The sequence below is a fragment of the Accipiter gentilis genome, chromosome 8 (genome assembly GCF_929443795.1).
Source record: "Accipiter gentilis chromosome 8, bAccGen1.1, whole genome shotgun sequence".
Taxonomy (NCBI): domain Eukaryota; kingdom Metazoa; phylum Chordata; class Aves; order Accipitriformes; family Accipitridae; genus Astur; species Astur gentilis.
The window spans coordinates 37,380,063-37,516,915 of NC_064887.1; the positions used below are offsets into that span (position 1 = coordinate 37,380,063).

General features: G+C 55.5%; 6 protein-coding genes across 14 annotated transcripts in view; 5 read left to right on the forward strand and 1 right to left on the reverse strand.

Moving 5' to 3' along the window:
- The first annotated feature begins 40,490 nt into the window (after positions 1-40,490).
- NOS1AP (nitric oxide synthase 1 adaptor protein) lies at positions 40,491-87,917 on the forward strand. 8 transcript variants are annotated; one of them, XM_049808121.1, is made up of 12 exons: positions 40,491-40,659; positions 50,949-51,020; positions 72,170-72,262; positions 72,648-72,721; positions 73,350-73,458; positions 73,692-73,833; positions 74,979-75,142; positions 75,687-75,854; positions 79,016-79,181; positions 79,764-79,913; positions 85,396-85,657; positions 85,758-87,917. In XM_049808121.1, exons 1-12 carry the CDS (start codon positions 40,555-40,557, stop codon positions 86,248-86,250), a joined length of 1,998 nt encoding a protein of 665 aa, XP_049664078.1. In that variant the 5' UTR covers positions 40,491-40,554; the 3' UTR covers positions 86,251-87,917. The 8 variants fall into 8 exon arrangements, with proteins under 8 accessions (XP_049664078.1, XP_049664079.1, XP_049664080.1 ...); XM_049808122.1 differs by having other exon boundaries at positions 79,767-79,913; XM_049808123.1 differs by having other exon boundaries at positions 72,663-72,721.
- On the reverse strand, positions 83,086-84,927 carry SPATA46 (spermatogenesis associated 46). The gene is made up of 2 exons (XM_049808143.1): positions 84,546-84,927; positions 83,086-83,874 (listed from the first exon to the last, which is right to left on the reverse strand). Exons 1-2 carry the CDS (start codon positions 84,694-84,696, stop codon positions 83,393-83,395), a joined length of 633 nt encoding a protein of 210 aa, XP_049664100.1. The 5' UTR covers positions 84,697-84,927; the 3' UTR covers positions 83,086-83,392.
- A 917-nt stretch (positions 87,918-88,834) lies between the features above and the next one.
- Positions 88,835-104,523, forward strand: UHMK1 (U2AF homology motif kinase 1). Its single transcript, XM_049808136.1, has 8 exons — positions 88,835-89,241; positions 90,410-90,702; positions 93,517-93,708; positions 94,493-94,587; positions 95,509-95,585; positions 98,827-98,925; positions 99,904-99,992; positions 100,482-104,523. Exons 1-8 carry the CDS (start codon positions 88,956-88,958, stop codon positions 100,626-100,628), a joined length of 1,278 nt encoding a protein of 425 aa, XP_049664093.1. The 5' UTR covers positions 88,835-88,955; the 3' UTR covers positions 100,629-104,523.
- Positions 104,524-105,794: 1,271 nt separating this feature from the next.
- On the forward strand, positions 105,795-113,876 carry UAP1 (UDP-N-acetylglucosamine pyrophosphorylase 1). Its single transcript, XM_049808131.1, has 10 exons — positions 105,795-106,095; positions 106,194-106,398; positions 107,182-107,357; positions 107,637-107,809; positions 109,036-109,229; positions 109,650-109,793; positions 110,223-110,411; positions 110,871-110,918; positions 112,985-113,051; positions 113,316-113,876. Exons 1-10 carry the CDS (start codon positions 105,795-105,797, stop codon positions 113,406-113,408), a joined length of 1,590 nt encoding a protein of 529 aa, XP_049664088.1. The 3' UTR covers positions 113,409-113,876.
- Positions 113,877-116,393: 2,517 nt separating this feature from the next.
- Positions 116,394-129,742, forward strand: DDR2 (discoidin domain receptor tyrosine kinase 2). 2 transcript variants are annotated; one of them, XM_049808116.1, is made up of 17 exons: positions 116,394-116,488; positions 120,178-120,275; positions 122,214-122,316; positions 122,430-122,661; positions 122,746-122,893; positions 123,040-123,145; positions 123,536-123,719; positions 123,792-124,035; positions 124,157-124,219; positions 124,351-124,481; positions 124,997-125,207; positions 125,690-125,913; positions 126,031-126,167; positions 126,571-126,762; positions 126,912-127,146; positions 127,677-127,826; positions 128,255-129,742. In XM_049808116.1, the coding sequence occupies exons 2-17, from the start codon at positions 120,188-120,190 to the stop codon at positions 128,390-128,392; spliced, it is 2,586 nt and encodes an 861-aa protein (XP_049664073.1). In that variant the 5' UTR covers positions 116,394-116,488; positions 120,178-120,187; the 3' UTR covers positions 128,393-129,742. The 2 variants fall into 2 exon arrangements, with proteins under 2 accessions (XP_049664073.1, XP_049664074.1); XM_049808117.1 differs by lacking the exon at positions 116,394-116,488 and adding an exon at positions 119,801-119,880.
- A 1,825-nt stretch (positions 129,743-131,567) lies between these two features.
- HSD17B7 (hydroxysteroid 17-beta dehydrogenase 7) overlaps positions 131,568-136,853 on the forward strand; it is a 6,424-nt gene continuing 1,138 nt past the window's right edge. The window contains exons 1-8 of the mRNA XM_049808140.1: positions 131,568-131,637; positions 131,785-131,988; positions 132,098-132,190; positions 133,112-133,226; positions 133,759-133,953; positions 134,896-135,000; positions 136,052-136,108; positions 136,495-136,593. Coding sequence (XP_049664097.1) covers positions 131,603-131,637; positions 131,785-131,988; positions 132,098-132,190; positions 133,112-133,226; positions 133,759-133,953; positions 134,896-135,000; positions 136,052-136,108; positions 136,495-136,593 — 903 coding nt within the window. The 5' untranslated portion in view covers positions 131,568-131,602. The remainder of the gene's footprint in view (positions 131,638-131,784; positions 131,989-132,097; positions 132,191-133,111; positions 133,227-133,758; positions 133,954-134,895; positions 135,001-136,051; positions 136,109-136,494; positions 136,594-136,853) is intronic.

Below are 136,853 nucleotides of genomic sequence, written 5' to 3' on the forward strand. Positions count from 1 at the left end.
TCCTGGAGGCGATGCTCACCTGGGATGCGGTGCACTCCATCATTCCCGTAAAGGCACCTGAGCTCACTGGTGCTCGAAGCCCGCGCTGTGGCGAAGGGAGGGAGGAGAGGTTTTTCTCGTCTTCTGCTGTTGAACGTCCCCCAGGGGCTCTGTGCATCGTGTTTCTTACTCAGCAACACAACCTTTTCTTTTCAAGCCACCTTGGAAGCAAGTGTTACTTGCTGGGCTGGGCAGGGAAGCAGCTGCCAGAGGGAGGCTGGGAAGCAGGGGAGAGGAGAACTAGCTGGGAAAGGCAGCGTGGAGGGTGTCTGCGGGCAGAGGTGAGAGCCAGAGCAGCCAGCAAAGACCTCGGAGACGTGGAGAGAGCGCAGCAATGGGAGCACTGCAACTGTTCCTTGCCCGGCGCTTGTTGAGGGCAATGCAAGCCACCACCGCCTACCTCCCTGAAATCCAGTCCTGCCCAGCAGAGACAAGACCCCTGGGAGCCGTGGGACTGGCGGGAGGGACGGCGCAGTGGCGGTGGCTGCGCAGGGTGACTGGCTCCCAGGCTGGCTGCTTGTTAGGGCAAGGTGATATTTTGCCGCGGGCAATGAGAACTAAAGGAAACAATTAAAACTAAATAGGCTGGAACTGAGCCATTTTTCAGCTTTCCGCTGAGAAGGTGTGTTGGCAAAAGAGCTCCTTTGTGAAATGTGAAATCCTCCTGGCAAGCTGTAGACTCCCACCTGCTGAAGCGAAAGCAGCACAACAATAACTCAGAAGAAGGGACGCAAATTCCAAACCCACGGGGGTGGCAGCCCTTGCTGCCATTTGAAAACAGGCCACAGGCACAAGGGACCCCTTGGCGGGGAGAGGCCGGTGGTGTTTTGGGGCCCCAACTGGTGCTGTCCTACCAGTTACCAACCCGCTGGGCTGTGCTGAGGTGAGGGCCTCTTTCCAAACCAAGCGACAGCAAACGGAGGAGCCAGGTCCACCCCATAGCTTGCAGGGGACACCGGAGCAACGGCACCCTCTGGAGATGCAAAACCTGAGCCTCACGGAGCCTTTCTGCCAGGCTGGTCCCGAAGGGCAGCAAATTGTTCCAGTCCTCACAGCCAGAGATGATCTGCGAGCGCTCCCCGGGGCAGCGGGGATGGGCAGGACTGAACCTATCCACTTCCCAAGTGTTAGAGAACTGCAAAACAGGAGCTCACAAGTAAGCGGAGCAAAGCAAGACGTACCAGGCTGTTGCGAAGCATTGAGCCCAGACAAATCCATCTGTGTCCCGTCCCCCTGCCAAACATTTGGATGAAGAGGGAGCAACAGGCTTGTGCTGCTGCACGCCCGACACGGTCTGTGAGAAGAGCGCGGACCCAACTCTTCCTGGCTCTCCCAACAGCCTCGTGGTACCCGCAGTACCTCCACCCTTCTCGCTGCCTCGGGCTGAATCACCAGATATTTTACCCTCCTGGGAACTTGCATCCAACACTCAGCAGCACCTTGCTGCTGCATTCACCGGTGCGCTCCACAGCCGAGGGCACCGGGAAGGCGAGTGGGACGTGAGCTGTAGCTTTTCTTTCCTGGGATCCTGGCAGCTCTCACATGTCCTGCTTGTTCTCTGATGCTCTCCTTTTGGCAGGTGAAAATATCTGATGCTGCGGCCCCTGTGCAAGGCTGGGAGGAGCGTGGCTGGCATCAGGCACCAAGCTGAAAGCACCCTGCGGTCCTGCAGCCAGATTCTCCACGTAAGCACGGCACTGGTGTCTTTGCAGGGTCTGAAAGTGCTTGGGAGGGCTCGGGAGAAGAAAGACACCCACCGGGGCAATGCAGCACAAGGATGGCCCTGCGGTCAGGCCAGCTCCCTGCAGTGCGAGACTTTGCAAACCATATGCCAAGAGCAGGGTGCCTGGAGCCAGGCTGCTCTCCCAGCCCAGCATCTACTCCTTTTTCCTGAGGTTTAATTACTGCTCCCACCCTGGTACTTCCCAGAGCACAGGCTCTCTCACCGCCTCGGTGCACAGCTGGCACAGCGAGCCCCAGCCCCAGCCAAACACCCACTGCTGCTTTGCGGGTACCTGAGAGCATCACCTCCTAAAATAACCCCGGGACGGTGCAGGGGGCAGAAGCTGCCTGGGCTGCAGGGAAGCTGTGGTGGGATGCAGGGAGATCCTTTCCTGCAGGCAGCAGAGCAGCGGGGTGCTTTGCCTCCTAACCTGCACTGCTCTGATTTCTTCCTCAAGCGCACCATGTGCTTGTGTGCACAGCCTTGCTGCAGCAGGCACCGCACCAAACGGTGGGGAGGGCTTGAGGCTGTCAGGTTATATTTAACTGGGCAGGGCAAAAAGGCTCTCCATTCCCTCCCTTGTCAAACCCATATGCCCTCCCCGTGGGGTGCCATGCATCCTGGTGCCACCCAGTGCAGCCCCATGCACCGTCACCTCGGACCATATGCAAATAAGTAAATTTTTTTTCTTCTTTTGTTCAATCTGGGTTAATTTGTTGAGCGGAGGGAGACTGAACATTTGTGCCAATAACTGTTTACCTCCTGCCTGCCCCAGATTCGCTGCACTTTTTTAGCTCAGGCCAATGCTGCAATAAAAAACAAAGGGCAGGTGTCCACAGCACCGTAACGGCAATTGCCGTCCTCCTAAATTCCTCCTGCCCAGGCTCTGTGGCAAAAGTTTGAGTTTCTCATTAATTTAATTCTAACTTTGTATGCCCTGGATTTTTCAGCTGTGTCTGGTTTTTAGGTCTGGCATCCTTGAAGGATAATATCCATTTAAGTTACTGATTCGGACTTGCTCATTTAATTTCACCTTAATAAAGATTTTATGTGGTTTTGACATGTTCAGTGTCTCAAATGTATTGACACAGCAGCCTGAAGAAGCATTATGACCATAATGGCTCAGGAAGCATTAAAAAGACCCTGGCAAGGTATATTGATTGCCCTCTTTTACAGTTATTTGAAGACAAAGACCAGTCAAAAGGAAGAGCGAGTACCGTAGTTCGTTTTTATGTGAGCTTCCCTGATGTTACAGCATTTCATGTGTGCAAAAGGCATTTGCAAGCATATCTCTACAAGTTCTTAATCGGGATGTGAAGAAGTGGTGGTCCCGTTGCTGGGATGCTGTCAGGAGGGGGGTTTTGAAGGAAAAACGCTGCAGGTCGCAGAATTCACCTCCAAGAAAGGGGCATCAAAGTGTAAATAAATAAATAAGTGAAAAAGATGCCCAGATCCTCCCTACTGGTGTATCCTGGAGGAGAAGCCAACAGGTTGACCATGGCTCACTGGGGACTCGCTGTAACACATTGAGGGAAATGGTAAATCATCTTCCAAAATCTGTCTTTATAGCTGTGATTTTCCCCATCGACTATTCCCAGCTAACGTACCCTCAATATCAACGCACTAGGGGCATGGTACACTAAGTACCACAGAGATAAAAATTAGTAGACAGATTGATTGGCAGGGGTTGGAATGTTCTTGAGATGGCAGAGAAGCATAATTAGTACCTCGTGGCCAATATTTGCATACAAAGATACATCCCAGAGGCCCCTGTGCAGCCACCTGCCCAATTGCTAATGGGTGGATTTTTTTAAAAGCCAATTTACCAATTGCAACCAATTTCCTCCAACCCAAGCAAGAGTGACTTCTGTTCAAAGGAGCCATGCGCCAAAGAAGAAAACCAGCTGCAGCAAACCAGCAGCATCTCTAACTGTATGGCCACTCATTATTTTGCCGGGCGATGCTGGCGCAGGCTCTGCCCTCTACACCAGCCCAGTGTGCGGGTGCAGGAGCCAGCGCTGGGCTCCTGCTTGGCTTTTGGGTAAGGCAGAGGGAAGGAGGTTGTCCCAAGAAGCAGGTCAACAAGATACATGCAATGAGGGGACTGGCCCCGGTTGGGGTCCAAGGAAGGACCTTCCTTCTTCACCCTTAAAGCATAATGTGGCAGAAGAGATATTGCTACGACACCAAATCAATGTTTCAGGCCATAAGGCTAGCAGACATGAGGTCTGCAGGGTGCCGTAGCCACAAACCCATTTCCTAGAGCCTTTACATTGCTGTAGCTGAGTGATCACCCTTGCGTTTGCCTCCAGGGCTCCCCTGCTTCTCCAAATCTGCCGTGAAATAATAACCCATCGCTCGCGGGAACTCACGAGGCTGAGGGTGCTGAGAAGCAGAGCCGGGTGCCTTGAGCATGCCAGGCACATCCTCCCGCACCCCAGGTGGGCCATGCCGGCAGGCATCTAATAACCCAGCATCGCAGCTCCCGGGGCTTTGCACATGAAGCCTGCTCTGCCCAGCAGAATAAATACCTCGAGCAGAAAAAGGCACTGTTTCCCTTTTTTGTGCTAGTGCCAGCGAGAACTTAGTATTCAAAAACTGTTTTCAGATGTTTCACTTCACAGCTGGTGAATGAACTCGGAGAACTCAATAAACCTCTTTGTAAGAAATTATCTCTCATTAATCTCTCCGGTGAGGCTGGCACCTGGAATAGCATAAATCTTTACCTGCACATACTAGGAGACAGGGGAATGGGCCATAGGCAGTAAGCGTGTTATACTGGGAGAGTCCCAAACGCCAAATAAAGAATAAATCCTCATAAAATTTTCCTTCTGATCTTCTCCCGGGAAGAGGACATGAGCGCTTGGAGGAGATGGATCCTTGCTAGAAGAGCTTTTAGCAGGAGATAGGGCAGCACAAGGGCCTCGAGCAGTCTGCAGGCGTTTTGGGGGAAACCTCTCCTCCTTTCCATCAGATGTTTCAGGAAATGTCCAAAAGCTTTAAATGTGCTGCCCACTCAGGAACAAACTGCTCCACAAGGCCTGCCAGCTCCCTGCCTCATCCTGACTAGCTGCTTTGGAGATCGCATAGTTTCTGCCTCGTGCTCATCCGCAGCAATAAGCTGGGCTGGCTGGGCTGGAGCACGCCGTGTACCTCCAGCATGTACGATCAGACTCCTACAAGACTCACAGCTACCAAACCCATCTCCCCGAGGCAGGACATCTCTGAAAAATGCTATGTTTGGAAGGGAGAAAGATGATTTGAGCAAGCCTTGAACAGCTTGCCATAGAAATAGCATCCAGAGTTTTCTCCCTCACAGGGGATTTTGAAGTTTATTTCGATGTCCTTTGCTTTGGTGCAACAGATGGCAGGGAGACATGGTGGCCCAGAATATTAATGCTTCCTTCCAGCATCCGTGTCCTCAGAGCAACTGGCGTCTCCATGCTCTTGCTGAGCATCATGCAGCCTCGTCTTCTGTCTCAGGGCCCTGCTCTTCCCATGTCAGCTAGGAATTAAAATGTGGGGCCCTGTCCACAGTGGCCCCCTCAGGGACGGGGTATTTTGCATCAGGAAAGCTGCAGGGCAAAGCCTGGGGCTGGGAAGCAGGGATGTGGTTACGGCAGAGGTATGAGCCACCTTGCCTGAATGGGAAACAAATGTAAAAATAAAAATGCAGTGAAGCAAATCTGTTCTGCGACCATAACCACCACACTGCGCTGGAAAGAGTATTCAGGCCATATTTTAAGAGTCGTCTTTTATTGATGCCTAATGTCCCATGACCAGTGTCCAATGAGGAGCAATTAAGCATTTGGTTAGATAAAATGTATGTCTTCAAGCGATAACTGGGCAAAGGATCTTCCACTATAATGTCAATATATGATTTTGTACCATGGAAAAAAACATGTCGTAAAAATTCTGCTGCTCCCATGTAATGGCTACCCTTTCCCTGTTCCCAGCGCGTCACACTGGCTCTCTATATGCCGGGGCTACCGGGGCTGTGAGCACTGCATGCCTCAACTTCCCAGCTTGCTGATAACCAGAGCTGAACTCAGCCTGCTGTGGTCCTTCAGCCACCTCTGGCTGACAGGCTGTGGCAAAGGACCGTGAGCCATTCAGGAAGGATAAAATTACACAGCTCCAAAGTTTAATAATACAAGCCCCAGCAATCACACAGATAATTTTAATGGTGACCACTTAGAGACCTGCTGGCTGAATTGTAATATTTGACGAGGTTGCTGAATAATATGCCAGTCTTTCTCAGACCCAGGGAGGCCTATAAAAGCCAGCAGGATGGAGACCAGAATTTCAGTCCTCTCTAGCTCTGCGTAGGAAGGAGCTGGCACTACGCTGCCCATGAAGCGTGGATGGCCGTGAGTCTTACACCTCCCAAGCACAATGCTGTCAACGGGCCAGGCTTTTTCTGCTGGGAACGCGATGCTACCAGCCCAGTGGTACCCTGCAGCCTGTGCCACCCCTGCTTCGGGCTGTTGGGACTTCGGAGCATTGCTTCCCGTGGCTGGCTGTGCCCTGCGAGATCTCCTCTCTGTGCTGCCTCACTCCTCTGCCGGGCACTTTCCAGGGGCTCCGCCTGATGGAGTTCTTCCTTTATTCTTTTTTCTTAAAAGTAAAAAATTACATCCAACCTATTATGTCCAAAGAACACAAATGCTGCAGGGTTCAGGATTTAAAAGGCGGCCAGTGCTCATAGCAGCTGTGCCTGTGCCATCCTAACGCAAGCACTGTAAATGCCCTTTGATTTTAGTTTTAACAAGAGCAGTGCCAGGTTCAGGGCACACAGGCTTGCAAGGGAAGGGATATGCTTTAACAGCTGGTTCTGTCCTTCTTCCATGGGTTCATGCGGGATGCTGGAAAGGTTGCCAATGCCCGCAGTCAGCTAATAGCTGGGGGCCTTGTGGAGAGATCAACGGTGGTGCTGGGAATGCCCTGGCTGCAGCAGGTCCCCTTCCTTACAAACCCAACCTTTCCAAAGCACCCTGGCCATTTGCTTTTGCCAGGATCAAGCTTACAACAGGTTTCTGCTTCTTTCTCTTTTTCCCAAACATCCCTCTGCAAACCACCCAATGGCCCATACCGGATTTCCAGTCTGTCCCTGGAAGAAATCCTGCCCCCGTTCTGCTTAAGCCTTGCCACAGTGCCAGTTTAATCACGGTGCCTTCTTTACTGGGCTGAGCAGCTTGCTACACTCATGTCCTCCAGCCTGGGCCTTTGCAGGGCATGTTCCCAGCAGCATGCCGGCTCCAGGGTGGGTGAGATGCGCCTAGCATGGTTCTCAGGAGCACGGTAGCAAGCTCGGCATTTTGTCTGCTGCAGCGCCAAGTGGGATTTAGCAAAGGATCTACCTGTAATCGTCAGTGCCTAAAGGACTTTTAAATACGTCCTTTAACTCACTCCTGAAGGACTCGTACTATTTTAGTAAGCATCTCAGGAAAGAAAACTCTCTGTGGAGCATTAGCTTTGAGAACTGAAAGCAATCTCACCAATACACAATATCAAGTTTGATTGACAAGGCCAATACCCATAAACCATGCTGATTGACATTAATTAGTCTGCCAGCCTTTAATTGCTTCTGATCGTGTCCTACATCACTCTGATTAAAAAATTAGTCCCATGCAAAAAAAAAATCAGTGCAGCAGGGGGTGGTTTGAGAAGATCAAAAGTGGGGCCTGGGATTTCACGCTCAATGCCTTTGCTCGCGGCGCGTGGACAGATCTTCTCAAAGGGACATCGTGGAGCAGGGTCAGGCAGGCAGGGAAGAAGCCTTTCAGCCTAACAATTATAACTAACCTCTCCCGCTCAAGGTATTTTTGCTTTAGAGGAACGCAAATCCTAGAAGAAGAAGAAGGAGAGAGCGGCTAGCCAGGCAAGGCAAGGCCATGCCAGCAGCCAGAACTGCAGCGTTATGGGGCAGCAGGAGTGGGGATGCAGGCAGGACCCAGCGGGACGCAGGCAAGGCTGCCTCTTGTCCTCCAGGTCACCCATGGCCGTGCACCATCACAGCCCCTGCCTGGCGGCTGGATAGGGTCTCTTGCCACAGAAGGACAGCCACACACTTGGCAGAGAAGCTTTCCTTTCACCCAGGTCCCATCTGATCCCTGCAGGACCCCATGTCCCCGCAGTTTTCCCCCATGCCCAGCCCAGCAGATGCACACCCACCCTGCCACGTTCTGACCTTCGGAAGCGCTGCTGAGCTGGGGAGAGGCTGAGGAGGCACAGGGGAAGGTAATTGCTGCTCCCTGTGGTGCAGAGGGTGCGGGAGGTCGGGCTAGGGGTCAGCTCACCCGGGCTCAGTTTAATAGCCAGCTTTTTGAGCTGGAGCCAGCTAGCTGGAGGGACCCAGCTCTAGCCCAGGACAGCACGGGTGCACCTGGAGCCTGCAACCTCTTGCCAAGTTTGAAACACTTAATGGTAGCCAGGACCACGTCATCTTTCTCTCTTTCCATCTCTTCTTCCTTCGCATTTGCTTGCATTTGCGAATCCATGCTACAGAGCACCCTCTCTGCTGCACGCAGGCAGGCTGAGGGAGGTGCAGGCTGCAGCTCCCACTCTCGCCTCCCCTCCCACGGCCGCCCGCTTCGCCACCCGGCATTTCGGGAATGTGGTGGCTGCGGGATGCGGGGAATGCCTCCCCTGTCCTACTTCTCTCACTCCCCTTGGATAACTTTCAGGAAGCCTCTGTTTTTCACGTCCCGCAGAGGCACATTGCAGCACGGTCGGGGACAGAGGGGGTTTGTTCCCGGGGACAGCCCCAGCGTGGGGCAAACACTGCTCCATTCAGCACTCACACAGGCTGTGTGGCTCAGCAGGAGAGTCCTCCCTTCTCTCTCTGCTTCCCTTCTCCGTCAATCTTGGTTTCACCCAGCCCAGCCCCAGTAAGGGGGTCGGTGAGCAGCGGGGCAGGAGGGTGGGGGGTAGCAACCTGCCGGGAGATGAAGGGCAATGCTGAAGAGCAGCTTGGCCAAGAAAGAAGGGATGAAAGAGTCCCCACGGATGAGACTCTGGAAAGAAGAACTCATCGGTTCTTTGCAAAGCAAGGACATTTGGGAGGTTCATCACCTCTTCCCTTCTTTTGATGCCTGCGAACCAGATCTGAGGAGCTGTGTGAAATACGCAGTTCCCATGGCAGCCAGCAGCAGCTCCCAGACCAATAAAAGCCAGGATACGATCACACTCTATTAGTTTGATAATATCATTTATAGTTGACTTAGAACTGCGTCCCATCTAATTAAAAGGGAGCTGCTTGTGAAAAGCGCAAGAGCAGAAAAAGGCAGAGAGGATCATTGCCCTGAGCCCCATGCTTGTGCAGCTGTCTTGTCAGTGAATGGCTTTTTATTTCCCGTTTCACATTGGAGCTAATTTCATCCATCACCAGAACCAATGTGACTCATGCCCCCAGCAAGAGACCCATGCAATGAGAAAGCACCGAGAGGGAGGAAAAAGTAGCGTTCTCTAGAGCCAGTGTCATCTGGAGCTCCTCTTTTCCTTAATTACTCTGTTCTGTCTCCTGGGTCTTTCAGGGGCTCGTGCTTCTGCAAAACCAGGGGAAAGCAGAATCCAGCCCAAATCCTCCTCCTCTTCCTCATTGCAAGCAGGCAAGCGGAGGGAAGCAAGGATGGCACAGGGCTGGCTCAAGAGCACTGGTTAAAAGGGTTCAGGCTGGAGACATGGGAGAGGAGAGGGATTCCTCAGAGATACATGTCTTCAAAACTATCAGTTTTTGTGGAAAACAAAATGCTGAGTTTTCACTTACAGCCAAAATGCCAGAATTTCCCCAAATGCCCCCAAATTAGGAGAGCAAAGGGAGCAGTTGCGTATGCAAACGAGTAAGAGCTGAGCAGATCCTATTTTCCGCCTGGGCGGCTGTGTTCCCGAGGCAGCTCTCAGCCGCTGGAGCAGTCTGGATGCTGCACGTGGTCCCTGAGCCACGCGGGTGCAGGTCGACGGACTGCGGCAGGGCTATGATGCCCCGATACCGGACCAGCCCGTGGGCTGGTAAATAGTCTCCCACTCCCCCAGGGTTGCGGTGGGTGTCCTCCCGTGTCCTCCCGGAGGTGGCAAGGAGCTAAAACACACCTGGGAGTTCTCTGGAGCCCACCTTTGTTGGGCAGATGATGATCTCCCGTGTTTCACAGCAGGGCTCTGTAGAGCTTTGCCGGCGTGGAGCAATCCAGCTTCTCTACTAAGAAACTCATCCTGGGCAGGAGCGTTGCTTCTTTCACAGGCAACTTAATTGCCAGAGCTGGAGAGGTGCTGGAAAACATCTGGAGGATGTAGGTGGTGCTGATGAAGAAAATGCAGCCAGACAGGACCCTGGCATCTCAGGGCCCGACGGTGCCGCTGCAGCCGCGGTGGCCGCTGCCTTGCCTTCCATGCGAGGGGAAGGAGGAATGGCAGGTTCTGGAGCCTGCTCGGGTCCCTGGGCCCATCACCGGCACTGTGGGCTGTTTGTACAACTGCTGGCGTCCCGAGGACTGCCAAAGGCACGCAGGCTTCTAAGCTATTTAGGTGCTTTTGAAAGATGTGTCCTCTGTCCCTCAGCAAAGGCTCCAAAAGATGTAGCAGCCTGGAGGATTCCGGGGATGCCGCAGCAGCACTCACCCCTGGGGATCTCCTGATGCTGTAGCACCCACAAGGAGCTCCTCTCCTTGCTCCCACCAGCCAGCCAACCCGAAAATCCTCCTGGCCCTGCTACAGCCGTCAGCATTTCCAGCACAACCTGCTTTCCCAACCTGCCCCAGCGGGTTTGCGAAGGCCGTAGCAGCACTAATCGCAGATCTTCAAGATCAAGGGGGTATGAGCTGTCGCTTTCCTTAAAGATTTGTTAAGCGGAGCACTGTCCAAGGAGAAAGCTGTGCGGGATGCTGAGCGCGGAGCATGGGCAGAGGGGCAGCTTTCTGCACAGGAGAGGGCTGTTCACACTGCGGGGAGACAGCAGAAGCCTTCATCTAATATCCACCCTGTGCAGGGACCCACACAGGACGTGGCCCCTGTGGAATGGGCACAGGCTCTTCCTTGCTCGCCCCCAGGCTGCCTCCCAGGGGAGGCTTTTCTCTGAGCAGGGCTTTCCCCTGGTAAATTATGGAGTGCAGCAACCTGCTGTCCATCCTTCCAGGTGATCACCAGCACCCCGTGGCATCATTGCCTGGCTGCTCCTGCTGCACCTACACTTACAGGTGAGATTTTCTGGGCCATCAAAGCGTGCAGGGCTGACCAGCGGTCCTCATTCAGAGAGCGGAGACCTGCTTGCCTTTCAGAGCGTGATAATAGAGCTGTGAAATTTCAGCTGCTTTATTCTGCAGGCAGCCTCCAGCACACTGGTGTTCTCAGAGAGATTGCCAAGTTGTCTGATCGCACACCACATTAGCTGTGCTCGTTGCAGGCTCTCACCTCTCCCTGCGAGCGCCAGCATCTCCCTGATGGATGCGAGGTCTGCTCCTCAGAAGTCCAGCTGCAAGCCCGGGGTGCTCAGCCTCCAAGCTTCACAAAGTGCCTTTTTTCTAGGTGCTAAGTCTTAATCTTGCGTACTTTACATCTACCTGAAATTCATGGCCCGATGGACACCTCCCTGTCGGAAAGATGCTACCGACAGCCTCTGGCTTGTCCTCCACCGGGGAGCTTGGGGACCAGCTCCCAGCAGCGCGGCACAGCCACGGGGACAGAGGCAGGGGGACGCTGCCACAGGAACCTTCCCCGCTACCTGGGCTGGTGCTTCTCCTCTTAAACTGATAACCTCTCTGTTGCACTCAACTTCCTAATTTAACATTCCATCTAATCCACGTATAGATTGAGATCCAGGACCATCTTTCCTTTTCATTTGAGGCCATCACCAGGCTTCATCTCACAGCTTCCAAACGTAGCCATTTATTCCCTCTACAAACACCCCCTTCCTGGGCTTCCAGCAATCATGCTGCTGCTCTCCGGCCCAAGAAGCAGAAATGTCACCAGAGAGCCGCTTCGCCTCCCAAGAAGGAAGGCAGTGTCCGTGGGGCTGGCTGAACTGTCCGTGAGTCACACCTCAGGCAGGCTGCAATTAACAGTAGGATGCTTTCTCTAAGCCCGCCACCTTTGCAAACCACGTTTGCTAGCTTCACCGTGACACTTTGAGGGGACACGCTGAGATCCTGAGTCGCACCAGGAAGGGGGTTACAAGCCCTGCAAATTATTTCACCTCTGAGCCTGACAATTCCTTTCCCTGGAGCCCGGTGGCAGCTCTGCCCAACGGGGCATGGACCACAAGCGGGGTTTTGCAGCTTGGGGCTGGTCTCTGCTGCCGCGTCCTCCCTGTGGGCGCTGACATGAGGACCACAGTCGATAATCGGAGCTGATGAGCTGTTTAAAGCAAAGACTCTGTCTCCATGTTAACACACACTGCCAGGATGCGGGAAAATTAAGCAAACTCATGAAGCAGAAGCCGAATTATCTCCAAATGGGTTTTCTTTCCAGCGTTGCCTAAGAGATGTCAGTCACTTTTCAAATTATTTTCCCTAGCTGGGGATGATGAAGGAAGACGTCTGGGATAAAGGTGCCTTCTGCTGCTGTCACGCAGAGCGGCTGTGTGACAGCCTCTCCACCTGACAGGCCTGAGGAATCAGATCATTTCTCTGTAAAATCAGTTTTCACAGCGATGTCCCCGGGAGCCGGAGATGACGAGCTGGGAAGGAGCGAGTAGCCGTGGCAGGATGAATGCCAGCAATGGGCAGAGCAGCTTGCAAAGCATGTGAGAGCACCCCAGCCAGTGGTCTGTACACTTTAATGGAAAATTAATTCCAGTCCGTACGCTTTAATGGAAAATGAATCCTGTCAAACCCTTTGTGTTGGGGGTTTTTTCCTATGTAGTTACAAGCTTGATTGATAAAACTAAATGTGTTGACATTACACATAGGCACCTGCCACGGTATCACCCATCAGCCTGATTAATACACACGTGAGGTACAGATGTGTGCAGTTTATAGACTGAAAATTGGCTCATAGATCTCAAAGTACCTGGAAATGGAAAGGCATCACCTGATGGTGGTAATTCTGGTGGCACCCCACAGATACCAGGCTTCTGTTATATCATTTTCTTATTGAGATGCCTCAAAGTGAGCAGGAACATGATTTTAAATAATAAATGGATAAGGCTGGCAGCTGCTCTGTGAAGCTCCATGCTTACTCCCCCCAGAGCCGCTGCTAGCAGCATCCATTGCTTCACAGGATTCTGCAGCAGGACAGAGAGCAGGTCGGGCCGTGCTGCGGGACACTGCTCTTCCCCTAAACCCTGCGTCCCTCCAGCCTGGAGGGCTCCGATACAGCCTCGGCAGTGCAAATCAAAGCAACCGCATCAAAGGAGACAACAGCGGAGGAGAAAGGAGCCTTCAAAGGCAGCTGGGCATGGGGCCAAAGAGAATTTATCTTTTATCACTTTCTCCTGAAAGGGAGAAAATCCTGCCCGTCGCACTGGGCTCTCCCTGCCTAAGGCACAAAGCGAGCGGGGGCAACCTCCGCTGCTGCCGGAGCGAGTGAAGCAGGAGAGCGAGAGATGTCTCCCAGGGCAAAGGACACGTGAGGAGGAGTTCAAACCCAGAAAAATAAGGGACTTCTGAGCTGCCCCCATGCCAGAAAGCGCAGGCATTGGGCAGCTGGGGCACTCCTGCCCGCTTCAGCTGTGCCCGAGGGCAGGAGGCTCCTGCCCGTGGTGGGATGCTCCCTGCAGGAGATACCCAATGCATCACCTGGCCTTTCCAAAGGTGGTGAAAGTCCCATCAGGAGGCTTTTCCGACCGCAGCGTTTCCCCCTGGGGATTACTCCTGACGGCTGGCTTCGTTGCTTCTGATGCTACTGACCTGCTGCTGCTCCCCGTCCTCCTGCCCTGGCTCGAGTGCCTGCAGTCTGCACCCATCCAGCATTTGCCTACATTTATGGGCTGCTTCTGAGATGTCATCTCCCTCTGCCATGCATATTTAATTCCTCCAAAAAACTTGCTGGGGACAAAACTCAGATGGGAGACCAAAGACATCCAAGCCAGAAATCAAGATGCTCTCAAGCCAAACTGCCCTGAGGAGCCTTCACCTTCATCAGATGGGGTGAATAAGATGAATACATCTGCAATATTATTGGAAATGAACCCGGCTGCTTTGCCTTTTCAGTATTTATGACGCTTTTTATTTGTGAATGTTCAAGAATATCAGCTTATGCTCACAAAACATCGGTGGAAAGGAAATGCATCACATCTGTCTAAGAGCAGAAAATAGGGAAGGAATTTCCCTGCCATTTGAAATAGCTCCTTTTTTTATCTGCATAATAAATGTACAGATTTATGTACTTCCAGCCTGCAGATAATTTGCAGAGGACAAGGTACTCTCGGTAAGGGTAAAAACTCATCTAAAATAAACCTCTTTTACCAGAAAAGTACTTAATTTGGATTTGGGTCAGGGTTTCAAGCTCATGCTAAGTGCCTTTGCAAATTGCACCCCATGCAAATGGTACCATCTTTCTGATGAGCACAATGAATGGGCCGTGAATGTCTGTATCTTGAGGGTTCAAAGGAATTCACAGTTTTCAACAGCAAACCATTTCCTGACGATTTTTCAGCTGAAATATACGGGTTCTTTGCAAAAGCTTGATCTCTTGGAGCACAAGACCATTCTGATAAGCCCCGTGATTTCTTTCTGAATCTCCACCATGCAAATTATGCCTGTGCCTCCATGGGCCCATACCTCAAAACACATCTGGGGACAATAACTGGCAGTGCCTTTACCAAGAAGGCAGCTCACAAGCTCCAGCTACTTCAGAAGATGGACACCACGCAGTCTGACCACGTCCACCTTGGTGCAAAGAGAGCTGGAAGCTGGTCTGCATGCTAGGAGCTTGCTGGGCCAGCCTGGGCGATCCCCCGCTAACTGTCCTGCACACGGAGAGCGGTGGAGCATGTGGTCCTCCGTAAGCTTGGGCTGGCAGAAGGTCCCTTGGGTGCAGAGCTGGTGCCTTCTGGCTCAGAGAGACAAGCCAATGGAAATGTCCTCTGCTTGCAGCCAGAAACGACCTGCGTTACGTCTGCTGTAATGCAGTTGTAACACGCAGGGTCATTTCTTAACTGCTCTCTGTTTCATATGTAGGGGTGTTTAAGGAGAACGTAAGCAGGAGTTTGTACAGTGTCCTGACACCAGAACCGCTGTGTAAAGCAGGTACCCAGGGTGATCCTGGGCAAGGAGGGCATTCTGCCGCGGACGCAGGCGGCTCCCCGCTTGTGCTGCTCGCCTTGCATCCACCACCGCTCAGCTCCCACCCTCCAAACACCATCCCTGATTCCCCATGGCCCCCAGCAGCCGGTGGCTGTTTCATTCCCTCTCCCACTTCCAAATCAGTGTGAAGCGGAAAGCAGTGGGAAAGATTTCCATTTGAACGCTTCGAGGCTGATTACACTGGGAAAGCGACTGGGAATAGGGCAAACATAATCACAGGTGGTGATATTAGCATCACTAAATCAAGCTCTGAAAAAGCAGCCTCTTCCAAAAAACTTCATTTCCTCTAATTCCTGCCTTTCGCTGGGCTGCCGAGGTATTTATAGCACCTTGTTCAGCGCGGCATTAAAATCCCTGCTCGGTGCAAGCAGATGCTGTCCACAGCGCAGCACCCGGACTTGGTGCCTGATTGCTCACAGATTAATAGCAACCTGTCACCCATGTCATCGCTCCGGCCCTGACGAACAGGGCTCAGCCCTTGCCACTCCACAGAGGGGACGGCGTCTAACAACTTCTCCCCAGTGATGTTGTTTTGTTTATGTTTTCTCAGTTGTATAATGGGTAAGGGAAATATTGTGGAGGCAATAAGCTTTCAGGAGCACAAAGCAAAGATTTTCTTCATCACAGCACGGAGAAGTCCTTACATACTGAAGTTGTCAGAAAGACAGCCTGAATTATTTAGGGGGAAGTCTGCGATGCCTTCACCCAGTGCAGCAAACCACCGTACCTACAAGCTGTATGGAAAGCAGCTGCACTGGCATCTGACACCTAACATCATGAGAGGGCCCATCCTGGCAGCATTGGGTTTACAGCATTAATTATGGATGCTGCTCCAAGCATCCCCTGGCAGATCCCCTCTGCTTGGAGCTTCACTGCTCCATGAGCTGCACTCCAGCATCGGCTTGCTCCTGGGTAAGATAAAGCCTCCTGTGCAGGTGGAGGGTTGCAGGGGCAGCACGAGAGGTCTTTGGATGAGGCTGGCGGGCTCAGCTGTTACATGCATTTATTTTTCAGTTGCGAGCAGGCTTGCCCTCAAATAGGGCTGCACTAGCACAGCCGGGTAAGAGGGCCGCCTGCACTCCCAGGTTTTGGTGGGCTTAATTTCCTTGAGTATTTCAGACCATTCTTTTCTTTTTTAAATGTACACTAAGCCTTCAGCAGATAGGATCTCTCCTACTTCAGCATTTTCTTGTAAGCTTAATTCTTGATTTTACTAGAAACTGGTGTTCTCTCCAGAGTTGCCATAGTTACTGACGCATGTGTTTCTGATTTCACACGCTAATGACTGTCCCAACCTCTTGTTTGTGGAATAAACTCTGTAACCCTGAAAGCAACATAAAATGAAATACTAAAGCACTTATGGTTTAGAAAGCAGACATCATGAATCAGCGATCAGAATTAATCGCATTATCAAGCCTGGATGAAAATAGTCCAAGCCTCTAGGCCAAGCAAGAGAGCAGGACGGCCCCCCAAACCAGATTTGTGGGGGATGCTTCAAATCCAAGGAGCAGCGTGGTGTTTTGGGAGCATCACACCGCTCCTGCACGCCATGAAACGATGGTGGGAGAGACCTGCCAGCCCAGCACCGGAGGGGCAGGCGCAGAAGCCGTGCTCTGGAGCAGCTCAGCCTGAAAAGCAGCATCCCTACGTGAGATACCACCCCCACTTGCAATGGGTTTTTTTCCCAAAGCAAAGGAAGAAGTAGATATCTTCTGGATAGCATTCAGAGTGGCACTGGCCCTGGGGAGCGAAGCACGGGCACGGAGAGAGCGTTGATGTTGCAGCAAACCCAGGCTCTCACCTCCCTCCCCCTGTGTGTTTGCTGGATTCCCAGGACTGGGCTGTGAAGACACTTCTGGAGCGTGCCATTGCCTTGGGAGAGCAGCAGCCTGCTCCGAAAGACTGGCTCTGCCCTCGGGATCCCCACGAGAGCCTGTCCAGAGGCTCTCAGTTGCCCTCCAGCATTTGACAGGGCACGCGAGAGTCCCGAAGGGCCATCACCACCCCGAAGGCTCTGTTTGGGGTTCGGAGTTTGAAGAGGAGGGCTGCAAACCCCCCAGGGCGCATCCCCTGGGCACCGCAGCATGGGTCTCGAGCACCCTGGCAGCTTCTGTCGCTCTGCTGGTCCCGTTGCTTGCCTCCCACCTGGAAGGGTGCTTGGTGAGATCCTACCACCCCCAGAGCTCCGGTCTCTGCCCGTTCCCACACCACGGCCATCCCCTGGGACAGTCAGCAGTTCTCATACATCCCTGTGCTAGCCCATCCAGCCCCAGGCCTGATAGCCGATGTCCCTGTCCCTAGAGAGGTCACTGAGCAGCAAGGTGTCCCCATCAAGGGCAGCCTCGTCACCCGAGGACACGTGGCTGGGTGAGCAGCCAGTAACAGGCAGGAGCTGCATTTCCTTATGCCAGTGCTGATACAACTCATTACGCACTTGGCTGGCTGGAGACTAAATTATAATAAATGCATAATGAAATATTTAAATTTCCAGCAACGGGATGGAAGTGCAGCGTCGTTTGCCCTGCCGACACTGGGCTCTGCTAACAGCCGCCCTTTCTCCCTGGCACCGCGGGGCCCATTGCCTTGTCCCACAGCACAGCCCCGTCCCCCGGCAGCTCACGGGGACCAGACCCCCGCCAGGCACAGCAGCTCTCGCCGGGAACCGGCCGCGGTGGGTTGACCTTGGCCGGCTGCCAATTAAAATAGATTCGGTTAGCTGAATTGAAAACAAACACAAATTAAAACAGAGGCCAGGCTTAGGGGAGCAGAAGCAGTGGTTTGCTCCTCGACGCTCGCGTTGGGTCTTGTTTGCACGTGCCGCCCGGGGAAACCGGGTTAGCGCTGCCTGCTCCATCCAACGGACGAGCACCCACGTCCCACGGCAGGAACAGAGCCCGCCAGCCCCGCATCATGGGATGAAATCTTGACCCCAGGGACCGATGATGGCAAATTCAAAAAACCCTTCCAAAACCTCGCCTGGCCTCCAGTGCACACGCTCTCCCGCTCCATCGCTTGGGAGCACGGCCGTGTTTTGCCTGGGAGCAGTTTTCAGTCTCGGTCCTGCGGATGCAGGGTTATTTTTAACCCGCTCTCCACTCTGGCAGACGCTGGCTTTGGCAGGAGATTTTTGCAGTGTCACAATGCCAGGCTAAGCTTGGAAACATCCCGTCGGGACTGCTGGAGGGATGGATAAATGGCAGAGAGGCTCTCGCCGGCTGTGCTGTGGCAGGCGGGCGCAGGGCAGCGCCCCTCTGGGCAAGCAAGTCTGAGCCAGGCTGCTCCTCTTCGCTAGCGCAGTGCAGGCAGCGCAAAGGCAAAGCGGCAAGGAGGTTTCTCCCTGAAGCTTTCTTCACCCAGTTACAGGCCAGAGACCAAACGGAGATGCTGCTGCACTGCTGCAACCAGACCCTGGGGGTCCTTGGCGCACCAGGGCGAGGGGAGCGTCTCCTCCTGCCCCCACTGCTGTTGGTCCTGCCGGAGAACCTAACCCTGGTCTTGGGCCAAGCCAGCAGGGAAACCGAGGGTCCTTCTGGTGGGGCTGAGACCCTCGTGGGTGCAACGGGAAGGAGGTTCATCCCGGAGCCGTGCTCTGCTCACTGCTGCAGACCCCTGCACAGCGCTGGCCTTGGCCGGGGGAGCCCCCGGGCTATTCTGAGGAGGCTTCATCTTTCCGTCAAGGAGTTCTCCACAGCCAGGGCCAGCAGCCTGTCACGCTCCACAATGTGCTCATCTCAGGCTATTAATTCACGATCGATACCTGCCTCGGCAGGGTGCCCTTGCTTTGTCGGTGCTGTGAGAGGCACACAATAAACCCACGGCTAACCACAGTGATGGGGGCACAAAGGACCCCTGGTTACAACTGGGAAGGTTACGACTGGCAAGTCCTGGCACCCAGGAGGTTTCCAGCACGCTTTTCCATGGCGCTAAGTCCCTCTGACAAACAGGGTTGCAGCAGGTTGAGAAGAGGAGGAGGAGGGGAGAATAGGATGGGACCGACAGACAGACAGACAAGCAATAGGCAAACAGCCCAGGTACATGAGTGCCATTTTCTTCAGGAAGGCAGGTTAAAAGTCGCTTCTGCCAAGCCATGTTCACATTGCTTTGGCTCCTGAGCCTTGCCTCTGAGGTAATTAGCTCTTTAACTGTCTTTACAGCCACGAGTGATTTAAGGAGCGCAGTCTGTTTAGCTTATTAAAGAGCTGGGTAGAGGAGAAACCTGACCGCAGTCTTTAAGCACCTGTCCATGGAGATGATGTATGATATTAAATAGCTCTTTGCAGTCGGTGATGAAGACACCACAATGTCCAGCGCTGAAAATTCAGCAAATTTCAAGCTGAAAATGCAATGAGAACTTTGTTTGTAGGAGCAGTTGGCTGTCTAGGAGATTACCGAGACATGTGGTGGGCTCAGTGCCACTGGGAGTCAGGTCACCCACAAATTGTTGGTGTCCTCTGCGGATGAGCAGGGAAACTCCCTTTGTTTGGACTTATGGGGGTGCTCAAATAAGGAAACTTACACAAATCCCTCCAGCCCCCAAAATATGCATGTGAGCACAGCAGTGCACGAGAAGGGCCGTCCTGAGCAGGGAGTGCTGGACGGACAGACCCTCGGAGAAATCGCGCAGTGCATGGAGCAGGAGCAAAAGCTGGGAGTGAAATAAGAGATATAAGTGAACCAAAACTAGAAGAAGTTGAGCAGAAGTCCTTTAAAAAAGGCACAGGAGAAGGTGTGCTCCAGGCAGGCTTTCACAGCGCACTCTGGCATAGGTGTATTCCCTGCAAGTACGCAGAACTAATTGCTTTTCCTCATCACCTCTGTGGGCAGAAACGTACGCTTTGTCTTCTCCCATCACTGTTTCTTCGAATTCGTCAGCTTCCCTGTGAATCACAGCTTTACTTTATCTCTGTAAGTACAATAGAGGGAAGAAATCGTACACAGAGGAAAGCAATTAAAAATGTTCAGTTTTTCTTAAGTTGTTGAAAAGACAAAGCTGACATAATTTCTTAGCACAGCGTGAGCTCAGGAAAGACACAGTTCAGAGCAAGGATGTGGAAATACATGATGGCTACCTCACCTTCAGGAGCAGTAGCGTGGAGCTGGCCATGTCTTGCAGCTCCTGGCTCGTAGCTTTGTAGAAACCCAGAAGGCCACGACACCGAAGGACTCTGAAGGAGACGTAAAGCAGCTCACGGACAAGATGCGTTTTGCGAGACAGCCCAAGCCATGCCAGGCACTCGGTGCTCCTGCCAGCTCCTGCAGGTCACGGGAAGCTTGCAAGTCTCTGAGCTGGTCTGGCAGGGCCCTGCAGACGGTGGTGAGCACCAAAAGCATCCGGACACATTTTCTGCTCCGTGGCCCGTGAGCCTGCACGCCTGGCTAGCCGCCCGGTCGGCGACTCGGTCCAGAGATTTCTCAGTAATTCTTGGAGGTGTTTACTTTACTGTCTCATGCTATGTATTTGCATACATCCAATTTACAGTTCCCGTCATCTAACTGCCTTGGTAATTGGGCAGCTGGTCTCAGAAATGCTGATTTACCGCTCTGCTGATGACATAATGTGTGTTTGCACTTGCAAGAGGCAGCCGTGAAATCCCTCCCTCCTGAACTGAATTCCACTATTGATTTTGCTTTATTGGATTAATATTACCATGACCTGCTGTTTTATTCAGCGCATTTAATACACTGGCAAGAACGTACCCGTGCTGCTCTTTTGCCACAAACTGCATTTCCCGCACGGGCCACGTGCATCTCCCGTGCCTTGGCACTCTTGCAAGGGAATAATAATCCCTGCCTGCTGGGAACGGCAACGAGACTGCAGCCGGGAGTGCAAACAGTAAACGCCACCTCGAAATATTTCTGATTGGGTTGTGTTTTGCTCTGCCAACACCTGCCCAGGCTACGAGCAACTTTTGCTGCTGCCTCCCCACATCTCCCCGTGCCCACTGCCGGCTGCAGGATCCAGCACGGCGACCACGCGAAGGGCTTTGCATGGTTCAGGTGGCTGCACGCATCCCTGCTGAGCTCCACGTACTGGCCATCGCCGGAGATGTCCGAGCTGCCCAACCCACATTAGTACAGCTGACTCAAGGAGGACAACGTGCAGGACAAGGGAAAATGGTAATGAAGTGTTCCCGTCGCAGAGCGAGAGCTCTCAGAGCCAGCTTCCCACACGGCCAGCTGTCTCCTGTGCTTTTTACGTTTGGTTTCCGTCCAACCTGAAATAAGAGCAGTCTCCCATGAAAGCATTTGTCACTGCCCAAAAGGACTTGCAAGCAAGGTCAGCCCGGACCGCCGCAGCGCAGCTCGTCGGTGCCTCGCGCTGAAGAAAGGCATGAACGTGCTGTCCCCAAACCTCCGTCCACATCCCCCCTCAGCTTCCAGGTGTGCAGCAAAGGAAAAACAGCTACAGCACAGGCTCGGTACAAATAAAAAGAGCAAGAAAGTAATTTTGCTTATAGGCATCCTTATTCTTGCAGTCCAGCAAACCCGATTGGTTTTTTTTCATGCAGCTGATAATTCTTGTATTTGTTTCTTTCCTAAAGGAAAGCTTTCTCTCTGAAACCAGAAATGACAAATGCCGGTGTTACATTCATACGGTGCTTCAGAGGCTTGCACATCCCTGTGCAGCCTGCCACGGCAGAGAGCTGGTACCTGGGGGACATGGTGTCACTTTGCACCACCGACCAGCTCAGGATGTCCAGTGACAGAGGGCAAGCAGCGTTTAAAATTTCTGTGCAGACTTCATGTAACGGGACTGACAGCGAGACCCTTTTTTTTACAAATAAAAAGAGCAAGAAAGTCATTTTGCTTATAGGCATCCTTAGTCTTGCAGTCCAGCAAACCCGATTGGTTTTTTTTCATGCAGCTGATAATTCTTGTATTTGTTTATTTCCTAAAGGAAAGCTTTCTCTCTGAAACCAGAACCTGGGGGACATGGTGTCACTTTGCACCACCGACCAGCTCAGGATGTCCAGTGACAGAGGGCAAGCAGCGTTTAAAATTTCTGTGCAGACTTCATGTAACGGGACTGACAGCGAGACCCTTTTTTTCCAGCACTGCACGACACGATTGACTCATACGTTTCCCTTAACATGCAATTTTGGGTAGCAGAAAACAGGCTCCAGAAGCATAATTTCAAGAGACCAAATGATGAGAAGAACGTCACAAAAATGAAAGGCACTGGAAGGAAAAATACTTGCAAAAAGCAAATTGAGGCTGCCTGGAGGGGACTGGGCAGCGGATCTCCAGTTCTGCGATGGATAATATAAACTTCTTTACTAGTTCTGGAGTTGCTTTTATTTCCATGGAGCAGCAGGAACAAGCTTGGACCATGCCCTCTACCTGTGCCCAGCTCGCTTTTCCCCGAGCTCTCCGTTTCCCAGGCTGGAGTCCCGCAGGAGGCAGCGGCAGCCGGGGGCTCGGGGGGGCCAGAGCAGCCCCGCGCTGATGAGTCCCAATCACAAACTCCACGCAGCAGGTGGGCTTGAGTCTATTAATATGCCAGTCTTCCAGCTTTGCCCATGCTAATTTTCTCCTGTCTCTTAGTAACTGGCTGGTACAGGTTATGTTAATATGGATTTAAATTCTCCAAAGAGCAGAAAATTAAAGGAAATTATGAATCAATTTACGTTTCATCTGATTCATAAACCTACACACTCTACAAAATGAGTTGATTTGAAATAATTAAGGTTAAGAATGTCCTCATCACCTCTTCAATAATCCTACTAGATGCGCTGCATTTTCTCTGTCTTTATTCTTGTTCTCTTTAGCATTTCAAATTACACGTCCTCCTTTGTTTTTTTCCAAGCTATCGCAAATTTACCAGGCAATTAAAAAGTGATATGTAATAATAATAACAGCAATAACAATAATAACAGCAATAGGCTGTGTTTGCAGCAGGACCGGAATGCCGAAGGAAGGGAGATGAGCGGGAGATTCCTGCTTAGCTATAGCCCTTTCCAGAGCAACCTCAGCTTATGCTATTTGTCAAGCGTTGGGAATCAGATTATTTATAAGCCCTTTCACATGTGAAAGGGGGGCATGGCAGGGGGACTCCTCCTCTGCAAGCAGGCTCTACCTGCAACTTCAAAACCCTCCCCGGTGCAGCAGCCCTCGACTTTAGCAAACATCTTCCTTTGCCTAGCAGATGCCCGTGGTCCCCTATAAGCGTTTCTGCTGCAGAGCTGCGAGGACAATCACTCCAACCCTTCTGAGGATTTCTTATTCAGGTAATTTTTTTACCAGCAGGTTTTATTGTCAGGATGATACATTTAAATCAGTTCAACACAGTTGACTCACATGTGAATAGCCCCTAATGAGGAGCAGAACCCACTCGTCACGCGGAAATTTTGCAGGGAAATAGAGAAGGGATTTTTCCATTGCCTCAGACCTGGCATGACATGCTCCCCTGGCCATTTGGATGGTAAGATGACCCAGCTAGGTCTGAGACCCCCCAGTACAAATGCATGGCAATTTTCTTTACCTATTGAAGGTAAAGGAGGGAGAATGGCTGTTTTCAGAATGGATGTATTTCACAACAATGGGAGGCATTGCTCCAGTATGTGGTTGCTTCCATTGCTGCTTTTTCTTGGGGATTATAGATTTGTCAGTGGTTACAGTAATGTTCATCACTGGGAAATAAACATCAGCTATATACTACGTGAAGGCAGCGGTATTTTTCTCCACCAGACAACTGCTGTCTGTCCAGATTACTCCAGCGATAAAGCAGAAGGAAAATGTCATGCATGCCCAATACCGCTTCCGAAGGTCTCCAGGGAGCAACGATGTGTCCTTCCCCACCCGACCTCAGACAAGCATTACGGCGGGGATTTGTGAGCAGGAATTGTCACAGTCCTCTGCTTGGAGTCAGGACATAGCAGGCAGAAAAGTACCCAAGGAGCAGGGCCCGTTGCCACGAGAAGGCAGTGCCTGGTGCCAGCTGAAGGGCTCTGAGACTTTTCCAATGGAGCAGAAGGCCTCTGCAGGCACTGATGTGTGCTGTTAAATAGAAGTAAGTCGTGTCTTTCCTCAGCTTGGCTTGCTGAACCCTTCAGTGCTTTGCACAGGAGAGAGTGTTTGATTCGATCGGGGTGATGCAGAAGCTCAGTCGCCTCCTTCGCACGTTGAGCCGGCTCCATCCACTGCGAGCCCGAGCATTTGCTCCGTGGTGGGTGACCCTGTGGTCGGTGGCCAGCTCTCTGTCACCTCAGGGAGGAGATGGATTTGCGTCATCCTCCTCAGAAACAGGCCCACAGGCATGCCGGTCTGCAGACAGACCCCAGGACAAGGCAACCGCATCCTGGGCTACTTTAGAAGGAGCAAAGCCAAGAGATGGAGCGGAGTTATTACCCTCCTCCGCTTGGTGTTGGCAAGGCTGCACCTGAAATAGAGCCCAGTTTGGGTCCCTGCCCCCAGTTTGGGAGAGACAAGGAGAAACCAAAGATGGTCAGGGCCAGATCTAGCACTGGCAATACTCCTGCCCCGAGCCAGGGGCTGGACTAGGGACCAAATAGCAAACTTCGGTGTTTCTGGGGTTTGACATGCAAAGCCTTCCCTGCAAGGGAAGACAAGCATGTCACTTCTTGGCACACTTGCAGAAACAAGCTGAAGATACTGAACCCCCGTGAGCCATAGTCTGAATTTCAGCTCTGCCAAACAGACTCAGCCACATTTGAACGGCGAGAGAAATGCCCAGGGGCGATCTCAGACCCTGGGAAATGCAGAGCGATTACAGCAACACCCGACTAGGCAAACCTGTGGCTTAGGAGAGTAGCTGCCCTTTTCTCCTCAAGCCTTCCAGTTCGTATCGCATCTCAGGAGCTATTCCCCCTCTTCTTCCCCACGGTGTGGACCAGCAGCTTGGATCCCACTCGTTGACACAGTTGTAAATCACTCTTGACAAATTTAACAATGACTCAAGGGCAGCAAAGGAACAGCAAAGAATGAACGTCATTCCTGCCAAAAACTGGTGCGTGGCCCGGTGCCTCCTTCCCCCAACCACCTGCGCCTGCCTCCGAGGGGCCAGGAACGTGTGCCGACCACAGCCAGAAAGGTCACTCACCCTCTCTTAGAGATAAAATGCCAAATCACAGCTGACATTTAACTTAAACTCCCCTTGCCGAGTGTGCTGCAACAGGCACGGGAGCTGCTCCAGGCAGGCTTGTGGCAGCGAAGGCGAGAGAAGACCCCGGCACCTTTGTGGGTGGGCTCACCGCTGCGGCTGATGCTCGAGGCTGGGAGAGCTAAAGACCACGGGCAGCACAGCTCCCTCTGCAACCTTCCCTGCGTGCTGCATCCCCTGCTCCAGCCTGGATGTTGCTGGCTGGGGCTTTTACCCGCGCACGATCCCGTGGATCCTGCAGAAGAGCTTATCTCCCATTTCATGTTGCCAGAGAAGCGAAGGGCTGGGTTTTCCCCCTAGCAAAGGGGCTGGAAGTGGAGTCCCAGCTCACAGTGCCGGGAGCTAATTCTCCTGCAGGGCTGCAGGCCGCTGCTTTCCTAAATTAAGCCATGGGGCATGGTCAAGAGCCCAACCCCTCAGCCTGGGAGCCAGGATAGCCCATGCCCTTTTTCTCCCTGCTCCAGTCCTCACCAGTGCCCACAGTGAGCACCCAAGGGTGCATCCCGGAGACCCACAGCCAGGTGGGTCTGTGACATCCCCCTCCAGCAGCACCGAAGCCGGCACTTGTCTGCCAAGATGCCGGGCTCTAATTGCCCGTGCCCAGTAGCCATCCTTCCCTGCTGGCCCCGGTGCAGGGGTTTTTGGGTTGCATGAGGTTGTGGAGGGCTCCTGTCACTGATATGTCTCGCCTTGATTCGTGTCTCAGCCCTTCTGCTCTCCAGACTTCTGGGGCTTGGGTGCTCTGTCTGCTCCCAGCAGGACCACGTCAGCCAGAGAAGCAGGCAGGGGTGGGAGAAGCCTGACATCCTATTTGCATTGATAGCAGGAGATATGATGGGAGTGAATATCAAACTGTCATCTCCGTCATCTTGTGGCCAAGGTAACGGTGGGAAGTGGGTTCGCCTTGTTGAATCCCTCTTCAGATGAAAAATAGCTAGCATCAAGCTGCTCTCGTTCACAGATTCCTCCTGTTCGGTTTCTAATATAACGATCCAATTTGCTCAACACAGCTGCATTTTTTGGGCTCTTTCCAGCTTCCGTGTCTGATACAGAAATTCTGCCTCCTGCGCAGAAACGAGCTGTCCATCTGTACACAGGATCCTTCCCCTTCCCCCTGCAATGGTCCCCGAACATGCCGTCCCCCATGCCGTGGGGTGCAGGACGGGAATCGGCACACACAGGAACCTTTCCTGCACTTTTAAGGTTTTATTGCCCATGGCAAAGAGTTTGAAGAGTGCAGACCTGAGAGGGGATGCCCACGCCCACAGTGTGCAGTCACATCATCCCCTTCCCCTACCCACAGCTCTTTCCCGAAGGTACTGGAGGCTCTGCCTTTAACCGGGCTCTCCCTTTGACACAGGTAGTTTGCTCCCTGAATTCTTTTGTTGCAAGATTAAGGTGTATGGCAAAGAAGCAGAGTTGCCCAAATGGCATGGCTCTTGCTTGCTGGAAGTCTTCTGGGACCTGCTTGACTGGATGCAGGGGCAGCCAAGAGATCCCTATTTCTCACCTGAATGGGGGAAGCAAACATTCCCTGGCCTGCTCTGCTTCTCTGAATTACCCTAATCCATCAGGAGAGGAGAATAACGTGGAAGGGGGTGCCCCCATCGTCCCTGCACAGCTCTGTGCAGCTAGGTCAGAGCTTATTATTCTTAATTCTTGCTTATTCTTAACCTGAGCAGCGCGGTTCCCCCTGTGCTGGGGGTCAGCAGACCCCCACCCCCTGCCATACAGCCTGAAGGTAGAACTGCTTTTCCGTCCCCCGTTTAGAGCCATAATCTGGCACCGCTCCCGTGGAGAAGCCAGCATGCTTGCAAATCTGACCATCTTCCCTCTGCTTAAACAAAACCCATCCTAAATATAACCTTGCCCTGGGCAATGGCTCGCCAAGCCTCCCACGTGCTGTGAAAGCAGCGGCGTCTCCGGTCCCTCGACCCGCACGCAGGGCTCAGCACCCATGGCTGGGCACGGACTGCTCCGACAGACAGACCCCTCAAACTTTCCCCATTTTGCAAAGCGGCCCTGGGAGAGGGACCGGACCTCGGCATCCCCCCCCCCCCACCCCAGAAGGACAGCAACCTCTGCATCATCTCGTCCCCTGTCTGTGCCAGGCACCAGGAGTGATGCACGGGGAGCTCTGACTTTTTAAAAGGGGATATGCAAGTGGCAAAACAAGCCCCACACCTCTGCTGCCAGGGGACAGGCAGACACAGGGCACTGCCGCTGCTCAGGGGAATGGCTGATGCCATCAAAAGCTCATTTCTGCTTCACTGACGGCGAGAGGAGAGCCACGCAGCAGGGCAAAAATCAGAGCAGGCAGAGGCACGGTGCAGCTCTGGCCAGGCAGTTTGCTTGTGCAGCTCCAATTCAACTTCTTGAAAATGTTGTCCTACTTATTTAATCTTTCAGAAAGATGCCTGATGGGTTTTATAAAGTGTCTGAGTGCAGTTTATGCTCTTGGGTTGCAGGAAATTAAATGCCTTTCGGTTGTCTCTGAGGGTAGTAAAGAAAGAGTTCAGGAGCCTTATTAGACTTCATTTCCATTTCTCTCCATGTTGAAGGCATACTAAATAACTCCATCTGGGTGGATTTGGAATATCCGTCATTTGCTTATCTGCAGGACAAGCAAGAGTATAGATTATTACAAGTTCAAAACTGAAGAAAAATCTTCCTCATTCTCTCATTTACTTTATTTTTTCACTTGTTCCTTACCTATCACCTCGCAATTGTGAACAGCTCAGGCAGCTGAACTATTGCTTCTCCCCCGTTTCACTGCCCCGATCCCAGACCCTAAGACTTTAAAGACATGCTGAAATCCAGACAAGAAACTGCTCCACACGTTCTTAAGCTAGGGTCACGTTTCTGCAACTCTAAGTCTCCAGGAATGAGTGCATCATATTTCTTCTTCATTCTGGGCTCTGAAGAGTTTTTCTCCCATGTGTTTGGGATCTGTTTCTCTGAATGGAGCAGCCTGAGGAGGGCTAAGCACAACACAAGTGTAGGATGAGGCTCCCCAGTCATCAAACCTGCCTTTAGTTTGTCCCCTTAAACTCCTCCATTGAGTCGTTGCACCCAAGGAGGCTGCAAGCCATCTGGACTCTAGAAATTGGGCACAAAAGGAATAATCGACTTTCAGTGAGGAAAGGCAGCTTTCCTTTAGACCGCTACCTGATGCTACACCCTTGCTTGTACTGTCACTTCTCACCACCCACCTGGCTACTGAGCAGGTTGCAAGGTGTAGGGTTAGTGGAGAGGTGGATGTATTTCGGGTCAAGGAATGAGGCTCCTGGGAACCCGGAGGGGGAGAGGTGTTTTTTCTCATTTTCCTAAAAACAGCACTTCCATCATGAAAAGCCACTTGGTTTGTTGCAAGTGGCGGAATTGATGCTCTTTGACATTTCTGTTTCCCTGGGACGTTTCTCTTTTACATTCTGTATTTTAAAATATATTTTAAATGATTGTTATGTCACAGGGAAATGGCATAGCTATTTTAGTAATTATCTGGTTTATAGATTCATAAGCTTTAGGGCCAGAAGGGACCATTATGATCTGCAGAGCTGCGGCCAGAAAAGCTCGCCTGATGATTCCTCCCTCAAGCCCAGCGTTTCTGGCCGAGCGACAATCCATCTTCACACAGAGAGAAACCCAGTCATAACTAGAAAGCATCAAATGCTGGAGAATTTACATCACCTGCGGGTGCCCCGTACCTGTGCGGGGTGCTTGCCAGTTTTCCTCTCCAGCCATCCCAAAAGCATTAAGGGGGCAGCCCACGCTCTGCAGCGGCCAGCTCCCAGCTCCCTCTCATTAAGACAGAGCTCTGCTTATACCAGAAAATAAAACCCCTCTCTGCTTCAACCATTTCCTTCCAAATGTCTGGAGCAATTGCAGAGGAAGGATGAGCTCAGGCTGGGCTGGCGGCACCGATCCAGACGGCTGCTGCCAGCTATGGCAGGAGCGCACATCGGTTAGGGTTAGGGTCGTGCCAGCCCCGGAGAGCCCAGCCAGCTGCGGTGCCCAGGTACCCATCGCCTTGCCCCATCCATCGCCTCCCTTCTCCCTACGGACACCAGCGTCTGTAACATCCAGGAATTAAGTGGACTCTAATTTTATCGTCAGGGTTCATTAGGTTAATTAAATACTGTGGACGCACTCTGTTAATCAGCTTTGCAATGGGAGAGTGGTTTCAGCAGGAGTCAAGGAGCTGCTCAGAAGCTGCTCGGCTAATGGTGCTAAATCCAATTTCATGCAACGGCACAGCGCCGGGGAGATGATTAACGGGTTTCGTGTTTCCCCATCTGCGGGGGCTGTCCCCAGCTCCCCCCAGAGCCGGAGGGACCGGGCACTGGGCCAGCCCGCAGGCAGCTCGCTGCTGGCTCGCAGTGCGGCACAGCCCGGCAAAGCTCCTTGCTCCTTGAAACTATCTTGGGATCTGGGCAAGGGAAAGAAGTTTTTCAGGGCTGGTATCAGCATCCTGATGCCAGGCAGGGCCAGCCCGGGCGCCCCGGCAGTGCCAGCCGCCCGTGGCCAACGAGGTTTCTGTCCGTGGGGAGATGCCGATTCGGAGCCGTCGCAGCAGAGAGCACTCCAGTGCTGCGCTGAGGCAGAGCAATGATTTCAGGGACCGATAATAAATCGGCCATACAAATATATTGCTGGATTCAATGATCTAATGCCATTTGGAATGGATTTGCATTTTCATGTGTCTGAGAGGAAGATTAGAGACACCACCTTCAAAAAAGCTCTCACGGGCTATTCGCCCCTCTCTCCTCAGTACACAAGAAGTGACTTTGAAATATGCAATGGCGTTGACTGCAAATTAGTTGAAATAAAAGATCTCGTGATGTGACCCAAAGGTTTTCCTGGTGGAGAAAATCATCACCTGAACAAGTAGGATGACGTGACTGGCGGTGGCTCGAGGTCTGGGCTCCACGCAGAGCAGTGACACAGGGGGTTGCCCCAGGCTGCTGAGCACAAGCAGGAGAGGGGTGATCAGAAATAAGTATATTTTCCCACATCGAGTGAGAGGAAGGAGAGAAGAGGTGGGCATCAGAGTGGGCTGCAGCTAGGCATGTTGACTGAAGGACCGTAAAGGAGCTGGTGGAGGGCTGGACTGAACCAGTGCTGGGGATCGCATCCCTCGTAACATCACAGCAGCAAATAAAGGGCAAGTTTACTGGGATTCTGTGATTTCAGAGCAGGCGATAGGAAGAAAATCCATCCCCATCCTCTGGCTTTTAAGGGGACTCCGTGTTCATCTGATAATTCTAATTTTGCTCTTTGATGAGATTGTGACTTTGGCTGGTAAAGGTAATGGCACAGATGTGACATACTTGGGCTTTGCTGGCATTAGAGTCTGGGCAGCGCGACGGCCTGATTTTAAAAGTTATCAGGAAAAGACACATTAGGTGAATTAAAATGTAGCCGACAAGCTCATTTTAAGAGGTCAGCGTGAGTCAGAAACCCTCAGCCAGTGGGCATCGCTGGGGTCCGTGGGGATCAGCGTTTGGCATTTCTGCCAGCAGCATCGCTGCCGGCAGCGTTCGCCGCTTGGCCAGGACGAGCCGAGCGGCCCTGACGGTGAACACAGGGCTGAGCTTTGCAGCCTGTGCCAAATGGGGAGCACAGGGGACGAGGCTTTTCGGATGGGTTCCCTTCCCTGGCCTGAGCCAACGTAGCTCTCGGTTTCTCCTTGCACGGCGTGTGCTCCTGCCCCGGCCACCTAACCCTAACCCTAATCCTAACCCTAACCCTAACCCTAACCCTCACCAGACTCGCTCCAGGATGTCACTGTCCTCACTCTAGGACGTCACCGTCCTTGTGTCAGGGACCCCAAGCCAGCCCCAGCTCTGCACCTGCAAACAGGCATTTTTTTCCCCATCATCACATAAACTCCGGCGATGCTATTTTAAAAGCATAAATACATCCGTGTGCGCTTTTCTTATGGACAGCAATTTCAGCATCTGTTCGGGCTGCTGAAGCACCTTGTAGCACTGGAATCATGTGCTCCAATATTTGTTAAAGGACAGGATTATTTTCCATTGATTTCAGGCTAATCACACAAAGAAAAGCAACATCTGCTGAGTGAATGGGCTCCCAAGGAGAATTAACCACTCTCACAAAGAAAAGAATGGGAAAGAGTCGAACCAGCAAGATTCTCTTTAGGAAGAAGAACATTTATTTTTAGACCCTCGTGTGGCCCCATCCACCCCTCCCTCTTTTCTGCCAGCACTGTCAGAAGCAGGCAAATACCGCCAGCATTGGCTTTTCTCCTTCCTCCCCATCATCCCCATCCCCACATCTTGACCTCTCACTGACTGAGCCCCTCAGAAAAAAATACAATTTCTAGCGTGCCATCCATCTATGGTGCACATGAACTTATTTGCCAGCAAAATGAGTGCAACAGAGATTATCTGAATTCATGCCAAGGTTACCCATAAAACACAAGTCAGCTGCACAAAGGTGGAGTGTGGAGCCCAGGCAATAAGATGGAAGCAATATAGGAAACTATCCTAACAAGAGTGCGGTAATTAGAATTGGGCTGTTTGTTTCCCATCGTATGAAGAGGCAAGCCATAAATCAGGAAGGCATCTGCCGTGCAGGATCCAAGGGCTCTCAAAGCAGTAGGAGAAAGCCATCCATCACCGTTAGCAGAAGGAGGATTTGAGTTTAAATTACAGATTCTCAAACTATGCATTTGCAATTGTTTGGAAACAAAGTCCTCTTTAATTTCTCCCTCGGCGCTGGGAGGGGGCTGAGCCAGCTACAGCAGGGTTCAGCTGATGCCTAATCAGGCCCCAAAAGGAGCAGAAAGGAAAAACTGAGGGGGGACCCAGGGGCTCCGGTGCATAACTGCTGCCCTCTCGCTTGAACCCTCGCATCCACCCTCTTACCCTCCTTGCCTTCTTTCCTTTGTGAGCATTTTTCCGCTTACAGCATGTTTCCAAAAGAACCTGCTCCTTGAAACGGAGATAAGGCAAGAAAGGGACAATCTCAAGAGCTTTCTTCTTTCTGAACGCTCCCACTGGCACGTTGCCCTTCCCGCTGACCTCTCTGTGCTTCCACCAGCACCAAAGCCTCCAGCAGGGAAGCAGATCCCGGGTGCCCGGGGGATACAGGATTGCCTGTGGAGCCAGCAGCTTTGCACAGCTTCTAACAGACTCATTAGTTCATGTTCCGTTGTTTTTTTTTTAATTTTTAATTCTCATTTTCAAAGTCTTTTCTGTTTCAGAATCTCTGAACTTTAAAATTCTGAATAATGTCAGCATTTTTGCTCACTCAGAATTTAACATCTGGGATTTAAATACCCCTCTGTGCAGGATCCCTCACGCGCATTGGGTCTGGGCACGAGCAGCACGGCCCCTTCTCTGTGGACCAGTTCCCTGCAGGTTGTGTCACCACAGCCCTGTTTCTGCAGGAGATTTCCAGGCAGGGCCTGATGCTGGTGCTGATGCTGGCATGTTCCCCTCCGTCTGGCTGGGTGAAACCCCAGGCACTCGCTCACGGCCCAGGGCAAACCCCATGCCCCGCATTTTTAGAGAGATGACCCTTCCCTGGGTGCCACCTTCAGCTGAGGCTGTGGAAATGGTTTCCTCTGGATCCCAACTCCCAGCTCCTTCTGCGAGGCTCCCCGCACCTCCTTCCATCCATCCGTCTGTCTGTCTGTCCTGGCAGCAGCAAGCAGCTGAGCACCCAGGCACCCACCTGAGCTGCTCGTCCCTCCTTTCACCAGTGTCCAGCCACAGTGAAATTATATAAATTCCATAATGATGGCAGCCAGGGCTATTAACTGTGCTGCTTTAATTCTCCCCCAGCATTTGCAGCCACTGAGATTTGGGGGCTGATATATATTATTTTTTCATATGAATACGTCTCCGGGCAAGAAAGTAGAGCGGCAAACACAGAAACGTTCGTTGCCCAGATATGAGAGGTCCCTCAGGAGAATATATCAAAGTTACGGCGTTAGCATGTGAAATATGCGGGAGTGAGAGTGAAATATCGCCTTCGCGGGCCACCGCCTATCGACAGGCTGTGGGAAGACGGCTGTGGGAGAGGGGCAGAGCTGGGGGAGGTTTTCCAGGTCAGGGTAGGGACCCGTACGTGTCCCCAAGGGTGTATTTGAGCACTACGGAAGGGGTTTGCCGTGGATTTTGCCCCGGCGGGGCAGGACGCAGGGAACGCGGTGTTTCTGGGAACGCCGCATCCATCGGCAGGCGCCGGACCGTGGGCGCAGCTACTGCACACACCCAGCTGTGGTTTGGGCACCCACGGGATTTCCATGTCCCCTTGCAGGGGGAAAGGTGGGCACCCTCTCACCTTTATCAAGGGTGAAGGACCAACCGCTTGCACCTCGCGGGAGAGATGATCCCCCAACCTGGTGGGACGGACAGGGGTGTCCCAGCCCTCGCCTCGCCACCCTTGTAAGTCACCACGTGTCGATCCCCAGATAAATGCAGGCTTGTGTCAGAATTAATCATTCTGGCAGTTTACAAGGCAATTAAAGGAAGGGGCCATGTGTCTGATTATACATCAAATAAGCCTTGGCAAATTACAAACATATCAAAGGTAGTTCCAATTAGCTGCAGTGATAGGCGGGGGACAGCACCCAGGATACCGGCTCCTCCTCAGTTTGGTGTCTTGCACTCGGGAACCGAGCAATAACACGTCTGAAGATCATAAGCTGCATTCCCAAACGAAGAATGCCAAGTACTGTATTTATTTATCAGCTGCAAGTGAGGGATTGCTACAAGAAGCTTGACAGCTAGATGGGGCAATTAACATATCATTTGAATATGGCTACTTGCTTGTCACACAAATGAAGAAGTTGCTCTTCTTCCTTGCTCCTTGGTATAGAAGCTGAGAAAGGCCATATTCCTTCAGATTCCTTCCTGTCTCTGGTGCAACATAAAAGCTATGGCCAAAATCGTGCCCTCTGCACTGGGATCATAGGGACAAGGCTTGTCTGGAGCTCTGGGTGCCCTGGGCTCTACCTGCAGAAAGGGGAGGTCTCGCTGCGTAAATCCCCTTGCATCTGAACAAAACCAGCCTCAAGACCTTTCCTTCTGCAGTGATTTTACCTTGGGAACAGCATCATGATAAACCACAAGTGAATCTCAGACCCATGTCTCGCAGAGGCGGTGTCGCACACCCAGAGCGGCCGCTTGCTGCCGCAGCCCTTCCCTGCCACCCCGCCGTGGGATCGCCAGCACAGCTCCCTCTCGCTTTGGGTCCTCACCCTCCTTCTCTTGGGCGTCTGCCCTCAGCAGTTTCCCATCCCTGTTGCTGTGGGCAGCCCAAGCCTCGCGGGAGCAGGGGAACCTGCCAGCCGCCCAGGAACAAGGCTGCTTGTTAGCTTCTTCCACTTTAGCATTATTTTTTCCCCCCTCCATGGTCTGGCAGGCAGCCTGGGGCAGCTTGTTTCACTCCTTGGGAGCATCTGGAGAAGTGGTGATTTAAGGGGATGTGACTCACCTTGCAGTGAGGTGGGCTGGGTAGGGCAGAGGGGATGGTAGGAGTTTTTTTTTTGGGGGGGGGGGGGGGAGAAAAAAAAGCAAGTGCTGTGCTCTGTATGCAGCCCTTAGCAGCTTGCTGCAGATGTTTTCCAGCTGTGTCTAGATACTGCCTAAAGGTTCTAGGAGCTGGGGAAGGAATTGAGCCCTGGGGCTGTATGCTAGGCTTGCTATGGGGACGGGAAACACTGTATGTTGAGGAGGTAAGTAACGATTTTATAATGAGCAGCTGTTAATACATTTATTGATAAGTTTACTGACAACTGTTACAACTGGTCATGCTGAGGATGGTTAAGAATGATTATGCAGTGTGTCCATTTAGGCATGTTTATCATTAATGGGCCAGTGAGAATTAGAACAAGGTGAATGTTGTACGGGATGGCTCCTGCATGGCTGTGAAACGTTCAGTGGATGTGGGCATTGCTTCAGCCTGCTGTGGGAGTACTCCTGGTCCTGGGCAGCTCCCACGTGTGGGAGGCTCTTAGGGATGGGCTCCCACCGCCAGCAGCTCCCTGCCACGGCAATGGGACCCTGGGTACCCCAAACCTTCCAGGCTCTCACAGCTTACTTGCAGACTATGATGAGGCTGGCAGGGAGGAATGTTAATTTTAGCCGGCACCTGCTCCGCTCCAGGGAGTGTATTTATTTCAGAAGCACCATGTGTTTGTCTTTCTGAAACAAAAATGTTTCAAGACTTGGGGTTTGTGGAGAGCTTCCAAAAACCTGGGATAATTGCGGTGCAAAGAATTAAAATGTCTAGGAAGACAAAATCTGAGTTTTCAGGTGGTTCCATTAACAGTCTGTCCGCACTCCAGCGGATATCAGATGCGTCTGTGTTTTTAAAAACAGCACTGAAATTGTTCCCAGTCCCACCTCTAAAATAAACAAATGCATACATAAGCGTGTGCCTGATGAGAACGAGCTCTGCCAGCTCATCAGAATAAAATGTCAGCAAATGCCAGCAAGTTCCTGACCTTAATTCCAGCAGACGTGCCTTCCTCCCCTTTCTGAAGTTTTTTGCTTCCTTCCCAGCCCTTGTTATTTAGATGTTAATCGCCAGGTTTTATTAGGAAGAAAAGGCATTTACTTGTAGTGCTGACCTGTATGCAAGCCTTGCTTAGTGCTTCTTTCACCTGGGACTGTGCAGGTGACTGGAGGGACAAAGTGACTCCCTGCCCAAGCCCACTTGGGGTCACAGGTAGCGAGCTTTGGGATGCTCTGCTGTCACATAGGTGTATGCTCTAGTGCACTCTTTAACTGCAGGACCGTGACCCTAAAAGAATTTGCTGCTATAGGATTTTGTGGAAGGACCTTAAAGCGATCTGGAGCACCCAACTATGAGCTGGATCCTACCTTTCCTATCTGAATGTTTGCCTCAGGGCCAATTTGCTTTATAATTTATCGCTTGGAGCTGCAAAATCTGCCATCTGCTCACTTGCTCTCATAGCCATGCTCTGCGACATTTCTCATTCCCACCCACATCCAGCACAATAAAAAAATATTTGCATACCTGGCCAAAAGCCCTTTTATTGTTGCCCTCCGGAGGCAGGGCCTCCCGAGCACAAACAGCCCACAGTGGATTTTCCCCAAAACCACTGTGCTGCACTGTTGCTGCGGAAGCAACACGTGCCATGATGGCTGTGGGTACGTTGAATTTCTCGTTTTGGGGGCACTAGCAGCAAGAGGAGGGGGATGCTGGCCTGGTGGGCTGTGGTGTGTGCTCACCGCTGCCTTGTTTGCAGGTGGTTGTCCGCTCCTCCCACGACGGAGTGGCACAAGAGCTGTGGAGAAAGCCACAGCTTTGCCATGCTGGCAGAAACAGCGTTTGGGGTGCAAAGTGCCCTGCAAACATTACTTTTCCCCATGTCTCCCAGACTAGATGAAGGATTGCAGGTGGTTTCTGTTATAGGCTGTGGATGTTACAGTAACAGATACATCTTTCTGCTGGAAATACTGCAGTATTTTCACAGCGGTGGCTTTTGAAGGGTGAGACTAGACAATGCATGCTGATGCTGGCAGGCCAGACAGCCTTTATAAAATATTTGCACAATATCAGCTCTTTTCTCATCTTAAAACCTTCCAAAGCTTTGTGGTGCTTTGAAAACCACCATGGGCAAACTTGGAAAGCTCCTGACCAACTCTTTCGGGCCCTTTGCTTTTGGGTACGTTGCAGACCAAGGCAGGAGCGTGCTGCCAGCTGGGGTGACAGCCGGCTCACCCCACTGCTCCCCGGGGCACCCCAGCAGCCGCTGCCGGACGATGTGGCGGAGCTGCCGGCCCTGTCTGGAGGGGTCTCCGCAGCGGGCATAGGGTGACAGGCTTTTTTTTTTTTGTCCGGCTTTCACCGTAAGCGTGGCAAGAACATTGTCTCAACTTCCCAGCACGTAAAAAGGAAGCCTGTGAATCACGGGTGGGGCGTGGAGCAGGTTTCCCTGGGGTGCTGGGGCAGGAGCAAGGGCAGAAGCCCCCGAAAGCCCTGGGGTGCTGGGGCAGGAGCAAGGGCAGAACCCCCGAAAGCCCTGGGGTGCTGGGGCAGGAGCAAGGGCAGAACCCCCGAAAGCCCTGGGGTGCTGGGGCAGGAGCAAGGGCAGAAGTCCCCGAAAGCCCTGGGGAACTGAGACGAGGCTGGAGAAGGCGACGGCCCCTCCGGTCCGGTCTGGGCTTTTCTGTACTGCATTTCACCGCCTTCCCGGGAGATGGCAGGCCAGCTTTAGAAATCCCTAATCCTCGGCTGGCAGCGAGCCGGCAACCGCAACCTGCTCCGGGAAAAAGCTGGGCGAGAGCCCCGGGGGGGAGCGGGGACCCGACCCGCAGCGCTGCTCCCCTCCTCCGGCCGCCTCGGAGGCTGTTAGACGGATGGGTCCTTCCCAAGGTCCTTGGGGTTGGCTGAAGGTTGCATGGGCCTCGTCCCCGACAGGAGGTCCCCCCGGCTTCGGGGAGGTCCCCCTCCCGCTCGGGTGGCACCCGGGACCTTTGTCCCGGGGCCGCTGCGGTAAAGGCGGGCGAGCCACGCCGGCCTGGCACCGGGTGGAAAGGGACGGGACTGCCAAACCGAGCAAACCGGTCGCGCAACTTCAACCGTGTCATTCCAGAGCTTCTAATTATTGATTTTGGAAAGGGAGGAAACGGGTTCTGGACTTGCAGGATGGACGCGAGGGTGAGAGTTTAATCCTCTCCCCTGTTTTTCTGGGATCTCCTGTACCTCCTGGTTGTGGTGGTGGTGGGCTACTCCTGGGATCGAAAGGCCAGAAAGGGTCTCCCAGGTGCAAGGGCAGGGGGAGTTGGTCACTGATCCCAGAGAAAAAAAAGGAGAAAAAAAAAAAAAAAAAAAGACAGTTAATTTTTTGTACCATCACAGGAAGGTGGAATCATGTGAAATGCCGCAGGTATCCTAAACTCCCTGCAGCCCCTTTGCGACTTTGTCTGGAGCGCTGCCCAGTACCACCCAAATTGCACTTGGGGCAGCAGGCGGGGGTGGGTTGGGACAAACCAGTTGGAGGAAGAGCTGCCGCCCCTCCAAGCTGCTGTGTCCACGCTGCAGCAGTACCGAGCCACTGACAGGAGTGCCATGAGCTGAGACTCCAGAAACAACTGTGGAGTGAGGCTCGTCCCCAGTATTTGAAGATCTGTCCCCAGGTTGGCCCTAGGCGCTGCAGCAGGCGGTGAGAACAGCCGCTGCGACCGTGGAGGAGGCCAGAGAAGGAGGCTACGGACTGCCCTCACCATCCATTACCCTCCAGGGTCTGCGAGGAGCCCCGGCACTGCCAGGCAAACCCACTGGGACAAGCTGGTTTGTTCTCCAGGCTCTGAAGGCTTTCCATCGAACACCCATGTCTGTGCCGGGGGGGGAAACCTCCCCGAAGGCACCATTCACTGAGGAGATGCTCGCCAGCCCTCCCACACAGGAATTCAGTTCTTTGCCAAATCCACAGGGCTTTGCTAGTTGTGGAAAGCCAGCAGTCAGCAAGACTGTATGTCTTTAATCAAATTTAGCACAGGAACAGGGCTCCAGAGAAGCTGTGAGATCTCTGCCCCTGGGGTTACTTGCAACCCACCTAGACGCAGCCCTGAGCTGCTGCTCTCGTCTTGAAGCTTGTCCTGCTCGGGTCAGGCGTTGGACTGGAGACCTCCCGGGGACTTCTCCACTGGCTGTATCATTCCCAGCACCTGGGACTTCGACGCCGTCTGCTAAACCTTTGCTAGAGGTAAACAGAAACCTTCAACAAGAACCCAGAGCATCAACCACCACGGAGCAGATCCAGGCCCAAGACTGTCCCACCACTGGCTTCTGCCTGTCCCGGACGTAAGTGAGCTCAAGTGCCTTGTGGGTGTTCAGTTCTCCGCACCCTTTTTGCCCCGGGATCTCTGCAAGTGCAGTCCCCAAGCTGCTGCAACGCATGGCACTGATCCCCTGCCCCCTTCCAAAAGGAGGAGTAAAGCTTTTCAAGAGCCCAGGGCTCGCTGGCATCCCATTTCGGTGGGAAATCATCCCTCGATTCGCTTGTCCGAGCGCTGACAGCTCTGTGTGATCCCACTGTGAGCCCGGTGCGGGGAAGCTGGCAGCACAGCAGCTATTCCTGTACGCCTCTCGTGGGCATGACCGAGCACAGGGATTTCTCAGCTGATGTCCTGTAATTGCCTGTGCCCAGCCTGTCATTATTTGAGCCTCTGGGGATGGTGGAAAGCCCGTTCCACTTTGAGGAGAAACGATAATTTTTCAGCTGCAGCTGAAGCACTGTGGCTGTGGCTGGCTCTGAACTATGTTATAAACTCAAAGGAAGTTTCACCACATCGATTCAGCCTGAAAAAATCAATGACCCTGAATCTGTTATGCCCAGGGAAGGGTCACCAGCTAGCACCGCTGTTTGCATTGCAGTCATTTAGAAACCTGGGGCACGTGAGGGAAATATGTTCTGGCATGTAGAACCATGCAAACAGAGCAAGGCGAGGGCTTTGGGAATCGTGGCTCTCCTGTGGAGCGGGGGGAACGTGTCTGCCCTGGGAGAGGCTTGTCCCAAGAGGTGCCTCCGACGTGCGTGAAGGCCTGTGTGAGCTCTTCAGCCGCACTGCGGCCAGACGAGCTTCGCGGCTGCTATGCAGCACGGGTGGGTGTTAAAACACCGAGGGATGGAGCCCTACCTGAGGGTGCACTATGTGCGCGAGGGTAAGGGGTGAAACAGCCTGGACCTGGCAGCCGGAGCTACGTGAGCGCATCCCTGCGCATCTGGAAAGCGACCCTGGGGTGCTTTGGGTGGCGGGGGGAGAACAGTCACAACCTTCAGGGCTTTCGTAAGGTAGGGCACAGCAGGGTCTGGCCTGGGCACAAGGACTGCCCTTTCCTTAAGCCCGAGATGGAGATTTTTTTCACCTCCAGCTCACTCGAGTTCCGTCGTGCCCGGTGTCGATACAAAGGGCTGGATACGGAGTTCGTTGAGCCGAGCGTTTGCAGCAGCCCAGGCTCTCCCACCGAGGAGGGACGCGTTTCTCGGGCCCCTCTCCCACGCCCCCAGCGTTCCCCCACCGCTCAGCGCACCCCCGGCGCTAAGCTTCCCCCCTCTCACCGCGACGACTTGCAAAGCTTTTTTTTTATTATTTTCCTTTTTTTTTTTTTTAAACTTCGGCGGGGCCGGACTGCAGCCCCAGCCCGGCGCACTAGATGTCAGCGCTACCTTCCCGTAGCGCCCCTTTCGGGTCCTCCTCGTTTATTAACGCTTCCCTACCCCTCCCCGCTGGATGAAAGCGGGGGGGGAGCGGTTCGGAGACCCGCGGTTCCAGGCAGCCCCCGCCTCTCCCCGTCCTTCCTCCGCTCTCCGCGGCGGCGCGTCCCCGCCCCGGGGCCGGCGGGGGGCGGAGGTTCGGCGGCGGCGGCGGGGCCGGGGCCGGGGCCGGGCGCGCTGCAAGGGGCAGCCCGGCCACCGCGGGGCCGCCATGCCCGCCAAGTCCAAGTATAACCTGGTGGACGACCGGCACGACCTCCGCATCCCCCTGCACAACGAGGACGCCTTCCAGCACGGCATCTGTTTCGAGGCCAAGGTGGGGAGTGGGCGCGGAGGGGGTCCGAGGAGGGGGGGGGGGGGGGGATCCGTACCCCAACCCTCGTACCTCAACCCTCCGGGGTTCCCTGTTTTCTGGCTCTCTTTTCGCCTAGCCGTGGGTTTTCTCCCCCTTTTCCCGGGAGCCCTTTCCCATTGGCGTTGCCTGCTTTCCCCCAAACTCGGCTGCAAAGAGTTGGGTGAGGCTTCCCACCCGTCCCGTAAGGATGTCCAAGCTGGTGGGATGGGGTAGGTTGGAGCGGGGTCACCCTGCTGCTTCACCCGAGCATCCCCCTCCTTGGTCCTGCATCCCCCTCCTTGGTCCTGCATCCCCCTCCTTGGTCCTGCATCCCCCTCCTTGGTCCTACATCCCCCTCCTTGGCCCTGCAGCCCTTCATGGCTCTGCACGGTGTCGCTTGGGGACGTTGGCCCTGGAGAGCCAGGGATTGTGTGCGTCTTCCTGGGAACAAGAGGAGGGCTTGGGTTTTGCTCCGCTTTTCCGGCGCTGTGGGTAATGCTGGAGTGCCGGTGTGATCGGGGGCACGGTTGGTGTCTCCAGGATGCCTTGTACCCTCGTGCTGCTGTAGTGGGATAAATTCAGGGTGTGAGCGGACGGAGGAACTGTGCGCCGTTTGTGGTGCGGTGCAAGAGGTCAGGGCCGCCTGCCTGAAATAAAAGCTTGCTATTTCTCCTTGCAGATATAAACCATTCTTAGTAGTGGATTTGGCAGGAAGCGCTCTTTTTTTTTTTTTTCCGTTGGGACCTCTTAGTCTCTTACTCCGCTTAGGCTGCGGCTTCCCACAGGCTGAGTGCTTGCAATCTCGCAGCAGGCTGAGAAAAAGCCAAGCTACCCGTCCGCGTTGCCCAGCCCTGGGCAGGTAGCGCTGGTTGGCAGTGCACTGGGAAGTAGCTGGCCATGCAATTTGAAAAGGGGAAACATAAAATCCTGCCCCCTTTGCTGTTCCTGAAGATAGAGTTACCACGCTGACGAGACGCTCAGGTGAGGCTGACTTGGAAAAAAACCTGGTGTAAAACAGTTCTGAGTGGCAGGGAGGCAGACGTGTCGCACGCCGTTGTCCCCGGAGCGCATGTGCTGGCAGGGGGGAAAAAAATCACAGATTTGGCATCTAATTGTGTGCAGTGCCCTGGGGGCAAGGCTGCTGCTCGTTGGAGGGTGTCAAAGTGTTATTTTCCCTCTTTTCTCAGGGCTGGGAGGGTTCCTCTGCAGAGGCCGTTGCCTGCCCGATGGCAGGCACCGTGCTGCAGAGAGCAAAACAGCAGAGGAGTTGTTTATGGAGCAAACTTAAACCTGCTTTGCAACTGTTTCCTGGGAAGGACTGTTCAAATTCAGCTTTGCAGCCTTTTGCTCCTGGATTACTGGAGCCGACTGCTGTTTTACTGCCAGCACCTGCTCACCCCTCACCTGCGGGGAGGCTACAAAGCATCTCCCCTTCTAAATCCCACGTGCCTTTTCCATGCCAGGTTTGGGTGGCCCAGCTTGGGGGGCGAGGAGTGGGATAGGGCTTCAGTTTTCCCTCGGTCTGCTCACAGCTCATCTCTTTTCCATGCTGCTGGTCTGGCTGCATTAATGGGCTGGTCCATATTAGTCTTTGTTAGCTCCTCTTTCTCTTATTTTGTATCCTGTAGGACGCGTTAATGCCAAGCAGAATCCGTACGAAACCCAGCTTCCAAATTTGTGGGTTTCTCCAGCAGCCCCTGATGCCAGATGCAGAATGCAGATGGCTTAGGCAATTACTCCATCCTTTTATTAGATTGCTAGAGATTAATTAAATGCTTACACTCCTTTAGTTCCTTTTATCCCCAAGAATCCCGAGAGCTTAAACCCGCCCAGCTCTTGTTTTGGCCAGGCACCCGGCGCGAGTCACAAAAACGAGGAACTCTGATTTAGAGCGGAACTTAGGGGGAAGATTAAAGAAGAAAAATGCTCATCTGGGATGCCGGGACTCGCGTGCCTGTCTCCTAAAAGCCTCCTGGGATTGCTGATAGCGCAGGCGGTGGGGATCCCGGTGTTACAGCCCTCGGCAGCTGGATCAGTGCTCTTTGCTCCGGCAGCCTGGGATTCCTGACGAGCTTGCTTGGGGCTCACTGCAGGGGGGTAATGTGAACCTGGGTCGGTATGTGCTGATGTATTCTTTTAATTTTTAATTTTATTTTTACACTCAGACCTACACTGTCTGCTGCTGTCTTGAAATGGCACGTGTAGCGGATGTAGCGCGTGTTTTGGTTCATCAGTAGCTGCTGGCATCTGTGCTGTTGTTCCCCTTGTCTCTTTCCCCAGGGAGTCCCGGCATCCCAGGATGGGTGGCCGTGGGCAGTCAGGATTTGCGCCCTTTTTCAAGCACAGAGCGATGGACTCTCCCTGAAGCAAGCGGTGCTGTCACATGCGATGCTGTCAGGAGACTTGTGTTGCTCATCCCCACTGAGGCCACTTGCAGCCATATGCTCTGGCACAGGGGACACCGAGTCTGAGCAAAGTGTCCTCTAAGGATTATGTTAATCCATTTTCTGGAGATAAATCCAATAGTTGGAAAATCCCACTCCATCTTCTCAGGAATAGTAATACATTTCACACTTTTAGATCTGTTTTCATTGGCCACTCTCTTGGCACCAAACCCCTCTGTGTCCCGGAGGCACCTCGGCCAGGCTGCTGGGAATCGGAGGAGCTGGCTCCGAGGGGAGGCAGGGCATTTGTTTTCTTCTGCGTCTTGTGGTCTGAATTGTTGAATAAAATCAAAAGCCTGGCCTCTTGGGTTAGCTGAAGCGTTCGGATGAAAGAGCTGGGAGCTGCAGCATGGCGCAGGGAAGCGGCCAGAAGTTCCCCCTTGTGCAGTGGTTTTCTGGTTAAATAAATGGGTATGTAGGGAGTAAAGGCACCTCCTGTCCTCCTCCACCTCTCCACCCAGAGTAGCTCCTCCAGTCGGGATGAGGAGGAGGGGATGCGAGCTTAATCCTTATCTTCCCAAAAGCCTTGGTGCTGCAGGACAAAACCCAAGGGCCACCTTGCGCAACACCAGCGATTCTGCGCAATCAGAAATCATGACTCAGGCTACTCCGACGCCTAAAGAGAGGTCACCATGTAGAGGGAATTAAACGGGGTGGTGGAGCCTGCGTTGGAGTGCCAGACCCCCCATCTGTTCAAGTGCAGGGGTGCTGCTGGGTTCGCACAGGGAAGCCCGTTCTGGGCTCCTGTCATTAAAGCCTCTTTGGGGAGCTTGCTGGGCTGGGCTCTCCTCCTGCCCTGGAGGTCTTGTGGTCCAGAGCAAGGTCCCACCTACCAAAGACCCATTATTTGGAAACAGCTGTTAATCCTTCAGTCCTGAGACTCGTTAATCCATTTGCGGTACCCTAATGTACCTGGTTCCCAATGAAGGGGCAGATGGGTGCAAGGACCCTCTCTGCTGCTCCCCCATCTGCCGCAAGGGAAGAAGGAGCTGTCTGAGCAAACCTTGGTCCTCAGGCAGACCCCACCGCCTGCGGTCCAGGACTGCCGTGGGCTGGGACAAGACGTGCTGAAACCTGGTGTTCCTCATACCGGACCCGTTCGCAGATAAATGTGGGCCTGGAGGTTTGGGAGGATTGCTGTTCTTCTGGGCAGCAGGTGGTTTTTTTGGGTTTGGGTGGTGGGTTTGGTTTTTTTTTTTCCCTTAAGGGATCTTGGCAAGCAGGCTTTTTTTTTTTTCATGTTTCTCAGTACTTTTCTCCGCTTTTGTGCGTGGGAAACTGAAGTTGAACGGAGCATCTGCTGCTGTCTATGTTTGGAGATGGGACATGAAGGAGATTTTAGTCTGATCCAGTATGTCCCTTCCTGTGAACCCCTCCAGCTCACCTGCCTGCCACCCTTCCCAAGGCTGCGAGCACTGGCAGAGCCTGCTGGTTGCTGCAACGATAAATCATTTATCAGAAAAATGATTATAGCCTCAGGTGAACACTAAGCAGCGAATGCATGTGTGTTGCCACTCTTGTGTATATTTTTATGTATTTAGGGGCTGTACATAAAAGCATTTGAGGTGAGTTGAGTTGCAGGCAGCTCAGATCGAGGTCTTCAGTTTCCTCTCCTCTGCTTCAGGCTCCCCTCCCAGCAAGGTTCCCTCTCTCCTGGAGGGCTGCAAAGCCAGAGACAGGTTGTGTGAAGCTCTGCACCTCTTTAGCTGGCTGGGAGAGACTTGGCAGCTTTATTTGGGGGCTGTTTGCACTGGCAGCTTTCGAGTACGGTGTGCTCTGTCAGGGCTGCTCAGACCGGAGCAAAGCTGCAGTGTGATGTAGCCCAGGATTGCTTGCTCAAGGCTATAAATAACCTTCCCAAGTGCCACAAAAGTTCTCGTCTGAAACGGTGGCATATTTCTGCCATGCTTGTGAAGTCAGTTCACAGGCTGCCTAGCGAAGCTCTCGGCAAAAAAAACTCTACTGGGATTTGGCAAAGCCACGTGTGCCCAGACTGTGGGTACCGGGAAGGCAGCTCGCAGGCTCGGCAGATGCCAGAAGGTCCCGAGGAAGAAGCGACGGGGGTGGGATGCTCCCAGCCCTGCTTTCTGCCTGCTGAAACGCTCCGGTCTCGCACATCCCATACACGAACACCTGTTAAGGCTGGAAGTGCGGGGAGCTCAGCCCCTGCGTGGGGGGCAGCTGCGGGCAGCGTGGGGGATGGAAACGGGGCGAGTGGACAGCCCTGCTTCATTGGCATGGGAAAATTTCAGCTCTCCTGCTGCACCCGCTTGCTCTGCGTCCCAGTGGCCCCGCTGCAGGACCGCGTCCTGCTGCAAAAGTGTCTCCCCTTATTGCACGAGTCCCGTTTTGGCTGGTGAGAGGGGGGAGGATGGGTAGGGTGCACGTGGCTCTGGTGGGTGCTGGGGTCTTGTCTTGGGACCCCCAGAGCTGTGTGTTGTAGGCACTCGAGTCCCCACGTAGCTCATAGGCAACGCAAGCATTTCTAGGATCAGCAGGCAGGTAAGCAGTAATATCTTTAGGGCATCAGCTTGACCGGTGCTGCCTGGCGTGAAGTGCCCCTATACTGATGCCCACTGTCTGGTTACGGAGCTCTGGACAGGTCCGACGTGCTGCCTTAAACTACCTGGCTCCCAGGGCTGGATGCATCCCGGTGTCCTCAGGGTGCAGAGCCCCGCTAAGGGAGGACTGGGCAGGGCTGGAGCGCTCCAGCTCAGCAGAGAGCCCGCTGCACCCGCCTGCCAGGCTCAGGCTGGAAAGCCAAGGCTTTTTTCCGTGGAAGTCAGCTGGCATCCTGACTTTTCCATCCCTTTTGGCCTTTGAGCCCACACCACCGCAGTCTGAGTAAACTTCCCCCCCCTTTCCTTCCAGCAAGGCTGGGTGTTCCTGGGGTGCAGGGCAGAGCTGGGGCCGTGCCAGCCCGGCCCCGTGGCTCCCCAGTGAAGGCTGTGCGTGGGAGAGTGGGAGCACTGGGACAGCAAAAGTCCCAGGATTTGGATTTCTCCTTGCTTTCCCTGCCCACAGCAGCCCTGGGAGGAGCCCTTATCAGCCAGGCTGCAGAGAGGCTGGGTGTTGCCCCAGGCACTGGGGAAAAAAAGAGATTTTGAATCTCTGGGCTCAGGGTGCCTGGCTGGGCGCTGGTGCCCAAGCACTTTGGCCCTTGCTTCGTGGCACAGCCGTGTGTCACGGGGCTGATGTCCCAGCACCCGGTGTGGCCTCATGCCACCCCGGACTCTTCAGAAATCTCAGGACCCTCACACCCCATACCTGATGCCTTCCACACGGCTGTCAGTACCTCCGGTAACCCCTCCCCAGCCTGGGCGCGGGATCCCCTGTTCCAACGAGGCTCTCCCGGCCCCGAGGACGCCTGCGTAGCCCACGGTGCGATGCCCCAGCCTGGGGTTGGTGCCAGCGTGTGTCTTCTCCCTGCGCTGCCCTGCTCCCTGCCTGCCTGTAGCTCCTCTGCAGAAGCAGCGGCTCTTCATCCGTGGCAAACTCTCTAACTCGGGACAGCTTTCGAAGCTGGAAAGCCGGCAGCCAGCCAATCTAGGCTCCGCTGTAAGTTGGGTATGATTCAGCCCTGACCTTTGCACGCAGTATCAGGCTGGCAGAGCAGCAGCGTGTCTCCCTGGGGAAGGCGGCAGCTCCTCTCCGGGAAGGCTTTCGCTGCCCACCGCTGCCCGCCACCCACAAGGGATCTCATCCACACCCCTTGGAAGTGTCCCCCTGTCAGGGATGCGATGGGCCTTCGGTTTTCTGAAAATATCTGCCACCTGCTGCCACGGAAAAAGCACCTTCTCCAGAAAATTCATTTCTGACAGAGCAGAAAATGAGCAATATTAAACAACCTCAAGGAAAAATGAGAAACGGACTTGTGCAAACATTGCTTTGGCAAAATGCTCTCCTTTGTTTTCTTGGGTTTTTTTTCCCTCTGGCCTGGGGAGGACTGGTATTTCCCTGAATTGGACAAGTCTTTTGTAAGCCATGGGCAGAGGGTGCGTGGTGTGGGCTGTGTCTGGAGGCCCCTTCCAGCCATGCCTGGGACAGACAGGGGAGCCTGTTCGCATGGCAGGGGGACAGTGAGCGACCTCCCTTTCGGGTGCCAAGAAGCCTGATGGGTGACGGCCACCAAGTCTGTGCCGTGGCAGGGACAGGGGCTGCCCTTTCCCAGGGGCCCGGGACGGACCGCTGGAAGACCGGGTCCCACGCGTGGGGGACGAGGAGCAGCAGGGCGTGCGGGGGACCGAAAGCACCCTGCAAAACAGGTGCTTCGTGCCTGCCTGCCCGTGCTGGCCATTTGCAATGCGAGGGCTGCCTTTGTGGGGCTGCCAGAGTGCCTCATTACAGGAGGGACCCCCTTGGCTGCCCATTCACTGGCGCTCCAAGCGGGTGGCCTTCCTCCTCCTAATTGGGCTGAGGAGGAGGGGGCCACCTGCGACTGCTCTCCCCACTGAGCCAAGCGTGTTCCCCACCTTCAGAGCGTGGGGATCGGTGACCCCCTAATCCTGCCTGGCTCTTGGGTGCAGGTGGGGGGCTCCCCCTCTGCCCTCCCCCCCCTCCCCGTCTGCTTGCGGGGTGGGGGGGCTATGGGTCTGGAGGCAATTATTTGGGAAAGCTGCGTCCTGCATGTGTGCATATGGTTTTCTCCTCCTCCTCCTTGGTTCCTGGGGGCTTGGAGAGGGTGGGTTCTTTCATGGGTTTATTTTCTTTGTCAGCTCTCTTTCACACAGCTTTATTTTCCTTCCTTTTGTGTCGGGCGCCTTCCTTTCTCCTCCCCGGGCTGAGCTCCGGCCCCACTGCCTCCTTTTCCTGTGGGGTCGACCTGTTGGCACGGATGCTGGCACAGATGCTGGTCCAAGCCCTGGGAGCCACCGCCACGCCTGGCACCTCCCTTGGGGCACGTGGATTTTAAAGGAAGGCAAAAGTCTATGCCTGGGCTCTGAGAGCACCCATGCTCGGGGGTCCCTGGGGCTCCTGCCCTGGGAGGAGGGAGGTGGGTCTCAGCGTTGGGGTGGGATGATGGGGGAGCCCTGCACCCCGCAGGCTCCAGCTGCTTTGCTGATCCTCACCTCTGCCTCGCCTGCTTTTCCCCCGCAGCTCTTCCCAAAATGAAAGTTGGTGCTGGGAGTAGGAGGGCTGGAGGAGAGCGGAGAAGGAGTGGCCGTCAGTGCACTTATTGCCTGCAAATCACTAGTAAATACGGGTGGTTTCTCAGGCCATTCCCACTCCTTGCCTGGGAAATAGTAGTTTAGCTGAAAGGCTGACCTCTAAGTCCACATTTTTGGGGGATGCTCATCACATTGTGAAGGGCTCCTCCTCTGCAGTGCAGTTCCCACATGTGATTTTTGCCCTGAAGACAAAAATAATCTGGGGAGACTTTGTCCATCTGTTGAGTTTTATGAAACGTGCAAAAAAATACCTGCCTCCAGAGCGGAGGGAGAGGTGGGTGTTATGGGAACTGTGAGCACAGCAATTGTGTGAAGCGAGCCCACGTCAGGGCTGGAGGTGCCATGGGCTCTGGTGGGGGTATGCTCCCACGGGATGGGGGATGCCGGCAGGATGCCACGGAGCCTGGGTTTGGAAGCAGAGGCGAACCCTGCATGGTTTGTGACCTGAGCCCCTTGGTTCGGGCGCTCACAAGCGTGGGTTGGAGGGGAATAGCTGAATAAAGGGGCATAGGTAGGACAGCATCAAGACAGTTCCTATTGCTGGTGCAGTTTTCCAGGAGGGCCGTCCAAAGAGGTCCAAGGTGGTGTCTGGTTTCTGCTCCATCGCTTGCTTACGGGGCAGCCCAGCCCTGACAGTCTCGCACACGCAATTACAGGCATGACTGAGCGTTGCTGCTGGCCGAGGTTGTGGTCATCGGCCAGAAGGTTGGCATTGCTCGGATTCGTGTGGCTGTGGGAGCCAGCTGTGGACGGGGCTGTCTCCTGCCCAGCTGATAGCTGCCACCCCTTGCCCTGTCCTTGCACGTGGCTGTACTCTGCGCTCGCTTGTGCAAGGAAAACGCAGGGAGAAGGACGGCGATTACCCCGCCGGTGGCAGTGACCTCGTGCTGTTGGGAATAACTGGAAGAAGATAGGCATCCTCTGGCTGTCCCCTTTGCTAGCAGAAGTCTGTCCCTCTTACAATTCAAGCTAAAAAGTCTCCCTTGCAGGTGAGTGGGAAGCAGTGCTGGGGGTCCCCAGCAGAAGAGCGGCGTGGGGAGGCTTGGTGGGAGAGGTGCTGTGCAGCTGAGACGTTTGCCTGGCAGGGGAAGATGGAGAAAGGGTTCTTCTTTACGTGCTGCGCGGTGACTGCATGCCCAGGGCTCTGGCTGCCTCAGCCCTCCTCCTCGTCTCCTCCTTTTTACTGATGGTTTCCAGACTTTATATAAGAAAAGGGAATCAATTCACGTCAAAGATGCCTCTATTAATATGACCTGAACCTTTGAAGGGAGTGGGAAGGCTGTGTTTAGGGGATGCGACTGAAAACTCATCAAGACCTGTGCTTTTTGCAGTTGGGCATTCGGCGGTTGGGGTCTGGGCAGTTAATTCCGCCTTTGCCGACGGCGTTCATCGTGGGCTTTAATTCGCGGTTACATAAAGCTGCCCTGCACCGTGGCAGCCTGCTCAGCACGTGACGATCACGCCAGCTGTTTGGTGTTTATTTTTATATCCTCTCTCTTCGCATCTACTCTCAGCACCGACTGCCCGGTGCCGGTCGCTGGACGCCTGCCTTCGTCTGCGCCCGGGGCGGGAGCCGTGCCGCTGGGGACGACCTCGCCGAGCGGGTGGGCTTGTGGATTTTGGGGTGCGGGCAAAGAGGGCTAGCAAGGAGGGCTCTCTGGGACAGCATGCCCGCACAAAGCCCAGGTCTGGTCACGCAGCCCCCGTGCTGTGCCCTCGATAGAGGTGGCAGAAGCATCCCGGCGGAGAGGAGCCGGGAATCCCGCAGCGGTGCTGGGTGAGAAATAACCGCTCTCCGCGGGCTCTGCCTGTACGGTGACCCTTAGCACGTGTCCAGCCGTTCAAGCACCCGACTCGGCGCTGGTGCTCGAAACCAGTGACCTGGGTTTTCGTGTTGTTGGCGAAGGTTATGGCCGTATTCACGGGAACACGTAGCCCTGCCGAGTTCGGTGCCTGCGCTGCGCTGCGGAGGGTTACGTCAGCGCTCGTGTCGAGATGCAGCGTGGGAGCACAGGGGGCTAGTAAATAGACTCAAAATGCTTTTCTTCTAACTACATGCTTTTAGTGCTCAGCATTGACTCTTCGTTGCTTGTCTGTTTTCTGATCCTTCTTCTGAATCTGCCCTCTTCCATTTTATTTTTAAAAAGGTTTTTGTTCGGCATCTCTCCGTGCTGGGTCGCAGTGGCGCTGCCTTTGGTCCCCTTTGAATAGCAAAGCGGCTCCTTTATTCTGGAGGCTTGGCCTGGAGGCTCAGCATCACTGCAAAAACAGCCGAGGGTTTGGCAGGGCTGTAATTAAGCAGTGAAGGGCCTGTCACAGGACAGGTTGCCCAAGCTATTTTAGGGATATTCCAATATCTAGGTCTATAATAGATGACTCAGTGCAGCCGAGGGGATATTGGCTTATACCTGTGTACTTTGATCATGGCATAGATGAATGAGGCCAGCAAATAAGGGCTGCTGAATCCTTGAAACATTGTGGTGAGGGAACAGCTTCATGGTGGGAGGCGTGCAAGGCTTCGGGTGCCGTGGGCAAAACGCCGCCTGTTCCCCAGAAGTGACCCTGGGTTCCCTCCAGCGATGCCATCGAGGCCGTGGTGGGACCATGAGGTTTCCAGTGCCATGGAAACTCGACTAATCTGCTCTTTCTTTCCTTCCAGTACATCGGGAGCCTGGATGTGCCACGGCCAAACAGCCGGGTAGAGATTGTGACGGCCATGCGACGGATCAGGGTGAGCACGGCGAGGAAGCTCCTTCTTCTTCTGCATCGGGGTGGCGGGGGCAGCACTCCTCCATCTGCTCTTACAGCCTTCTCTTGCATAAGTCCTGTCCTCCAAGTTATTCATAACCCTGTATTTTTCACCGTCCCTCTCTCCATTGAGATCTCTGCGTAACCCAGGCGCGATGCTTGCAAACTTCGTGTGCCGCACCGTCACGTTTGCAGCATCCCCAGCGCTGGCTGTCCCCCGTGGTACCCGGGCATCCCGCGTGCGGTGGCTGCGGTTAGCTGCAGCCCGAGCGGTAGCAGGGTCGTCTCTGTGCTCGCCGTGCTGCGTCCCGTGCAGGAGCATGGGGTGGAAGGTGGGTGCGGGACGTGGGGCTGCCGGCACTGCATGGAAACCGTAGCGTGTCTGCGATTCGGAGGATGTCCTTGTGTGTCAGTTCTGATTCAAAAGTAACAGCAAACTACTTGTGGAAGAGGCATGGTTGTGTTTTACCGCTTGCATAAGCACTACAGCTGTGTGAAAATTCGGGTGCTGCCTGGATATGCCAGTCTAGTGCCCGATAAATGGCAATGTGCAAATTAAAGTGTTGAGTAACGAGCTCTGGGGCAGGCCAGCAGCGAGCTCGTTTAACAGTGAGTAGGTCAGGGGATGTCAGCTGGTAATGAAGTCATCTGGCTTCCCAAACTGCTTATAGTCAGGATACGGGGTGCTCTCGCCATATAATGCTTGGCCGATAGCCAGGAGAGGAGCTTTTCTTTTGCTCCCTGGCCTCTCGCCTGTGCAACTGGAAGGTGTTCAAGGGCAGGCTGGGACGTGAGCAAACCACACACCCGGCGAGCTCGCTGCCCCCCGGCTGAAAACAGCAGGAGCCGGACTGCTGTTCGGTGCACACAACAGCCCTTTGGGCGGTGGTTGGACCTCGGTCTGACGTACGTGGCCACCGGCGCAGGTAATTTGGTCTGCTCCGTGGGTCACAGCGAGGGGTCTGCCCTGTCTTCCAGGGATGGCTCTCTCCTGGAGATAAGACTCTTAACTGGAAGGAGCTGAGGATGCTGGCAGGGACGTTGAGTAATGGATGAGCTGTCATTCTGGTGGCCTCGTGGGATCCCGTAAGCACCGGACCTGCTCGTGTGGCTGAGCAGCCCTGTCCGGGCTTGGCTGTTGCCCTGCTCCTCTCTCAGCCCCTCCTGTGGACTCTTGCTATAATCTCATTTTTCTCTTTTCTTATTGCCAGAGGAGGAGTATCATAGCCCAAGGACACAGACTGCAAAGCTCTTCTGTTTCAAACTTTCAGGGTGTAAATAGTTTGTGGGCTTTTCTCAACAGCTTTCCTACCCGCTGCCCTGTCCTCTTGGAGGCGGTTAATGTTGTGGCTGGTGCACAAGTTGAGAAGTCCTTTATGGCATTAGGTTTGCTCACTTTGGTTCCCAACAAGGTTTGGGACAGAACAACTGTTACGCTGTCAAGAGCTCTTATAAACAGCTGTTTCCTCTCCTGCCTTTCAAGATAAGACTTTTGAAAGAAAGCAGCTCCAGCCCCAGAATCATGTAACTCCACATCTGTGTGGGAGGACTGGCACAACTCTGAGGGCTTAAATAAACCCTAGGGAAAAAACAACACTAAAACTTCCTGGCTGACCAATATAAATAAATTTTCTAGACTACGCTTAAGTTTATAAAGCTCCAAACGGCGGGGAAAGGACACAAATTAGGGTAAAATAATGATTTCTCATGGTGAATGATGTGCTTGAAACATGTGCTCAGGCTTCCTTGATCTAGCGTAAGACAGGAGAGATGCAAGTCATGGAAAGGCTATGATTTTGCAGATCAGATCTGCCAGAGAGACTTTTACTGTCTCTTTATTTGTCGCGGGGTGCTGTTTGTGAAGACGATGCCAGGACGGTTTGTTTGGTTAGTTTACGTGTATAGCCCTTCCCTGGTTTCCCATGTTTTGCGCTGGCCTTGCACCCAGCAGCAAGTCATTACCGCGGCATTGCAAGGGCATTTGCTGGCTGGGCTGGGCGCTGGAGGCTGGTTTGAGTTTGGCTGGAGGTCAAGGAATGCGTGACCTTCTTAAAGCAGAGGAGAATTTGTGTTCTTTGAGGAATAAAGTAATCCCAAAATATTGGCGTGGGGAAACCAGAGGAAGAAAAAGCTTATTTAGGCACAGAAAGCGAGCGATGGGAGATCTTCAAGTGCAAGCTGCAGCGGTTCTGCCTGTGGTGTGTGAAGCAGCTGCTGACCCTGAGGTTTGTGTGGGTTTTATTGCAGTCCCTCATTTAGGGGGAAAGTGCTGTGTCCCAGTTTGTTCTGAATTAGTCGCTGCTGGTGAGGGAGGGGGACCCTTGCCGTCCCCTTGCCACTACAACTCCCCTTTCTCAGTGCTGCCTTCGCCCTAAGCTGCTCACTGGGCTTTGCCTCTGTTTACTAAATGAGAAAAAAAATGATGCTGCGATGAAGTGAGGAAGCACCCTGCCTGACAGTTGGGGGGGTCCCAAGGGGGAGAGCGTCCTGGAAGCCCCCCGTAACTGCCTGCGCTGGGCTGGGAGTGGGGAGGGACGGGGCTAAGAGCAGCGGCAGCTCCTGCAGCCCTGTCTCCCCTCTCCTCCCCGGCAGTTGGGGCTTGGAGGGCGAGTGCCGTGGGCCTGGCTGAATCCCGGCTTCTTGTTTTGATGGAGACCTGACCCTTTGGGGGCAAAGAGGAGGACACGGCATAGCCGGCATTGCTGGGATTCCTGCCCTGGCTGGGCTCTGCCGGCCTGGTGCTGCTCTCCTGAGAGCAAAGCAGAGCAACAGCTGTGGGCAGAACGGCTCCGCCAGACCAAGATGTATATATTAAGCCCAAATCTGGTCCCTTTTGTGGATCTAGGTTGAGAGGGACTTTATACAGGGGGTCAGTGTTGCAGGGCAGGGATGCCATCCCCTTCCTCCCGCCCCGCTGAAGGGCTGGCGGTGGCGTGGGCATCCTCGCGGTGCTGGCCGGAGGGAGGGTTTCTGTCCAAAAGCAGGAGGATGTTGGAGAATTCCTGGGATTCTCACAGCTCGGGGCGAGGAGGGAAGGGGAGGCGCTCAGCCGGCTGCCTCTGCCTTCCTGCTTTTCCTGCCTGTGTCGGCTGGGCTTGCTGGGGACACAGCCCCGTCTTGCTCTGCGTCTTGGTGCAGATCCCTGGCCCTGAAAGGACTCGGTGGAACAGGACATTAGCCGTGCCAAGGATGCACTTGGACAGCAATTTTATGAGCGTTTGCTGCAGCTTTCCTCCAAAGCCTACGACTTCTGGCTTTCCTGCAGAGCACCAGTGGCCGCATCAGTACTAATAAATACAGTAGGCCAGGGCTTGTTTTCCTGGCAAGTGGCTGGGCTTGTGTTCGTACAACTGAACGCCTTTTCCTCCTCATCCCAAAACAGGGTGACCCAGTCTGTGTTGCTTCGTGCCTTAAACTGCTGGGGTAGGTTGGCCTTCAAAATGCTCCTTGGCTCATCTGGATGCAAGGTGTGAGAAACCAATCCGTAAGTTACCCGTGGGCACCTGAACATCAAAAAGTCCCGAGCTCAGCAGTAATTAAATGGTTGTTAAAGCTGCAGCCAGCCTGTCCTGTTGGTGGGAGCCCAGGGGATGTTCCTTGCCCAGGCTCTCCTGGGAAACAGCAGCCCGGAGGCCACAGTGCTCTTTCTGCTCTGCGCCGGCCACGGGCAAAGCTTGAGAAATTCGGATGGGACCTTGTGAGAGTGGTCCGGGATGGATCATACATCTGTCGGTTACCAAGGAGGGTGTTATGGTACTGGAGAGCAAGAGCCTAACTGATGCATCTTCCCAACCATAAGGACTGTGAGTTGTTGAAGATTTCAGTTTAAAGTGCCTGAGCTAGCTGCAGAGCATCCTTTCGTCTCTCTCTTTTTTTTTTTTTTTTTTTTTTTTTTTCCCCCCCCTCCCTGGAATGGCTGAGCACATGGAGCCCTAAATGACAATGATAACTATGTTTTTCATGTTGTCATGATGTAAATATATGCAAATGATTTCCTCTTGGTGCTCCTGGCATGTCTCCAGTGCAGCCAGTGCTACCGGGGTGGGGCTTGGTGCGTTCTAGAGAATTTGGAATTATCCTTTTTTTGCTACTTGGATTGCCAAGTGTAGCTTTAATCCAGGTTTTCTTTGGTGCCAGAAGGGATGAAATCCTATATAGGCACTTTTTAAAAGCTGCTTCTGTGGAAGTCTTCTGCAAGCCTGTTTCTGGGAAGTGTCCAGCTGAGTTTTGCAGGCTCAAAACAAGGAGACATTTCAAGCGCTTTAAAATCTAGCTCCTCTACACCTCCTACTCTGTCAGGTACATCTGATTTTGTGGGACTTCTGCTGCTTTGCATAGCTGAGCTCTATTTTAGCAAATTGGCAAAATTGCTGAATTTCAACAAGCTAGTTTAAAGCTAGATTTTGCGTCCTCTGCAAACCACATGCACAGTTGGACTGGTGTGAAAATTGATGCATTTGGCCAGTTATTTGTGTAGAGTGCCTGGTGTAATTTTGAGCTCATTTAATTAAAATATTTCTGAGATATCCCTGTTCCTGCCATGGCGAGTTTCAAAAAGTGTTAAGCCATTTACAATGATGCCTTTTTTTTTTTTTTTTTTTTTTTCAATCACACAAAGAGCATCGTGGCTGTCCCTGCCATAAAACAGAGCAGGATTTGAAAGCAAGCTGGCCCTGCGTGCATAAGCCCTGCTTGGGGGCAGCCCAGCCCCGGCTGCCCACGGGGGACCTGCGTGGAGGGCAGTGGGCTGGCCAGGAGATGCTCAGGCTTTGGCCACCTGAAGAGCGCAGCCTGCTCTTTGCCAAGTCACGGCACTCGGCGCGAGGTGAATTATTGGCGAGCTAATGACTTGACGTGATTATCTGAGATGAACGAGATTACGTTGCATTAGATCTGGGAGGGATATCTGTAATGATTTCAATTGCTCTTTCAGTGCTCTGACAATCGCAGTACAAAGGGTGAAGGCTTCTGGGCATGTTCATTGTATTTCTCCTGGCACCACCGATGCCACTTAACTTCATAATAAAATAACGGCTAGTGCCATAGTGCTACCAACGTGCCGCCTACTCGATTGCATGACATGGGTCGGGATCTCATCCTGTAGTTAGTGTTTAATCAATAAACTGCTTAGATTAGTACCCAGATTCACCGGAGCAGCCTTTTGACCAAGGCTGCCCATAGGGGAGGGACAGTTCCCGGGAGAATTGGCCAAAGCGCGGTGGCCCTGGCTTTGCTGTCTGTTTTAATACCATGGCCAGGATGCAGCGAGCGCTTTCCAGCAAAGCTTTGAAGGTTCCTGGCAGCGTTAAGTAGCGTGATTTGTACGTGCACTCTGTCGAATGCACGTGTAGTAAAATTACAAGTTCAGGGAGGTAAATAACTCCGTGTGGTAGAGGGCAGGCATCTGAACTGGTACGAAGATGTAAAGTATGAGGCGTTAACGCTGGAAAGTGAGGTCTGAGCCTTGGAGGAAGCAGGGTAGGGATGGGGCTTTGGGCAGCGCTTGCCAGAGGGACTTTGGGAAGGCGCTCCCGGGCAGACGTGAGCAAGTACTGCCCGTGCCGGCTGTCTGCAGGGCTTGCTGGGTCACGCAGTGGCAGGAATGACTGGGCTCGGCCAGACGTGCAACCTGATGGGTCTCGAGGAGATGAGGAACGGGCATGCCCCTCGTCCCTCGGTAGCTGGCCTCTTAAATAAGTCATGACGAGCTCGTTGCCTTTCGGCTTCCAGCAATGCCCTAGCTAAGAGTTCTGTGCCAGGCGGAGCTGGGGCAGCAACACGTCCCTCCGGGCCAGGCTCCAAGCCGTGGTGGGGCAGAGGGCTTGGTGGCAGGGGGTTCCCAGCTGGATGGAGAGCTTGGTTGTGGAGCCAGCGAGGATGAAGGAAACCATAACCCAGACGGGGGGAGCGTGCTTTGGGAAAGCTAATGAGCCAGGAGGTGCATGCCGGTGCACGGTCTTCCCCATACCTCCCTTCTCTCTGGGGAGCTCAGCGCTTCTGCTCTGGGCAAGTGTCCCACGGGCAGGCGGTGCTCAGGGCTCTGGCAGGAACACGTCAACTGACGCTGGGCATGCCGGCGCGAGCAGCAATGTCCCTGGTGGGTGCTGCTGGCCTGTAGCCAGGCAAATGCCTTCGAGAGGGCTGGGAGCCACGTAGGCGCTGAGCCCAGGGCAGGCCTGGAGCTGCTGGCAAAAAGCTGGGAGGCAGCGCATCCCCTACGTCCCCGTGGTGCACCCTCGCCCTGTGTTTGCTTGGGTCGGCCTTTCCTCGGTTGGGCTTTCTTCCTTCTCTGAGAGCCCCCGGCGTCTCCCCGTGACTCATCTCGCTCCCTGGCTGGGGGCTTTCCCCGCCGGCGCTCGCGGTGAGTCACATTATCGGCTCGCCGATGCCGTCGTCTGAGCCGTCGGCAAATATCTGCTGGGAGCTCAAGGGAGAGGAGGGGGAATAACGTCTGGCGGGCTCCCTGAACGTGGGGGAGAGGGCAGATCTTCAGCATTGCTCCTTCCCAGTCCGGGAGTGCTCTGCCGGCTCCCACCCCCTCTCTAAATTCGTGGAGAGCCTGTCAAGCCATTTCATAAATGTCTGTCCCCTTTTGTGCCCTTGTGCTTCCCTCCTCTTCCTCCTGCTCTACCTTTGTTCTTCCTGGGCAATGTTTCTTCAAGCAGGCTTTAAGCTTTGCACCGATGGGTTGCGTTATCCCAACCCGTATCCCCGTTATCCCAACTGGACTCAGCAGAGCACGTGCAGGGGTGTTGGTGCGTGCTGGAGCGGTGTCCCTGCCTTTCCGTGGCTGCTTTCCTTTGAGGTTCCCCGTGTTCCACGCGTGGTTTCGGTAGCACAGCAGGCCAAATTCGGTGCCAGGGCTCAGCTGCGCTAGAAGCAGGGGAATCCGGCGCTGCCAACCCGGCTTTCCGCAGGAACGTGGCACAGCTGGAGCACCGACACGCGTAACGTCTGCGGTACTGCGAATGCCACGGAAGCTGCTGGTGGTGCTGAGGTGGCTCTCCTGCTCCCCGTGCGCCTGCTCTGGCTTTCCCTCCCGCCCAGAAAGGAGTGATATGTTGCACGCTCTGGCTCACGGGCATGGATGGATTTAGCCTGGCTGTCGAGGGGGAGGTCTGCACCTTGTTCTGGGAGATTTGAGGTCGGGAGAGCACCGGTAATTGCTGTTTGTGAGAATTTGAAGAGTCCTTACAGAAACCATCGTCCTTTGATAGCTCTCTGCTCCTTCTGCAAGGTGACAGAGCTGCCTTTGATTGCCTGACCTTCTAACTTGCATAAACCTCTGCAGAAAGTATTGTTCTTGAGGGAAAGGGCCGTGTTCAGCGTCACCAGCCGTAACGCACCCAGCTCGGTGCTCTCCAGCCCCACCGCTGCCACAAAGAGCTGACAGTCTCTGCTGCTGCTAGAAACTTGCTAGCAGAGATAACCATCTCCGCATATCTGAATTTTAGAGTAAATTCCTAATGGTGCATAGGAATAAGCTCCTGGCGGAGCTCAGAGGTTGTTGAGAGGAGAAAATGGGTTTGAGAGGGGTATGCTGAGGTGTGGCTGATTTCAGGGATCCTGAATCCTGGCATCTCCCAGCACTTTCCTGGTCAGCACAGTGGAGAGCTGGACCCGTCCCCCTTTTCCAATCCCCTTGAGTTTGTGTCTCCTCACACCCTTGGCATTGCGTTTATTTGGAGGTTTTTTCCTTCTGGTTTACTGCAATATGGAGTTTTCTTGTGTTTTTTAATAAATCGGGGCTTTCATCAGTTTGCTGTCATCATGGCAGCATTTTACTCTCGGGATGGAGTGGGCTCCAACCTCTCCCTTGTGCTGACTGCTGAAGCTGATGTTGCGTGGACCCGAGCAGGAGAGACACGGGTGGCTGTGTCCTGGGCAGCCGCCTCTTCCAGCCAGGCACGAGTGTGTCCAGAGACAATACCTGGCTCTTGCTCTGTGATTCAGGGGAGAAATAGCTTAGGAAAAGGAGAGCAAAGAGTAAAAAAACCTCAAAAGCAGGGGGTCAGGGGTCGAGCAATGTTTAATATCTGTTTTATGGAGGAGAAACTGAGACACAGGGAAACTAAGTGACTTGTCAGACTCCTCCCGAGGGAGACATCCCTGTGCAGGGAACCAGACCGAATTAAAATCAAACCAAGCTGAAGTCAGCACTTTAAATGCTGCTCTTGTGTATGATCTTTTCTGCTCTTGTGCTTCTTCACTGGTCCTCGAAGGCCAAGGACCCCTTGATTTAATTTCTTGAAGTGTTCTCCTCTGCTGCATCACCTCAGAAAAGAGGCATGGCGCGGAGCTGCGGCCTCGCAAAAAAAAAATAATGCCACATGCCCTAGTTTCTTCACTGCTAAAATTAATTCTTGGTGGTTTTGGCTTGGTGCAGCAGGAAGATGTTCCAGGGGATGCTGTACACCAAATGGCCAAGGGGGAAGAGCAGCGTCAGAGCCTGCCTGGCAGCCTGTGGCAAGGTGAGAAGGATTTTGGCATGGGGTTTTGTGGCTGGGAGAGCTGTAAGGGCGGGTGCGTTACGGCGTGTTCCTGCGGCGTGCGGGAGCAGAGGAAAGGATCACATCTGCTTAAGAGGACAAGCCGCAAAAAACTATTGTGCGAGCTGGTCTGTGGAATGTGTCTCATTTAATTAGGGAGCTGGAGGAGAGGATGCGTCTATTGTAGGACAGCAGAACAACAAGCACAGCCAAGAACAAGATAAAGGAGCCGAGCACTCTCCCGGTCCCAGCGGAGAAGGGCCGTAGCGTGCAAAGCGCGATGAAAGCCCTGGAGGTCCCCTGCCTCCTCCTGCCTGCACCTCCTCGCCCCACGGGCAGGCTGCGGCTTTTTGGCACGGACTGCGGCCACGGATGCCGTCCCTGGCCGCTCCAGTGTCCCTGTAGACAACAGTCAGTGCGTGAAGTGATGTGCTTCAAATGGGATTTTTGGAGGCGTTGGACTTTCCCAGGCTGGAGTGAAGTCTACACAGGGCAAAGACTCTAGAGGAAGAATGTAGCCCAGTTGGGGTGAATTTTCAGAGAAGGAAATGCTTCCTGATGGAGAATCCCAGTTTTTCTTAATCTGTCGCTTGGTTTTTACCGGCATGAGTTTAACATGGTGGGAACCACCCCCCCCCCCCCGCCCCCCAACCAAACCAGTTCTCCTTGTCATATGCTTGCCTATGGAAACTGCTGATCTGCTTCAGCGGAAACTGCAAAAATCAGCCTGAAGTGGGTATTCACCACAGGAAACTTCAGCAAAGATGGTTAAATTTCAGCTTAACTCTTTAACTGAACACAGCCCCGCCTGTTGATGTTTTACAGTGTTGTTCTTGGATTGCAATAGTGATATGCATTATAGAGAGCCATCTCTTTCTTTTTCCCTCCAAGGCCTCCAGTTTTGTTTTGGCATTTTGCTCCGATGACGTTTTCTTACTCCCTCTTAACATGATGGATGGGACTGGTCTGGACTCCTTCAAACACTCCCTGATCCCCAGGAATTTCAGGGCTATGTGTGTATCTCTCCAGTACTGGAAACACAAAAAGCACACTTCTGCTGACCTTTCCATACATGCTAAGAAATCCTTAATATCTGAAAAAGAGAAATCCAGAGTAATTGGCCCAAAGCTGGTGTTGAGTGTGATTTGGGGTGCAGGTCCCGTTGAGCTTTCTGTGAAAAAAGACGTGTCTTTCCGTGGTTTAAATGGATCCAGCTTCAACTCCCAGCTAACTGATCTTCTGCATTTGCCTAAAGTCAAAGAGCCTTTGATGTGAGGAAACTCTCCCCGAGCTTTATTTGGGGCTCCACCGGTGAGGCAGATTTCAGCCCCTTAATCTGGGCTGTGTCATCGCTTTAGGTAACATTTTTGTCAAAATGCGTGTAAAGGGGGAAACAGCAATGTATTCTTCAAGTTTCTTAGCCAGCCTAATAGCTTTGTGAAGTATGGTTTTAATTTCATTGAGATAGTTTAGGATTTCAGCTTGCATAGAATTAGTGCTGTGCCGAGTTGTACTGCAATCCTTTTGCTTGATATCAAGTCCTATATTGGCTGTTTTCTAACTCCATCTGAAATCTTGGAACTTTATGAGCTTGGAATTTTTTCTGTAATTCTTTCTCAAGCTCTCTAAAGGACATGATTCTGACTTGTTGACTTTAACATGTAGAATTTAGTGATTTTTTTAATACCTGCATTAGTTATTGCTGAAATAGGAACCATGAAACAAGTGTGATACGAATAATTACCTCTTTTCTCCAGTTACAACCTAGAAACATTGTTGAGCACTGCCAGCATCTAATGAGCCCCACAGGGCTGGCTTGTTTCTGATGCACTAAGCGTTTAATGCTGCTCCTCGTTCATTCTTTATTAATTGTCTGAATTTCATAATTGCTGATTTAGTTACAGTATTACCAGCTTGCCTTCCTTCAGTTTGTCACTGCTTTTCTGCCTGGCTATTCTCATCAACCTTCTCAACTGGTCTTACTCAAGCTTTTTATGCAACTGTGGGAGAGCAGCTCTTTGGTGAGCAGTAAAAAATTACCGAAATAAACCCTGTATTTCACAACTTGGGGCGTAAATCTTGCCGTGTGCTGATTCAGCTCGCTTTGCTGAGCTGACCCCTTTCTGAAGCGCTGCGTGGGTATGTTCTTATGGTGTCCCTCTCTTCGTCACCTGCCCTTGGGGTGGGTTTGGGGTGACTCTGTGCTCTTCTGCGGTGTGTCAGCCCTGCCTGCGGCCCCCTCCGTGCGGGGGGGGGATATGATCTCAGCTGCCTTGAGGCAGGGTCTGTCTTGGAAAGAAAGCATTTGGGGAAGAAAGGACATCTTGAATACAGAACTTTTGTTTTCCTGCTGGGGCGGAGGAGGGTGGCTGGCTGGACACTACCTGCACTGCTCAGCACCCGGCACTCCCGGGGTCCCCCAAGGCATCAGGTCTTGCCGGTGCCAGAATGAAGCAGGAGTTTAGTTAGGGATTAGAATAAATGGGCATGACTAAACTGCTGCAAATGGCAGTGGTTTTCTTTAAGCCAAGCTCATTCTAGCACAAGGGTTCAAACCTACTGTAGCCTGGATGGATAGAGGCCATTTCTAGGCTCTTGTAGCTTCTTACCTTCTTCAAAGGGCGATTCCAAGGAGCCATCACCAAACGGCTTGTGCACTCGCTGCCTTTGCCTGCCTAGGTCGAACCAATGCGTATCTAATTAAAAATACCACAAATTCCAGTCAGATGTGGGGTTTCCAAGGAATGTGCTTCTGCTTATTTTAGCAAGAGGTGGTAAGTATTGAAACGTGTACAGCTCATCTCTAGTATTCTATCTGCAGGGCTGCGGAAAGCAGTGCGAAAGCGGTGCCTGCAGATGCGCGCAGAGCCCGCTCCTTGTTTTCATTAACCGAAGGGAGCAGCTCAAAGCCTTCTTATTTTGCAACCAGTTCGACCAGTATCCCATACGCGCCCACGCACCAATTAATTTGCACGTGCTACGCTTGGTCATCGGAGATGGCAGCATGTGAAGGCAGGTGGGAGCTTGCCGTCTCCCACGCAGGTCCGATCCGTGCTGTTATCGCTTCCTTGGATATCTGAAAGGGGTTTAGAGACGTTGTCAAGGCTGGGGGCTAGCCTGTGGCACGGTCTGCACTGACCTTCATCGCTGGCTGAGAAGCACTGCTTTTCCCAGCCCAGGAGCAGTTGCTCCCACTCGGACCCATGGCTGCGTGTGCCCAAGCTGGGGGAGAAATGATATGGCTGTGCTGGGATGGGGTCCCCAGTTTTCTCTTCTAAGCTCGGTATTAGTTAAGCCCCCACGGTGGCTTTGATGAGCTGCTGGGTGGAGCTGCGGGATGTTGCTGAGAAGCGTGCTCCTGCACCGCCGGCCGCGTGGCTGCATCCCTCGTGTGCACCCTGCTGCTGCGTCCCCCTGCCCAGCGCTGGGCTGCCACGGCACGCAGAGCGTCTGCAGGCTGCCTTGGCACCGGGAGATACACTGATGTGCCTCAGGTCTCCTTTGAATCTCTGATTTTAAGGGTTTAAAAAAAACAAAACCAAAAAACAAACCTTAAGATTGGGACAGGGAAGTGTGGATCCCCTAAGGGCTTCTTGTAAGGGAGGTAAATAATCTTGTAAATGGAAGTCTGCAAAAGAGAGGGTGAGAATAAGCTGTTACCTAGAGGAACTTTCTCCATTTTAACCCTATGATTGATATTGATTTAATTTTTACCGGTTCTGATTTCTCTGAGATTCCTGTGAAACTGCTTAGACTGAAGACGGCTTGTGTACGTGTCCCAGTTTGCCACCTCAACTCATGAAACTTGGAGGTAGTGAGAGGAGGTTGGAGGAAGTGGATCAAGGCAGCTATCTGATATCTGGTAGGAAATAGCAAACTGAACAGAAGGAATTTATTGTGAAGTATTCGGTGTTATTGGAAAATATATTTTGCGTGATAAACGGATATGCTCTGATCCAGGGATTGTTTCAAAGCAGCAACCTTCACTCTGCTCTGCTGCTCTCACAACATGGGTATTTTTAGACTGGTTCCCATTTATACCCATCAGTACTCGCGACCATCACAGACGGTTACCAAAATTAAACCTGAAGTTGGATGGGAAAATAGGCATTGACCTTGTCAGTACAAACCAAAATCATATCTTATTTCAAACACATGCACCTCAGAGCCACATTTTCCCATATGTGCAAATGCAAACTCTGAGGGACCGTGGGAGAGTTTTAAAAAGCATCGTTAAGCCCAAGAACAAGCATCCAATACTTCATTACTCCTCCCCTCCTTCCAAATTACTGTGCCCTTTAATCAAAGTCTAGCTACTGGCAAAACCACCAGCATTGGGGTGTAGACAGAGTGAAATTTAAGCCTGAGGAGCAGCTCAAACCTGAGCTCCAGGATGGCAGAGGTGTCCAGCACGTTTGCCCGTGCCGTGCTGGCGGTTTGCCGATGGAGCCAGTGGGAACCTTAGTCTAGCCCCCAAACGTCTCCGTGACTCCGTGCCCTGCGATGGGAGCCATCCCCACTGCAGTTGCGAGCGCTGCAGGCTGGTTTGTCCTAGGTTTTGTGACAGGAGAAGGGAGCACAAGCAAAGCAACCGCACCGAGGGGATCCCCAAATCTCCCTGCTGTCCTTGCCTCTGTCTCCCAGCCCCGGCAGGGAGCAGGGAGGTGCTGCTGGCATCCCATGGGCGAGCGCCCTGCTGGTGCGTGGGGCATGGGCACGGGCAGGTATTTTATAGCTGCATGTGGGAATTGGGGTGGTAAGACGTCCTCACCGAAGCCGCAATGGGATTGCATGCCCGTGGCGAAGGGTCCGGGGAGTCCTCGACAGACGCAGGCAGCAGCCCAGCGCTTTGGTAGGGTGGCTTAAGGCAGTCTTCTAAAAATGGTGTTTACTCCATTTATTGCTGATCAGATTAGTAGGCTAAGCAGGTATTCCAGTGTACTCCCCTCCAGCAAGCTTGAGGAGTTCCCCGTGGGCTTAAAGCACAGCCAGAATAGTGGACTGTCATGTATTTTGAAGCCTTGTTCAGAAAAGCCTCTCGGATGAAGCTGACCACCCTCCTGGGACGTATTGTGCTTTCCAGCCGCTTTATCCCCCGACGTCTGCTGCCGCCCCAGTAGAGCTGGGGCAATGCACGAGGGAGACGTGGGCCAGGGCAGGCTGGCAGGTAGGTGCCTTTCTGCTTTCGGGGCAGCAGCCACAGCAGAAGGGAGTGATGCTCCAGGCCTGGGTACCCCGCCGGCAGGACCCCTGGCTCTCTGCTGCCCTAGCGCTGCCTCCGCTCCCTGCCGTGGGGCAGACCGTGCCCAGCTGTCTGCTGGACACCGTCCCACTATTCCCAGACCCATGTGTGGCTGGGATGGTCGGGGACTTTTCTGATCTGCGAGGCTACTCCTGGCCAGGTTGCATCTGTTTGCTACTGTGTCAAAGCCGTATTTTAAATAATTCCCTTTTCCTCTCCAGTGCTCTTTTCTTTCTGCCACTGTGTTTAGAGATCCTGGTCGTGTTCTCTTGTTCAGCAGAAACGGTTAGGCTCCTCCTGGATGACCAGTGCTCATCAGGAAGCCTTTCACTGTGCCTTTTCCTTGCCCACATAAGTGTGCCTGGGCTCGTGCTGCGTGATTCTAACGAGATCTCCACCTCAACCCGCACAGTGGCGTTGCAGCTTGCTCGTCCTTCTCAGGCACGGTTGCATTTGATGCATCCCTTATGCATGCAGCCAGTCCCAGCGCACAGCACCTCTGCACCTGGCAAAGAGGGTGCAGTGTGTGCCTTACCAACCCGTGGGCTTTCCCAGCCTTTTGGCCCAAGAAACTGTTGGTTCGCAGGACACACGGGCACATCGCCGTCCTGCGCTCACCGTGCTGCCCGCCTCGGTGTGGTACAGCCCCTCCAACGCTGCACATCGTGCTCCTCCTCCAGTTAACAAAGTACCAGAAGGGAAAAAAGAACAGATGAGATGTTCCTGCCTGCGATCGGCTCCTAGACCTTCAGCAGGACCCCGGTGTTGAGCTCTGGGTGTCGTTTACCCCACGAAGGGCTAGTGGGCAGCAGGTGCTGCCTTCCTGCTCCTTCTGCTTTCCGCACCCATCCCTGGAGCAGCTTGGCAGCCCAGCCAGGAAAGGGCCGTGTCCCTCCCAGGTTCCCATTCCCACACAGCCCACGGGTGGCTGTGAGTCATCCGAGGGCACCGGTGTTGGTGCCATTTCCTTGTGTGGTTCAGTAAAGCGAAATCTTTGTCCCCTGCATGGTGCTGTTGTTTGCCGTTCCTCCCAATTACTGCTATTAGGGTCTCGGCAAGGTTTCTCAGGCTTCCCTCCTGTGGGTTACGCCTGATGTCCTATACATTTCTGAGATTTACTTTCATTCCCTGTGTTTTCAGCAGCAGAAATTGCAAGGTATGTGGTTTTCCCCCCCCGAGTTGTTAATTCTTGGAGCTGTGGAGCCTGTGCCGAGAGAACTCAAGCTCAGCTGTCATTTCCTAGTAAGTTAATTCTTCATCATGAGAACAGTACTGCTCCTCCCCCCAAAGTGCTGGGAAAACCTTCGCTAGTCTGCCACGTCTTTCATTAGCCTGAACTGACCTTGGGTTAAAGTTGAACTCTAAAGGTATTTTATTAGCTGCCGTACCAGCCAGCTGCGAGGAGGAGCTGCCGCGGGGTGCCAAGGGAGGTGGGCACCGGCTTCCAGCCCCCTGCCCCGCTCCCCTGCCAGCTCTGCGCTTGCGGTTTCATTCCCGTGATGAATTGGGCTGCGGGAGCCGTGCGAGAGCTGCCCGGGCATCACCACGGGCAGAGGGCAGAGCTCGGGCTGCTCACGTCGCAGGGTCCTTGCCAGCCAGCCCTGCACGTTCAGCCAAGGTGGCTCTGTGGGATCTGGCTTTGCTCAGAGTTTCGTGTCCTTTCTGTATAAACACAAAGAAATACAGTTTTCTGGCAAAAAATACATCCTCTTCTATGCTTTTTCTTCTAGCAGATTTTTTTTTTTCTCCTGCTTCCCAGGCTAGCAGAGTAGCAATGAGTTTTGTGGAAATTGCTTTTTTCCCTATTAACTGAATTCTCAGACCACTGCTCTTTCTCCAGTACAAGCTTGTAAACCTTTTTTTTTTTCTTTTTTTTTTTTTTTTTTTTTTTTTTTTGAGGAGGGGTATAAAGCATGGAAGGAAACAGGGACAGCTTGATGCATTTAGGGGAACTTTCGTTAAAAAATTTTCTGTTTATTTGTATTCTGCTAGCACAATCTGACCATACAGCATTCCTGGTACCTTCCCTTACTGATGGAGAGTGCTAGTGGGCAGACTTAAATCTGTACCTGCTGCAGTTTAGATGGGCTGGAATGAAATGAGGGCACTTTTATTCAGGTTAAACTTTTTCAGATGCTTGTGAATGTGGGGGGATGATGATGAATCTAGAAAGATATCATCTCTCCTCTTTAGTGTCTGATCTACCTAATCTCACATGCAGTGCGTGGTTGCAAGTTTTCTTACACTTTTACCGTGTAGAAACAGTGCGACAGGGATAGATAACATGTTTCTAAGGACGCTGAGTTTTCCATGCTTTTCACACATACCCATCACACTCGGATTCATACATAATTTTACTCTAAGCTGACAAGGTTACATGCACTCTCTATTAAGCAACATATGTTACTCCGTTCTCCAGAAAGGGCAATTTTAATACTCTGCCAGTCGGAATGTGTTGCGCAATGGTGCATACACCAGCTGGCATTATTTTCCATCTGAAGTTATTTAAATAGTGAACTCCGCAGAAAAGACAGATGTTGAAAATAGACTCCCACTAACCTGAGGTCAATGGTAAGGCCCTCGTGCTCTGACAAAATAGATGTTTCTTTTCTAATTAGGATGATGAACATGTTTTTTTGTGGGCAGTGTAGAATTAAGGGAGAATCTTTGTTCACTAATTAGCTGGAGTTTACAAGTGATCTAATACTTCTTTTTCATTAGTAAGACCATCTTTACTTTTTTTTTCTCTTGAATACTTTTCAACTTTGGCATATCTGAAATGTTCATTTTCAATCTTTGCTTAAAAATTTTAATAGAGTGCTTAGAGCTTCAGTTGGAGACCGACTGTGGAGCTGTGCAAGTCCAGGAACAGACGGGTTTCTCTGTTGCTCTTTCCATTTTCTGTTTCCCTTTCTCAAAATAATTTCTCATCTATCTTCTGGGATTGCCACATTTCTATAGCCAATAATTAATATAATTAACCCAAACTTGGAGTATTATTACAGATATTTAAATATCCAGGATCATGCCCAAGGTGGGCAGATTATCTGGGTTGAAGGCCAAGAAAGCTCTTCTGACCATCACACCATTTAGTTAGCTACAAGCAATACAGCGAAACGCTGCATGGTGTGAAACAAAGGGGATCGTGGGGAAATTGCACAAATCCTCCTTCCTTCCTTGATCCCAAGCTGGATAATTATTTCTGCATCATTTCTTTATTAAACAGTAGGCTGGGATTCAGCAGTCCAAGCTGGAGCCATGGGTAGCTGAGCTTATCCTGGTTCCCTCCGTGGAGGGAGATGTGGTTTTTTCTCCTGAAGTAGTCACCGAATATCAGAGCGTGGGGTGAATTGCCGTCACCCAGCTCCCTGCACCCAGTTCCAGAGGCTTTCCTACTGCTCCTGATGCAATGCGTAGCAAAGCATCCCCCGAGCATCCCTGTCCCCTCCTGGCAGCAGAGCGGGTCCCACACTGGTGGCTTTGAGAACCCCCCCTTTTGCTTTGGTGTTTTGTTTTGCAGTTTCGCATCGGCTCGGTGAGAAGCTTGTTAGCAACGATGATGTGATTTTTAGTGCACCTTTGGGGATGCAGAATGTATTCCCACCAAGGGTTATATGGCATTGGTCCAACGTCCCTGGAAATGTGCGGGTTTTCTTCTCCTCTGGGTCAGCTGGTGCCCATGGGTTTTGGATGCAGCGGCAGTTGTTCTGGCTGTGCACACAGTCTCAGAGTCCCTTTGGTGGCATTTCCCACCCCACCATCACGTCTGCTCTCCTCCCGGCAACAGGGAAAGCTAAAACCCTAATGCTTTGCATCTCTCTTCAGCTTTCTCTCTCCGTCCCACAGCAGAAGGAGGGATGTTGACAAGTGTGGTCAGACCCAGCAGATCTCCATGCCCAGGGCTGACAGAGCTGTGGTCAAGACTAGCTCCAAGCCAGGGAGGTCCCAGTTGGTCGCATGGAGAGAGGTTTCCCATTGCCCAGTTAGTAAACGGGCTCGCAGGGCAGGTATTTGCAAGGGCAGGTCCTGTTGACATGCAGCATATCAGTGAGACCACCTGAGATGTCCAGCAGTCTTTGGGAACAAAAAGCCCATACTGGCAGCTGTAGTCTAATGGAAAGGATTGGCCATTGCTTGGGAGAGGTCCAAGGAGGCAGCAGAAGGCCAGTTACCCCTTCCAGGCTGGGGAGAGCCAGGGTGCACGCAGGGCACCCAGTCCAGCCCCGAGTACTGGTCCTGGGCTGGTGCCTCGGGCAGACGGCGACCGTCAGCCACCCCCTTCCCAGGACCTGCAGGGACTTGCTGGGGGAGTGCAAGGACTCGTGGTGAGATTTGCCTTTCTCCTGCCGTAGCCAGCGAGCAGCATCCCAGCACGCAGGGTGCTGAGCAGGGCTGGTCATGGCAGCTGCTGGCACTGCTGATGTGAACTGCTGCACCGTGAGCCAGCAGGTCTGAGCACAGATTCTGCCCTGCACATTTTTGGGTTCGTCCCTTACAGTCTCTGTGGGTCAAATCTTACTTAGAAGAACTGCACAAACCTCATGTTCCCTTTGACCCTAGCCAGACCTGCTGCTTGGGGTGAAATCCCTCTGGTTTGCTGAATTAGCCCTGTGAACAAGGCAGAGCAAATTGCACGCCGTGGCTGTAAGCAGGGGGGTAGCAGCACGCGAATGGTGTGCTGGGCTCTGCAGAGCGGTATGTGCTCCCTCTCGGTTTGGTCTGCTGCCGCCTTCTCCTGGGTGCTTTTCCTCCCTTCTTGCACCTATTTGCCCAAACTCAAATTTGAAAGTCTGGGAAAATCAGCAATGCATCTTCTGGCCTGGGGGACTCGGCACGCCTGCCCCACGCAGCCCAGGGATGCAAGAAGCGGCTCGACTGAATTGCCATTTTATTGAATCCTCTTCCTCGCTAATTTGTTATTAAATTACGGTTAGTGTTTCATTAAAGCCCCAGTGGGCATGAGTTCATTAGCGTTTTATTGGCTAGAGCTGCGCTTTGTTGCACGGGAAATGTATCCCAAAGAGCGTCTGCGCTCGTTGGAGTGATTGTGCTAATGAGCTCTGGTTGGGGCAGGGTGTGTAACAGCTCTCTAAGCGCATGGCTCGGACTTGCAAAGGAGCTTGGCTCTCACCTCAGCGTCAGGATAAAGACCTAGATTTATGCAAGAGCTTAACAAATCTGGCTGGTTGGCCTTTCTGAGAATTTGACTTCTTTACTCCCGTCGGCTTTTGCTGGAGTTTTGCTGTGAGCCATCGGCACAAGGGGACTTTGGCTTCAGCGTGGCAAACAGCTTTCCCCATGGCACTCCCCTCTGCCTGGGCAGAATCCCTTGGCTGCAGCCAGGGACTGCGGAAGCCTCTCCAAGGAGCTCTGCATTGATTCTGTCCCTCAAACATATGCCGGGGCTGGGTAGCATCTTTGCTGAAACAGCCTGGCCTGTCTGCATTACTGTCCTGGGGCTGTTACTCACCCAAAAACCAGGCTAAAAATAGTCTCTCTAACCCTGAGATATTTTTCAGGGTTGCTGTCTCTTCCAAGCCCATGTTAATTAGCACTTGGGATGGCCCAGAATAGAAACCCCATGGCTCCAGCAGCTCGGAATTGCAACCTTTATAATCAATGATTGTTAGGACCAATAAATCAGGCTGCAGCTCCACAAGGTGCCGTGCAGTTGCTCTGGCCACTGAGAGCACCCAGCTCAGCCCGCAGCTCCTGGAAAAATCGCATGCGGAGCTTCAGAAGGTGCTGCATTAATTACTCCAAGGTAGCCAGGCTGGTGCTCACCTTTTCAGGACTAAATCAAGACGTTTCTTTAGTGTTAGGTACCAGACACGCTGCTGTCATCTCGGTACTGGTCTAGTGTCTTAGCAAGGCACAGAGAAAGGGCTCTTGGATGCAGTTTCACCTCTGCTTGTAATGATGGGGAAGGGGAATATGAGAGATGGGACTTGGAAACCCACGCTGGTGGGCTCTTTGGTGAGGGACTCTGGTGAGACCCTTCTCCATGAGGAATAAGCCCTGTAAGCAGCATATGGGTATGTGCTGGGGATTTTGAGGCTGACTGTAGCCATGGTGGGAGCCTGAGCTCTGCTTCCTTCAGCCCATCACCATGGCTTCAGCCCTGGAGCAAGTGGGCTTGCACAGCTCGCCTGGTCTGTGTACTGGGGAGGGCAGAGCTATGTTCCACCCCCACTGTTTTCCGAGTCATCTGTATCTCCCATCCCTGTTGGCGACTTTAAAATGGCTTTGAGGAATTTTATTTTCAGGTCTTTTATCATGCGATCACAGGTCAGGGCCAGCAGCTTTTCCTGCCTGCTGGCTCCGGCTGCCAAAGTTAATACATCATGCAGTGCTGGAAATGTCACACCAAGGCTCGGCGCGGACTGGAGGCAGGGCTTTGCATCGGGGCGCCTGCCCTGTGTTCCCTCTGCAGAGAGACTGGCGAAATAATGAGAGGATAAATTAAATTCTTCTTCCTCAAGCGTGTGAGATGCAGGATGCAGGGTTTTTCTGCCGCTGGGCAGGCGCAGAAGATCCGTCCCCACTGCTGTGCACAGCACCCTGCGTGTGGGACCAGCACACAGGGTACCTGATGTGGGTGCACCCGTGGTAGACTGGTAATGGGACTCCCCAGAAGTCCCACAGCAGGAGGTTGCTCAGCCTAAATGGCCTATTCTACCACCAGCCCCCTCCCCGCTTGTAAGACTTTAGATGCAAAAGTGGCTGGATTTTAGGGGATCTTATTCTTTCCCCAGGCCAGACCAGAGCTTTGTGTTTAGTCACTGATCTTTGGAAGTTCCTGTTGTTTTTTTTTTCCTGTCCAGTGATTTCTAATTGAAGTGGGTAATTGCATTATCCCATCCCCCCTGGAGAGGTTCACAAAATCCTCGGTAATCATCTTCAGTTTTTTACTGAGCCCCCCGAAAAACCCACTTGAAATGCCATTTTCCTTACCAAAGCTCAGCAACGGCCACAAGCCAGCGGGGCAAACCTGGCTGGGCTACGGAGCCCCAGGGGCTGGCAGGGCTGGGGAGGTGGTGGTCCTTCTCTGGGGAGGTACAGCCCTTTGGAGGGGCAGAGCAAGTGCCTTTGAAACACAGGTTAACATTTCCAGCAGCGTCCTGGGCTGAGCAAAGCATTATCCAGAGCCGGGGGCTGCATTGCTTTGGGGCGTGCTCCTCCAGATGCTGGGCACGGGGACACTGCAGGGCAAAAGGTCCCCCTGTTCTGTCCTAGCGTGGATGTGCAGGCTGATGTGGGCATGTGCTCAGGGAGGCATGTGGGGTCGAGGAAACCTTTCTCTGTCCCTCTCGTCCCTTCCCTTTGGAGCCTGTTCAGCCCTCCCTGGGGCTTTGCTCGTGCAGGAAGGCTAATTCAGGTGTTTTCTTCCATCCCCTGCAGTATGAGTTTAAAGCCAAGAATATCAAGAAGAAGAAAGTGAGTCTTATCGTGTCAGTGGATGGCGTGAAGGTCATTCTGAAGAAGAAGAAGAAGGTAGGCAGCCCTGGTCCCTGGGGCAGCGGTGCCTCAGCAGCAGGAGCCCTCCCCTCGTGGCGCGGGGACCTGCAGCATCCTTCAATTTCTGGGGAACTCTGGTGGGCTGGGAGAGGGAGGGATGGGCTGGGATCAGCTGTGTTCCAGATGAAGCCATGTTCCTGCAGGGTGGCTGAGCCAGTCCTGATGTGGGTATAGAAGGGGCCCGGAGGGTCCCGTGGGAGGTGATGTGGGACATTGCTGGTCCCCAGCAGGATCCGGCCCTCGGTGAAGGGTTGCAGGGGAGCAGCAGCAGAGCTGTGACAAGAGCTTCCCAGGTCTGTCCCTGGACTGTCTCTGCCCTGTCCTTGATCTCAAGAGCAGCATCTGACGTACTCATTTTCAGCTTCTTTCGTTGCAGAAAAAAGAATGGGCCTGGGATGAGAACAAAATGCTCGTCATGCACGATCCCATCTACAGGTAAGCCTGCTTGGTGGGGGGATGGAGGCCTGAGTGGCTCTGTCATGCCATTTACCCCATGCCACGCTGGCACCATGCTGGGGACTGGCCGTGGAGTCACCGTCCTGGTGGAGGGCAGCTCCCCTCGCTTGCTGTGCTCTCCTAAAGTCCCCAGCTCTCTATCTCGTTGGCAAAAGCTAAGAGCATGGGCCATCTGTGTCCCAGGGAAGCCGAATGGGAGCGAGGAACAGCCCCAGCCATGCTGGGGAGGGGGCAGCAGGCACCTGAGCGAGGAGGCCAGCTCTCTGAGCAGGCAAGGTGGAAGATTGAGGTTTGCTTTCCTCGGTCCCCGGAGGGCTCCTGGACCGGTAGCTCTGTCCCTGGGGGCTGAGCAGAGAAAGCGCCGTGCTGCCTTCGCAAAATACTTGCTGCTGCTGAGTCAGCAGGCTAATTTTCCCAGCCAAGGCAAAACCACTGCCAAAAAAATTTCTGATGGGCTTTAGCAGGGGCGTGCTGCAGAGGCTGGGCATTTGCCAGCACCCCGGGACGTGCCCTGGGAAGCGCTGGCTGTGGCCTTGCCTGTCTCCTGGGCACCATGGGTAATATGTGTGTTGTAGATGATCTCCTCCCCTCCCTTCTGTCTTTGCAGGATATTCTACGTGTCTCATGATTCCCAGGACCTAAAGATATTCAGCTACATTGCCAGGGATGGGTCTAGCAATGTCTTCAGGTGCAATGTCTTCAAATCCAAGAAGAAGGTAAAGATGCTGGGATATGCACCCCACCATCGCGGGGTCTTAGTGGGGCGGCTGGGGCAGGATTCCGTGGCACCACGCTGCAGCTGGCGGCCCGGAGCACCCTGGTGATCTGAGCTCTGGTGCCTCAGTCCCTGCAGCAGCACACAGAGACACCCAAAAGGCTGCACAAGGCTGGGGAGGTCATCAGGCAGAGGCAGCCCAGCTGAGGTTACGGTCCCCCTCTCCCTCTGCAGAGCCAAGCCATGCGCATCGTCCGGACGGTGGGGCAGGCATTTGAGGTCTGCCACAAGCTGAGCCTCCAGCACACCCAGCAAAACGCGGACGGGCAGGAGGACGGAGACAGTGAGAGGAACGGGGACGACCTGGATGTCCCAGGTACGAGGGCAGAGGTGGGGGTGGTGTGGGGGTCCTGGAGCCTGGCAGACGCCGTCTGCAGAGTCACCGTCTTCCCATACCAGTCCTTGCTGCCTGACACCTGCGGGGAATGGATTTGCACAGCAATCTGGCCTGCCCTGCCTTGTGCTCAAGCTGGGATCTTGCCCAGCAAGGAGCCTTCGCTAGGTGTTAGCCATCATCCTCGCAGACATCCCCCTTGCTGGGAGCCTATTAGCAGCGCCCGGGACTCTGCTGGGCGCCTAAGTACTCTCCGTGCTCTGCTGCGCACGCTGCAAACATTTCCTCGCTGCTTCCATGGAAAAGGCCCTAAGCGCAGACCTTTTCTGCATCCCAAGGTGCTCGCAGGGCTGGGTTCGGCTCTCTGCTGTGGACCCAGCTCGTGGTCCATCGCCACCTCTGCAATTCCCTGCGTGTGCGAAGCCGTGCTCGGGATCTTGCATCGCGCTCCCAGGGCTGCAGGCAGCCTGTGGACCCTCCGCTCCCTTCTCAGCCCCGTGTGTGGAGGGTGCAGGGATGCTTGTGCCTGTCAGGATGCTGGCGGGTCCTGCTGCCCAGCTGTGTGTGGGCTGCCTGCCCTGCCCTGCCGCCCCGTGCCGGGCGTTAGATCCCCCTCATCCCAACAGGAGCAGCCTGGGCTGTGCTGCGGTTTCCTGCCTGCCTCTGCCGCCGGCGCTGTCGTGATGACCTAATCGTTGGGCTGTCCTGGACCGCACATTGTTTGGTTTTCCTCCACACAATATCCCGGCCACGATATGCGGTTCCCTGGGGATTTCTGAGCATCCGTTTTTTTGGGTTGTTTTTTCCCCCCCGTAATCTCTTGTTTACCTTTCTTTAGCTTTCCCTGTGTCTTCTGAGGCCCATTTGTCCCATATCAGGGGTTTTGGCCGCTGTTCCCCAGGTTTGATGTGCCGGGGCTGGGTGTGTTTTTGGCTGCAAGCCCCATCCCGAGCAGCAGCAGGAAGCGCAGCCCTGTCGCTCTGTACCTGCTTCCCCCCAGAGCTGGAGGGTGGGTGACAAGGGGCGGTGAGAACGAACCGGCGGGCATCACTCGCCATACCATGGGCACACCGTAGCGAGCTCCTGCTCCAACCGGGCTGTGCTCTGCTCTGACCCTGCTCCCTCAGCCTGCCGCCTCACCAGCGCGGAGAGGGCGGCCGCCTCAGCGGAGGAGACGGACATCGATGCCGTGGAGCTGCCGCTGCCCGGAGCTGACATCCTCGACTTCAGCCGCGGCGTGACCGACCTCGACGCCGTGGGCAAGGAGGCGAGCGCCTACGCTGATGCCAAGGTGCGTGGGTCCCTGCGCTCCGCTCTCAGGGGCATGGTGCGGCCCTGGCCCCGCGGCTCTAATGTGCATCCGGGGGGCCTGGGGATCAGGAGGGATTGTGCAGCATTCCCTGGCTCCCGGATCAAAGCCATCTGCCGCTGCAGGGCTGCCCTTTGGCTCCGGGCCCGGGGCGCTCCTGGAGAGCGCTGTGCCGAGGCTCAGCTATGTGCAGCCACGCGGAAAGCATCTGGGGCAGAGCTGATAGGGATTTTTTTCCACAAAAAAAACCCACAAACAACCAACTTTGATACAGGGGAAATTCCCATGGGAAGCATCAGCCTTTTCGGGAATTTTCTACAAAAGTATTTGGGTTGTTGTCAAAACTGAAAAAAATACTGCCTTCAAAGTTTTCAGCATCCCCAGCAAAGTGTGCATTTGCTTTGAATGCAGTAGTTTCTTTCCTGGGTATTTTTGGGGGGCTGCTCCGTGCTGCAGCCCATGTGTGCCTGGCGGCTCTCTGTGGTGAGGGGCACAGGATCACTCTTTCACCATTGGTGTTTTGCAGGGCTGCCTCCACCCTGAAGATATCCTGACAGCGTCGCCCAAGATGCTGCTGCCCTCATCTGCCCAGCTGCCTGACCTGGGAACACCCCTCTCTGCCCACCACCAAATGCAGCTTCTCCAGCAGCTCCTGCAGCAGCAGCAGCAGCAGACGCAAGTGGCCGTGGCACAGGTTCTCCCCTCTGCTTTTTTTTGGGGGTAGCGGCAGGGCTGGGGCACGCTACCGAGCCCCTCGGTACCGCCGGAGTATCCCCTGCCTGGAGGCAGCGTTGAAGGCAGGCAGCTCCATGGGGAGGGCATGGTAGTTGTGGGAGAAGCTGGGGCACAGGGGATGGGGACGGACCATCTCCTGGGCTGTGCAGCAAGGGGAGAGGAGTGGCAATTTGCCCTGGTCCCATCACAGAAGAGGAGGTGCTTATGTCCACTTGCCACCCAATTTTTTGGTCCTTTGGCCCCCGTCTGCTTGCCAGTGCCTGGCCTCAGCGTTAGCCCCGGCTGACTGCTGCCTGGGCTGTGCAGCTGGCACCTCGTTCTCCATGCAGGTATTTCTCATTTAAGCAGCTCTGGCTGTTTTATCCAAGTCATTACCTTAGCTTTACTTGTTCCCTGACCCCTGGCAGAGCTCTCTGCAATTGCTTGACTTTCTTCCTGGCTTAAGCGATCAGCTCCAGCAGCCTTTCTGTGCTTTCCCGTGGCTTTCCTCTTCTCACATCAGAAAATCAGCATTGGTCCTTCTGGCCGAGCTGCTGCTCTGAGAGCCCACATGCCTTCTGGGGTTATGTGTTCAGAAAGTTGCTTTCCCCTCTGGAAGAGGGACCTGCATCCTCAGGAGATCCTTTATGTCTGCCCAAGTACAGTGTTGCTACAGGCAAAACTTACTAGGCGAAGCCAGGTCCTTTTGTGGTAGGGACTGCTCGCCTTTGGTAGTTCCCAGTCTTTGTGTACCTGCAGAGCCTTGCAGTGGCAATTTCTTTTTCCTTCTACTTCCAGGTAAAAAAAAAATCTAGAATAGTGTAATGCCATTTCTTGGCTGGCTCCTGGGATGGCAGCCAGTGGCCTCATCCTCCTCTGTCCAAAGGGCTGACGCCCTGCTCTGGACCTCTGCCCACCCCAGGGCAGTTCATGTCCCAGGAGCTGTCACTTAGCTGCTCTCTAATGCGTGCCGTGGTGATTTTGTATCGTTGTAATTTATTAGTGAAAAAGTTGGGCCCTGTCATGTCAAATGCCTTTCAGATGACTGCATGCATTACATCCATACCTCTATCAATGGCACTTGTTATCTTCTCTCAGAAAGTAGTGACTCAATTTGTCTCTGAACACATGGTGATGGGTACAGACTTCATTTTTACTAACAAAAGCCGGGAGATCCACTGTGTTGACCAGGATCTGTGCTTGGTCTAGAGCTACGGGGACCATTCTGTAATTATCTTGGCCTCTAATTACTTGGCTGAGGATGAAACACCATTTAGTTCCCTCATTGATCAGAGGCTTGCTTTTGCAAGCCATTTCCAGATACCTGTGAAAGTTTTTTCTCGTGAATTAAGGTCAGGAGTCCTTCCTGGGTCTTGTCCCCAGGGGGCTGGTGGCACGAGCCACTGCCCCTCTGCAAGATGTGACATTTGGGCTCTGCTCGCATCTTCTCGTGGCATCACCTGAGCATCTACCTGGCCCCAGCTGCAGATGCCTGTGATGGATGGAGACAGATGCTGACTGCAAGGAAGGATCAATTCCAGGCTGACGCTGCCAGCGCTGAGCTCTGGCACCCGCTTAGCATTTAAACATGATTCCACCTCTGCCAGCTCAGCTCAGGGTCTCTGCTTCACCCACCGGCCTTTGGCAGAAGGTCCCTTGTCCCACCGCGCTGCTGTGCCCCACTGTCCCACCGCTGGCAGGAGGAAGAGGTGACTGTGGCTCCTGTAGCTGTGGTGTGGTGTGTCTTACTTGGCTGGGGGCCTGCAGGCAAACCAAAAGGGCTCTGTGCTGCCTGCTCCGAGAAGAAGGGATTGCACCCCCTTGCCCTTGGTCTAGCTTAACATGGACAGTTCCAAGTCTCAGCCCTTTGCTTGGCCTTCTGCCACCCCCGAGCTCCCTGTACTTCAACTCTGCTCTGCCAAGGGCACTGCCTTGCCGCCTTGCTGGCTGCATTTGGGCAGCTGAGGTACCCATCCAGGAGGGCAGGTGGCCCCCAGCTGTGCTGCTTTTGGGGCCCTGCAGCCGCAGCAGCAGCTCACAGCTTTAGCAGGTACAGAAAGCTCCCCCCGCTTCCCCAAGGTCGCTTTCTAGGCCAGGGTAAAACTGGGGGGGGAGGGTTGTGTGTTTTGGTTTTTTGTTTGTTTGTTTTTAAACCCGTGCTTTCCTGGTTCCACATGAGCCTGGCTGGCTCAGTCCTTGCTGGAGAGAGGAGCTCTTGTAGAGCCCTGGGTGGGTGGCAGGAAGGGGTGCTGAGCCGGCGTGACCCCCGGGTGGCTCCGCACTGCCGTCCCCTTGTCCGGCGTACGCTCCTAGGGCTCTCCTTGCTCAAGTTCGGATCAGAGAGCTGCCCCCGCTGTCCCTGGGCAGGGGCTCCTGGCTGATCTCCCCCAGCAGCATCCCACCCTCCCTGGAGCGCGGTGCTGGTGGTACAGATGCTTGCGTATGGGTAGTTACGCTGAAATCAATGGGCTCCTTGCCCGCGGACTCCCCGCGGTCTAACGTCCAGGCATTGCTTCCCAGGGCCAGAATGAGCAGCCAGCTCGTGTCCCCAGAGCCACCGTGTCTCAGCAGCGCTCTGCCACCTGCGTTGCTCCGGGCACGTTGTGCCTTTCACAGCCGGAGCCGCCTGCAGCTCCAGGGCAGCTCTGATGCCGAAGCCCCTGCTAGCGACAAACGCCGCTGGCAGGACCCTGCCTCTGGGAAACCTGCCCAGAAAGACAGCTCAGCCAGGGCCGGCTCACAGCCTTCGTGCACCCGCAGCCCCGTCCAGTCGGTTGATGTCTTCTCTTCCATATCCATCTGGCCTCCTCCTGAGCTGCCCTTTCGTCACGCATCCAGAATGCGCGCGCGTGACTGATGGTTCCGTCAGTGCCGCCTCCCTTTGCCTTCGGGCTTTTCCATCAGAGAGGCCAGGTGACCGTGCGCTGGATTTGCTGAGCGTGCCCTGGTGTGACACTGCCGCCTGCCCCTGCTCTCCCCACCGCATCTGCGGGTACCCGCAGGGAATGGCTTCTTCGTCGAACCGTCTGGTGGGATGCTGGCGAGCTCTGGTAGACGAGCTCGAAGGGGTGGCCGGAGTCGAAGCTCTCGGCCCTCGAGCAGTACCTCCCACACGCTCACCCACTCTCTCCTGTCACGCAGGTCCACTTGCTGAAGGACCAGCTGGCCGCGGAGGCGGCGGCACGGCTGGAGGCCCAGGCTCGCGTGCACCAGCTCCTGCTCCAGAACAAGGACTTGCTGCAGCACATCTCGCTCCTGGTCAAGCAGGTGCAGGAGCTGGAGCTGAAGCTGGCAGGGAACACCACCAGTAAGCGCTCCTGCCCCTTCCTCTCCCCTCGCAGCTAGCCGGGTCTGTGGAGGACATGAGTGTGGGTGTTTCTCTTGGGGTTTTTGTGCATCTCCAGTGGTTTTGCGTAGGGGAATATTAGCGCCCTTCTGGCCTGGCTTGTGCGTGTGCAGCAGGGTGCTTGCATGCAACGTGGGAAGAGGCATGGGGAGGGCTGTATAGACAGGTAGTCACATACGTCCATCAGCTGTATGTCCGCTTTCCCCAGTGGCTGCATGCTCTAGGCCAGCTCCTTACCTGCCCAAGAGCCCTTCCTTGACCTTCCTCTCCAGCAGACATGGCCATCAGCTCCCTGGAGGAGCTGGGGTAGGAGACAGATAACTTGTTTATCCTGCAAAACTGGCTCTTTGTTGGCCAGCAGCAGCTCCTGTCACCAGTGACACCAAATGAGCCCCCCCAAACGGTGGCAGTGGGGAGGTTGACACCCAAACGGCCCCAGTCTGTCCTCCTCTGGCCAGTCTGCAGCCAGTTGTGGTGGTCAGGGGATGCCCAGGCAAGCCAGGGTGGCACTGCCTGTCTCTCAGCCGTGCCCTTCTCTTGCAGCAGGCTCCCAGGACAGTCTGCTGGAGATCACCTTCCGCTCCAACGTCCTCCCCGTCCTCTGCGACCCAACCACCCCGCAGCCCGAGGACACCCACCCGCCGCCACTGGGCCCCAGCTCGGGCTTCCCCAGCTCCATGGGCAGCCCCATAGGTAGGAACGACTGTCTGGTGAAGCTGGAGTGCTACCGCTTTCGGCCGGGCTCAGGGCCACCAGCTCCGGAGCCAGCACTGGGCAGCCTGGAGCTCATCAAGTTCCGCGAGTCGGGCATTGCCTCCGAGTACGAGTCCAACACGGACGAGAGCGAGGAGCGCGACTCCTGGTCCCAGGAGGAACCGCCGCGCCTGCTCCACGTCCAGCCCAGGCAGGACCTGGGCGACAGCCTGGAGGACGAAATTGCGGTGTAGGGGTCGTCAGGAGGTGGTGCGGGAGCTGCTGGGACCTGCCGGAGCTGGGGCGGACCCTGGCCGTAGCCCCCTGGCCCTGGCAGGGATGGGATGGCCCGGAGGGAGAGGGGGGCGGAGGAGGGAGCGCGAGGCTTCCAGAACACGTCCCGGAGGTGTGCGGAGGTGAGGACAGAGCCATGCCAAGGGGCTGCGGTGCGCCAGGCGTGCTGTGTTCCAGCATGCATGGGCTTGTGTGCTGAGCTGGAGCGTCCCCGCTTTGCATCGGACAGTGAGCTGACAGCTACCCCCTGGTCCCCGTCCCCCTGCAAGCTGCGTTTTAAGGTCAGGCAGAAGCAAAGGACTCCCTGCCGGATTAGCCACTGTTGGTGGTGCAGTAAAGCAGGTGATGGTTTTTGCTGGGGGAATGAGAGAGCAGGCACAGGGCAGTGAGCGGGGACAAGAGGGACCAAGGAGGCAGCACCAGGGCGGTGAGCAGGGTCAGAGGTGCTGGCAGGGGGTCTGGTCCTCTGCATGGTGGAGAGGGTCAGGGATACGTCCAGGGCCGTGCTAGCGGGGTGGTTAGGGCCGGTGATGGTGTACTGTCGGTGTGGGTGTGCGAGTGAGAGGTGAGGCAGAGGGAGACAGTGGGGACGAGCCTGGGAAGGAGCTGAAGGGGTGAGATGAGGTTGTGCAGGGTGGCCGGGTGCAGACAGCTCCTGGCAGGGTGATGGTGTCTGTGGCACTTCCAGGACAGGGTTTGTCCCTGCCTGAGGCAGGTGGAGGGCGCGTGGGCACTGCCTGCTCCTCTCCTGGGCTGTGGAGCGGAGAGGAAGGCATGGCTCGGCACGGAGCAGGGAGCCGGGAGCCAGGGCACGCAGCGCCAGGCTGTGGAGTGTCCTTCCCCTCGTTGTCCAGTTCTTGGGCTCCTTGGCATGGCTGCCAGGTTTCAAAGCCTTTCTGGTGCTCTCAAGTCATGTTTTCAAGCACTTCCCCGCACCCCTCATCACCACAAACTCCCTGCTTTGCTTTATAGACAAGCCCTCCCGTCTCCACACAGTCGTTTGCCTCCGGACCAGGGCTGGGGGATGCAGTGCTGGCATCGGCTGTGTGCAGGGATGGGCATGCTTGCTGCCCCTCGATGGGGAGTGAAGTGCTGGTGTCTGCAGGGGGGGTCCTTCATGTCTCTGGTTTGCACCCTCCAGAAAAGTGAATCCAAGATCCCAGGATCCCCCACCAGACCCCAAGACACCCATGGCTAAGAGCCATCTGGGGGCCTCCAAGGGATCCAGAGCTTGTTTCTTTTCTGCACGCACATTTATCAGCTGCCTGTTGCTGCAGCCTCTAAGAGGCCATGGCTGAAGGGGTATGAACCAGAGTCCTGATGTCCCCCCTGCTCTTTGAGGAAACACTCGACGAGGTGGGGATTGGCACAGTTGTCTTCCTCCCCATCCACCCTCCTGTCCTGCTTCTGCTTCGCTTTGTTGCTTCCCTGCTGCTCTCGCCTTCGCCAGCTCTGTCTCTGCTAGATCTGCCTGCAACTAACCCCTAGCTGAGCATCTCCCAGACACGAGCTCTTGCTCTCCTCCAGGGCTTAGCTCGGCTTCTGAGGAAGGTCCATCACCTCTTTCTGCCCCGGTCCCTTTGGGACTGAAGGCTGCTGAGGAGTGAGGTGTGGGTGAGACCCCTGGGGTCAGTACGAGCTGTGCTATGCACTCTCCACTACAGGAGGAGGCTGGACACTGTGAGGAGCTAAAGAGTCCCAGTGGGAAGGAAGGGCAAGTTTCAGTGTCCCCAGCACTGGCCTGGTCTCCAGGGGAGCCCCTGCACCAGCCGCAGAGGGGCCAGAGCGGGAGCCATTTGGGACATGGGTGCTCCTGTCCTCTGGCCACCAATACCTCCGTATGCCCTGTCCCGCACTGCTGTGGGCACAGCTGTGTGGCAGCCCCTCTGCTGGGGACCCCAACATCTCACTGTCAGCTTGAAGCAGTTGGAGGTTAAAGTATGTGGTGGGAGGCTGGTCCTGCCAGGAGGGAGAGGTGGAGATGGCAGCACGCACAGGACGTGGCGCAGGCAGGGTAGGGATGCGTGGGTGAGCTCAGAGAGGGATTTCCATGTGGGCAGACAGATCGTGCAGGAGAGGGGACAGCAGGAGCTTGGCCATACACACAGGGAAGATGAAGAGAGAGCCCGGGAGGAGCAGCAGCAGGCAGGAGGTCTCTTCCAGGCTGGGCTGCCTCAGAAAGCAGGCAGGGCTGAGCCATCTCCCCACGCCACCGTTCCTGCCCGTCCCCGCTGCACACGCGCAGCCGAGGCAGTGCCCCACGAGTTGCTGTTGGGACCAGCTGTGGGCTTGGGCTCCTGCCCGGCACTCTGCCTACAGAGGCGGTGGGGGGTGCCCCGTGGGCTGGGGGGTGCTGCCAGAGCTGGGTCAGAACCTGCCAGTGTCCTGCCGCACCATGGGTGTACATGTGTAAATGATCCTCCTCTTAACTCAGTGCTGCCTCCAAGACGCCTCTCTAGCCTCTTACTTTTGTTATGGACCTTGACCGGGGATTTATAGCTATATTTTTTGTCCTTTCTTTTCCTACAACTGTCGTGTTACTAACCGTTGACTCAATCTATCTGGGAAACCAATCTGTCAATGTAAGTGCACTTAACCCTTGGGTGTTGTCATTAGTCGACTGGCTTTTGCTAAATAAATCTTTCTATTTCTCAAGGCTTTCTGTTGTCTCTTCCTTCTCGCTGACTCTCTCTCTTTCCGTATTTCTCTCCTTCTCCACGCTGGGAGCCAGCAGCAGCGGTGGCATCCCTTGGCCTTGCACAGACCCCCACAACCTAAGCATCCTCCCCTGCGGGACCCTTGCTGGTGGTGCCAGCCACAGGCTGCCCATGGGAGCGAGGTGCCCCAAACATTGCTGGGAGCAGAGGGGTTTCAGTCTTCCCCTTCAGCCACCGCACAGCGCAGGCTCGTCTCAGGGCTGACCCAACAGCTTGAGGGTGCTGAGGGGTTCCCAGCATCTGCAGAGCTCCCCACAGAGATGCAAAGCAGCGCTTTCAGGGGCTCGGGAGATTTTTGGCTGCTGGGGAAGGAAAAGTCGGGAAGAGCCTCTCTTAAAGAATGGCAGAAGTGTTGCGTAGGCAAGAGTAGCAGGCAGACGGGACCGGCTGCTCCTAAATCAATTTATTCTGCCGCTGGCAGGAGCGATGGAGCAGTGCCCTCCCGCGGCGGCTGTCCGGCTGGCGGGGCTACACGGGCACCCTGGGGGCTGCGGCCTTCTGCTCCTTGTGCTCCTTCTCCCACAGGGCCTTGAGCCTGCGGTAGTACACCTTGCAGCTGTAGCCCTCCTGGGAGCTGTGCTGGATATGGGCCTTCACCGACCAGAGCGTGGGGAAGACGCGGCAGCACGACACGCACTGGTAGCCGCGCTGGGGCACCGGCTGCCACTGGGAAGCGGCGAGGATGTCCCGGAATGTGATGCTGGCTCTGCTCCTGGCCGGCCTGTCGCTCTCAGTGGGCTGGAGCTCATCTGAGGAGCCAGAGGAGGAGCAGATGATCTCTGAGAGGTCATCAGGCTCCTCGTGCTCCTGGGTGCTGGAGGCCAGGCTGGAGGAGAGGCTGCCCTGGTGCTGCTGGGTGGCTCCTTTGGTGCACATGAAGTAGCTGTAGGGCGAGAACCAGGGCCGGTAGATGGTGCAGGTGCGGGCAGGGAGCTCGCTGTCCAGCGGGGCTGCGGGGCCACAAGCTGCAGAAGAGCGAGCCTGCAGTGAGTCGGGGTCCCTGTAAGAGCCCAGCCCGCCACGGGGTTGGGAGCAGTGCTGGGGACCCTTCCTCTCTGTCTCTGTGGGATGCAGAGGTGGCTGGCTCTGTTCCAGTACATCCCCCCGGCATGGAGGGTACCATCCCTGCCCCCATGGGACGCAGGGGTAGAGATGGGCACAGGATGGTGGTGGGCACCGAGGCATCAGCGCAGCACAAGGCTCACACAGCAGCCCGCTGGAGCCATCCTACGGAGAGCTGCACTGGCACGGGGGGCAGCGATGGGGGGGGGCGAGCTGGTGCTCCTGGGGCCAGCACCCACAGCTTTGAGGATTCCCTCTGGGAAGACTCGGGAGAGAAGCTGGTGTAGCTCAGAGGTGGGGTGTGACTGTAGAACCCTGCCAGGTCCCCAGAAAGTGCCTGCTGCCACAGACCCACCCGGTCCCCTTTCCCCACCCACGCAGGAGGACATGGCCTGCCAAATCCCCCCATAAACTGTCTGCCCGCAGGCCCTCGCTGTGCCGCGGGAGGCTGAGCGGTGCCATGGCCGGGCCCAGGAGGTGCAAGAGGGATCTCTCCCCACAGGCAGCGCCGGCTGCTTGCAGCCCCTGCCTGGCTGCAGCTGGTGGGCACCAGGCTCACCGGGCAGGCTGGCAGGGCCACAGGGACGCAGGGTCTCTGGGCTTCTTGTCCTGGTGCTGCAGGGCACGGCCCCGATGGAAGCGGTGGGCAGGACGAAGCTTTCCATCGCTCTTGCGTAGCCGGTGTGTGGCTCCTGCACCATGGTACCCATGCTGTCATCAGCTGATGTCACAAAGGGATGATGTCACACGTGTACGGTGCACAGCCGGGATGCTCCTGGGCAGTGGGCTCAGCCCCTGGGATCTCTGGGGAGCTTGGCCAGCACAATGGGACCCCCAGCCTGGGCTGGAGGGGGTGCCTTGGTGGGGCGAGCAGTGCAGAGCCCAGGCTGTGTGTGCCCCCAGAGAACCCCCTGCTGCTTCGTGGGTGCCTGGCTAATAAGGGCCCCACATGAGCCCCATCTTTGCAGGCAGCATGGCAGGTCCGGGCAGGGGGTCAGCAGCACACCTCCCCCAGCAGCGTGGAAGGGATGGGCCCGCTGTCCCCTTGCCGTTCCCTTGGTAAATCCTCTTTCTCTCTCTTTCTTTCCACAACCTGCTTCCCAAGTCACTCGGTATCAGGTAAGAGACGCTCTCTGTGTGTCAGCAGTGCCAGCGTGGAGCCCTGGGCTCGCTGCTACCCCATCTCACCCCATGCTGTCCCCCGTGCATGCACTGCCCTGTGCAGTCCTGGCGTGGCCCAGCTGCCCACAGCCTCTGCGGGGCTGCAGGAGCAGCCTCCCTGTCCCCCAAATTGTGTTCCCATGCTGCTGGGTTGGGACCTGACGGGCGGATCTGGGACGTGCTGTCCCTGCCGGGGTCCCCCCTCCAGCCTGGCTCACATCCCCTCTCTGTCCCTTTTTCCCCTTCAGTGGACCAGAGCATGTTTGAGAACGCCAGCGCGGCACCCACCCCGCGGCCGCGGCAAGTCCCCGCCACGGCGGGCACCCTGCCACAGCCCTCCCGCCCCGCTGGCAGCCAGCACCTCCGCAACCTGGGCAAGGCCGTGGGGGCCAAGGTGAATGACCTCCTGCGCCGCAAGGAGCCGGCCGGCCTCCCCAGCGTGGGAGTGATGGAGGTGAACGCCAGCGCTGGGGCCATGCTGGGCACGGGACAGCTGGCTAGCGAGGACGGGTGAGTGTCCCCACGGTGTGCACCCTGCGACAGGGCCGTTGGGACAGGCTGGAGTGGCCTCAGCATGGGGCTGTATGTGACTTCTCCTCTGTGCTTGCAGGGCTGTGGGGCTGGATGCCTTTCCCCGGCTGGACCCCCCGCCCCCCGTTACCAAGAAGCGGACGCCACGTGCCCTGAAGACCCCACAGGACATGCTCATCGCACCACAGCCGGCGGGGACCAGCCCGAGGAGCAGCACGGAGGAGCTCCCCGAACTGCCTGCAGCCCACCCTGACCCTGCAGAGGAGCAGCCGGGGATGAGGGACCTGTCCCCTCCAGAATGCCCTGGGGTCCCCAGCATAACCAGCATCCCAGAGCCCAGTGGGGACCAGCCCACCGGTGCCCTCCCCGTGCCCGACCTCATCCATAAGGGCAGCCTGGAGGGCCAGTGGCGAGCGGGCGAGAGGGCTACCGAGACCTCACCCCATGTGGAGAAGCCCCCCCGGAGACCAGGGCTGGAGCACGAGCCACCAGGGATCATGGTGCAGCCAGACCCACGTACACCCAGCTGGGAGGTGGAGGGGCCCCATCCTGACCTACTGTCCTTTGAGTAGCAACCAGGGAGCAGCGACAGGGGCACCGTGGGGGCTGGCTCTCCCAAACATGTCTCACCGCTACTTGCCATTTTTGGGGTCATTATTTTGGAGATGGAGCCCTGGGGTGGCAGGAGCCATTGCTGTCCCAGCGTGGTATGTGGGGATCCATGACACCCCACTTCTCCCCAAATTCCCATGGGGAATTAGCCTGTCCTGCCATGGCTTCTGCAGCCCCATCCCGGGCCTATTCACCCTGGTCAGTGCAAAGCTCCCATCCCACCACAGTGCCACCATTCTGTACACAGCCTGGGGCCATGCTGAGCTGGGGACCAAGGGTGGGCTCCCTCAGCAGCCCAGGTCCTTGTGTGTGGGTGCAGAAGCACCAGCCTGCCCCCAACCCAATCAGCTCTGCCAGGGCAAGGGTCCCATGAGCATCCCACACTGTTCCCCACATTTGCCCTGGCTGCCCTGGTCTGGAGAATTTCCCAGCTTATGGAATGTGCTTGCTGAGATACCCCATCCTGGGGTGCCAGCAGCCTCACCCAACCCTAGTGCCTAGTGCCAAGGAGCTGGGATGGCAGATGTGCCTAGGACCTTCTCCAGGTGCCAACCCCTTGGTGTTAGTCTGCCCAGTGCCATCTCTTAGCAGTGGAGCCCCAGCTGCGGGAGACCCTCTCGTGGCACAGGCTCTGGTGGGGAGCAGGGCTGGATGCCTGAGGCCACACAGCTGCTGGCCAGTGGGCTCTGGCAGGGAGCTGAGCTCCCCATCAGACCCCCCTCCAGCTCCTGCTTGTTTCCTGGTCTCGCCCCAGCCACCACGGACCGGACCGACCTGCCCAGGCAGGCAGCCAAGTCCGTGTGGGCCGGCATCACCGCTCCTTTATTTCCTGGGACGGTGACGTCTTTGCGAGACTGGGACACAAGAAGCCACGTGGTCCTTTTGTACTGCTCTGTGATTGTTTCTCCATGAATTACAGGAGAGGTTAGCCAGCCTGTGGACCCCTGGGCCGGTGCAAGGAAGCAGCTGCAAGATGGCACTTTTAGAGCTTTTTGTTTAGTGCATCCTCACCGCAAAGGTGTTTTTGCGAGGAAGAGCTCCAAGGACCAGACTTGGTCTGGAGGAGGCTAGGGGCTCGTGGATGGGGCTCCTCCTGGGCCACACAGGGTGGTTGGGCTGAAGAAATGTCTTCCACCACCCAAAGCCGTGTTGTGGTCCTGCTGAAGGAAGGAGGCCATGAGCGTGGGAGCAGCCACCGTGCCTCCTTGCCCGTCAGTGTGGTGGGTGCCATGGCGGCACCGGGGCTCTGCAGCCCTCGGCCCCTGGGAAGGCCCCGCTGAAGAGCGAAGGAGATGCCAGAGATGCACAGAGCCTGCGGGCAGCTGGCGGTCGGTGCTGAGGTATAACACACCCTGTTTATAATGTGATTAGGCCGTGCATGGCCAATGCGACCCCACAAACAGAAATCTATATGAGTATGTATATGTGTATGCTGCCTAGACCTATGTTGCATTGTATATGTTGATGGAAACAAGGGCTTGTAGCCCTGCTTTGAGGAACCAGCATCTTCCAACCCTGTCGATCACAAGGGAACCTCACTGCTGGTCCAGTCCCTCTATTTATGTTGTCTAGGGTGTGTGTGTAGTTTGGGACAAAAGATGCAGATTGCACAATAAATTTTTTTTCTTTTTTTACCCACTGACACGTAGCAGTCCTTTGATGGGAGGGGACCGCCTGCACCAGCTCGGTGTAGCCCCGAAGCCCCCTGTTGAGGCCGGGGACCTGCTGGGTGCTCCTGCATGGGGGCTGCAGAGCAGAGGAGGGAGGCAGCGGTCCCGGCAGCCCCGTGGAGCTGAGGGGTGTCGGGGAAAGCCGCCCTCCAGTGCCAGGCTTGGCTGGGTTGATGGCATGAGACGATGGGGTCTGCTGTGTTAAAGCCACGGAGGGAAATAGCCCCAAAAAGCGCTGCCGGGGGTCCTGACACCTGCAAAGGGCACTCCCACCCCGGGAGCCAGGCCCGGTGGAGCCGGGAGACGCTGGGGGCATTTGGCGGTGCCCAGGCTGAAGGGGTGACATGGTTGCCCCACTGTGCTTGGCGCTGAGGGGATAGGACCCCCGGTTGGTGCCCGGACTGAGGAGCCGGGACCACCGGGGGTGCTGAGGGGACGGGCCCCAGTCGGTGCCCGGGCTGAGGGGACGAGACCCCGGGGGGCTGAGGGGACGGGAACCGGGGGGCTGAGGGGACGAGACCCCGGGGGCTGAGGGGACGAGACCCGGAGGCTGAGGGGACTGGACCCGGCGGTGCTGAGGGGACGGGAACCGGAGGGCTGAGGGGACGGGACCCGGCGGTGCTGAGGGGACGGGAACCGGGGGGCTGAGGGGACGAGACCCGGGGGCTGAGGGGAATGGACCCGGCGGTGCTGAGGGGACGGGACCCAGCGGTGCTGAGGGGGCGGGACACGGCGATGCTGAGGGGACGAGACCCCGCCCACCCCGGGCCCGAGGGGACCGCAGCCCCACGCGCCGCCCGCCCCGCTGCCGGCTCCGCCCCGCGCCGCGGGAGGGGAGGGGCTCCCGGGCGGTGCCACCGCCGCCGCCCCGCCCCGTTTCCGGTGTCATGGCGGCCGGAGCGCGGCGGCGGCCGGCGCCGGGGTCGGTGCCGATCGCTCGGCGGCGGCGGGGCAGCGGGAGCGGCGGGGGGGAGATGTGAGGCGGGGACGGCGCCATGTCGGGGTGCGTGTGGGGCGCGGCGCCGCTGCTGGAGGCGCTGGGCCGGCTGTGGGAGGTGCAGGCGCCGCTGGGCAGCGGCTCCTCGGCCTCCGTCTACCGGGTGCGCTGCTGCGGGGACCCGCGGGCCCCCCCCGGCGCCGTCAAGGAGTTCGTGCCGCCCCCGCCGCGGCCTGGCCCCGCGCGTCGCCCCGGCGCCCGCCCGCCCGCCGCCGACTGCGCCGAGTACGGCTTCCGCAAGGAGCGCGCCGCGCTCGAGCAGCTCCGCGGGCACCGCAACATCGGTAACGGCACCCCGGCACCCCCCACCCCGCCTCGTCCTCCAGCCTGGGCACCCCCGTGACCCCCCCCCTGCTCCCCAACCCCCCCTCCCCTTCTCGGGGGGCCCCCGCGGACACCCCCTATCCACGGAGGGCCCCCCCCCCCCACCCCCCCAAGACAGTCTCCCTCGGGGCAAACCGGTGTCTCCAGACCACCCCCCCCCCAAGCAGGGAGGGGGACCCCCAACCCCTTTGGGAATGTGGGTTCCCTCGCCCCCAGACTGACCCCCGCAGGCAGGGCTAGGGACCCCCAGACCAGTGTGCTCCTTGGATTGGCACCCCTGGGCGGGCAGGTTTGAGGGCCCCTAGCCTGGACGCCCCAAAACAGCGTCCCTGCGGTGGGTGCTTCCTGGTACCCCCGTGGGGCAGGTTCCTGGGTACCCCACACCTTCCCTGGTCTGGGGACCTGCAGGTCATCTCTCCCCCCCACCCAGGGTGGGCAGGAGCAGGCAGGAGGTGGGCATCACCCTTTGGGTAGGCAGAGTAGGTCGCCGCAGGCAGGGCACCCCTAAGTCCTCTGTTGGGCAGGGCTGTCCCAGCCACCCCGGCAAAAGCCCCGCTGCCTGCGGGGCAGCAGTGGGGCCGTGTCCGCCTGCCCGGCTCTGGCAGGAGCCCCTGGGCTGCCTGCGTGGGTGGGAATGAGCCTGGGAAGGGAGGAGGCCTGCAAATCGGAGGTGGCTGCTAGAAGCCCCCAGGTTCTCCCAACACTGATTTTTTTGTCTGTGTGAAGCAGTTTTTAATGCTGTAATATGCCTCAACACACACAGGAAAAGATTGGCAGATGTCCCAAAAAGAGCAGTACTACCTCCATTTTACCCACTGGGACCTGCATATCCGTGTCCCAGAGATTCTCCTCCTGAGCAGGACTGCCCGGCCTCATCACTTTAGCAGAGCCTGGTGGGGTGTTGTGAGACCGGCCTGTCCTCCGAAGCCCGCAGGGGTGGTGTGGCTGGTTTTCCCTTGCTGCTTCCCTCTGAAGTCTGGTTCACCATCTCTCTGAACATCATGCTCTGTAAAACAGAGGAGCTGCCTCCTGCAGCTTTTGTGGTCTTCTGGGCAGTAGTGGAGAGCAGTGGAAGGTGGTGACCGTGTAATTGCTCGTTACCAATGCCTTCAATGCGTCTCACCGTAGTGACGCTGTACGGCGTGTTCACCAACCACTACTCTGCGAATGGCCCGTCTCGCTGTCTGCTGCTGGAGCTGCTGGATATCAGCGTGTCCGAGCTGCTGCTGCACTCCAGCAACCAGGGCTGCTCCATGTGGATGATCCAGCACTGCGCCCGAGACGTTCTCGAAGCCCTGGCTTTCCTGCACCACAAAGGCTACGTGCATGCAGACCTCAAGCCGCGCAACATCCTGTGGAGCGCAGAGGAGGAGTGCTTTAAGCTCATTGACTTTGGACTTAGCTTCAAAGAGGGGAATCAGGTTTGGAACGTGCTGCTCTTGAAGCAGTTGGCTCTGTGTTGAGTTGTGTGGGTCTGTGATGCTTTTGGCTCATGCGTGTAGATGTCGACGTGACCTGATCAGAGTAGTAGCTGAGCTGGTGCTGAGGGTTTCCTGGAAAAGGCTGAAATGTTGTCTGGCCCTAGAAACAGAAGCTCGTGTTCCCGTTCTCCTTGCATGTCTCTGGTTTCTGTTGATGTCTTAGCCTTTGTGCTACACATGACCACAAATTCCAAAGTTAATGATGCACTGAAAAAAGTGGTGTCTCAGCTTCCTGGGAAATTTGCTAGTTTTCATGTGGTCAGATGAGTGGGAGCACCCAGATCTGTAGAATTTCCTTTTATCAGCCCTTATCATAGGTAGTAGTAGTCCTGGCTTCACCATCAGCCTCCCCAGTCAGTCGCATTATCTCTGGCAGTGTCCTTGTGCTTGTCTTTACTTTCGTCCTATCTTCAGCAGCTTCCCTTTTTCAGGAAGTCCGGATGTTTTTTTCTCATGTCGTGTTGACAAAAGCCCATAGTCTGGCTGTGGGTAGGCAGTGGCCATTCTTTACTGACACGGACAGATATCTGTCTGTTCTGCTCTGCTTTTCCCATTTGCTGGGCTTTCACTCCCTCTTCATGCTGTCACTTTTTTGTTTTGGTGATACTGGATTTTGCAAGTTTGTCCTTGCCCTTTTTATTCTCTTCCGTGGCCTCTGATGAAAGCAGAGCGCCTCAGGAGGTTCTGCAGTTTTGTTCCATAGAGCTTCTTTTTACCCCTCCCTCTCTCAGTAACTGCCTATGAGGGGTATCAGTAAAGTTTTTTCATCAAGTAGCCTCTTAGCAAATTTACCTTTAATCACTGGGTGATGGGCAGTAAGTCTAGTAAATGAGGTGTGATTTTTCTGTGCAGACATTGTCCTGGCTTGTCACTACTCCATGCACTCTACTCATTTATAGTTTTTAAATTCATAAACTTTTTTTACTGGTTTACCTGGTATTGACGGTACAGCCCACTGATCTGTGAATATCAGAGGATTGTGTGGGTGACCTGCCTCTGAATTCTTTGGTACAGGAGCTGTTTTTAATGTTTGTACTTCTTAACTCCTCCATGTTGTTCTTCAGTTCTCCCACGTTCTTGGCTGAACGCTGGTTTATGCTGGTAATCTGTTGCTGTCTATCAGCAAAAAACATTCTCCTGGTGTCCTGTGTCCAATACAGATTTATTTTTTTTTTCTTCAAGTCAGTGTTTCGCTGCTTGCTCTGTGAGTTGTCTCGTAATAGTTGATCGGATGTTTTATTTGCTTCTATGGTTCCTTCCAATCTTTGGGCTGAGTTTCTTTTGCCCATTCTCAGAAATATGCTGGCTATATGGGTGAACCTTCTGACCCTGCTTTGAATGTGCACCGGCTGTCAGCTTCCCCTCACCACCCCTGCCTTGGGCAGCAGCATATGTGCATGATTTCCTTATCTGAGTCAAGAGTACACTACTTTTATTTGTGACAACTCTGCCGAGCTTATCCTTGCATAACTTTCCCTGCCGTTACTGTTTAACAGAGAATGGCTGTACATAGAGCAAGGTCTCAGCGACTTACATCTCTCAAAATGCTTTAGATGGTAGGAGTGAAATTCCATCTTGCAATTTTTGCTGGTGGCATTGACCACGGTGTTTTCTTTATCTCTAAATGTTGTTTGGTGGGGCTGCTAAGCTTCTGCTTTTGCCATGCTAGAGGTTCTGCTCTTTGCTGATAGGAGGAGGAATGCTGATAAGCAATTTGTGTATCAATTTTTTTTTTAGGTTCATAAAACGCTTTTGAGTTCTGTTGCCTGAAAATGTCTTCTGTGAACTTTATTTTCAGTCAGGGAACCAGATAATTTTGGTTTGAAAATATTCCCCTGGTAAAAATTCCCAGTCCTGTGCCTTATCCAGGAAGTAGGCTTGCATATTCTTCTGTCATTCCTTGAGTCGCATCAGCGTGTCTAAAACAAGCCCTCCATGTTAAAAAGATGCAGCATGCAGTTTGTCTTTGGACACTTACAAGACTTGGCTCCACAAAGCCACAGCTGACTGATTGGGTATTGGCTGTGTGTGGGAGGCTAGACTAAAGACCTTCAGAGCAGCCCCTCCAGCCAGCACTTGTGTGATTCTATAATTTCCTATTTTCTTTTAAGCAGGCAGTGTGTGGGCATTTTATTTTACTCTGCCAGTCATGGCAGCTGGGCAGGTATTGATTGCTGCAGCGCTTCTGGCTGCAAAAGGGAGAAGGAAGAGGAGAGTGGGAAGTGCCTTTGATAATTCCCTTGTCTGAGTATTAGGTGCCTGCTTCGTTCTTTTGATGTTTTGTTCCAGAGGACATCACTAATGGCAGCTGTTACTGAGCCTCACTGTTTAGACTGGGCTGTTTGTGCTCTCATGCAGCTGACGTGGGAACATGTTGTGGGTGTTTGACCCTTATCCTGAAACTTATAGTGTCTTCTGCGCTTATGAGGGGTTAATGGGCCAGTCCACAGTGACATCCAGCCTCTTCCTCCCAGCAGTGCTGTCTTTCAGAGAGATCAGATGTTAGTGGGATGCCTGCTGTTTTGCTGGGAGATGTTTTCTCTTCCAGACAGTCTTGTTTTTTTCCTCATCAACACAGCAGTGTAGCGAGTTGAACTGCCTTCCTAATGTGACTGGCTGTACAATGCTTTCTGTCAATTTAGCAATAGTATTTCGGTGACCCATTTTGAAGGGCCTCTGTGAACTGATTTAAGGGTAGAGTGGAGAACCTCAATCTGGAAAATTAACTTTTTGTGTATGTTTGATCTTCCGTAGGATGTGAAATATATTCAAACAGACGGGTATCGGGCTCCAGAGGCAGAACTGCAGAACTGCCTGGCGCAGGCAGGGCTCCAGAGTGAAACGGAGTGTACCTCTGCTGTGGATCTGTGGAGTCTGGGAATTGTTTTACTGGAAATGTTCTCAGGAATGAAACTGAAACATACAGTCCAATCTCAGGAATGGAAGGTGAGCGAGAGCTGCTGTGGGCATTTTTGCTTGCACCAAATGAGTCCTCCTGCTTCTTGTTTGTAACCTGGATTTGTGAGGTACCATCCGGCAACTAGAGAGTGTTTCCAGGATGTTTCTCTAATCCTGTTGCCTTGAGAATTAAGGTTCCAGAGCCTTACATACCCGCCTGCCCTGTGGGACTGGCATATCTGAATGCTGCTTGTGTTCAGGTTACTGAAAGCTGAGGGTTCCAGGAGCCTGTGCTCGGAGCCTGTGTCTTGCCAAGATTTGAGTGTGAGTTGTGCTGGCTGTAGTGTGGCACAGAAGGAAGAACGAAATGGATGGCTGATGGCTGCCAGCTAGTTCAGCAGCACAATGACAGAGGAATTATTTGCTGAGTTTAGTCTAATGTTAGCTCTAGTTTGGGGATATTCTTATAAGTCTATGTGCTGAGAAAACAAGAGGAAGGCTCCGTGTTGTGAGCCTGGAGCCTCACTCTGTCCTCTGTTTTGTATGAAATAATTTTGTTTTGTGTTCCCCTTCCTGGTAAGAGTATCCTTTCAGCATCATAACGTCCACAGTAACAGCAAATTTGCCTGCATGTGGAAATTTCCACCTTTCAGACAGGCAAATGAGAAAAACTTCATCTGATATGGGCCTGCTGGTTTAAAGTGTGAGGCTGGAGCATTGGGGATCTTTCACAAAATGCCACAGTACCAGAGCCCTCTGCATCTAAGCCAAGAAATGTTGCGATATTGTAAGCTTTTTTGCTTCCCTAACCACTGTTTCTTTTTCTTTCCAGACAAACAGTTCTGCCATCATTGATCGCATATTTGCCAGTGAAGGGGTGGTCAATTCAGCCATTCCAGCTTATCACCTCAGAGACCTTATCAAAAGGTATCTTATATTTATTAACTGTGGCTTAAAGATGTGCTCTGTAAAGTCTCATGCCTTGTTCTTGGTAACTTACAGTTGACACCTAAGACTTTTTTTTACAGTTTTGTTTGTTTGTTTTAATCTCCCTGCCACTGTGCTGGTAACAAGTGCAAGCATTAGCAGAGATACTTCAGCTCCTCTGATTTTGGCACAGTTTGGAGTAAGCACATAAAGAATATCAGTCATGATGTTCACCATTTGCTGTTTCAGTGCTTTGCACTTCCTGCCAATGAGGTTATATTTGGGGAAAACTGGGGGCTCTGCTGCTTTAGGGGATTATTGTCAGAAATGAGGGAGGGGGGCAGACAGTGCTGCTTCTCCGCTGCTGTCAAGATTCAAATGCACTTGCACAGTGCTCTACTGAGAGGTCTGCCGAGGGGATTGGTTTTGCTGTCCTGTGATTCTGCGCTGAGGCTACAGAGTGAATGAGGACACAACTTGGCCACTGGTAAAGCTGAGTAGAGGATGTTCTCAGGCAAGCCCTGGGCTATTAGCTGCTTTGAATCCCATTTGTGGAAAGATGTGGGAGCTCCCTGGAGTGCGATCACTTTCATGAGACTGCATGTGTGCCTGAGAGGTGGGCTGAATGGCCTGGGAAGGTGGAGCTGGAACTTGTTTTGTTCCTTGTGAACTTGTAAGTGAGCAACCACCATTATTTGGTGCTGAGAGACACTGAGATGTCTGTACCAAGTACCCAAAATGCTTTTAGGGGATCCTTCTGGTGTGCTTCAGCTGTGAATTGGAAGATGTGCTTCTCACTCTTCTCTTTGTACCATAAGCACCCCAAAGATAGGGTATTCCTCTGTACTGGCTTCCAGCCTGAGTTGAATTTGTTCATGCAGAATGTTACATGCAATAGCATAAGGTTGTCTTCTCTTCCAGCATGCTTCATTGTGACCAAGGAAAGCGAGCCTCTGCTGAGAAGGCTTTATGCAGCCCATTCTTCAGCATTCCCTTTGGTAAGCTGTGCGCATCAGCCCTACTTGCGGCTTTCTCGGCATGTACTGGAAGCAGCACAGAGTGCAGCTAAATGTGTGTTGTTTCTGGTTCTGGCCTTGTTGCTGCTCCTTTGCTCTTTGTGGTTCTCGCCAGCCTTCTGTGGTACCACAGCAGGCAGGTTGGAGCGATGCCTGTGCACTCAGTGCTGCCTTGTCCCTCTAGCCTTGTGGGCTATTGCTTTTCCCTGGTTGAACTCCCATTAAATTCTGCCCAGATCAAACTGACCAAGAGTGTATTGGCAGCAGCATTCATCTGAGGGGACAGAAGTAACTGAGGTATTTACCCAATATTGTGACTGTTAAGGTGCTTTTGAAGAGTGCAGTGCTGTTTATGGTGAGTGGATGGTTTTTCATATGCCAAGTGTTTCCCAGTTCAGAAGCCAGGAATGTGAGTGACTTAGGGCAGTGGCTGGTGGTAGCATCTGCTGCTGCCTCCTCTGCACAGGTCAAATAGTCCCAGTGTGTGTTCTCATGGTGCGAGTCTATTTTTGCAGTGACTGGCCTCTTCTGGTGCCTGTGTGGCAGGTCAGGGACAGATGTTACTGTAGCTTTTATCTGGCACTTTCTCTTCAATTTAACAAAATGGTGGTGTTTCCCCAGGACCCGCCCCATGTGGGTTGCAGGCTGTCAGCAAAAGATGAGCTGAGACTGGCCTGTTTAGGCTGGTATCCCTCCCTGTTTTCTGTTCCAAAAGCAACACAGTAGCATTCTCCAGAGCCTGTCTGCTTTCAAGATCACCAGTGAAGAGCTCTGCATTCAGCTTTTCTGCAGCATAAATTAATGCTTCAGGCATCCAGCTTCTGGCTGGGCTAGCATTTTCCCTTGATTCTTAGCCATACTTTTCTTAAGCTGCTTGGTGTACCTTGCAGTGAAGGTTAAGTATTGCTTCTTGAGGTCACGTCAAGATACTGGCATTCCTGTGTATTAGGCAAAGGTAACAATCTCGTTCATGTTTTCAAACTTCTCTTGCATCTCAGAAACTGGGACTGTTGTAATCAAAGCCACCTTCCGTGGCTGAACCTTGCAGCCAGTATTGCTTTAGAGCAGAGGGAGCAATATATTGGCAGTGCTTTTTGGTCTAGTTTTGAACACACAGGCCTCTAACTACACCTAGGAAGGCGCTTCTGCGGTTAGTGCTACAAGTTTACATAACAGCTTCAATTTTTCTTAGTTCTCTTTGCTGGTTCTCTTCTTTGCCAAACTTGTACATACGCTTGTCTGCACAAAGAAGCATTTACTGTTGCTTTCCTAGGAAGACAGAAAATGATCTGTCATTGCCTTTCACTTGGACACGGTTTTTCTGTTTAGAGCAAAGACAGCTGAGAATGGCTTTCCTTGTCATTTACAGCCAAGTCTTGACTTTCCAGTTCATCAACTTCTTTCCTGAGCTGCTTGCAGGCTCTGTGTTGTCAGTGTGGTTGGTATCGCCTGGCACTTTGAAGAGGAGTGGAGGGACTGGGCAGAACATACCTCCTAGGGCAGAAGGGTATTGCAAGAAATGCATTTGTCAGTTGGTTACAGGAAGACCAGATGGCTCTGAGTCTTAGGGGTTGGTTTGTCTCCCTCTGAAAAAAGGCATATGAAATGAAGAGCAGACTTACTTGAATAAAAGGGGCAGCGTATAAGACCGAGGCAACACTTAAATGTTCTTCCAGTCTCCCGTTCATCTGATTTTGTCTCATGGTTGCTAACAGTCCTGTGGAAGAATGATCCCACAGGTTTGCTTGGAGCTGGAACATGCTTGGTTATCTGAATGCAGCACCTTTCTTTGAAGGGCTGTCCCTGAGCACTGTCTGGGCATCGTCTAGACTGATAAGGCCTTTCATACTCTAAGCTTTTCATAAGGACTCTTCCATGTCAGGCAGGAGGAGATTTATAGTGTGTGTGCTTGTTTATCATTTTCTCTTGCACTATGAAATCAAGACCTTCTGTCTGCACCTGGTAGAGATGTCAGCTCCCTCATATGTGTTGCTTGCTTAGCTTGGAAAAGTAAGTATTTCCAAGGAAATAATAGCCCTCTACCCTTGCAAACGCAGTGAGAAGGCTCAGACTGGAGAATTGGAGCCATTTCTTCCCTTTTCTCTCCCCTCTCTCACTGTCAAGTGGGAGAACTGTGAGGTACTGCTATTGTGTTTGGCTCCTGTAGCTACCAATACAAATAAAAACACTAACACTCTCCAAATACTGCAGGTTGGGCTCCCAGATCTTAAATTCATGACTGGCCTGCCAGTCCCTTTCAGGAATGTGAAATCAAGCTTTTGTCCGTGGAGAAGTGAAGCTGTCCCTGCTGCTTTGAGTTTCTAGAGGACTGGGTGTCCTCTCGGACGTGACTCTCAGTTTGGTGTTAGTCTGTCCACCTTGGCTGTTTCCTTCTTCCACAGTATCTATGGTACACTGTTCCAGGCCATCATGGAGCTGCCTGTTTTCTAGAGCCAAGTGCCCCATGGCAGTGAGCTTTATTTCTTCTCCTGTAAAGTTGTTCACAGGATCGCTGCTCACCCACCTTTTGGCCACCTTCTTGTGGCCATGCCTTATTCTATAGCACTGCATTGTTCAAGTAACTAAATAGTTTTCCCCATTTCTGTTGCAAGGTTGTATGACGGTCTTCAAAACAGTGCATTGCAGTTGGATTTTGAAGGGGGGAAGGCTTACATGGTGTTTAGGGAAGAACTGAAAGGTATCTTAGAGAGAGCTGAGTCTGGTACATTAGTATAGCTTAAGAATTGGAGTTACAGAAGCTGTCTGGCTTGTTTTCAGCTTGTCTGGTGGCAGTAACAGGAGAGGCAGGTTGCAGGGTAGTTCTTTCATCTTCTCACATCTCCATATATATGGGGCAGTTTGCTCAACTAGCATAGGTCTTGAGGTCACATCAGTTTCTGAAACTGAACTAAGTAGACAATAATTCTAGTCTTAATTTCTGCTAGCTTTGTAATTTTAAAAGCAATTTCAGGTGCTGGCCTTAGTATAATTGCAGAGTGCACTGAACTCTTTGGAAGAGTGTCTCAGTGCATAGGTGAAGATAAGTTGGAAACAGGGAGAATACAGGCTGTAAATGCAGGTAATAGTGGAGAGAAGCAAAACTGTACTGCAAAGAGCAGTAAGTGCTTGTGTATGATAGTGCATGTTGAGTCAACTTCCTGTTTTCTTGCTCCTTTGGACTTTGATTTCTTTTCTTTTCTCTAATTCTGTGGGTATCAAACAGCTCCCCATATCGAAGATTTGGTGATGCTCCCCACGCCTGTGCTGAGGCTGCTAAATGTTCTAAGCGATGCTTCTCTGCAGTGCGAAGAAGAATATGAAGGTTGGTGCAAGCCATGCAATTTCCATATAGCAATGTCATCTTACAGACTCTGTTTTGTTTGGCTTTGGGGATGCGAGAGCAAGCAGAAGAGCAATTAATAGACGCAAGAGCAGCAAACAAAGAGCTGCGCAGCTGAGATTTGGTACCAAGTGGGTCAACTGCACCAACAGAGGATAGACTAAAAGATTGAGACAGAAAGCAGAGCTTGTAGTGAGTTCTTGAAGGATCCCAGATTTGAAAAAAAAAAAAAAGAAAAAGTTTATTTTTATTTTCTTCTTTGGTTAAATGCCCACAGACCTCATAATGTGTTTGTGGCTCTGAGCTTCTGCTGGATGTGCGCAGACTCTCAAGCCCAGTAGGAGAGATCCTTAAAAGTTTGCTAATGAACTTATCCAAGATCTCAGCAGAGAACTGAAATATTTCATTGGAGTTCTTAAACTGTAGCAAAACCTATATGTGGTAGGTGGCAAGGCATGCTGGTGGAATTTGCATTTCTGCTTGCTCTCAAATCCACGTGAGTGGCAAAAGTTAGAGAGCTCTAGGGATGGGAATTTAAAAAGCTGGCTTCTGCTCACACAAAGAAGGGTTTGTGGCAGCTACTTTAGTTCCCCTCCTCCAAGCACCATAACAAAAAAAAAAAAAAAAAAAAAGGCACTCACAAATCCGAAATGTTTTAGCTGCTGGAAGGCCAGGCTTCGTGTGCAAGGAAAGGCACTATCCGTGTGCTCCAAACCCTGCTGTTGGGGATTTACTGCCTGCAGGTCTGTGTTCCTGAGCCTCTGTTCAGACGCTTTATCTTGTTATGTGGCCATTAAAGTGTCAGCTTCTGCCATGGCACCTCTCGATTGTTTATTTTAAATTGAGAGGAAAAGGCTATATGTTGACTTAGTGTTCTTGATGTGTTCATCTGGCCTTCATTTGTTTCTTGGCTCATCCTAGTTTGCAGAGTGAAAGACAACCAGCTCTTTCCTTTCTCAGATATCCTGGAAGACATAAGGGAGGAGTGTCAGAAATACGGACCGGTGGTTTCCTTGCTTATTCCAAAGGAGAATCCTGGTAAAGGCCAAGTAAGTGAATGGAGGGAAGAGGCTGTGTATTCCCACATACGCTCCATGTGCTGCAGGACTGCTGCTCAGCTCCTGGCAATCTCCTGGCTGATGACAGTACTATAAATAGCTGGTTATCTTGAAGGACAGCACAGGTTCTTTCCTGGTTATGTAAGGTTGCCTAACCTGGGAGGTGCCCAAACAGCTTTAGCAGGGGAGCTGGGATATGGGAGGGAAGGGGAGAAGCCAATGGGAGAGGAAGCATTGAGGATGTAAAGCCGCATCATACTTTCTCCCACCTTACCAAACACTCTCCCCTTAGAAATGAGGAGCAAGGGTTGAAATTCCAGTTCAGAGATACGGCCCCTTCCTTTTTAGCTCCACTGCTCTGAGCTCAACCAAGGATAGAGGGGAAAAATTCATTCAGGAACTGTTTCCCTGGTTGCAGGAGTGAGAGGGGGCAAGTGGCATGCTGCACTGGAAGTCCTATTTCTCCTCTGTCTCTTTCAGGTCTTTGTTGAATATGCAAATGCTGGTGATTCCAAAGCTGCCCAAAAAATGCTGACTGGAAAGATTTTTGATGGCAAGTTTGTTGTGGCTACGTTTTACCCACTGAGTGCCTATAAGAGAGGATATCTGTACCAAAACTTGCTGTAGGCAGTAGCAACAATCAGGAGAGTTGTCTTGTTCCTCTTCCTCACATGTTTTACAGTTGAATGTACAAAAGAGCTTCCTAGCCCTGCTTTTGAGTCATCTGTGAAGGAGAGATGCAAAGGACTTAACTGGGCTTTGAAACCTTTACTGCTGCTTTGTGATGTGCAGAGGAGGCCGGGATGGCTTTCAGCGTGTGCTTGTGTGTGTGTTGTGCTTGCTTGTTTACATTGGGTGTGTGGCTTTGCCCCGGCGGGCACTTGGGTGGCAGGAGTGATGACTGTGGGAGCCTGGGAGGCTGAGCAGATCTTGGCAAGTGTTTTTAAGTCATTCGAAGTGAGACCATTTAAAGTCTTGGCCTTAGCACTTGACTTTGCTCTAGGGAGAGGATTTCTTTAGTGAGCTTTCCTATAACACATGTGCTCTTCTCCAGTGTGGGGGAGGATGAGGAAGGCTTGCCTGCTTTTTGTTGATACCTGTAACGAATAAAGAAGCAGAAGCACCATCCTCTCTAAACTGGACCAGGAGGAGTTTTGAGTCTTCACATCATGTAGAACAGAGGGAGGCAGTGAAATCAGATCTGCTGAGCCTAAGGCGTTACCCTGTCACCGCTTTGTGACCCGAGAAGAGCCGTCCATCTGGCCTGGCACAGACGGCATGCTGGGCTTAGGCAGCGAGGTGTGGGTGATGCTGCCTGCGGTGAGCTGAACTTGCTTGTATACCTGGGGTGGGCAGGGACTGGTGGTGGTTACATGTCATCGGAGCAGTACCAGCCTCAGTCCCGACACAACCTGTAAGCACTTTGTAGCCTGAGGTGATGTGAAAACCCTGTCGTGTGGAGTCATCTTTCTAGCATATACCCTGTGCTGGCACTGATGCTCCCTAGCTCTGATGCCAAATCATCTGTAATACGTAAGCGTCTTTAGGTGATGTTTTTGGAAAGGAGTGCTCCAGCACGCTGTATTCTTTGTGTCTCAGCAGGACTCCTGCCCTGTGAGTCTTATAAGAAAGAACAAGTATTTGTCTGTTGTAGGTCCCACGCTTGGCTTTTCTGTGTTGTGCATTTTGGTTTTGCATTAACCCGTTAGACTTGTAGATTAGAAGCACTGACACTTTTGGTCCTTCATAGGTTACACAAAGGGCCTGAGGCTATCTGAGATCCTGTATGGAGAGAGCTCAGTCAGTCATCAGACTTGACTGGCCAAGAGAAGGTCTTTTCCAGTGTCAGGGATAACAGCCACATGCTTTTAGGGGAAAAAAAATACCCGGGCAAGCAGCATCGCTGTTCCCCCCAGAGCATGCTCTCTGCTCACGTGGCTTCAGTGCACAGGCAGAAGCTCGCTCACGCAGCTGCTGGCATGGGGTAGGCGGTGGCTGTTTCCCAGGGCTGTGCAAACCCATACAGCCAGCGGAGCCTCTCCCTGCAGGGGTGGGCACTTTGCTCCTGGTGAGCACAGCGTGAAACAGCCCTACTGAGAGGGAGACCAGCGTATTCTGGCTTGTGGCCCTGGTACCAGCTTTAGTGAGGAGGAAAACCCTCGTGAATTCTTTTTCTAGCTGAAATACTTGTGGGCAGCTGCCTGAACCATCTCTGACCTTCCCTGGAATAATACCTGAATTACCTTGCAGTTTACTTTTTGCATCTTGCTGATGCTGGACTTGCTGGAATCCTGCACTTAAAAGTTCCTCTTGATTATCGCCCTGTGCGTGCGTGTGCGATGTGTCAGGAGATCAATGTCTTTAGCATTTCACGAGTCTGCGTTGCTCTCTGTGCTGGTGTAGAGTTCTGTCTACTGTGGCCCTTCCCAAACTCCCCCCGAAAGGACCAATCTCTTTGAATTTTTCTGTTGCCTTTGAGGTGGTAGTTTTTCCAGGAGGAAAAAAAAAATTAAAAATCCCACAATGAGTTTTAAGGTATGATTTGCTGATCAGACTTTTTCTGGGAATGATGCTACTTTGGTGTACATAGCTGTAAAGCAGATTTGCATAGATGGGGTGTGTGATTCATTGCTTTTAATTTAACTGTCTTGCAGTGAAGCACCTTTAGTATCTGGGAGGAATTGGATGATTAACTGGGTGAGGGGTTTTCCTATGTGAAGACCAGTGTTTAAAGTACTCTAAGTATTGGTAGGTACTGACTGACGTCCTCAGCTCCGAGTCGTTGCTGTCCCTGGTGGACTGAGCCAGCCGTGAGAGTACTTTGGCCCAGAAATTCACGTGTTGAATGCCGTCATGTCAGCAGCATTAAGCTGGCTCTGTGTGTGTGCTTGTCAGCTGGCACCCAAGAGCCCTTGCCCTGCTGAGTGCCAGCCTGTGTGGGGACCTAGGGAGCTCCCTGGGGTGTGGGGCATGAGGTCTGTCACCTATAGCAGTATCGGGACAGGGAGATGCCAGGGTGCAGGTGCAGAACTTAAATGCATTTAAGTTCTCACATGCATTTGTCTAGGACTGAGAGCTGCTCTGTCATCTTTCAAGCATATCTCTATTTCAGTCAGAGTTATGCTTTGGATTTGCAACTAAAGATAAAGCGTGGTGCCAGGATAAATCTTTAGAGAGGATCTACAACCTGTTCCTGCAGCATAGTAGAGCTGTACCACCAGAGTCTGGCTGGGGTTTTTTTGTTCAGCTGCTTTAATAGGAGCTAAATAAATCTTCAGGATGCAAACTCCTGCTACCAGATTTTCTCTCCAGATGCTCATTGACCAGGCTTGAGCACTGAGCTGGGCAAAAATCCCAAAGCTGCTTTTTTTTATTTTCCTCCTGGCAAGAGTTGAAGATGCTGATCTCTGTCCTGTCACTGGATCCAGCCCCTTGCTTCCCTTTGCAGGCTGTGGGGTACAGGGAGGTTTAGAAGATCCTCTGAGCAGAAGCATTTTATCATTATCCCTCACGGTCTACCTTCAAAGCCTTTTTCTATCAAGCTAAGCTCACTCTGGTGTCTCAGTGATCTATTGGTGGCTTGGCATAAGTTTCAGACCTGCTAAAACCTGTGAATTTCTTAACTCTAGATTGTATCTGAAGTGTGCATGGTGATTGAATCCAAGGCATCTGTCCTGGTGTATGCCTGGATGGGCCTGGCTTTCCTCATCTCCAAATTACTGCCTGCTTGAGTTACAGAAGTGTTGAGGTTTCCCACTCAGATGCTCGCTGGGTTTCTTGGTCTGTGCTGCTGACACAGCTCCCTCCCAATAGCCTTCAGTGTAGCACCGACCTACGTAGTCCTAGCTAGGTGACAGCTACATGTGAAAACCCACTGGCTGTCTTTGAGGGAGAGATTTGCTTTGGGGGGAAAGGGATGAAAGATGAAGCCTCTGGAGACAGCCAGGGAAGGCTGGCACTGCTCCAGCGGGTGCCAGGGCAGGCACCTGTCCCTTCTCCCCAGGAGGAGGCTGTCAAAAGGGCTGCGTCCCCTTGGAGCCTGTGTGTGAACAGGAAAGATGCTGACGCTCCACCCTTCCTTGGTGGTGTTTTGGTTTTGTAGCTGATCTGACACACAACGTCACTGCCAATTGAAGAATAGCTGTCCTTCCTCTGCCACCGATGTCTGTGTGGGAGCAATGAGGGAGAGAGGAAGTTCTTTGCACTTCCACCTGTTTATTATATGCAAGGAGGGTAACTGGTTTTTAAATCACTGGCCGAAGCACAAGTCAGCTCCGATCTTAGATGTATTCCTAATTTTATTCCCACTGGTCTCCAGCCTCCTAACAACGTAGCCTGAGCACTGTGTTGCACCCGGGTTGTCTTTCCAGAGCGTTCCGTACGCTTCCTCCCGCTGCGCCGGATCCCGTAACCACGTGCCTCCCGTCGGGTTAGATGTCAAACGTTGTATCCCGTCACGCACCGTTGCTGAGCAGATGTGTGCTTGATACAGATGATTAATAAATGATGCTTCAAGTACGAAGCAGTTGTCCAGCATGATTTTCTTGTGAGACCGCCGGTGAAATGCCACGTAGCTGAGCAACTTCTCTGTCACCCTGTGCCAGGGTGTCCGTCTTGGGGGGGACAAAAGGCTGTGACCCAGCCACGGCAGCGCTGGCATCTTGTGCTTGGCACCCACAGCCTTGGGGGCTCGGTCGCCCCACACGCCAAGCATGGCTGAAAATCCCGGTGGGAGCCCTTCGCTCGGCCAGAGCCTGCCGTGTCCCCTCCTGCGGCAGCACCCCTTACTCATGCCACGCACGGGCGTTTTCCACGCTTCCTCTGATGTAACGGTTTCCGAAGTGACATCATCCGGAGGGAAAATCTCCTCGGCTGACGCGGGCCGTTCCCCCGGGAGATGCTGCGAGTTGCACAACGTTCTGCAGGCGTTGGCGGTCGGCGGCTCTGGAGCCAGGAGGGGATGCGAGGGCTGAGGACCAGATTTTTGGCTGCAGCCCGCGCGGGTGTTACCACACGCTCCCCTAATGCCCAGGCCTGGGATTTCGGCAGCTGGCTCCGGGGCACGGCCAGCTGAGGGGGCTGATCTCTGGGGGGGGGTCCTCCTCCGCAGGGGGCTCGCCTGCCCTTTTTGGGGTGGGTTTGGGGTTTTTTAGGTTTGTTTTTTTTTTTTTCCCTGCACGCCTCTCCCCTCTTGCTGCAGGAGGGGGACCGCTGCCCCTCGCCCCTGCCCGGCGGCTCCCTGCAGGGCCCACGCTTCCCCTGCCCGGTTCACGCGTGGGCCGGGCGCGGGGAGGAACAGCTGGAAGGGGTGAGGCTCTTACGGGAGAACCGGCTCCCCGCCCTGCCCGGAGGGGACGGGGACCGGGACCGGGAGCGGGGCGGAGGCCGCCCCGCCGCCGCCGCCGAGGGACGGGGACCGGTTCCCGCCTCTCCCGCTGACGGGGCCGCGCGCTGACGTGGCGGGCGTTGCCATGGCAGTCGCCGGCGCGCGCGCCCCTCCGCCGCCGCAGCGGCCTCTCCCATTGGCGGCGCCGCGGGTGGGGAGGGCGGAGGAGAGAGGGAGGGTGGGGGGTGTGGGCGGGCTGCCACGCGCCCCTTCAGCGCCCATTGGGCGGGCGGCGGGCACCACGTGGCGCGGGGCGCAGCCGCCGAGATGACGCCGCTCCTCGCAGCCAGTGAGGGCGCGGGACGTGCCGCCGCCGCCTGCCATTGGCGGCCCCGCGGCGGCGGGGGGCTATAAAGAGGCAGGCGGGGGTAGCGGGGGGCGCGGTGGCGGCGGCGGCGGCGGGCGGGATGGAGGAGGCGGCGGCGGAGGGGGAACCGGCGCCGGCGGCGCTGGGGCAGCGGCTGGCGGCGGGCGGGCAGGGCCACGTGCTGCGCTTCTGGCCCGAGCTGGGCGGCGCGGCCCGCCGGGCGCTGGCGGCGGAGCTTCGCGACATGGACGTGGCCGAGATCAACCGCTTCTTCCGCCGCGCCCGCGGGGACGGCGGCGGGACAGCGGCGGGTCTGGACGCGCGGATGGAGCCGGTGCCGCGGGACGTGCTGGGCAGCGCCTCCCGCGACCGCGGGCTGCTGCCGCGCTGGGAGAGCCGCGGTAGGTGCGGGGGGGATGGCGGTGGGGCCCGATCCGGCCCGGCCCGGTGCGGTGCCGGCGCGGCGGGCCCCACGCCTGTGTGCTCTCCCCGGGCGCAGGGCTGGCGGAGATCGCGGGGAGCCGTGTGGCCGCGCTGCTGCTGGCCGGCGGGCAGGGCACCCGCCTCGGCGTCCCCTACCCTAAGGGCATGTGCGACGTGGGGCTGCCCTCCCGCAAGACCCTCTTCCACCTCCAGGCCGAGCGCCTGCGGCGGCTGCAGCAGCTGGCGGAGGAGCAGCACGGCACCCCCTGCCACATCCCCTGGTGAGCCTCGGGCCTCGGTGGGTCAGCGTGTCCGTCCGTCCATCCGTCCCCCGGGGGTAACCTCGGCGGGACAAGGCTCGTGGGGTGCCGTCGGCATCGCCCCAACTGCCGGCTGAGGGCCCGTGGGTTGGCGTCGTTCCGTCAGCCGGGTCAAAGCCCCGTTGCGCGGCCTTGGTGGGTCAAGGTCTCGAGCGTCGGCGCGGGCCCCGTTGGCGACGGCAGGCCGAGGAGCCGTGGGTTGGTGCGGACCCCCTTGGCGGCCCCAGGGCCCACGGCTTGGCGTAGACCCTCTTGACGCCAGCGCTGTTGCTGTGGGCGTACGTAGTCTGTTGGAGTCAGTGGGTCCAGGCCCAGAGGGTGGCACCGGCAGGTCCCACGTTGTCAAGCTCAACCCCGCGGTCCTTGGGAACGTGTGTCACGTCACCTGTGGCCAGCCCGCTGCGTGGGACGGCAGCCACGCAAGGCAGTGGTCTGGGAGGCCGGGGCTGCGGTGAGCAGGAGGTTGGTGTCATGGCAGGAGCTGGCTGCGGCAGCTGGGTGTACCCCCCTGCTGCACGCGGTGCAGTCGGGTTTTGGAGATGTGTGTCGCAAGGAGGGGTGAAGCTCTTCGTTGGCTTGCCAAAGAGGTGGGACCGCAGAGAGTCAGATCCTTCCAAATGTTTGTGGGGCACTAGAAGCCTGTCCTGGGTGTTACAGGCTGAAGCGGTTCCCCACGTTTGAGACAAGGGGTGTGAGACCCTGCCTTTCCTCCCTGCTCATCGGGTCTCTTCTGCGCTGCGACAGGTACATCATGACAAGTGGCCGGACTATGGAGTCCACCAAGGAGTTCTTCCTGAAGCATCACTATTTTGGTTTGAAGAAGGAAAATGTCATCTTCTTCCAGCAGGGCATGCTGCCCGCCCTGGGCTTTGATGGGAAAATCCTGCTGGAGGAGAAGGGCAAGATTGCTATGGCCCCAGGTTGGTGGCCAGGAGCTGGCGGGAGGGCTGCCTGGGGGCAAGACACGGTGCTGAGGATGAGCTTTTGGAGCTGGAGCCTGTGCAGGGCGGTCTCACAGCGTGACGTGGCCCACGGGTGACGCAGGCTGGGAGGTGTCTGTCTTGGCAGGGAGGACGAGGGAGGGGTATGGCCAGGCTGGCGACCCTCCACCCTCGCTCTGTGGGGAAGGAGGATGAGTGTGGGCGGCTGACAGGGCGGCCAAGTGTTGCTGCGGCCCCAATGGTTTGTTCCCTCCACAGATGGCAATGGGGGCCTGTACCGGGCCTTAGGGGTGCACGGCATCGTGGACGACATGGAGCGGAGGGGCGTGCAGAGTGTCCACGTCTACTGCGTGGACAACATCCTGGTGAAGGTGGCCGACCCAAGGTTCATCGGCTTCTGCTTGGAGAAGGGAGCAGACTGCGGGGCCAAGGTATGGTTTCAGGGCCAGGCAGGCACTGCTTCCCTGCAGCAGGGTGGGGTCTGTCCTGTTCCTTCCCTGCTTCCCTGACTCCTTGCCCTTCCTTCGCTGACTTGCCGCAGCCAGGAGGGATAGCGAAGCACCGGGAACTTGCTGGCGAAGTCGCACGTGCTGCCAGAGTCCCACCTGTCCCTCGGGTCTGGCATCCAGGAGAATGTGGGGTGTCACTGACCCCTGCCTGGTGCTGCTCTCTTCCTGCCTTGCATGGGGGCATGGCACTGACAGCCCCAGGGCTCTCGGGTCCCCTAGTTGCTGGGGCCGAGAGCTGCCGGGGAGTCCTGTGGGGCTGCCCGGTCCCCACCCAGATGCAGGGCGGCTGTTGTCCAGGCAGCTGCAGGGAGCACAGGCAGCCAGGATCCCTGCTGCAGGCTGCCAGCTGTCCCCAGCCATGACATCCTGGGTACCAAACCAGGACATGGTGGGTGCAGCTGACTGCTGACGCTGAGCCCAGCCCCATGTCTCACGGGTAGGATGTTGCACGCCAAAAGGTTTACTTAAAGGTTGGATTAGCAGCCAAAGGGGCTGTGTGATTGTGTTTGCCTTGGACTTGGCTCTGGCAAACAGGTGAGAGGGCTTGCTGGCCTTGAAGCTTTCAGAGAGTCAGCTGGGAAAGAGAAAGCAGTTTCTCCTTCTGGCCGGAGCAAGAGAAGGAGGAAGTAAACCCTAGCATGCAGAAAGGAGAAAGCCCTGTGTACGTGCACACTGCCCTGCGTGTATGCACACTGCCCTGCTGTGGTGGCAGTGATGGGTGGGGATTTGCTGCGGGGTCCCATGCCCAGAGGGAGGTGTGTGGGGTGCGAGGAAGAGGAGGGAGGTCAGGTGTAGGGGGGTGGCTCTGCTGAGCCAGCAGCCTCCTGCTTGTGTGTGGCAAGCTGGCTGTTCATGTGTGGGCTGGGTGCTAAAAATATTTGTGCCCTCTGCCAGCCACACACGGGGTTGGTGCCAGATCCTGCCCTTGCCCTCTGGGTGTGCCTGTCACCCAGCCCTGCCATCTTGCTCTCTTCCAGTCACCGTCACTAGAAGCTCCTGGCAGGGGAGGGCTCCAGCATCCCTGTCCCTGCACTATCCCTGCAGTCCTGCACAGGAAGATGCCTACGTGAGGGCTGCTAGATACAAGGGAGTATATTTGAAGCGCAGAGCATTGGGGGTCTTTCCCTGACAGCGCTTCCCTTGGGCAGGTGGTGGAGAAGACTAACCCCACGGAGCCGGTCGGCGTGGTGTGCCGAGTGGATGGTGTCTACCAGGTGGTAGAGTACAGCGAGATCTCCCTGGCCACTGCCCAGAAACGGGGCCCGGACGGGCGGCTGCTCTTCAATGCGGGCAACATCGCCAATCACTACTTCACCACCGCCTTTCTGAAAGATGTAGTCAAGTAAGGGCCTGCTGGGGTGCTGCCGGTGTGCTGGAGGAGGAGCGCCGGCACCGAGCGGAGCCGGCTGCCCGACTGCCTGTGCGTTGCTTTCTGCTGGTTGAGCTCCAGCTGTTTGCAGGCGTGCTGGGATGAGGCCTGCGGGGTCTGGTCCCTGGCCCCTGCACGCGTGGCCTGACCCCTGCCTCTCTGCACGGTCCCTTTCTGGAGATAAGGTTTCCTCCGGCCATCGCTGGCTGCTGATGCCAGAGCGCGGATGTGCAGGGCCGTCCCCTCCTGGCTGTTGTGGGAACGAGCAGCCCATGCTTCAGGGCGGCTGGGGGTTAGGGCCGGGCGGCTGTCCTGCCGCAGCAGTGTCTGAGCTGGGGGGCTGGAGACATGCCTTGCTCAGGCGAGTGACAGCTTGCTCTTGGCATGTGGCAGCACTTATGAACCACAGCTGCAGCACCACGTAGCTGAGAAGAAGATCCCACATGTGGACATTGCTACAGGGCAGCTGATCCAACCCGAGAAGCCTAACGGGATCAAGATGGAAAAGTTCGTCTTTGACATCTTCCAGTTTTCCAAGTATGCCTTTTTCTCTCTGTGGGAACTATGCTGCTGGCTCTCCCTCGGGTAGCTCTGAGAGCCTCTGGTGGTTGCCAGGGCTGTGCCCACTGGTGATGCCCCAGGGTCAGGACAGGGTACCAGCTCCTGCACTGTTCAGCAGCAGTGGGTGATTGTGCCCTGAGATGAGCAGGGATGTGAGCAGCAGGAGGGACAGGCACTGCGTGCCTCTTGCTCGGCTGAGCCCTGCTTCTGGGCCAGAGGAGCATCTGCTGACCCTACAGCCGAGGTCCTCCCCTCCCTCCTTTGTGGCTGTGAGTACAGCCCATGGGTGTGGGCTGCGGGGGGGCTGTAGCCCCAGCTCAGCCGCCCTGGCAGGAGAGAAGCCAAAGCAACAGGGAGCAGCTATGTTTCCCAAACCTGACCCTCCTGCACCCTGTTTGCCTCCAGGAAATTTGTGGTGTACGAGGTGCTGCGTGAGGACGAGTTTTCTCCCCTGAAGAATGCAGACAGCCAGAACGGCAAGGACAACCCCACCACAGCCCGACATGCCTTGATGTCCCTGCACCACTGCTGGGTTCTCAATGCAGGAGGGCACTTTGTGGACGAAAATGGCACGCGCATCCCCGCCATCCCTCGGTGAGTTGCTGCTCCCGGCTCTCCTGTGTCCTTTTTGGGCTGGGTATAAAGCACCGGGCAGTCCCCAGCCTTTCTCCATTTCAGCGCTCCTGAAAGTGTTGCTGGAGTGACCGGCTGTGGGCCCCTTCTCCTGGGTGGTCCGTAGGGCAGAGCTGGGTGTGGGCAGGGTAGTGGCTGCAGGAGGGTCACTCGCTCGGTCAGCAGGAACTTTCCTTCTTGATTCAGCACCTGTGAACCAAATCCTGCCAGTCTCCATTGCACAGCCAAGGCTGCCCGTGCAGGGAGGAGGTGGCTCTAAAGCCCAAGCACATCAGCACATCCATGCAGCAGCCAGGCTGGGGTTGCAGCTTCCCTCAACCGAGAGACCTCCTGCCACCCATTTGGAGAACAGCAAACCCCAGACTTGTTCTGCTCTGTTTTTTTCCCCACCCTTGCTAACCCTTGTTTATTCCCACGTAGTGTCACAAACGGAAGGTCAGATGCCACCCCAGCAGATGTCAATGACAAGTAACTATACCGTGCAGCGTGCATGGTGGCGGGGCTGTGCTTAGGTACTAACGGGCTGTAGGCAAAGCAGTGTGCCAGGCTGCGGTCGGTGCAATGGGTGCGTGCTGGTGAGCAGGCACCTGTAGTGACTAACGGGGGCTGGGGGGCTCGGGGCTGCATGCTGGGAGTGGGGCATGTCTCACTAGAGGACCCCACAGATGCTGCTTCTCAGGGTGGCGGGCAGTAGGCAGCGTCTGCTCCCTCCTGGGCTCCTTTCCGCAGAGGCAGGGATAACTGGAAGGGGCTTGTGCCATTGGTACGGGTGCAGGGCAGAGGCAGCCTGCCGCTGACTGCACGTAGCCCCCACAGATCACCCCGCAGGCGGGATGCTGTTGGGAAACACACTGGTGTGTCCCTTTGATGACACTCCCCTCTTTGTCACGCCACAGAGTAGCACAGCCTGGACTGATCCCGGCTGGTCCCGTAGCTGGAGACGGCTGCTGTCTCCTAGTGTCTGCCAGTCGTCCAGGCGGATTGAAATGGGATTAAAAACATTAAGTAAACGTCAAGCAGGCTTTGATGTAGCATGTGCAAATCTCAGCGTAGGCGGCCAGCTGTGCTTTGTGTGACTTCAGCTCTTGAGTTTTGAAGATGCAGACTGTGACACCAGGGAAAGCCACTGGCTCAGTGCTTAAAAGTTTACAGAAGTAGACAGGGAAGTTGACAGAAATGTTAAAGCAACTTCTGTAATAGTAGCGTGTTCTTCTGTAGGCACTGGGCACATCTGTACAGCTGGGACTTAGAGCTGGTGTGTGTGAATGACTTGAAGACTAAGCAAGCTTGTTACATTTCCTCCCCTTCAGGAGAAGTTATATCTTCTAGTACTTTCCGGTGGGATGCGCCTATGGTCTCTGTTTTTAATTCAAGACTCCAAGTGCTTTCAGGCTTATAACTAGGCCACCACAGTAGTTATAATGTAGGCTAAAGGGTAAGGATGCGCTTTATCCTACGTGTATCCTTCATTGCCAGTTAATGGCAATTCTTTTTCTTTTTTTTTTAAAACTATTATCTTGAAATGAATCTGACTCTAAGGCAAACACAGGTGCAAGGGCTAGGTTAGGATGGGTAAGTTTTATTTGCTCACAGCTGGGACAGGAGGGGGCTGAGCGAATGCATGGCAGCAGGGACAAGTTTCAACCTGAGCAAGGGGAACGTTGTCACAGATGACGTCCTGCCATGTCTGTCTGGCTGTGGCAGTGAGCGGGTGTGGAGGGGCACCCTGGGGTGCTGCCGTGGTTCCTCGTTGGCTCTGCACGGCTGCACCCTCCCTGGCCAGGCTTACACGCCGGCTGGATCCAGGGAGGATCCGGGGGGTCTGACAAAGGCTGGTGGCAGCAGAAGCGGGGTCAGGGACCCCATGCGGACCCCTGCCCAGCAGTGCTGCTGCCACTGTTCTCAGGGCCAGGCTGCGGCTGAGCTGGCCTCGGCAGCTCAGGTGTGTGTCCAGAACAGAGAACCTGAGGTAGTTGATCTAAGAGGCAAAGGCAGGAGGAGCAGGCAGTGCTGCAGGGAGTATTTCTGAGCGAGCAGACAAGCTTACTCTGTGTCCTCTGGTTGCACTTTAAACAAGGAACATGTTTAAAAAAAAAACAACAACCTGTTGTGACCAGCCAGACAGAAAGGTGTTGTGAGCGCATCTCTCATCACCCCAAGGATGCAGGAGGAGGAAGGAGTGACTAGCTTGCATGCAGCATCAAATATAGCGAGGCTGTGATCCAGGCCGGGGGCATAGTTACACATGTAGAAAGGCACGTAGATCCTCGTTAAAGCTGCATCTGAAACTCTCTTCCCTTTCAGTAGCTGCTGGTATCTAAACTTTAGCTCGCACCTCCGTGGAGAGCACGCAAGGCTTGACTAACCCCGGGCAGCTCTGCGGTGGCAGGGTCTGCGTGGGCCGGCAGCCACCGGTGCCCCGGACAGCCGCTGACCCCCCACGCTGGCATCTGCAAGATCTCTGGGTCCCATCTGCATCCCCTGGCAGGATGTAGCTAACCCTCCTGACTTTTTTTTTTTTTTTTTTTCTGTAGCTTGAAGGATGCAAACGACCTTCCAATCCAGTGTGAAATTTCTCCCCTCATCTCCTACGGAGGAGAAGTGAGTACTGGCTCTCCAGAGCTCGGGTGCCCTTGCAGATTGACTAGGTGGGTGGGGAGGCTGGCGGGGCATGTGTGTGAGCCCTGGCCGGTGAGGGGGTAAGCCACAACAGCGTGACTTGAATTCACAGCAGAGCTTTTCGAGGCAGTGTCCCTCAAGCCACTAGCACAGGAGGGGACCAGAGCCATCTGTGAGCAGCTCAGCAGGTCAACAGAGCAGATGATGCGTGGCATGTTCCTAATGAGCTGCTTTGTCCTCCCTTAGGGTCTGGAAAATTACGTGAAGGACAGAGAGTTTCGCACACCTTTGATTATTGACGAGGATGGGATCCATGAGCTGGTGAAGAACGGGATGTAGCAGTGGCACGGTGCCCAAGCTGGGCTGCCTATCCCACCTGGCGGGCTGGGAATTTGGACACATGAAGGTTTATAGCTGTAACTGGTAGGGGCTGATCCTGCTCGCTCTGGCCCTGTGCAGAGGAGGATGTAACCCACTCAGTTCTTGGCATGTTGTACGCTTCTATTTATATTTTAATTTAAAAACCAAACACTTTATGGATTCCCCTGCCACGAAGCACAGCTATGGCGCTGCTCTTTGCACTCCAGGCTGTGGGCATTTATTTTTAAACATGTATATAGTAATAGTCACTGTACATGCAGAGGATTTTTATGGTACGGGGCTGGGGTTGATCTTGAATTTTTATTTTTCTCAAATCTACATGACTATTTTTTTTAATAAGGTCCTTGTCATTGCCCATGTCCTCCCTTTTGGTCATCCTTTACGTTGCACAACTGGAAGCATCCGATTAAACTCTGCGTCCCTCCTGTCTGTCATCTGGTGGTGTTTTAATGACGGTGGCTTTCCACAGATGCTCTGCTCATAGAGCAGAGGTCCAACTGCATCACACCAAGTGCCCTGCTCTGCCCAGCGCAGCAGGGGTTGCTCTTGGGGGGGGGCAGGGGGGGGGGGCGCGCGCAGACAGATCCTCTGGCCTGCGACGCTCATTTGGGGCATTTCTGGAGGAAGCGGAGGGCTGCGCTTTCCTCTTGAATTTCTGCAAACAGTGGCAAGCCTTGAGCAGGTAGGAACAGGCAGGTGTGCTGCACTGCTGGAGTGCTCAGGGTGAACAGTGCCCTCCAGCAGCCGTCCCTTTTCTGGGGTGGGCTCTTTCACTCCTGCCAGAACCCACCACCCTGGAGTATGGTGTCCTGATGCCCTCGGGCGGAGCGGCTCTGCTGCTTCCCCTCCTGTTTGGGAGGGGAGATGGCACTTGGCCAGCTCCTCTCCTGCTTCCAAGTGCCACCACAGCCCCTGCTGGGGGTGGACACAGCTGCCCACTGCCCCACAGCTGCCTGGGGAGGCATTTTTCCCTTGCAGGGCTGGGAATGGGGTCCAAACTGCTCCCCCCAGGGGAAGTCATCAGGTCCCCTGAGTGCAAGGTGGCTGTTGGGCACCCCAGGCTCCCCTCCCTAGGCTGCATGCGTGGGAAGCCGGGGCCATGCGGGGGGTCCCAGCCGGTGCTGTGGCTGCTGGTGGCTCGCCGCTGGCCAGCTGGGCTGCGTGTGGCCAAGGCAGGCTGGCGGCCGCGGGTCCCAGGGGAGACAGCCTGGGATGGGGGCCAGAGCGGGTGCGAGGAGCTGGTGCGGAATGCTGCGGGTGGTCTGCACCACCACCTCCCCCTGCCTGCCGGCTCCGCCGGGCCCTGGGAACAGCTGCCCCGAGGAAGGGACATCTCTACTCCCCAGGGAGCAGGCGGGCGCCCCTGAAGCTGCTCCTCCTTGGCACGGGGTGGGCAGCAGCCAGAGCATAGTGTGGCCCATCTCGGGGACACGCGTGGCCCCAGGACCAGTGCCCAGCAGGAGCGAGAGGCTGCACGGTGAGCCAGGGGGGACCACTGCTCCAGCTGGCTCCCCGGCCGCTGGGAGGGGTGGAGGGGGAGTTGTTTGCTTTGGCTTTTTGGCTCTGTTTGCACACCAACACCTTTGCGTTAGGTCCTGGGATAGAACGACGCGGCTCTGGCTGCTGCCAAGTTATTTGAGTGCCAGTTCCAGGTAGCAGGAGGGCAGCGAGGCGGAGTGGAACCGGCCGGCATTTGTGCCGACGTGCACGTAGGGCAGCCTGTGCTCCGGCGAGGACTTTCCCGCTGCCATCCGATCTGGGGTGGCACGCCGGGGCATGGTGCAGAGCTAACCTGCTCCTGCCCGCCCTCCCTGCCAGCCCAGAGGTAGCTGTGACACTCTGCCTTGCCTGCATCGCCCTGGGACGTACCTCTTGCTGCACCCCTGGCTGGGCTGGCACCGGCAGCCCCTGCCCGCTGCCAGCCGGCGAGGGTCCCCGGCACGTCACCGGCATCCTGCCAGGTGGTGGACGGTTTTCCCTGCGTGGGACTTGGTTTGTTTGTCTGGAGAGCAGCCGGGCTGGGAGTCTGACGAGGAGGGTGGTTTGGGAGCACGGCTGCATCCCTGGGGCAGGTGCCTTCTTCTTTGGCGCGGGGTGCCCTCGTGGGGTAGGAGTGCTTTTTGGGAGCTGCTGGCCTGCTTCCAGGGGTGCTGCTTCCCTCCTGTGGCAGTGTGGGTGCTGGCATAAAATACAACCAAAACTCTAGTCTGAAAGAATATTGGGGTTGGGGTTGTTTTTTTTAATTGCATTTGTAGCTTTTGCACAAAAATTAGAGCCGATTATTATTATTTTCTCCCTGCCGTGTTGCATAGTTGGTGGCCGCGGTGCCAAGCTAATGCCTGGAAATGATGTAAAACCACGAGCTCAGCGTGCAGCCCTGGGAGCCGGAGCGCTGCTTCCGCGCCACGTGCCAGGGCAGGTTGGCTCTCCGGCCGGTGTCCTGGCCGTCCATGCCCGCGCAGGAGCCCAGCACCCTTCCCACCAGGGGCCTGGAGTGGGGCAGACCTCGTGGGACCCTCCAGGCCAGCGATGGGGCCTCGTGGAGCACCTCCATCACCTGCATTTTGGGGGTGTCCTGCCTGGCCTCTGCACCCCACGTTGCAGGAGGAGGGTCCCAGACACGCGTGCCGTCCCACAGCCGTGGGGGCGAGCGCCGGAAAGCAAAATGCTGCCTATTGCTTTAAGTTCCCTCACCGGCCACAGGGATTTTTTTTTTAATTTTTTTTTCTCTCGCTCTATGAATGGGTTTTGCTGTAAATTATAGCTTTGCACACATTCCCTCGGGCCGAGGAAAATAACCTCTGCCGAAAAGCCAGCCTGGATTGGTGACTGGCTCCCCCTCTCCGCTCCCTAATTGAAACCAAATGTGCAAGATGTAGGATTGTGGGATTTCTGGCCGGCTCCCAGGAATCCGCAGAATGCGAACGCGCTCCCAGAGGCATCTTGCATCAGCCCAGGGAAGTTCGCTCCTCGCCTGGCTCCCCTGGCCCAGGCGAGGGGCGAGGAGCCCGCCCGCCTGCCTCCGCATCCCCGCTCCGGTGAGTCGCTCTTGGGTGCGTGGGGAGGCGTTTGCCCCCCACCAGGCTCATGATTTTGGGGGGACGTGGGGTCAGCCATGCTCCGTGGCAGAGCCCGGACAGAGGGGCCAGGGTGAGGGTCTGCCCGGCAAGGGGCTGGGGCAGCAGCAGGGCAGCGTCCCCACCTGGGGAGGTGACATTTGGACCCTTCTCTCTGTTTTTCCCTCCATTGCCAACCTTTCCCCTCGTGCCAGGCCGGCGTTTCCTGGTGTCCCTCCTCGGCTCCTGCCTGTGTGTCTGTTGGCAGAGCCGGTGGCAGTGCTGGCCAGGTCGAGAGGCTCCGCTGTCCCCAGGGTCCTCCAGCCAGGCACCAAGTCATACCGGGGAGGGGACACGGGGCCACCAGCCTGGTGCTCCTGAGCATCCTGCACCCCCATCCTGGTGCTGGGCACCCACTTGTGGCTTCCCAGCCCCGCGCCGCAGCGGAGCGATGCCGTGCAGCCCTGCGCCGTGGCAGGGTGACGCCGTGCGCCGTGGCACGGAGCAGGGCTGCAAGTTTTTCAGCTGGCGGAGAGCGCTGGCCGGGTGCAGCACCCACAGGACCGTGTCCCCAGGACCCACGGCCGTGGGCTGTGCTGCTGGCAGGTCTCTCCAGGGCAGCCGGCGGCCGCGGTGAGGTGCTGGCTGCTCCTCGCACCCTGTACAGCTGCGATGTCCCTCGCTTAGCCGGCCAGCCCGCGGCTGGGGAGACACTTGCTGCTGCAGAAAATGGGGCTGCATCCAACCCAGAGAAGGTCTAAAATGGCATTTTTGGAGGGGAGAAGGACTACGGGTCCCGGCATGCTGCACTGCGCTCCCGCCGAGGCTGCGCCGGCGGCACAGCATGCTGGGGGCTGTAGTGCCAGCTCGAGCGGGGGTCCCGCACCCCCTTACTAAAGCACCACATGCCTTGGGTCATGGTCCAGGGTCACAGGGAACCTCTCGCCACTCGGGGACGTTCCCTCCAGCGTGGCCTCGGCATGTCCCACCTGCCCGCTATCCCAGCAGGAGGGGAGCCCCTGGCCCTGTGCGAGGGTGGGGGGCTCTGCAATGGGACCCCTGTGAGACCCGTGTCCGGGACCTGGCATGAAGGGGGTGCGGGCTGCTGCCGTCCAGCCCCCTCCCCACGAATGATGCTCCTCCGGTGCCGGCCAGGACAGCGGCACCCACCGGGGAAGAGAACTAGGGAATTCACCAGCCAGCACAGGCTGGGGGCGAGGGGGATTGTGGCTTGGGTGGGTTTGTCTCTAAACAAATGTGGATTTCATTTTTTTCCCTGCTAATTTTCCCTGGTGATCTCAGTAGAATAAGAAAGGGGGAGAATAAAAAAGGAAGAAAAAAAAAAGCAGTGGCCGAGGAAGCTCCCAAGCCCAAGTGACGCCAGGGAGGAGCTCCAAAAACTCTCAGCACTAAAACTTTCCAGTGATTGAAAATTTTCAGCAAACATTTTCAGACAAAACGTTGCAAAGCCATCCCTTTTGCAGGGCTGGTGGAACAAAAATGATTTCCAGCTGGGTTGCCAATACTGTTCGGCCGCTTTGACCGCGTGTCCCATAGCCCCCAGCCTCGGCGCCTGAGTCACTGTCTCCCCACTGTCCCCCAGCCCCGCTCCCCTGAGGAGCGACGAGCACTTCACAGGGGCTGCGTGGGGATAATTTCCCTGTATTAGACTAAATGTAAATGCATTCCCTGTGGGAGATTATGGCATCTGGTATCCTGATGCTTAAAGGGTTTACTCAGCCTGAAAGAATAGTGGGAAAAAATATCCCTGGATGTTTTTTGGAATGCAGAAGGAAATTGAGATATTAATGTTGGGGGAACTGGCCATCACCAAACACAGGAGCTTCGTGCGCGCCTCTCAGCAATGCAGTTGAAATTCCCAGTTGCAGCTAAGTTAGTTGCAACTAACTAAACTTTCCCAGCTGGGAATAGAAAAAAAAAAGGCAACCACATAGGTGCTTTTCCAAAACAAAAAAAAAAAAAAAAAAAAAATTAGAAAAAAAGGGGAAAAAAAATCACTCCAAGTCCAGGTGTTTATTTGTACCTCCTGCAGAGCTCGTGGTGTTTACCAGAGACCCCCGGGGAATCCGGCAGCGCACTGCTGGGTGCAGAGAGCCTCTAGCAGGGTGCGGGTGGCAGCTCCCGGGGCTTTGCGCTCCCTTTGGGTGCTGGCATGTTCGCAGCAAGCCTGCCTCGCTCCTGCCGTGCCAAGCCCTGGTTTTGCTAGCAAGCAGGGCCGTATCCAGCACCTCCCAGCCGGGCTCCGCAGGATGGGGCCATCTGCCGTGTGGCAGCTGGTTCAGGGTGGGTTTGGGCTTTCTCTTAGCTGTGGGGTCCCTGCGTGGGGTGGGTGCAGGGACACAACCAGGCACCCACCTGTGGGGTCACTGGTGTTGGGCCAGCTGGGGGACGTGCCAGCGCAGCCTAGACATCCCTGGTAAGGTGGTCCTTGGCTGGGATTTATCCCAGCACTCGTGTGCAGCCAGGTCCCGTTTGGCCAGGAGCTACGGTCCCTTTAACTCCCGGGTTAGTAAATTGTTCTGCAAAGGTTAATGCATGTAAACTAGATTAAAATAGCCTTTTTTAATAAAAAGAGGACTACTCTGCATCCAGTGCTTGTGCGAAGGGTTATCCCAGGAGGACAATTGTCCCTTAGCAAATACGGGGATGGGAAGCCCAGGGAGCCTGGAGCAGGGCTGGTGACACGTCGGGGTGTCCCCGGTGCATCTCCCGGCATGGTGCCGTGCCCCGCGGTGGTTCCCCAGAGGTGCGTGGGTGCAGCAGGAGCTGCTCAGGCTCTGGGGGTTCCCGGCAGCCGAGGGTTAGCCTGAGCCAGGGCGACGGCCGCTGCCCTGCAAAGTGTCTGTGGCAGCAGCGTGATCAGAGAGCAGGCACATCCCGGGGCTGGGGGGGGGGGGGATCCCCTTGGGCCACGGGCTGCAACCTGCTCCAAGGAGCGCCGCCAGCACTGGCCCTTTTTCTCCCCTTACTGCAGCCCAAGCCCTGTTGCCAGGACCTCCAGGTCCCCTCCAGCCCCATCCTGCACTCCCCAGGAGGCAGCGGGTGCAAGCTGGCCCCCATGCCCTCTGTCACACCTTTCTGTGTCACCCACGTCCCTGAGATCCGTTCCACCATAGAGAACTGTCACAATAAATACGCTGCTGTAAATCTCGGGTGATTATCTGCTATTATCTCTCCCCAGCCAGAAGGCAGGGAAACCACGTGTTGCAACGTGCTATTATTTTGTTATATGACGGGGTTGTGCAATGCCTTGCTTTCAACGCCATCCAAGGGCGGGTGGCCCAGCCGGAGCCTTTCTGCCCGTCGGTGGAGCCGGACGGCGCCGGCCCCGAGCACAGCCCTGGGAGTTTTGTGTGGGTCCCGTGGCTATTTCACACGGCTGGCTCCAGGGTCACGGCAGGGCCACGTTACTTGCCCGTGCCAGGGCTGTGTCGGCGTGGCTCCGTGATGCCGTGGCTCCCGGGGGGGTGGTGGTGGAGGGGATGGGACACCGGGACCCCTTTGACCACCATCACAGACGTGAGGCTTGGGGCTCTGCTCCTCCTCCGAGGCTGAGGTGGGGACGCAGGGTCTCGTCCTCGGCTGGCCGACCCAAGCAGGACTGGCATTCCCATGCCTCAGCGTGACGAGCCCTGGCTCTGTCTCCGCAGGACTGCCGACATGCCGGCCACCCCCAGACCAGCCCTGCTGCTGCTGCTGCCGCTGCTGCTGCGCATCCCGCGGGCTGGGAGAGCCCAGGTGAACCCGGGTAAGTGAGACGGGGACCAGGCGGCTGCAAGAGCCCTGAGGTGTGTTTTCCTGGGCTGCGCTCCTGCCAGGGTGCCTGAGTTTGGGCTCACGTCATCTTCGCCATCTCCGGGACTTTCCCAGCTCTGGGAGCGGTGTGTAATGGCCGCCCAAGCCGGCGCCTGCCTGGGTGCTCTGCTGTCCTGCGTGCATCTCAGCCACCGCCAGCAACCCAGAAAACATCCTGCGTGTGCCACGGGCGCCTGTCCTTGCACCAACAGGCTGGCGGGGCATTGGGGTACAGGCAAAGCGCTGCAGCCGGAGCGCCGGGCTCTGACTGGGGGGCTCTTCTCCATCGGGGGCTCATCGAGCCTGCTCAGTTTTGAAGCTGCGGCGTGCAGAAGGCAAGGTGCCGGGGTATTGTTTGCTGCTTCTGGGATGTGCTTTCTTTGGCGGTTTTGCAGCAAACCAAGGTTGGCTTTAGTAAAGTGGCTTGACTAGGTGCCTGGCTTCTGCTCAGAAACCACAACACTGAGCTGGACATCAGCGAGGGAAGTGTGTTTAAATGGTTGTTTCTGCAGGGCACAGCCCCCTCCTGTACTCAGGGATGTCCAGGCTTCTTCAGCACGTCAGGGTTTCCCCAGGGCATCCCTGTAACAAGTCCCTTCAAAGGCTTCTTCCATCCGTGGGCAGTTTGCTGTGTCTTCCCCGGAGGTCGCATGGTGCTTAGGGAAGCAATCCTGTTTCTTCTGCAGCCATCCAGGGCTGGAAGTGCCAGCTTTGCCTGGCCAGGCTGGTTACTACCCAGGGCAAAGGAGCTGGGCCGCCTCTAGGTTCGGCAAGAATTAAATGGGAATTCAGTGGGAGCTGTGCTCTGCAGAGCACCGCAAGTGGGAGAGCTGGAGACAAGAAGAGATGTTCCCCACTGTGCCAATGCTCATGCTGAAGATGCGCCCATCCCTCTGTCAGATGCAGGAGGTGGTCCCTGTGGTGTGGGGACACGAGGACGGGAGCTGGCTGCCGGGCTGTACCGCGCACTGGGACGCGGGCTCCTTGCCGGCACAGCACCGGGCGAGCCGGAGGCCATGGGGGCAGGAGGTGGCACCGGCACCGGCACCGGCACCGCATCCTCGCCGGGGCCCTGCCGCCTCGGGGTGGGTGTTTGCTCGGGGCGGCGTGCGGACGGAGCGCTGTGGGCTGGAGCCGGAGGCCAGACAGTAAACACGGCCAAACAAGCCAGCCTTTCAGCAGCTCTCTTGGCAGCCAGGCGTGAAAAAATAACTCCTGGGAAGCGGCGTGGATGCGGTGCCGGGGGAGCCGGCTGCCACTCGGGGACGCAGCCCGCCTGCCACCCCGGGTACTTTTCCACTCGCAGTTGGGGCTGGAGTGGAGCTGGTGATGGGAGGCGTGGGGCCAGCGGGGAGGGGGAGCGCCCGCCTTTCTCACTTGTTCCCCCAGGCAGGTGGGGGGGGGAGCGGCGGGGCGGCACGGCCGAGAACAGGTTGCTGCGGGTGGGTTTTTTTGGGCGAGCAGCCTCTGGAGCCGGCCCTCTGGGTGCCCCCAGAATGAGGAGCGTGGGGACAGCAGTGCCAGTCCCCAGGCTCTCCCTCCACCACAGCTGGATCTCTGGGGACGGGGACCAGGTACATCCAGCAGCCCTTGGAGAGCTGCCTCCCCTTGCTCCCGGCTTCGCTTTGAGCTGGGCTGGCATCTGCTTCTGGCCAGTGGCTCCATTTGCCCGGGCAGGTGTCTGCCTGCGCAGGACCGTCCCGTCGTGCTTCATCCCCGCTCTGTAAGCCAGAGGGATGGAGAGTGCCGCGCCGGAGCTGCCCGGGCTGCAGTCCCTGCGGCGCTGTGGATATACCCCAGCCCCGGCAGTGCCATGCTGTATTTCAGCACATATATTGGCCGGGGAGGTGAGGAGGGGTGCCCGCTCAGCGCCCCGCCGGTCTCGTTGCAGCGGTGTGCCGGTACCCCTTGGGAATGTCGGGCGGGCACATCCCCGATGAGGACATCTCGGCCTCCAGCCAGTGGTCCGAGTCCACAGCCGCCAAGTACGGACGGTGAGTGTGGGGACCCTCCTGCGACAGCCATGGCAGGGTCTGGGCTGCCTCAGCGGGGGGCACGGGGCCAGCTTTGGCTGCCGGCAAACGGCTTCTCCGCTCCGGGTTCGCAGGCTGGACTCGGAGGACGGCGATGGCGCCTGGTGCCCCGAGATCCCGGTGGAGCCCGACGACCTGAAGGAGTTCCTGCAGATCGACCTGCGCGCCCTCCACTTCATCACGCTGGTGGGCACCCAGGGGCGACACGCCGGGGGCCACGGCAACGAGTTTGCCCCCATGTATAAGATCAACTACAGCCGGGATGGCACCCGTTGGATCTCCTGGAGGAACCGGCACGGGAAGCAGGTGAGGAGGCGGGGGGGGGGGCTGTGCTGGGTGGCGGGTGGGGGGCTGCTCCTGCCCGTCCCCACCGCTCTTCTCTCTCCCCAGGTGCTGGATGGAAACACCAACCCCTACGACATCGTCCTCAAGGACCTGGAGCCACCCCTCATCGCCCGCTTTGTCCGCTTCATCCCCGTCACTGACCACTCCATGAACGTCTGCCTGCGCGTGGAGCTCTACGGCTGCGTCTGGCTGGGTGGGTGGTGGGGTCCTGTGCCCTTCCCCGTGTCGCCAGAGCCCGGTTGGGGGGCTGTCCATCCCGTGGGGGGCTGGCAGCACCCCGGGGCTCACCAGCAGCGGGGTGTCCGGCGTGGGTGGCCGCTCACCCTCCCCTCCCCGCAGACGGGCTGGTGTCCTACAACGCGCCGGCCGGGCAGCAGCTCGTCCTTCCCGGGGGCACCGTCATCTACCTGAACGACTCGGTGTACGACGGGGCGTTTGGGTACAGGTGAGGACCAGGCAGGTTCGCGCACGTCGTGGGCACCGCACCGGGCAGGAGGGGATGGGGATGTTTCTTCCCTGCGTCTGCAGGCTGATGTGCTGATCCTCAGCAGAGCAAATATGTGGGGTCTCCCTGAAGTGGGGGACATGGCCAGTTCTGGGAGGCTGCACATCGTGATGGGGACAGCGTGATGGGGAAAGCACCCCCAGCCCTTCTCTTGGATTTGCGCTAACTGCACTGCATCTTCAGCATCCCGCAGCCTTTTCTAGAGAGAACATCAAGAACAAAAACCCCTCCTGAATTTCCCAGGAGCTGCTGGCGGGTGGGTGCTGGGTGGTGGCAGGTTTGTGGGGTTGGCAAGAGTCACGGTCCCTTTTCCCCCCTCGCACACACCAGCATGACGGAGGGCCTGGGCCAGCTGACAGATGGGGTGTCGGGGCTGGATGACTTCACGCAGACCCACGAGTACCACGTCTGGCCGGGCTACGACTATGTCGGCTGGCGCAACGAGAGCACTGCCGGCGGCTACGTGGAGATCACCTTCGAGTTCGACCGCATCAGGAACTTCACCGCCATGAAGGTCCGCGCGCCCCCCTGCCCTGTCCCCCGTCCCCGTCCCCCACCGTGGCCGCGCTGACGGGCTGCCCCACAGGTCCACTGCAACAACATGTTCGCCAAAGGGGTGAAGATCTTCAAGGAGGTACAGTGCTACTTCCGCGCCGACGCCAGCGAGTGGGAGCCCAGCGCCGTCTCCTCGGTGCTGGTACTGGATGACGTGAACCCCAGCGCCCGCTTCGTCACCGTGCCCCTGCTCCACCGCATGGCCAGTGCCATCAAGTGCCAGTACTACTTCGCCGATGCCTGGATGATGTTCAGCGAGATCACCTTCCAGTCGGGTACCCGCTGCCATGAGCCCCGCGGGGACTGGATGCTGCTGGGGGGGTGGTTAAAGGAGGGAGTGGGGCTGTGGGACACCCACGTCCCCCACCTTCAAGCTCTCCTCTTCTCCCTTGCCAGACGCAGCCATGTACAACAATTCGGTGGCCCCTCCCGAGGTACCGGTGGTCCCCACCACTTATGGTAAGGCATCGAGACACACGTCACCCTGAGCTGCGTGGGGAGGTGCTCTGGGGGCCTCTGCCCCATCTGATGGCAGGGGCTCTCCCCACGTCCCAGTGTGACCGGCTTTTGCTGTCCCCTTCTCCTGCCAGACCCCACGCTCAAGGTGGACGACAGCAACACGCGTATCCTGATCGGGTGCCTGGTGGCGATCATCTTCATCCTGGTGGCCATCATTGTCATCATACTGTGGCGGCAGTTCTGGCAGAAGATGCTGGAGAAGGTGGGCAAGCGTGGGGTGGCTGGCGAGGTGCCCTGGGGCGGTGGGCTCATCCTGGGCAGGTTCTTCTGGAAGGTCAGCACAGGGAAAGCAGACTCCATGTGGGGGCTGATGCTCCCTTCCCCTCCTCGGGAAGGTTGTGATTTACACCCTTCTCCCAAGCAAGGGGATTTAGCTGAGCAGGGCGGTGACTTTGGGACCTGCCTGCCTGTCTATCCTTCTGTCCTGAAATTGGGCTGGGGAAGAGGAGCCTGAGGGTGTCTCACTGCAGCCCCCGGCTAACCAAGGCCAGTCACAGAGGTGATGGAGCTAAACTCTTCTCCATGGAGGCAGACAAGAGAAGCGGGGGCGGGGGGGACCTCAGGAAAAACATCTTCCCCGGGTGGGACAGGGCACGAGAGAGGGGGGACTCAGGGCTGGGCATGGCCACGGTGCCACGGAGCATAGGACACCCTGTCCCACCAGTGCTGCGGGGACCCCCCGTCCCAGCTCTTTCCTCCCTTGCCCCCCTCTCACAGGCATCGCGGAGGATGCTGGATGACGAAATGACTGTCAGCCTCTCCCTGCCCAGCGAATCCAGCATGTTCAACCACAACCGCTCCTCCTCCTCCAGCGAGCAGGAGTCCAGCTCCACCTACGACCGCATATTCCCCCTGGGACCTGACTACCAGGAGCCCTCCCGCCTGATCCGCAAGCTTCCCGAGTTCACCCCGGGGGAGGAGGACACAGGTGAAGAGTCGGGACACCCTGCGTGCTTAGAGCCAGCGACCACGCATGGAGCCTGCTGCAGCACCCTCTCCCCGTCTCCAAACATTTTGGCATGGGGTGAGGGGAGGTCGCGCAAGCTCCCACGCATCCCGCTCAGAGGTCATGCAAAGCCTGTGGCCGAGAGCCGTCACTGGTGTCCACCGCCAGGCTGAGCTGTGTCCCCACCACTGCCCTTGGGATGCTCTGGCATCTCTTCCTCGGTGATCCGGAGGTTGGGCACTGATCCCTGCTCATCTGGTGCTTGGGGCTGGGTTGGTGCGTTTGTCGGAGATGGGGAAGGAGCGGAGCAGCCTGCGACGTCTGCAGGAGCGTGGCCGTGCTGGGGGCTCTGGGAGGACGGGGACGGAGGAGCCGGTGGCCAGAGTGTGAGCGGGTGCTGGGAGCAGAGGGTGCAGGGCAGAACACCCACGGCAGGGCTGTCCCCGCTGTCCCCCCCCCGCCAGGTTGCAGCGGTGCCGTGAAGCCATCCCAGGCCAGTGTCCCCGAGGGCGTCCCACACTACGCCGAGGCCGACATCGTGAACCTGCAGGGCGTGACGGGCGGCAACACCTACTCCGTGCCAGCCCTCACCATGGACCTGCTCTCCGGCAAGGACGTGGCCGTCGAGGAGTTCCCCAGGAAGCTGCTGACCTTCAAGGAGAAGCTGGGGGAAGGCCAGTTTGGGGAGGTGAGTGGGAGCTGGATCTGCTCTGAGCCGGGCTCGGGCAAGGCTCTTCCCAGTTTGCAGGGGCCGGGGGAGGCTGTCAGTAGCCGGAGGTAATGGCTGCCCCTTGCCCAACTCCAGGTTCATCTTTGCGAAGTGGAGGGGATGGAGAAGTTCACAGGCAAGGACTTTGCCCTGGAGGGCTTGGACGCCAGCTCCAACAGCCCCGTGCTGGTGGCTGTGAAGATGCTGCGAGCGGATGCCAACAAGAATGCCAGGTACGGGGCTGGGGGGTGCGCACGCCCTGGCATTGCCCCCCATGTATTGCCCCCCCAGGAGAGCCGGGACGCTCGGAAAGCATCCTCTGCCTCCAGCGGCCGGGTGCTTGGTGCACCTGCGAGGAAGATACGTCTGAGCTGTCTGGGGACGCTGGGCTGCCAGGATTCAGGACTTTGGTCCTTGCGGGTCCTAACCAGCTCCCCATCTACCCACCGAGTCCACTCCACAGCTGGGTGCGGATCAGCCCTGAGCTCCCTCTCATGGCCCCCAGTCCTAGGGAACGGGGCCCACGGGTCCCCCACAAGGCTTGGGTGGGTGGGTGGCACGCTCAGCCGGTCCGTGCGCACCTCTGTGCCCCTCTGGGTCTGTCTATCCGATCCGTGTGGTTTCTGTTCCGGAAAGGAATGATTTTCTGAAGGAAATCAAGATCATGTCGCGGCTAAAAGACCCCAACATCATCCGGCTGCTGGCGGTGTGCATCACGGATGACCCGCTGTGCATGATCACCGAGTACATGGAGAACGGAGACCTCAACCAGTTCCTGTCCCGCCAGCAGGCAGGCAGCCCCCCCGCCGCCCACACGCCCACCGTCAGGTAGTGCCACCCAGGACAGGCAGGGACGGGCAGGGCTGCCTGCTCTAGGCACCCTGCCCGGCTGTGGGGCACCCCTCTCGGGGCCGTGTACCCCCCCCGGCTGCCATCCTTTCCTGCACCTCAGTTCTCCCTTGTCCCCACTCCGGCAGCTACAGCGACCTGCGGTTCATGGCCACCCAGATCGCCTCCGGCATGAAGTACCTCTCCTCCCTCAACTTCGTGCACCGAGACCTGGCCACGCGCAACTGCCTGGTGGGGAAGCAGTACACCATCAAGATAGCCGACTTCGGCATGAGCAGGAATCTCTACAGCGGGGATTACTACCGCATCCAGGGGCGGGCAGTGCTCCCCATCCGCTGGATGTCCTGGGAGAGCATCCTGCTGGTACGCGGGGGCTGGGGTCCTCGGATGGACACTGACACGGCCCTGGGGCTGCTCACAGCCTCTTTGCCTCAGGCTGGGGGGTGCAGAAGGGACGGGGAAGTCTGTCCTCCCTGGAGTCCAGCTTTGGGGTGAAGCATGCAGAAAGCAGGAGCGATAGCAGCTTTTCAAGGCAGGATGGGGGGACTGCGGTGATCTTTGGTGGCCCGGTGTCCAGCCTTTGAGCGGGATGCTTGGCATTTTCTCCTGGCCGTGGTCAGCCCTCGAAGAGGGAGCAGGGTTACTTTTTTATCTTTGCAGGGAGCTGGGTCCTTACCAAGCCCCAGCTCTCAGAGCACTTGCTGCAAGCTGAACCCGGAGCTCACCAGGCTCTGGCCCTGGGCAGAGCAGGTCTGTGGGTCCAAGCCCCACTCTGGGTCCAGATCTGGAAGCTGAAGCATCCAGAAAGAGGTTTTGAACCCTGGGCACGTAGGGCTTATGGAGCAGGATGGGGTAATGCCCATGGCCGACCCTGCTCTGCTCCCTCCGGCCAGGGCAAGTTCACGACGGCCAGTGACGTGTGGGCGTTTGGCGTGACGCTGTGGGAGACCTTCACGCTCTGCCGGGAGCAGCCCTACTCCCAGCTGTCCGATGAGCAGGTCATCGAAAACACCGGCGAGTTTTTCCGGGACCAGGGCCGGCAGGTAGGGATGGGATGGGATGGGATGGGATGGGATGGGATGGGATGGGATGAGGTGGGACAGGCAGTAGTGCACCTGGGACACTGGGGACCTGGGGAAAGACTTTAAGGTGGCCAGATAGGGAGCTTGGCTGTGGGGAGTTATGGGACAGGAACTCCTCTGGGAAGGAGTCCTGGTGAAGGGCCCGGCACGGCAAACCCTGCACTTTACACAGTCCGAGGCACCGCTTGCCTCCTAACCCCGCTCCGGCGTTTAGCCAGGCTGGGAGACATGAGCAGGGGTCCCCAGCCCCCCCACTGTACCATCTGGGGGACCCCTTGTCCCCCTCCCCTCCGGTGCACAGAGAAATGGGGCTCCCCAGGAGCATTTTGCTTTTTGGTTTCCGTGGCAGTAACTCTCTCCCTTTCTCATCTTTGCTTTTTGTTTCGAAGACCTACCTTCCCCAGCCTGCGCTTTGCCCTGACTCAGTCTATAAGCTAATGCTCAGCTGCTGGAGACGGGACACTAAAGATCGTCCCTCCTTCCAGGACATCCATCGCCTTCTCCAAGAGTCAGCCAGTGAAGAATGACCCTTTGCTCCCCCCAGCCCGGTCCCCATCCCTCCCCGTCCCCAGAGGAGCCCCATACGCAAACCGAAGCCACTTCACTCGGACTTAGCAATAAAACCCGGGCAGCTGGTCTTGTTGTCATTGTACAGTGAAGCCTCAGAGGAAAACCCCAAGGGCAGCAAGGAGAGCCACGGCGTGGGACGACTCGCATCTCCCGCTCGCTTGCTGACCCGAGCCCAGGAGCGACGCGGGCTGAGACGAGGGTTATTTATTGACGCAGCGTGTTCTTGGTGACGATGACCGGAACAGAGCGGCTTCTCTCCCCGGGTCAGAGGGGAGGAACGTCAGCTGGACTTTCTCCATGAGGAAGCTCCCGGCCCGTGCACGGGGCAGGCGCCTGGGGAAGGGATGTGCGTGAGTACGTGCCCGCTGGAGCAGGGACCGTCGGGCAGCCACTACCTGCTCGAGGAGGAGCTGGGAGTTGCCACTAGCTCGCAGCCGGCTGTGCAATTACAGGGCGAAAACAAAACCTCTCTGGACATTTTGGGCTTTGGACGTGCCTCATGGAGGAGCAGGAAGCCCCGTCCCTGCCGGCCAGACCCCAGCTGCACAGGGAGAAGCCTGACGCCATTCCCGGCTCCTCGCCCGGCTGCTGGAATGGGCAGCGTGCTCAGCCGTGGCTCCTCTCCGCCAGCCGGGGAGGAGCGGGCATGCCAGCCCCGGTGAGAGGCATGCCGAGGGGACACCGACCACAGCCACTCCAGAGCTGCTCAGCTGCCCACGAAATGCATTTTGGATGCCCCGCAGGTGCTGCACGGCAGCCGGCGGCGGGATGTTAGCACCTTTTACCTCCACGGGGAAATCTCCAGGTCCTCCTCTCCAAGGGTTAACCCACATCTTCACCTGCCACGAGAGGAATGCACATAGAGCTTTCGCTGGCTGCTGCCCGATGCCCAAGCCTGCAGCAGCCCGTGGGCATGGAGCAGCGGGCACCCCGGCTCTCCCTGGCTCTCGGCCCGGGGATCGCGGCTCGGCTGGAGCGCCTGGGCTGGACTCTGCTGCCCCAAGCATCCCATGGCAGCCTGGCACCAGTCCGTCCTCCCGGATCCGGCAGCTCTGTGAGCAAACTGGGCAGGTGCCAAAGCCACGTGCCCCCCAGGAGCCCCGGCAGGTTACCCGTCGTGCCCCAAAATCGGATCCTCCTGTGGCTGGACAGGAGGAACTTTGTACTTAGAGGGTACATGGACCCCTCCATACTTTTGTATGCATTAGTTCAGCACCACCAAGTCACGCGTGGCACAGTTTCCAGTATACTATTGCTAAGACATATATATATTCAGTAGATGCACCTATATATAGGGGCAAACCCGCTGAAGAGACACTTGCTACGTGAATCTGGTTGCATGGTTTTCTTGCGGCACTTCAGAAGGCATCTCGCCTCCTCCATGGGCACCCTCCGGAGCCTGGCCGGTACCTGCCTGCTGGGGGCTCTGGGGCTGCACTGTGTGCCCCAAGATGCTGTGTGGGGAGATCTCGGGGGGGTGCACACAGGTAACAACGTCAGAGATGGGGGAAGGATGCTCAAGAGACCTGCTGCTTGACCCGTACCAGTTGCCCGTCTCCTTGGGTGACAGGGAGGGTGCTCTGAGGCTCAGCATCCACGTCAGGAGATGTCCACCAGCGGGGACCGAGGTGGGATAGCGGGTCTGGGAGAGAAGAGGGCAGGGATAGGGGGCTGTGCTCTGTGGAGGGGGCGGCTGCTCTCCCCACACGTGGTCCTGCTGGCTGCAGCAGAGGAGGTCTCATCCCTGCTGAGCGCGTAGCCCGCGGCGGCAGGGCTCTCTGTGTCTGAACCAGGAGCGAGGACAGGTTTTGCTCCATAACTGGTACCCGTCTGCCTCTGCCCTCGGATGCCCTCTCCCTGCTCAGGGTGTGTCGTGGCCTCTCCCAGCCCTGCCCCAGCAAGCCAGGAGCTGGGAGCACCGGGTTGGGTAGGGGCACGTCTGCCCCACGGGCACCGCGGCTCCTCCTGACCCGGGACCCTGGGTGCTCTGCATGGGGTATACATGGCCACGGGTTAAATAGCGTGTTAGGGCACCTGGGGGGCATCCCCAGCGCCTGGGGAGGTGCAGGGGGTCTGGTGTGCCCGTCCCCTGCTCCAGCTGTGACACCGGCCCTGCCGGGAGCGGGGCTGCACCTGAGATCTCCGGCAGGACCCGCATGCCCAGACCTCTCCACCGCTCCAGCACCGGGAATTGGCGACCTGGCGGCACTTCTGTTTGGCTGTAAAAGGTCTGTCTGCGGCAAAGGGTTGGAGGGCACGGCTGCCTGCGGAAAGCCTGCCTGCTGCAGCTGCGGGGTGCAAGGGGCTTGCCTTTGCCTGGCAAGGGAAGGGAAGGGAAGGGAAGGGAAGGGAAGGGAAGGCAAGGCAAGGCAAGGCAAGGCAAGGCAAGGGAAGGGAAGGGAAGGGAAGGGAAGGCAAGGGAAGGCAAGGGAAGGCAAGGCAAGGCAAGGGAAGGGAAGGGAAGGCGAGTGAAGGGAAGGCGAGGGAAGGGAAGGGAAGGCGAGGGAAGGGAAGGCGAGGGAAGGGAAGGCGAGGGAAGGGAAGGCGAGGGAAGGGAAGGGAAGGGAAGGGAAGGGAAGGGAAGGGAAGGGAAGGCGAGGGAAGGGAAGGCGAGGGAAGGGAAGGGAAGGCATGGCAAGGGAAGAGAAGGCAAGGCAAGGGAAGGGAAGGCAAGGGAAGGGAAGGCAAGGCAAGGCAAGGCAAGGGAAGGCAAGGCAAGGCAAGGGAAGGGAAGGCAAGGGAAGGGAAGGCAAGGCAAGGGAAGGGAAGGCAAGGCAAGGGAAGGGAAGGCAAGGCAAGGCAAGGCAAGGGAAGGCAAGGGAAGGGAAGGCAAGGCAAGGCAAGGCAAGGCAAGGCAAGGCAAGGCAAGGCCGGCAGGGGGGACCCGCGCAGCTCGGCGGAGTAGGCGGGGCCTGCACTACAGGGGCGTGACCCGCACCGCAGGGGCGTGTCCCACACACCGGGAGGGGGCGGGTCGGAGGTGGGGGCGTGTCCCAGCGCGTCCCCGCCCCCTCCGCTCGGCTCACCATCACGCCACCGGCGGGCGGCGTCCCCGCCCCCTTCGCGCGTCCCGGTTGACGGGGCGGCTGGGGCGGGGCGTCACGCGCGGGCCGCGCTTATAGTGCGCGGGGGTGGGGCGGCGGCGGCGGCGGCCACGGGAGCGCGGGATGGAGCGAGTGGTGCTGGTGACCGGTGCCAGCAGGTGAGCGGCGGGGACCGGGCGGGCGAGGAACGATAACGGAGCGGGCTGGGGCGAGCCGGGGCGGGCCGGGCCGGGGCAAGCCCGGCCCGGCCCGCCCCGGCTCGCCCCAGCCCGCCAGCGTTGTAGCTGACACCGTACCGTTGGCAGCGGCGTGGGGCTGGCCCTGTGCCGGCGGCTGCTGGAGGAGGATGGCCGCATCCACCTCTGTATCGCCTGCCGCAACGTCCAGAAGAGCGAGGCCACGCGAGACCTCATCCTGGCCACCCACCCCGCCGCCCGGGTCTCGACCGTGGAAGTGGACCTGGGTAACCTGGTTTCCGTCCTGCGTGTCGCCCGTGAGCTCCGCTGCAGGTATCGGATCTCCGTCCTCCGCCCCGCCGGCTCCCCCCCCCCCACCGTGTGCACCCCCCCCCCCCCCCCTGTGCCCCTCACCCACCCCTGTGCTCTTTACCCCACGCAGGTTTCAGCGCCTGGACTTCGTCTACCTCAACGCCGGGATCATGCCCAACCCACACGTGAACTTCAAGGCGCTCTGGCACGGGCTCCTCACCGGGTAGGACACGGCGGGGGGCTGGTCCACGGCTCGCAGGGAGCATCACCGCGGCCGAGCCACGTCCTCGTGTCCCGGGCTGAAGCCCCTATCCCGTTCCCCAGGGTGACACGGAGCACATCCCCGTGGGATGCGTGGCCTCGAGTGGGGTGGGCTTGGCAGCTGGGCGAAGCACCGAGGTGCTCCGAGGCACCCTCTGCCTCTTCTGCGGGGCCCACCGCCTGCCGGAGTAGGGGCGAGGGTTCACCCAAAAGCTGCAGTGCCTGGCACTGGGGGCCGAGTGGAAAGCACTGGTGTGGTGGTGGGGAGGTGGTTTGCTCTTACTGGGTCTCCTTACTGTTGGTTTGGCTCCGCTGGAGGTTTTTGTAGTCGCTCGCGGCTGCGGGTCGTGGTATTTTGTGAAGCTAAGCGTGGGTGCTTGTTCTATAAGCACCGTGGGGGATAAGCATCGTGATTCTGTAAGCAACGCGGGGAAGCTGCGCTAGGGAGAAAAGTGACTTGCATTGAGTCCGATACAGTTGTCAGGGTGTTGAACGTAGATGCTAGACTGCTTGCCTTATCTGAATTAGGCATGACCCTAGGGCTTAGTTCCATGCTGGAGCTTGATTCTCTGATCTGAACGTGAAATGGAAGAGCAAGACTTTTTTTTCTTTTTTTTTTTAATGGTACTTTACTGTGGTGAAGTGAAGGAAGGGACAAGTCTTCTCTGGTCTAGTCAGTATTGAGACGCCTGCAAATAAAGGGGCTTGGGTACTCTGCAAACTTTTTCCAGCCTTTTTTTCACGAATTAATGGAGCCCCTGAAGGTGAAACTAGAGTCTGTCTGGAGCCTGTGAGGTGGGGGTTGCTTCTGAAGGACTGAAGTGGAGGAGCCATAGAGGCCTCCTGGCACTGTTCCTCTCTAACTCCTGTCCTTGGCTTCCAGGAAGGTGCTTCACATGCTGACCACTGCAGAAGGCATAATGACCCAGACGGACAGGCTTAATGGAGATGGACTGCAGGAGGTGTTTGCTACCAACCTCTTCGGACACTTTATCCTGGTGAGACTGCGTATGAAGATTGAGCCCTTGGTCTGGCGGCTGATGTGGGTAGGGATGGGTGCAGGTGGTACAGATGAATCAGTTCTGTCTTACAGGTTTGGACGCTGCTGCAAGCTGGAGCCTGACAAATAAGGAATGATGGGACAAAGATCTTGGGCTTTGTTAAAATAGCAATAAATGGTGATAGTTGTTGTCGCAAGGGTTAATATAATCTTGAGGTTACTCTAGTTAGTCAGTGGACGGAGGTGTGCCATATGTACTTCCCTCTGTCCAGGGTGAATACCAAGAGTTGGCTATATTAAATTCCGAGGTGCTCAACTGAGCTGTGTAAGAGAATGGTGGCTGCTTGTAAATGCTCCTGGTGGATCTTGGGCTAGAAGTTATACCTGAGCAGAGGCTGCTTCTGGCTAGTCTAGTCAAGATTGGGCAAGACTAGGAAAGCTGAGATAAGCTCATGGCTTTTAAGAACTGCAAAGTTATACTGCAAGACTTTAAAATTACTGCGTCAAATAAGTTAACACTTATTTTGCAGGTTCGTCAACTTGAGTGTCTACTCTGCGGTAACGAAAAGCCCTCACGACTCATCTGGACCTCTTCCAGCAATGCCAGGGAGTCTGCCTTCAGCCTTTCTGACTATCAACATGCCAAGGGACGGGAATCATACAGTTCCTCCAAATATGCTACTGACCTGACAAGTGTGGTTCTGAACAGGAAATTTAATAAGCAGGTGATGATGGGGTTTGCATGTCTGAAGAAACCTAATGAGCTCCTACTATTTATAATTATCATTACATTGTTGTTGCCTAGTTGCATTCATTCATAGCAATATGATAAGTTCCTTAATGCCCATGTAAGAACTAAACATGGCTGAGTTTCAGCTGGTGCTGTGGGTGGTGGAGAATCTGCCAGAGATTGCTTCTGGGGTTCTTGTCAGAAAAGCTTCTGAAAGCAGGAGATTGTAGGAGCGGTCCCTACCTTGCAAGCTCTAGCTGTTTCTTTAGACCAAAGAACTGATCTTAAAGAGCAAAGAGCTGCTGCTCTTTTCAGGCATAGCTGCTTATCAGAACAAGGCTGCTCAGGCTGCTTTGCCTGCAAGCACTTGAGGTGCAGGCTCTGCTGTCTCTCCTGATGGCTCCATGCTGCTATTCAAGTTTGTCACACTAAGATGTACGAGCAACCTGCCTCCCCTGTCACGGGGGATTGCCGGATTTTGTTGGCAAGCTGCAGCCCTAGTCCAGCGATAACAAATGCACTCTTTTGAAATAATTCAGGAGAAAATGCTTTAGTCCTAGAAGGCTGAATTTAAAAGTTTTAAAAGTGAGGTAGCCTTTGATCTGAGCGGGCTGTAATTTGTGGGATGACTGCTGTTGCTGCTGAGCTGCGTGTGGACTGCAACACGAGGTTGTGATGCACTGGGAGGCTGCGCCTTCTCTCTCATGGGCTTGCAATGGGCACAGATTTAGCATGAACATTTCCAATTTAGACCTCTCAGAAATCGCTATATCTAATCACCCTCTGGCTCTGGTAACTTCGGAGAGGAGAGCATCTACTATTAACTGGTCCCTATACTAACCTTCATTTTCTTGCTGAGAAGTACTAGGAGGCAGGGAGTACGACCCATTCTGTAACTATTCTGTCTTTGCTCACTGACTCGGTTTCTTCTCTCCAGGGTCTGTATTCCAGCGTTGTTTGTCCTGGTCTTGTTATGTCTAACATGACCTACAGAATTTTGCCAGTTTTTCTCTGGAAGCTGCTAATGCCCATCATGTGGTTGGTAAGTGGACCTCCTGGCTGGCTTGGGGTTGAGGTAGCCCTGCTGTGATGTACTTCACTGCAAGTCACGTGCAGTGTGTTCTGGCTCCTTGCTACCCTTGCTGCTATACAGCTCTTCCTTCTGTTGGATTGGGCAGGTTGGCCCCTCTGCAAACCTTCCCTTTGGCACCTTGGGGGCCCAATTTCCAAGCTGAGTTGGGAGCTTTGCACTGTCCGTACGGCTGAAGGGCTGAACCCTGGCTCTAGCAGCGCTTGTCAAGGCTCCCCTCAGAAGGTTTGCCAGCCTGCTGTGGGCTTGTGAAACCCTATCATTTTGGTGGCAGCAGAGCTCAGGACAGAACTTGGCCTCTGTGCTTTGAAATGCTGTTCATTTCTGGAACAGACTCTGTTTTTCGGTGTTCTTCTTTCCATCCCTGTGGAAGGCAGCATCTCCTGCTCTCTTCTTTCCATCCCTCTGGAAAGCAAAGCCTCCTGCTCTTTATTGCCTCTTCCCCAAAAATTCCCTTGCCTTTCTTCCTGTGGGCTTCAGCTTTTCAGGTTCGCTACAGTTCTGTCCCTGCAGGCTGCCTGCTCTGAGCCTCGGTGCTCTTGCTGCGAGATTGGCCTTTCTGCTTAAGCTGCCCCAGCTGACAGCAGCTGATCCTGACGGATCGCGTTTCTCCTGGCAGTGGAGAGGCACTGCCTTCCCAGTTGCCCTCAACCCTGGCAGTAGTGCAGATCCTCTCAGTCTCCTGCCGTGCGTGCTCTTGAGACCATTCAAGAAGAGGTGCCCGCAAGGCATATGGGTGGCCTGTTGCCTCTTGCTTTGGGGCTGAGCTCCGTGTGGGAGCAGGGAGTGAGGCTTGCTGCTCTGGTGGGTGGCTCCAGAAAATAGTTTGTGGTGATAAAGGGATGCTTTAGTCGTAAGGTTGCAGTGTTACCTGTAGTCAACTTTGAGAAGTATTTCTACCTCTGGTAGATAGATTATCTGGTGTGGCTGGGCTCCCAGAGGGCTTGCCAAAGAAGCCTTGGGCCACAATACAGATTCTGTCATGTACTTCTTTTCCCCTCAGATCCGTTTTTTTGCCAAAACTTACACTCTGACACCGTATAATGGAGCAGAAGCTCATGTAAGTAGTTCACGACTTGATTTTAATATTCCTTCCTTCTGGGTAGCTCTTCCAGAGTCTGCTGGCTTGAACAAAGAGCCTCTCAGCAGGGCTGGTGGGTGGGTGCTGTATTTCACCCCTAAGCAGCATGCAGCACTGAGTGCTGGGGGGCCAGCTGTGACCGGGGCTGATCTGCCAGGTGATGCTTTATGACCTTCATCAGGTACCCATAAAATAAACGATTTTGGAAAAACGCTATTCCTTCCATCTCAGTCAGTGGTCTTCCCCTGCTTGGTGAAAGCGCCTGTGGTGTGTTTTCCTGTGTCCATGGCAGCTGGGTCCTTGACCGCAGGCTCGGTTGGGACAGTGTGCACTAGACTCGTACACATTTGAGCTGTTCTTCCTAGGTGTGGCTGTTCAAACAGAAGCCTGAGCACCTGGATGCACTTGTCAAATACCACAGCTGTACTTCTGGACTGGGGAAGAGCTACGTGGAGCCCAGAAAGGTACATGGAGCAGCAGCCTCCTGCTGCAGGGGACTTGGCTAGGGTTCTGCCATCTGCCTTGCATGAAAGGGTTGGTGCCAAGGGTGTCCTGTGGCTGGAATGGAAACAAGATGCATATTGAATGCTGAGCAGCAAGGAGGGATGTGGGGTTATCTGTCAGGTTTCCTAGAGTAACTCCTGGCTCAGGCTGGGGTATGGGAGCCTGTGAGGACGATGGTTAGAACAGGATGAGTATGTAATGATGCTTCCCCAAAATACGT

Bases quoted from the DNA above. Each gene is read 5' to 3' on its own strand.
- NOS1AP (XM_049808121.1), top strand. From the start codon at position 40,555: ATGCCCGCCAAGTCCAAGTATAACCTGGTGGACGACCGGCACGACCTC. The intron at 73,459-73,691 runs GTAAAGATGCTG...CTCCCTCTGCAG, and splicing joins TCTTCAAATCCAAGAAGAAG to AGCCAAGCCATGCGCATCGT. The intron at 75,855-79,015 runs GTTCTCCCCTCT...CCTGTCACGCAG, and splicing joins CGCAAGTGGCCGTGGCACAG to GTCCACTTGCTGAAGGACCA.
- SPATA46 (XM_049808143.1), bottom strand. From the start codon at position 84,696: ATGGGTACCATGGTGCAGGAGCCACACACCGGCTACGCAAGAGCGATG. The intron at 83,875-84,545 runs GTGAGCCTGGTG...GTGGCCCCGCAG, and splicing joins TGGCCCTGCCAGCCTGCCCG to CCCCGCTGGACAGCGAGCTC.
- UHMK1 (XM_049808136.1), top strand. From the start codon at position 88,956: ATGTCGGGGTGCGTGTGGGGCGCGGCGCCGCTGCTGGAGGCGCTGGGC. The intron at 90,703-93,516 runs GTTTGGAACGTG...GATCTTCCGTAG, and splicing joins GCTTCAAAGAGGGGAATCAG to GATGTGAAATATATTCAAAC. The intron at 95,586-98,826 runs GTAAGCTGTGCG...GGTATCAAACAG, and splicing joins ATTCTTCAGCATTCCCTTTG to CTCCCCATATCGAAGATTTG.
- UAP1 (XM_049808131.1), top strand. From the start codon at position 105,795: ATGGAGGAGGCGGCGGCGGAGGGGGAACCGGCGCCGGCGGCGCTGGGG. The intron at 110,412-110,870 runs GTGAGTTGCTGC...ATTCCCACGTAG, and splicing joins CGCATCCCCGCCATCCCTCG to TGTCACAAACGGAAGGTCAG. The intron at 113,052-113,315 runs GTGAGTACTGGC...GTCCTCCCTTAG, and splicing joins TCATCTCCTACGGAGGAGAA to GGTCTGGAAAATTACGTGAA.
- DDR2 (XM_049808116.1), top strand. From the start codon at position 120,188: ATGCCGGCCACCCCCAGACCAGCCCTGCTGCTGCTGCTGCCGCTGCTG. The intron at 122,662-122,745 runs GTGAGGAGGCGG...CTCTCTCCCCAG, and splicing joins GGAACCGGCACGGGAAGCAG to GTGCTGGATGGAAACACCAA. The intron at 127,827-128,254 runs GTAGGGATGGGA...TTTGTTTCGAAG, and splicing joins TCCGGGACCAGGGCCGGCAG to ACCTACCTTCCCCAGCCTGC.